This window comes from Anas platyrhynchos, chromosome 6 (genome assembly GCF_047663525.1).
Source record: "Anas platyrhynchos isolate ZD024472 breed Pekin duck chromosome 6, IASCAAS_PekinDuck_T2T, whole genome shotgun sequence".
NCBI classification, from domain to species: domain Eukaryota; kingdom Metazoa; phylum Chordata; class Aves; order Anseriformes; family Anatidae; genus Anas; species Anas platyrhynchos.
In genome coordinates this window covers 2,285,175-2,403,760 of record NC_092592.1, presented here as the reverse complement: position 1 = coordinate 2,403,760, position 118,586 = coordinate 2,285,175, and the positions used below count along the sequence as shown (strand labels likewise).

Below are 118,586 nucleotides of genomic sequence, written 5' to 3'. Positions count from 1 at the left end.
AAGGACATTAGTCGGCCCTCTGAGAACCCTGGAATGAATCCCCTCAGGCCCCGTAGACTCATATGCATCCAGTGTGGGTTTGGCTAGGAGGTTTTTGTTACCGCACTCATGGCCCCCCAACTCTGGGCCCCTTGGGTCCCAGAGCCCATCATTGCTCTTGAAGACAGAGGCAAAAGAGGCATTAAATGGCTCTGCTTCGCCTATGTCTGTGTTTGTGAGGTGACCATCCTCAGCAAGTAACGGACCAATGTTTCCTCTAGCCCTCCTTTAGCAGTTCACATCTTCAATACACATATTAATGTATATATTTGCGTGGTTGCCCACACTACTAGCCAGCGTCACCCCTGAGCTTTGCCTGCACGAATTTTCTCCCAACAGAGGCAAACAGCACCTCTGTAGCCCTGCCATGTCACACGACCTCGCTTCCAGTGGCCACACACTTTCTTTTTCCACTTAAGCTCTAGAAGAAGATCCCTGCTCAGCCAAGCTGGCCTCCTGCCCCGCCTCCTTGACTTCCAACATTTTGGAATCGCCTGCTCCTGTGCTCTTAGGAGGTCGTGCTTAAAAAGATGGACCCCGATACCTTCCAAAACAGCTTCTCAGGGGATCTTCCTAACTAGTTCCCTGAGCAGCCTGAACTCTGCCCTCCCCGTGTCCAAAGTTCACAGAATTGGAGGGGTTGGAAGGGACCTCAAGAGATCATCGGGTCCAACCCCCCTGCCAAAAGCAGGCGTACTGGCAGTTTTCCTCCAATCGCCAAAGATTTTTAAATGTGAAGTGTCAATAGAGAGCTATTTGTGTTTGTATGTTCTTTCTTTGAAGTCTCTGATGTCTGGGGGTTTCAGAACAACTGCTAACAACTAGTAACTGTTATGACTTCCGAATGGGACACTATGCAAGCCCCTGATATCTGGCCAGGCGGCCAGGAGATTAAGGAGAAGAAAGAAGCTGAAGGATGGCTAGAAGACAAAACTTGCAGGGAACGCTGTGTAAGCTTTTGACATGCTGCCAAGGAGTACAAAGGGGAAGGACAAGAAAAAAAAAACGAGAGGAAGACTACGAGCCTTCAGCATAAAAGACCCCCAGAGACCCCCAGGGGGACCACCAGAGACTGATGCGCATGCTCCAGTAGGAGGGTTTGGATCCCGGAAGCTAATTATAATAACCCATTTTTTTTAGAAGTAGTAATGAATATGTATCAGCCTAGGAGCATAAAAATCAGCTGCTTGATGTAACTGGTGTGCGTCCTGGTGGAGCAGAGACTCCCGGCGCACCCAGCGCTGTTTGCGTACCTCTATTCCTTTAATAAATTGTAAACTTTGATTATAATCCTATTTTGAAGACTGAGCCATTTATAACACAAGCAACAGGTCTAGGATGGCACCTTTCCTTGTCGTCTCCCTCAGTAGCTGTACCAAGGAGTTGTCATCAAGGTGTGTGAGGAATCTCCTGGACCTGCTTGTATCAGCTGTGTGGTCTTCCCAGTTAACGTCTGGCAAGTTGAAGTCCCCCATCAGGACAAGGGCAGTTGAGCTAAGAGAGGTCTCTCTTAGTTCCTTTAGCGAATAATTCATTGGTATCGCAAACACCCACTGCAACATCCAAGTGATTGGTTTCTCCCTTAATCCTTACCCAGAAGCTCTCGGCCACGTCCTTGTGCCAGCCCCTTGCCTCGCCTGCCCTGCCTATCCTTCCTGAAGAGCCCATACCCGTCCATCACAGCACACCAAGTCTCGCTTGTTCTGGGATGGAGCTGAAGCTTCCAGCTCCTCCTGCTTGTCCCTCATGCTGGGTGCATCGGTGCAGAAACATTCCAAATGTGCTCCAGTGTACCCAGCGTGGCATGGAGCAGGCCGAAGGATCTCGCTAGCGCACAGTCCCTCCCATTTTGGTGTGCCACTTAGAAGATTCTGTCAGGACAGAACAATAATGGATGATGCTCAGAGGGCCTTACGGCGCGAGCGAGCTTTCTAGAAACATCATTTACCCTGATCTCCTGGGAGGCAGCAGACTTCTCCATGGGTTGGGTCAGGCCGGCATATGCGGCCCTCTGTTCTGCTCAGAAGGGAGTCACTTATGACAGTAACCCTTCTCTTCTTCTTGATGGAGGTGGTCGTGATATTGGGGAAGGCTGACTTGCCCTAGAAAACCCCACTAACCTGGATGGACCTTCATGCACATCATCGTTTGTGTGTCCATTACTTCCAGAGTCTGTTGTTTCAGGGCACCTGAAAGGAAGGTGAGGTAGGCAAGGAGGGGTTCGCCTGCTGCCCCGAGCAGATCTAAACTTCCATCCCTTCGTCACTGAGATGCACTCCTTCTGCCTGATGGCCAGAGGGTAGGGGATCCTCCATTTCCTCTGCTGTGTCTGCCTGACGCATCTGTCCCAGGGCTGGCACAGTACAGTTCAACCTTCTCCGACTCCCTGGTGCTCCTCAGCCTGCCCACCTCCTCCCGAAGCTCTGCCAGGAGGCTGAGCAGTTCTTCTACCTGGGCGCACCTACCACAGGTGGACTCACAGGATGGGATGTCAGGAAGAGTTTCTTCATGCAAAGGGTGGAACCAGCTGCCCAGGGCACTGCTGGAGTCCCAGGCCTGGAGCTATTAAAGAAATGCGTGGACTTGGCGCTAAGGGCTGTGGTTTTGTGGTGGGCCTGGTGGTGTTAGCTGACGCTTGGACTTGAGCTGAAGGCCCTTTTCCAAGCGCAAGGGTTCTGTGACTCTTTCACTGGTTGAGTAGGCGCCATGCAGTCACCGGGCCCAGGGAAAAGACGTCCTTGGTGGCCTCCAAGTTAGCTCAGCGTCATGGCACCGAGTCACTGTGAAGGAGCTGCTGGAATAACGAGACAACAACCTAGTTCTATTAAAATATATATTGCTCTTTTGAGGACTGCTGCGGGGCTAGCAGCAGCACAGCAGTGGAAATCTCCGTCCTGACATTGCGTTATGCCTTGACGTCAGGATCAGGGTGGTTTGAACTGCCAGGGAACGGACCATGGGTTCTGGGTCGTTCTCTGAAGGCTGGAGGACTGCAAAAGAAAGAAGAGCAGAGATGAAAACCCACTCCTTGCACAGATCCCCAGGCATCCCCTGCAGACCATGCCAGCCCCACTCGACTCTTCCCCAGGCCAGGAGGAGCAGGAGGGACAAAGGAATCCGTTGAAAGCTGCTGCTCAGCAATGTCCCAAATGCAGCCACCAGTCCTTCCCCACCTGCGCACCACAGGTCAAGTGGGGCACCTTCACAAGCTGGCTCCCTCACCACCTGCCTCCATCCCTTGGGAGGATTCACACACTCCAGGAATCTCCTGGACTCTTTCCTCTCGCTATTGTGCTTCCCCATGAGAGCAAGGGCTAGCAATCGTGACCCTGCTCCTAGCTGCTTGTAGGCTGTCTCATCTCCCTCTTCGTCCTGGTTGCGTGCTCTACAACAGGCTCCCACCTTCTGTCAGCCTTACTGCCCTTTCCCCTGACTCTTCCTCAGGGACACTCAACCCTTTCAGCGGCACTGCCCAGCTCCAGGCTGGGAGGCCATTCCCTGACACCACAGGCTACCCCGTCTCCTCTCCCTCGTTCCTATGGCTGCATTGCTCCTCCGCCCCGAAGCATTTCCCTGGAGCAGGGCAAGGCACGGGGGCCTCTGCCGCTGTCCCCCCAGCCCTAGCACACCCCCCACTGCCCTCACTCACCGCTGAGGATTTCAACCAGCTTTTCCTCGCTCTGGTCCTCGCAGTAGCGCGCAGCAAGACCTAGACACAGAGACCCCATCAGAGCCCCGCTCCCCAGCATGCTCCCAGCAGCGCAGCCCCTGGCCTGGCCAGCCAGGCTGTGCCCCCTCCTGCACCCTGGAGCAAGGGCCCAGTCAGGGGGCTCTGGGGGCAACAGGGCTGTGCCTCACTGCCAGGGCAGTGCCTGGGGCTGCCAAAGGCCGCCCCAAGAGGGACCCAGGGGCTGGGCTCACCAATGAATCTGACGGCCTCAAGTCGCAAGTCGGTCTGAGTGTCCTGCAGGTAGGTCTGGCTCTGCTGCAGGTATTCTTCTACTTTGCCTCTGTCCTGCTGCAGCTGGAGAGAGAGAGAACGCAGGGTCACGGGGCTTGCACACCCTCTCCAGGGTCTCCTCCAGCATCCTGGGGGCACGGAGGGCAGAGGGGCCTGCAGAAGAGCCCCCTGGGGCTCTGTGCTGGCAGGAAGGGAGCGAGGATGCGGCTGCAGGCAGCGGGCTCTGGCCGGGCGCGTTTGCCCAGCTGGGGCAAACCAAGTTGGGTCCTTACCAAGCACTCCCCGATCCTCCACGTCTGTTCTGTCTGGGCCAAGCGCTTGAGCTCCTTGCGTCGCAGAAATTCTGCAGCCACAGCGAGAGCTTTCCCAGAGGCCTGCGGAGCAGCAGAGGTTGGGAGGTAGCAGCACAGCCTTGGGAAGGAGACCCTCTGTCCCCTCCTCTTGGCAGGGCTGCGAGCCTTTCCCAGCGCGTTATGGGAAGCTGTGGTGGGGGGCAGCGTGCACTGGGTTCAGTGGCCAAGGCAAGGCCACGGGACAGCCACTATCGGAGGCAGCTCACAATGAGAGAGATCCCAGAGATCACAGCAAGAGATCAGAGGCTGGACTCGATGAACTTGAGGTCTGTTCCAACCTAGAAATTCTGTGATCCCCCAGAGCAACCCTGTGGCATCAGCACACCCTTGCCCACATAACTGCTCAGCTCTGAGATCTGTACCTTTGCTACGCTCTCACTCTGGTCTCTCATGTGAACGTAGAGTGGGAGAAGGCTCCTGTGAACTGTCCTCTTCATTTCCTTCTTCCTTTGCCACAGCATAGCCTCCGTCATGGCTTGGAAGAGGCAGATGGAGTGCTCCCGCACCTGGCTGGACGCCTGGCAGGGAGGAAGACAGGAGGAATTTCAGCATTAGCGTGGCCGATGTGAAGGGAGCTCCCAGCACTGTGAGATGCTTCAGCGCTGGATCCTTCCCAGAGGAGCTGCTCAGGGGCAGCTGCAAGGCCTGGTGCCCGTGAAGGGCAACGCAATCGGTTGCCATCGCAGGCTGCCCGCCAGCCACCCCACTTTCGCCACCAGCCGCACCAGCCATGCCCAAGCAGAGCTCCCCAGCGCCTGGGCTGACGAGGAGACTGGGAAGGCCCTGCCTGAGTGCTGCCCACAGGGCCGGGCTGAAGGGCAGCCCTCGTTACAGGGGGCCCAGCTGAGGGCTCGGGCTCCCGCAGCACACTTACGTGGTCAAAGAGTGGCAGGAGCTTCTCAGCCAGCTGCAGAGCCGGGCCACTGGCCTTCCACCTCTCCACATGAGCCATCACGTATCTCAGCACAGGCAGGGCGTTGAGCATGAAGTCTGTGTTGGTGTCCTGCAGGGCCTCCAGGATGTCTGGCAGCAAGACCTGAATTTCCCTTGCCTGTAGGAAAGACACCATTTCCCTTCCGTGAGGCAGTGAGAGACCACCCTGGGCAAAGGGCTCTGGTTCCTGAGCACCAGCCTCCTGCCTTGCTTCCTGGCAGCGGGGAGGGACGGGAGGGCAGAAGAGCAAAGCCCCAGGCTGCCAACATGGCTTTGCTTGACGATGGCCCGCTCACCTTCTCAGGGCTCTCTGACACGGTGCAGAGCCCTTTCAGAACCAAAAAGCGCATCTCTGGTCTTGGGTGCCTCAGGTAGCTCTGGAGGTGCACTGGGTTACCAAAGTCCTCCTCATAAATGTGATTCTGGGCCAGCAGCTGCAAGAAAGAGCAGTGAGAGCCTGGCAGGGCCCCCTGCAGCCTCTTCTTCTCCCACCTTTGGGCAGGGATGGGGCAGCGCCAGCTGGCACCAAAGAGGCACCAGGCGTGGGGAGCTACGGGGGCTTGCCGGCCCCAGGGACCATGTGTCCGTACGTCCTGCGGGAGCTGGCAGTTTGGGGGTAGATGGGCACAGGGCTGTGCCTGTGTGCCTGAAGGGGCACACGTAGCCCTGCTGGGAGCAAGGTTTCATCTGGGAACTCACAGCCAAGCGACGGATGCACGTGTCTTCGGTGACTGCGGTGCACCAGTTGCGCAGCGGCAAGTCTTCCATCATGATGTTTAAAATTTTCTCCAAGGTCCTCGGCATGGCCAGGATCACCTCCCACATGGCCAGGTCAGTGCTGCAAGCCCAGAATACTCTGTCAGTGAGGCTGCCTCAGCCGCAGGGCCACAAACTGGGCCAGCCCCAGAGGACCCAGGCTGTCCTGCAGCCCCTGTGACTTGGGGAGCACTGAGGGCCCAGCCTGGGCAGGCAGGAGGGGGCTGAGCTGGTGTTCCCTGGGGGCAGGGGGACTCTGGGCTGCCTTGGACAGCTGGGCTGCTGCAGCCCTGGCTGGCCCAGTAGGGCTGGAACACATTGGTGGGAAGGAGGGCTGTGCTCCTTGGGGATGTCCTGCTCTTTGCCATTGGTGTGGCAAGCAGAGAGTCTCCAGGTGCATCTCCCGACGCGGAACAAGCCCTCAAGGATGTTAAGGCCAGGACCTGTCACGTGGCGGAGAGAACTGCAGCAGGTTCTTGACTTCTCTCCTGGACATCATGTCGGTCAGCTTGAGAAGCAGGGAGTCCAGGCACTGCCGCGCCGATGCCGTGTGGATGCTGCCCAGGTTTCTCCTGATGCACTCCATGGTCTTTGGCACCTTGGGGGACAAAGTGGGAATGGTGTTGCCAGCAGACAGCAGCCATTGCCACAGCTGCCACTCAAACTTTGGCCCCTTCCATTGCTCTCTGCTGGCTTCAGGTGGCTTCTGGAGCCCAAGAGACCCTGATGTGCGAGGGAGGCAGGGAGGGAGGCAGGGAAGGAGAGAGGAACCACGCCTGGAAGAGCTCAAGGGCAGGGCCATGGCCACAGGCCACTTACATCTGTCAGCCAGTAGAAAGGGTCCTCCAAGGCTGCGTCCAGCACGCTGCAGGCCCCCTGCTTGTCATGGATGCTGGAGTCTTGTAAAGCTTCAAGGGCTGTGAGGACGATGTCCAGCCTCTCAGCAGGGAAGAGATGTCCTCCAAACCCCTGTGGGAAGAAGGAGGAGCGAAGACATGCCTCACTGAGTGTCCCAAGGGTGCTGCTTAGCTGAGCAGCAAGGGCAGCTCTGGAGAGAGGGCCCTCGGGGGAAGGGGTGAGGATGGGGCATATGGGGCATATGGGGCCAGAGTGCTGGCCCTGCAGGTAACCAGGGCTTGCTGGTGGCCAGGAGGGTGGAGCTGCTGCCGGGACACAGGGGAGCAGCCTTCGCATAGCCCCAGCCTGGGGACAAGAGGAACCCTCTCAGCAGGGCGAGTGAGGCCGTGCCAGCCCCACCGGTTCTGGACCCCTTTGCTCACATGAGATGCCTGCTGATGCTGCGGACAAGATCCCCAGCAAGGCCAGAGCTCATTACCTTGGCAATTTCACACGGAGTTGATGTTGTAGAAAACGGGTATGCTGTGTCCTCCAAATTCTTGTGTCTCTCTGCATAATTTTCCATGTCCTCTGTCAGTGAGTATGCTAAACAGGGGGAAACAGCGAAGAGTCAGTAGGGAAGAGCATCTTTGCCAACAAGCTTGCCAAATGGTGAAAAGCACTTTCACTAGGAATGGCTGAGGAGGGAGGCTCAGACCCACGGCGAGTAGAGTGGTGGGCAGGGATGTAAAGCACAAGGTGAGGAGTGCTGGGAGCAAGAGGGACCTCAGGGATGATGCAGAAGGAGGAGAAGCAATGGCGTTGGGTGCCGTGGGGGTAGCAGCGTGTCACAGACCCCCTTCTGCTCGGGGTCAGGATGTGCAGGAAGCCCCCTGACACCTGCCTTTAAGACAGCAGGGAGCAAACAGTCAGGGAGCATTCTGGAGGGCGTCACCATCCCTGGTGATGCACGGCTGGCTCTGCTGTTCACTCCTCGGGGAAGATGCGGTTTGGGAAGTGCTCATCGATTGATGGCTTAGACTGGGGGACACCACAAAACAGCGTGGTAGGTGATCTGGGGAGGGTTGGGAAGGACAGCAGCAGAGAACTGCTCCTGGACGGCAGGTGAGCGTCTAGCTTCTGCGGAAAACGATAGCCAGAATGCTGCGGGAAGCTGCTGTGAGGAGCAGAGGAGGCCAGGGAACCTGGCAGAATTCCGTGGGCAGCCTCCACCAAGCACAAAAACAATCCTTCACAATACTCACAGAATCACAGAATTTCTAGGTTGGAAGAGACCTCAAGATCATCGAGTCCAACCTCTAACCTAACACTAACAGTCCCCACTAAACTCGGGGAAAACAAGTAGACAAATCAGTAGATGTTTGTGTGCAGACGGACGCTGCCCACCACACCTTCTTACCTCTTCCTTTTCTGATGATTTTGTATATGTGAGAAAGAGTTTCTAAAGCTGTGAATCTGATGGAATCTTTGTCACCAGTGAAAATGAAGAGGATGCCCAGCAGCTGTCCCAGGATGGGGATGTAGAGCTCTGTGGGCTCATCATCGCTATAGTTTTCATAGTCATCTGTGATCTGGGTGAGGAAGGGAGGAGAGACAAAGGGCTTAGTGGAGGCAGAGCCGGTCCCTGAGAGAGCACGGCCTGGGAAGGGAAGAGCAGGGGCGAAGGAGGGACGAAGACCCTTGATTCACGGTTCTGAGGCACTCACGTGCATCGAGGCTTGCCTCACAGGCACCCCTGAGTGGCAGGATGCTCTGGGATGCAGGAAAGGGTGGAAAATTCCTTGTGCCTTACCTTGATCACCAAATACCAGCGGATGAAAGTAATCAGCCTCTCAATCGCCTTCACAGCTCTCTCACGCACAGCTGAGTTTTTGGAGACAGCAAAGTCCAGCATCACCTGCGAGGAGAGAAGTTGCTGGGGGTTGACAGCGGTCTGCAAATGTGACCTGAGAGGATTCTTTGGAAATTCTTTGCAAATGCCAAACCTTCAACATATTCTGCATCTCTATGTTGAAACTGGCGATGGGACAGTTGAGTACAAAGCCCTCCAGCATGGTGTCCATGGCTTTCATAGTCTGCAGGGAGGACAGAAGAGCATCGAATTATTTCTTTGGCCCTCCTCACCCCCAGGAGCTGGCTCTGAGCCCCTCAGGAGTTCAGGGGTGGCTTTGGGGCTAAAAAGCCACTGCGTGCAGACCTCCTGCAGCACAAGATCAGGTCGGGGAAGGGGCGAGGCTGGGAAAGCAAATCTGGGCCCCAGCCCTGCACTGGTCTCTGCTTGTGTCAGCACGGGGAAGCAAGGCAGCAGCTCAGCAGGACTGGGGGTGCCGGTACCTCACCCAGCACATACCTTGGTGTAGAGCACTCTTTCTGTCTCTGGCACATCCGACTCCGGAGGCAGAAAGAAGACACTCTTGCAGCACATGTTTAGGAGTCTCTCCTTTTTGCCATGCAGTGCTGTCGGCGCGGTGTTGCTGAAGGAGAGAGAGAGAGGAGCCTGTTGGACGCAGTGCCTTGAGGCTTATGAAGGAGGACACGGACCTTGGCCAGGCATCCCCGGGAGGGACGGGCAGCCTCCCTGCCAGCTTCAGGGCCACCAGGACATTGCCACCAGGGGCTGGGCACGCACCTGAGGAGGGCGACAGTCTCCATGGCCTTCTGCCGGAATGCTGTGCGCAAGCTGTCCACGGGCTCCTTTTCCAGCAGCGCCTGCAGAGCACAAGCAGGATGAGACCTTGGAGCCGCCGGCACCCAGCAGCAGCAGAGCCAGCGCTGCCCCAGCCCTCGCCTCCCAGGGGGCTGGTGCCGGGGGGCCTTGCCCCTTCCCCAACCCGCTGCGCATCCTCTCACCATGATGTTCTCCACCAGCTTATGTTTGCTGCAGAAGCCATGCAAGTTCAGCGGCGCACCCTTCTCGGTGACACATCTGCACAGATCGCAGATTTTGCTGAGGAACAGCATCTTCTGCTCCTCGTCGTCCTGGCAGCCACAAAGACACCAACAGAGCATTAGGGGGACACCCACGGCCAGCAGGACCAAAGCCTTGAGGGGTCTGGGGCTGTGTGGGACCCCTGGAGGGCAGCGCCAGGAGCACAGCTGTGATGCAAGCGGCTGCCATTACCTTTTCTGTGCCTCTGACATACGCCCTGATGAATTCCACGGCCTTGTCTCTGCACAGTTTCCATGCCTTATCTGGAAAGGAGGAAAGCAAAGAGTGCTGCAGAGAGGGGCTGAATGCAGGGGTGAGGAGAGGAAGGGCCCCAGCCCCAGAAGGACGTGGGGAGGCCGCGGGGATGCCCAGAGGCTGCAGCAGCTCCGCTGGGAAGAGAGGCTGAGGGAGCTGGGCTTGTGGAGCCTGGAGAAGGCTGTGGGGGGACCTCGCTGCGGCCTCCCCATGCCCAAAGGGGCCTCCAGGAAAGCTGGGGGGGGATCTTCATCATGGACTGCAGCGACAGGACAAGGGGTGACACCTTTAACCTCAAAGAGGGCAGGTTTCTTTTGGACAGGCAGGGATTTCTCTCCTTCACGCCCAGGGCAGTGAGGCCTTGGCGCAGGCTGCGGTGCCCCCTCCCTGGCACTGCCCACGGCCAGGCTGGGTGGGCTTTGGGCAGCCTGGGCTGGGGGGAAGCATCGTGATCGCCGAGGTCCCCCCCAGCCCAAAGCGTCCTGGGATTCTGTGGTGCTGCGGAGGAAGCTCGGCCCCGTCAGCCCAAGCGCCGCTTTACCCAGGGAAGGAGTCCTGGAGTCAGGCAGGGGTCTCTGTGTCCCCAACCCTCCCCACCCCATCCCGAAGACCCTGACTCACTGGGATCCAGCCACTGTACGTCGTCCTGGCTCTCCTCTACCGGGCGGCTGCCCGCTGCCTGAGCAATGTCCTCTGCCGGGCTGCTGTCCTCTTCCGGCAAAAAGGCCTCGACTGGGGTTCTTTCCACTGCCAGCAAGCTGTCCTCTGCTGGCCGGTTGCTGCCCCTAGAAGACCAGGTCTCCTGCCAGGCCAGCCTGGGCTGCCTGGGGGGCATGCCTCCCTCCTCATCCCCTTCAGAAGCACCCTCTGGAGTGGGAGAGCTCGCAAGGAGAAACCGGCGGCTCCTCTGGGCGGGCGGTTGCGGCATTGTGGGACGTGGGCTATGCTCGGGGACTCCTCGCAGGCCCTGTGCTCCTGCCCTGTCCGTCACTGCCGTGCACCGACACTGAGGGTCCGAGCCACGGCTGCGCTCTTATAAGGCGGAGCCCTGGGGTGTCACCAAGTGACGTCACAATGGGTGCCACTGTGACACGCGCCTGGGCTGGGTGGGCACCCATTGTGACGTCACTTGGTGACACCCCAGGGTGCTGCCTGACGCGAGCGCAGCCGTGGCTCGGACCCTCAGGCCCTGCTTCCCAGGACGTGGCTGAACACCGCTCGTTGATGGGAAGTAGAGAATAATTTTTTTTTCCCTCTCTCCGTGCTCCCGCGCGGACTGATTGTTTCTTTTGTTTCTTTTTTTTTTCCTCCCCATTCCCTTTCCATTTAATTAAACCTTTCTCATCTCAAACCTCGAGTTCTCTGTGTTGTATTTTCTCCCCCTTCCTCTTTGAGGAGAGGGGGAGTGAGAGAGCGGTTGTGGTGGAGCTCGGCTGCCCACCTGAGTAAAACCACCACACTTTGTCCCAGCAGCTGCGGTGCCTTGCGAGGGGCTGGGGCTGGGGTGGCCGTGCCCAGAGCCCTGCAGCAGCCTGTGGAGGGCATTGCCCTGGGGCCAGCCCAGCCTGGGCTGCTGGGCTGGGCTGGGCTGGAGAGAGGGCAGGGTGGTGGGGAGAGGTGGGCAGGGGCCGGGCTGGGCTGGGCAGTGCCCGGCAGAGCACTTTGTTGACTTTGATGACTTTCACCTATTTCTTTGAGGACTGTAGACACCCGTCTCTGTTCACCACCTTGCTCTCATCCCAGCATTTCCATCCTTTCACCAGTGTCTCATCAACCCTCCCCAGCTGCTCCTTCTCACACAAAGCCATGGTCTGATCACAGACGCTCTTTGGGTGACCTCTGGCAACGCAGCACAACACTCTGAGGGACAGTTCTTCCTCCTCGTGGCCAGCACCAACATTCCAAAGTGCACTTTGTGGCAGTTTTTTCTCTCCTACTCTTTTCTACTACAAAAGAAAGCTCCATCAGGGTGGAACCCCCTCCTAAAGTAGGCATCCCAATCCATCAGGCTCCTTGCGGCCTGTCAGCCAACCAGACAGAAGTCACCGCACCAGCATCTTCCAAGCCATGGGCCTGCTGCTGTCCAGTCATGGACTCAAGCAGAAGGGACAGGACAACCCATATGTGGGCCTTCTTTCTGCATGGGTCCTCCTGGGTATGGAGGCAGAGGGGATCCCACAGTCAGCATGCCAGCCAGGTGCCTTTTGCTGGCCTACCAGGGCCACTGGCAGATGTCAGCCGAAAAGTACCGATCCCAGCTCTAAGTCAAGGGTGACCTGCCACCTACAGACTGAAGTGACCTCTCAGTCCCTTTCTGTGACATGTTCCTGCTGCTGCCCTACCTTCTGCAGGGACAGAAGTGACCTTACAGTCACTGCCACAGTCACATTGCTCCTGCTGGTGCAGGACTTCCTGAGGCAGAGCTGAGCTCATCAGAGCATTCTCCCCTGTCTCCTCCTTGTGGCCCACAATCTGATGAGATCCATGGCCCCTCACATTCAGCTTTGAGTGCCATGACTGCAGAGCAACCTCATGGTTCCTGCCCTGTCCCAAGGGATGACGGGCCTAAAGTTAAGGCTTAGTAGAGGGTCTGAAGGTGAGGAGGTTAATGCACAGGAACAGGGGTTTTGGGTGTTAGGTGTTCATGTATATGATTAGGGACTAGGGCCCACCTTACTGGGTTAAAGATTAAGCAAAGTTTGAATGGGAATGTTTTGGTATTCTTATGTGGGTATCAGGTCTGTGTTTAGGGTATGGACAAGCTTTGTGGTTTAGGGTTTTGTTTAGGTCTCTCAGGCAGTTTCCTAGGGTTAAAAAGAGCATTTTAATGCTAGTGTTAAGGTCAGGGATCAGAGTGATTAAGAGAGTAAAAACAAGGGGAAGGGGCTATGTGATGAATTTTGGCTTCAAGGGATGCGTTGAGGTCAGGCATTAGAGTAGTGGATTCCTGACAGTGTGTACAGTAGCATTTAGGTTTAAGGATTAATGTTGCTGGTTAAAATAGGGCAAGGTCTTTACATGACTCTTTTAAGTCAGTGCTACAGCAGAATCAACATTGCCTGAACCTTCTAGCCTCCCAGAAATCATTGATTCCTGCTGGCCTCTTCTCTCTCCCAAATCTCACATTTCTCCTGGCCAGGCTTCTTCTGACCTCCCCATATCAGTCATCTTCTTAGGGGTAGTTTTCTGATGGCTTTCATGATCTCAGAGTATCTGTCTTACCTCTGTTGGCTACTCCTTTCTTAAGACAGACGCAGCACCGAAGCCAGGATGGAAAAGAACATAAAGGCTGCAGGAACACACTGCACAATGTGCTCTGCAGCTCCGTACCACCCTAAAAATTTGTTTCCTGCCTCCAGCTTTTGGATATAGAATGCCTCCTATGCAGCCAGGGTAACTTTTTCCAGGCCCTCATGCATGGTTCAGTTTACCCCAGGCATCTTGGAGGCAGTGGCCCCCTCTGTGTTGAAAACTGAAAGCAGTCCTGAAGGATGACTTCAGGCAAAAGCTGACACCTCTGACATGACAAGCCCTATCCAAGACCTCTTCCTTTATGGGGCCTACCAGGTACTCGGAAAGAGCGGATCTCACAAACTACAGGCACAGCAAGTGCTTTCTGCTTGCCTTTCAGGTACTTTTGCAGATATGAGCCTAATGGCATAGATCCCAGCCAGGAGTCAAGGGATGAGCTGCCAGCTATTTCTCCAAGAAGCCACCTCAAAGGCCATTTAACAGCCATTCACTTCCTGCTGGACTTAGAATTTCTGAGGCACCACCGCCTCATAATATCATACCTACAAAACACCCCCTTTTTGGCCTAGGACCTGCCCAGGTAGAAGTGATCTGATTGTGAGCCTTCAAGCCCATGGCACTGCTGCTGGGCTCCCAGACCCTCTGATGCATGTGAACCAGTTCCATGCCAGTTCTGGGAGGTGCTAGGGCAGGTGGGACCTTGCAGGCAATGTTCCAGCCCCATGACTGTTGTTGGTCTCTCAGCTCCTTGCACACAGCAAAGATCACTCTGACATGCAGATGTTGTGTGCCTGAAGCTGGCCTAGAAGACACTCTGGGAAGCGCCCTCCCAGCCCCTGCCCCAGCCCGAGCTGGCGGTGCTGCTCTGCAGAGCAAGGGGGCTGTGGTGCCCAGGGCACGGGGACACTCTGCAGGGCCATGCTGGGCAGGCTGGGAGGCAGACCCAGCTCATGGGGTCACTGTCATTGCCCAAGGCTGCAAGGAATCAGTCACCAGCCTCCTTTGCTGGGGCTACGGCGTGTCCTGGGGCTGCAGAGCTCTCCTCTGCCTGTTGGCAGCAGCTTGAGCACTTGAGCTCTGCTAAATTCACCTTGGACAGGCTCATGCTCTGCGGGCTCCACCTGTTTTATGGGCTCATGCTGCTCCGGCCAATACCCTGGACTCTGCTGGCAGATGCTAATTCCCTCTGCAAGAAACATTAACCTGCCAGCAGTCCCAGCACAGCCCCACAACAGCACTGGCACCAAGCTCCAGGAGCAGCCGGGCCTGGCCCCACCAGCAGGAGAGGGCGGCAGAGGCAAGAGAGCAGCTTGGCATGCCCCAAGCGCTGGTGCTCCCTGGCTGTGCTGCTGGAATGGGACTCTTTTCCTCTGCAAATGGGCACTGCCCCAGCAGAGCCAGACCAGGTCTCAGAGGAAGGACATCAGACAAAGAAGGCAGTGTAGGCTGTTTTATTTCGTTAAAAGTTCACAGAGACCATAATTCCACATGGACAGAGACTCAGTACATACACTAAACACACGTACAGAATTGGGAGTGGGACAAAAATGACATTTTATTGGGCAACCTAACCTGAAAAAAAACAAAACAAAACAAAACAAAACAAAACAAAACACAAAACTAAGTAATACCAGTACTAAAAATACACACTCACACACACAAAAACAACAAAAAAGGGAATATAGGTTGTTCTGTGTAAGTGATATTCTGAGTAATCTGCAGAAACAGACTGTGAAATTATTGCTTCCGAAGCAAATCAAGTCATCAGTTTCCACAAGGCATTCTTGAGGTCCTTGTTCCTCATGCTGTAGATGAAGGGGTTCACTGCTGGAGCCACCACCGAGAATAGAGCGGCCACCAACAGGTCCAGGGATGGAGAGGAGATGGAGGGGGGCTTCAGGTAGGCAAACATGCCAGTGCTGACAGTCAGAGAGACCACAACCAGATGAGGGAGGCACGTGGAAAAGGCTTTGTGCTGGTCCTTCTCAGAGGGAATCCTCAGCACAGCCCTGAAAATCCGTATATAGGACAACATAATGAAAACAAAACAAGCAAAGATTAAAGAAAGAGTAAATAAGAGTACAGCAACTTCCCTGAGGTAGGCATCTGAGCAGGAGAGCTTGAGGATCTGGGGGATCTCACAGAAGAACTGGGCCACTGCATTTCCAAGGCAGAGGGACAGGGAAAATGTATTGGCTGTGTGCAGGACAGCACTGAGAAAGCCACTGCCCCAGGCAGCTGCTGCCATCTGGGCACAAGCTCTGCTGCCCAGGAGGCTCCCGTAGTGCAGGGGCTTGCAGATGGCAACGTAGCGGTCGTAGGCCATGACGGTGAGAAGGGAATACTCTGCTCCAACCAAGAAGACAAAAAAGAAGACCTGTGCAGCACACCCGTGATAAGAGATGGCCCTGGTGTCCCAGAGGGCATTGGCCATGCCTTTGGGCAGAGTGGTGGAGATGCAGCCCAGGTCGAGAAGGGCGAGGTTGAGGAGGAAGAAGTACATGGGGGTGTGGAGGCGGTGGTCGCAGGCTACGGCGGTGAGGATCAGGCCGTTGCCCAGGAGGGCAGCCAGGGAGATGCCCAGGAAGAGCACGAAGTGCAGGAGCCGCAGCTCGCGCGTGTCTGCGAATGCCAGCAGGAGGAACTCGCTCACAGAGCTGCTGTTGGGCATTTGCTGACTTTGGACACAGGTATCTTTGAAGAGGAGAAAAAAAAAATAGAACAGACTTCAATGAGGAAAACCTATTTCATCTCCTGGAAAGCCCGCAGATAAGCCTCTTTCTTTGCATGAGAACCTTTCTGCAGCTCTCTTGCTTGAGCTCTGGGTGGTGCTGGCTGCGTGTGACACTGGGAGCAGGGGCTGCTGTGGGCTCCAGAGGAGTCCTTCCTGCTGTGCAGCAGGAGGGAAGCAGGACCATGGGGGAAACTCAAGTGCAGTCCACTTGTCAGATCAATGAGCCATGCAGTCTTTTTGCAAACAACTCATCCGACCACACTGTAGAGCAAGAGAGATTTTATTTGCTGTATTTTCTTAACAATTACCCCTGTAATGCTTAGGACACCGATCATACTCGTGTTACGCTGAGAAAAAAACGGAGACAGCTGAGAGCAGAGAAGCCCCAGTCCGAGTGAGGCTGGACAGAATCCTTACCTTGGCCCTGGGGGCCTGAGCAGGATCTCAGCTCTTCCCCCCTAGCCAGGGCTGCCGAGGCCTCACTCCAGCTGCTCACAGACAGACATCCAGCAGCACGGACATGGCCTTAGCAAGGAGGTGTCTTCTCCTTGGGACGCCTGGATGCCACAAGGATGCCACGAGAGAGCTGCATCCTGCTGGAGAGCAGCCTGAAGCCCAGGAAAACACCCCACAGACAGGTGAATATCCACACGCTGGGGTATTCCAGTATCCCAGTCACACAACATGCTGTACCTAGAGGATTCTTGGCCACTCTGTTCCTGCTGATCTTGGCCAAACTCTTCTTTCCCCCGCCTGTGCTCACAGACCCCATCCCATGCAGCTGTGCTCAGCGCTGCCCTGCAGCACCCTGCCACCAACAGGGCCCTGCCAAGGGGCACCTCCATGCAGCAGGAGCTATGGGGCAGCTGACAGAGAGCCCTGCATCACCAGCAGGGTGTTCGAGGCTTCTAGGGTGTCAGGGGCACCTGGCTTAGGCCACTCCAAGGGGCTTCTGCCAGACTTCCTCACCTCGCAGTGCAATCCAGCAGGACTCTCACAGCCTACTGCATTGCCCACCGCCCTCCCAGAAACAAGACCCAGCACGAGACCCTTCCAGGAGCTGCAGCTGCATGGCCCTGCAGCCAGAGACTTACCTTGTCAAGGGCTGTGCAGGTTTCTCCTGCAGGCAGCTCTCAGCACCCTCCCACTCCCAACTGCCTCCAACCCCTCTCCCCATGGGGGTCGAGCCCCCAGCCCTTCTGCGCTGTGCAGAGGAGCTGCTCCTGGGCAGAGCTGTCTCTCTGCACCAGGGCCCTCTTGCCAGGAGCTCTCCCTGTCCCAGGAGCCCAGCCCAGATCAGCAGCAGAGGCATTGGAATCAGCCCTCTGGGGGCTTTGGCGATGAGCCCATGAACCTCAGGCACTGAGAGTGCGTTGAAGAAATCTCTCAAGAAATCCAAGGCAGATGCAAGTTTCCTGCAGTGTCCCCCTGAGGGGGGACTCTGCTGGCACTGACACAGCCTCCCTTGGAGCTCATTAGAGCAGAACACTGGAGGCAGTGAGGACAGGTAGACAAATGTGAAGGTGACACTGATGTATTGAAAAACAGGCTTTGACCCCAGGCTCCTGGGAAGGGAGACCCTTTCCCTTCACACAGGAGCTCAGGGCTCTTCCTGGGCAGTAGGAGATGGGGATGTCCATGGCCCAGTGCAGGAGAAGGGTACGACTCCTGCCTGGTTCATGGCTGGTGAGGAGGCAATGAGACCCTGGTGCTTTAACAAGAAGCTGCCTCCTCATAGGCCTCGCTGTCGGAGACAACAGCCCTAGCCATTGACACACAGACCTCAGGCCTGTTAGGACTTTCAGCCTTTCCAGTGTGCTTGCTCCTCTCCACACCAGGCTGTCCAAGAGATTCACAGACCTGCACCTCTCTCCCTGCTGGCTGTGTGGTGTCTCATCAGATCGGAGCCGAGCATGGTAACTTACATTTTCTTGGTGGCCATGCTCCTCATAAGGCAGCTCTGTAGGAAGTTGGCCTGGTTCCTGGTGAGCTCCTGGTGAGCTCGTATGGCATCCCTCGTGGTGCCCAGGCCCTCCTCCTCCTGGGCACTGCTCACTCAGCAGGGTCCCAGTCTGCCCTGATGTGTGGGTTTCCTCTTCCTCTGGTGCAGGATGAGGCTTTTCTTCTTGTAAATGTCAAGAGGTTTCTGTAGGCAAAATCCTGCAGTTTCTCAGGGTTCCCCTGGGCAGATGCTCCATTCTTTCATCTGTTAATTTCTGCAGGAAGATGGCTCACCCTGATTGTGCTGTCTCTCACAAGATAGCATCAATGAGGTGTTAGTAGATATTGTGGACAGTAGAGGAGTAACCAGTTGAACAGAATTGCAGCACAGACTCACAGAAGGCTGGTGGATGGAAGGCTGCCAGATTCCACCTTTTCTGTGCTTCTCATGTATGCTGTCATTTTGTCTGAAGCTGTGTCCTAAATGTTGTTAGGGTGGGCAAGGACAAAATTGGAAGGGCCAGACCCTAGCGGAGATCAATCTATCTATTGCTGTCAGAGACAATAAGAAAGGTTTTTATAATGAAAGGAGAGCAGAGGGGAAGGGAGGGGAGGGGAGGGGAGGGAAAAGAGAATCTTCATCCTTTATTGGATGTGGGAAAACAGAATTAGAAGAGATGTGGAAAAGGCTGAGGTACTTAATGCATTCTTTACCTCAGTGTTTAGCAGCAAGACCAGTTGTTCCCCTAGTACTCAGCCCTCTGAGCTGGTAGATAAGGACCTTCAGCAGAATGAAGCTCTCATGAGGAAATGTTGAGAAAACTGCTACTGCACTCAGATGTGCACAAGTCTAGGGGGCTAGATGGCATCCACCCGTTGTTACTGAGGGAGCTGGCTGAAGTGCTCTCCAAGCTGCTTTCCATCACTGACCAGCAGTCCTGGCTATCAGGGGAGGTCCCAGTCACCTGGTGACTAGCAAACGTGACGTCTGTCTACAAGAAGGGCCGGAAGGAGGATCCGGGGAACTACAGGCCTGTCAGTCTGATCTTGGTGCTGGGGAAGCTCATGGAGCAGATTGTCTTGAGTACCATCACGCAACGCTTCCAGGACAAGCAGGTGAGCAGGCCCAGTCATCATGAGTTTATCAACGCCAGGTCCTGCTTGGCAAATCTGATCCCCTTTGAAGATAAGGTTATGCTTTCAGTGGACAAGGGGAAGGCTGTGGACGTGGTCTACCTAGACCTCAGTAAGGCTTTTGAAACCATTTCCCACAGCATTCTCCCAGAGGAACTGGCGGCTCAAGGCCTGGATGGATGTATGCATCAATGGGTCGAAAACTGTCTGGGTGGCCAGGTCCAAATTGCTGTGGTGAATGGAGCTAAATGCAGCTGGAGGCCAGTCACTAGTGGTGTCCCACTGGGCCCAGTACTGGGGCCACTTCTTTTCAATATCTCCATCAGTGATCTGGACAAGGGGATCAAGTGCACCCTCAGTGAGTTTGCAGATGACACCTAGTTCAGAGAGAGTGTTGATCTCCTTGAGGGTAGGAAGGCTCTGCAGAGGGAAATGGATAGGCTGCACCCATGGGCTGAGGCCAACTGGATGAAGTTCAACAAGGCAAAGTGCCGGGTCCTGCACTTGGGCACAACAACCCCATGTAATGCCACAAGCTGGGGGAAGAGTGCGTGGAAAGCCGCCCAGCAGAAAGGGTCCTGGGGATATTGGTAGATAGTCAGCTGAATATGAGCCAGCAGTAACTAGGGGTAATGGTTTTAAACTGCAAGAGGGTAGATCCGGATTAGATATTAGAAAGTTGTTTACTCAGAGAATGATTAGGCACGGGAACAGGCTGCCCAGAGAAGCTGTGGCTGCCTCATCTCTGGAAGCAGGGCCAGGTTGGATGGGGCTTTCAGCAACCTGGTCTAGCGGAAGATGTCTCTGCCCATGGCAGGAGAGTTGGAATTATGTGATCTTTAAGGTCCTTTCCTACCCAAACTGTTCTGTGATTCTGTAAACACGAAAGGCAGCAACATACCAGCTACTAGGAAGAAAAATGAACTCTATCGCAGCCAAAACTAGGACAATATCCACCCCTAATTCCATACCATATACGTCATGCTTAGGTCCAACACTTTTCAATTAATCACCGCCACCTTTCCTGTCTTTTGATTGTTGTCTCTCTCCGTGCTACCCCAGCCCGAGAGACAACATCAATTGGCTGCCTGGACGTCTGCTCCCCAAGCAGGGACACCAGAGACAGACACACCGTGTCTAGCTCAAGTGCCAATTTATTGCTGCGTAGCATAGCTTCTTATACACATGACTGCCCCAGATCCCCGTGACCCTTTGCCCCACCCACGGTCCCTCCCAATCCTCCCCCCACATCTCCCCCCCACATTGATGTGCACACAAAAATATCATGCCCTTACTCTGTTGGTGTCTGTAACAATAACAATAACAACCTACTCCTTTTGTGTAATTTTTTTTTTTTTTTTTTTTTTTTTTTTCCTCCCAGTTCTCTCCTTCATTGCATTGGATAAATAGATCTGTAGTGCTGAGCTGCCTCCTGGGTCAAACCACTGCAAGTCTTTTTGGTGCCTAGCATGGAGCACAAAGGTTGAGATGACAAATCGGACCAGAGCATTTTAAAAGTAAATTGTTATAAGCAATAGATCAGTTTAACAGTTGCTTTAACAGTTGCTGATCACAATGTTGATCTTTTTGATCTTGGGGCTGTTGTGCTTGTTTTCAGAATTGTGTTGTATAGCACATCACTAACTGTCTGTCTTCCATGTCATGCTGTTCATCAATTCTGGGGGCTGGTTTAAGGTTACTGTTTTGGTGTATGGGATAACACTGACTTATGACAGGATAAAATTATTGCCACCTCTGTACCTCGGGAACCATCTCTTCATCTCTTAGAAACTATTAATAGTTACATTATTTTACACTTTTTGCCTTTTCTCCTGTGCAGGGTGGGGCAGGAGGTGGGGGGATGGAACTGGTGTGGACAGTGGGGGACGTTTCTCCCCACTTCTTCACTCTCCCTTTCTTCTTCTCCTCCGGGCTAATTACAATAGCTCTTGAAAGCTTTGAATATCCGTGGGATGGCCGAACCAGCATGTTTCTGTTGTCCCATCTCCTAAATGTGATTCAGGTTTTGTATAATTTTAAACAACTACTTAAGCATGCCATCCAGAGATCTTTCCAGAGGCAGGAGAGTTAGGAGTGGCAGGGACTGTGTGAGGATATGGGCAGGAACCTAGAGCAGTGGGCACCTCCAGTGCTTTGGAGCTTCACCTCTGAGAATGTGCAGAATCCTAGAAAAAACTGTGAAATGCTTGAAAACTGCGTGTGATCACCCTGGCATTTCCAAAGAGCCACAAATTACTGGAATGTGCTGGGGCTTGACCTGTGCTTAACAAGCCACAGGCAACACGTCTCCGACCCCTGGGACTTTTCCTGCAGGCACACGCCAGTCCCTGTGGCAGGCCCATCAGCCACTCCAACTTCTCCTGGACAGATGCTCCATTCTGTCAGTTGTTAATTTCTGTAGGCAGATGACTCACCCTGATTGTGCTGTCTCTCACAAGATAACAGCAACAGGAGTTGCAGGACGCTTTAGAGAATACGGCAGTAAGCAGTTGAACGGAATTACAGCATAGACTCAGGTAAGGGCAGGGGATGTAAGGCTGCCACGTTCCACCTTTTCTGTGCTATTTTTCCATCCATTTTTTCGTTTGGTGTGGAGCTCAGTCCTCCATGTCTTGAAGCTGTGCAGGGACAAAATCAGAATGGCCAAATCCTAACTGGAGCTCTATCTGACTATTACTAACAAAAAGAGTAATTATATATATATATATATATATATATATATACATATATATACACATAACAAGAGCATTAAGGAGCATCTCCATTCTGAATTGGATGTGAGGGGAATGATAGTGACATAGAACCATAGAAGACATGAGGAAAAGGCTGAGGTACTTAATTCCTTCGTTGCCTCAGTTTTTAGCAGCAAGACCAGTTGTTCCCCTGGTACTCAGCCTCCAGAGCTGGTAGATAGGTACAGGGAGCAGAATGAAACACTCATAATCCAGGAGGAAATAGTTAGAGAACTGCTACTCCACTTAGATATACACACATCTATGGGGCAGAATTGGATCCACCTGTCACTACTGAGGGAGCTGGCAGAATCACTTGCCAACCTGCAACCATCATTGATCAGCAGTCGTGGCTATCAGGGGAGGCTGCGGTCAACTGGCGACTAGCAAATGTGACGTCTGTCTACAGGAAGGGCTGGAAGGAGGAGTCGGGGACCTACGGATCTGTTATTCTGTCCACGATGCTGGGAAAGCTCATGGATCAGATTATCCGGACTACCATCACACAACACATTTCCCCCTGTACTCGGCTCTGGTGAGGCCGCACCTCGAGTACTGTGTTCAGTTTTGGGCCCCTCGCTACAAGAAGGACATCGAGGTGCTTGAGTGGGTCCAGAGAAGGGCGACGAAGCTGGTGAGGGGCTTGGAGAACAAGTCCTACGAGGAGCGGCTGAAGGAGCTGGGCTTGTTCAGCCTGGAGAAGAGGAGGCTCAGGGGCGACCTTATTGCTCTTTACAGATACCTTAAAGGAGGCTGTAGTGAGGTGGGGGTTGGCCTGTTCTCCCACATGCCTGGTGACAGGACAAGGGGGAATGGGCTTAAGTTGCGCCAGGGGAGTTTTAGGTTGGATCTTAGGAAGAACTTCTTTACCGAAAGGGCTGTTAGACACTGGAACAGGCTGCCCAGGGAAGTGGTGGAGTCACCATCCCTGGAAGTATTCAAAAGACGTTTAGATGTAGAGCTTAGGGATATGGTTTAGTGGGGACTGTTAGCGTTAGGTCAGAGGTTGGACTCGGTGATCTTGAGGTCTCTTCCAACCTAGAAATTCTGTGATTCTGTGATTCTGTAACACTGAAAGAACAGTCGGGTGATCAGGCCATTTCAGTAGGTGGTTATCAAAGAGAGGTCCTGCTTGACAAATCTGATCTCCTTCTAAGACAAGGCAATGTGCTCAGTGGACGAAGGAATGGCTGTGGATGTGGTCTACCTAACCTTCCGTAAGGCTTTCGACACCTTTTCTCACAGAATTCTCCCAGAGAAACTGGCTGCTCAAGGCTTGGGCGCATGTATGCCTACCGTTGCGTCCCGCATGTTCGTGGGAAACCCGGTGCTAAATCATTTGTAGACGACCTGATTCTGGGTCAGGGTTCCATACGTAGCAGAGCAGCTCCCTCGCTGCGATCTATTGAGAGTCAGCCCTTGACACGAGTTTTTGTCACTTTTCGCCCTTGCCACCACCAGGAGGAGGAGGGAAAGGCAAGGGGATGCGGTTGTCACGCGCAGACCTGCGCCTGCCTGCCGTTCACTCGTTCCCCCCTCGGGGGAGAACACTCTCGCTTTTCTCCCTCTTTTCCCTCTTACCCTCTTCCCATCACACGGCCCCACTTCCCCGCTCCACGCGGCATGGATTGGGTCTCTCTCCCATCTCCTTCCCCGTTTTTTTTCCTCCCCCCCCCCCCCCCCCCTTCCCGGGCCTGGGTTGACCTGGCGGCTCCGGCTCTCTGTTGGAGAGGGTCCAGAGGAGGGCGACGAAGATGGTGAAGGGCCTAGAGGGGAAGACATATGAGGAGCGGCTGAGGGCGCTGGGCCTGTTCAGCCTGGAGAAGAGGAGGCTGAGGGGGGACCTCATCGCAGTCTACAACTTCCTTGCGAGGGGGAGTGGAGAGGCAGGTGACCTATTCTCCGTAATCACCAGTGATAGGACCCGTGGGAAAGGTGTTAAGCTGAGGCAGGGGAAGTTTGGGCTGCACATCAGGAAGAGGTTCTTCACCAAGAGGGTGGTCGCATACTGGAACAGGCTTCCCAGTGAAGTAGTCACTGCACCAAGCCTGTCTGAATTGAAGAAGCGATTGGACTGTGCACTTAGTCACATGGTCTAAACTTTTGGGTAGACCTGTGCGGTGCCAGCAGTTGGACTTGAACGTTATGGGTCCCTTCCAACTCGGGATATTCTACAATTCTACGATTATTTCTTCATTATCTCTAATTCAGGAACGTGTGCAATAGTGCAAAGCCACCTGCAAATTCCTTTCCCACACAAGACCCACAAGGATCATTGAGTCAAACGCCAGGCTCCACACAGAACCGCCCAATATCGGAGAATGTTAGAGCGTTGTGCAAACGCTTGACTTGACTTGACTTCCAGCAGGCTTGGAGCCATGCCCAATGCCCTGGGCAGCTTGTCCCAGTGCCCAACCACCCTTTCAGTGAAAAACCTTTTCCTAACATCCAGCCTCTGCCTCCCCTGTCCCAGCTCCGTGCCGTTCTCTCGGGTCCTGTCACTGTCCCCAGAGAGCAGAGCTCAGCACCTGCCTGTGGTGCAGTTGCCTGAAGTAACTAGGAAAATAAAACTAACATTCACATCTTAAAGAAAATGCACAGCATTGAAAAGGCTTTCAGGGTAGGGCGTAGCTGCATTACCTGAGCATTCCCTAGGCTTCCAACCTTAGATGCTATTGCGCTGGGGGAACCTGGTGTGCTAGCTCTAAGGAACAGCACGGAGCATAGAGTGGAGTGGAGTGGAGACACCACGGCTAGGCTCTGTGACCAGGTGCGGACTCGATTGTTCCTGTGCACGCTGAGACCGATAAGCTGCACTTTTTGCTACCCTGAGCCAACGACCTGTCATGTTTTGACAAATGCTGTATTCTAATGTACTTTTGCTCATTATTGTGGTGGTTTTACCGTGCTGGGCAGCTAAACCCCACAACCGCTCTCTCACTCCCCCTCCTTTAGATGAGGAGGGGGAGAAGTAAAGCAAAGAACAACTCACGGGTTGAGATAAGGATAATTTAATTAAAGGGAAATAACTATAATAATTAAATCAAGACTACTATGAACTAAAAATTTAACTAAGGGGAAATAAAAGGGAAAGGGGAAAAGGGAGGGGAAAAGGAAAAATAAAAAGAAGGGAGGAAAACAAACCAACAAAATAAATGAAAGCTATATGGAAGTGCAGAGGAAAGAAATTACTCTCTACTTCCCACAAATGAGCGATGATTGACCGCGTCCTTGAAGCAAGGCCTCAACGCACGCAGCCAATGTTCCAGAGGAGGACCGACGTCCTCTCAACGAGAGCCCACCCCTCCCCTCTTCTTCCTGTTTCCACCTTTTATTGCTGAGTGTGACATCACATGGTATGGAATATCCCTTTGATCGGTTTAGGTCAGCTGCCCTAGTGATGTTTCTCTCCTCACTTTTTGCCCACCCCCTAGGAGGGTTAGAGAAAGGCCCGATGCTGTGCCACTGCTGCTCAGCAGTAGACACAACACTGGTGTGATAACACTGCTGTTCCAGCTACAAGTACAGAGTACGGCACTGTATGGGCTGCTGCCGGGAAAGTTAACATTCCAGCCAGACCCAGTACAATTATAATATCATTAAAATGCCAAAACACACCTCCATCCCAAAAGCTACCTGCTTCCAAGGTGCGACCACCCCTCTCTGAGCATGTGCTCTGAATTTCTCAGAGCCTACTACTTTAAACAGAGACAAGAAACCTTTTCACCAATCCTAACTAAAATATGCTTGACTAGAGTCACTCAAGCTCCACCTCATAAATTGGCCTAAGAGAGAGGGTGTGTCAGGGAAGATACCATTGTTAGGGAAGGTACCATCATTAGGGAAGACACCACCGTCAGGGGAGATGCCATCCCAAGGGAATACACCATCCTGAGGACCTCCTGACTCCTGGGATCGGTCGACGGGCTGAGCCTCTCTTCTCGCCCATTGGGACGCCTTTGGGTGAGATTTGAACACTAGGTTATATCGTGTGTCTCTGCGGAAACTTAGGAATCTCTATAGAGTCTTTGTGCCTTTTAACGCGTTCATTTCCAGGCTGCGCACCTGTGCCACCTCTGTATTTCATACATGCGTTATTGGTGAATCTGTGATTGTGATAGTTCAGGACCCTGAATCTGACCGGACCCGTAACGGTTAATCGGCTACACCCCTAAATGCCACACTGCCCCTCTGCTCCCCTCGTGAGGGAGCTGCAGGCCGCCAGGAGGCCTCCCCTCACTCTCCTCCAGGCTGAATTCTGACACGTTTTCAACTTGCTGTCGACCAAAACCCCCAGATCCCTTTCTGCAAGGCTGCTCTCCAGCCTCTTCTGCTGGCCCTAAGTGGAACCCTGGGGAACCCCACTAGGGACTGGTCAACAGCCTGATGCAACCCCATTTCTATAACCCCTTGAGCCCAACCCATCAGCCAACTTTTCACCCTAAACAGCATGTATTTATCTAGCTGTACAATGGACATTTTGTCCAGAAGGATACTGAGAGAAACAGTACTGAAAACTTGATGGAAATCCAAAACCTGGCATCCCTTGCTCAACTAGACGGGTGATGTTGTCATAAAAGGAAATTAAGTTTGTTAAACAGGACTTTCCCCTCATGAACCTGGGTGGGCTGTGATCAACGACTACGTTGTCTTTCTGGTGTTCTTCAGTAATGCCCAGAACAGTTTCTCCGTATTTTTACTAGGCTCTGAAGAGAGACTGGTGGGTCTGTAATTATTGGGCTCTTCTTTCTTGCCCTTCTTGAAACCTGTCACAATGATTGCCAGCCTACAGTCAACTTGGACCTCTCTGGGCTCCCAAGACCATTGAAAAATAATTGAGAGAGGTCTCACAAGGACATTAGTCGGCCCTCTGAGAACCCTGGAATGAATCCCCTCAGGCCCCGTAGACTCATATGCATCCAGTGTGGGTTTGGCTAGGAGGTTTTTGTTACCGCACTCATGGCCCCCCAACTCTGGGCCCCTTGGGTCCCAGAGCCCATCATTGCTCTTGAAGACAGAGGCAAAAGAGGCATTAAATGGCTCTGCTTCGCCTATGTCTGTGTTTGTGAGGTGACCATCCTCAGCAAGTAACGGACCAATGTTTCCTCTAGCCCTCCTTTAGCAGTTCACATCTTCAATACACATATTAATGTATATATTTGCGTGGTTGCCCACACTACTAGCCAGCGTCACCCCTGAGCTTTGCCTGCACGAATTTTCTCCCAACAGAGGCAAACAGCACCTCTGTAGCCCTGCCATGTCACACGACCTCGCTTCCAGTGGCCACACACTTTCTTTTTCCACTTAAGCTCTAGAAGAAGATCCCTGCTCAGCCAAGCTGGCCTCCTGCCCCGCCTCCTTGACTTCCAACATTTTGGAATCGCCTGCTCCTGTGCTCTTAGGAGGTCGTGCTTAAAAAGATGGACCCCGATACCTTCCAAAACAGCTTCTCAGGGGATCTTCCTAACTAGTTCCCTGAGCAGCCTGAACTCTGCCCTCCCCGTGTCCAAAGTTCACAGAATTGGAGGGGTTGGAAGGGACCTCAAGAGATCATCGGGTCCAACCCCCCTGCCAAAAGCAGGCGTACTGGCAGTTTTCCTCCAATCGCCAAAGATTTTTAAATGTGAAGTGTCAATAGAGAGCTATTTGTGTTTGTATGTTCTTTCTTTGAAGTCTCTGATGTCTGGGGGTTTCAGAACAACTGCTAACAACTAGTAACTGTTATGACTTCCGAATGGGACACTATGCAAGCCCCTGATATCTGGCCAGGCGGCCAGGAGATTAAGGAGAAGAAAGAAGCTGAAGGATGGCTAGAAGACAAAACTTGCAGGGAACGCTGTGTAAGCTTTTGACATGCTGCCAAGGAGTACAAAGGGGAAGGACAAGAAAAAAAAAACGAGAGGAAGACTACGAGCCTTCAGCATAAAAGACCCCCAGAGACCCCCAGGGGGACCACCAGAGACTGATGCGCATGCTCCAGTAGGAGGGTTTGGATCCCGGAAGCTAATTATAATAACCCATTTTTTTTAGAAGTAGTAATGAATATGTATCAGCCTAGGAGCATAAAAATCAGCTGCTTGATGTAACTGGTGTGCGTCCTGGTGGAGCAGAGACTCCCGGCGCACCCAGCGCTGTTTGCGTACCTCTATTCCTTTAATAAATTGTAAACTTTGATTATAATCCTATTTTGAAGACTGAGCCATTTATAACACAAGCAACAGGTCTAGGATGGCACCTTTCCTTGTCGTCTCCCTCAGTAGCTGTACCAAGGAGTTGTCATCAAGGTGTGTGAGGAATCTCCTGGACCTGCTTGTATCAGCTGTGTGGTCTTCCCAGTTAACGTCTGGCAAGTTGAAGTCCCCCATCAGGACAAGGGCAGTTGAGCTAAGAGAGGTCTCTCTTAGTTCCTTTAGCGAATAATTCATTGGTATCGCAAACACCCACTGCAACATCCAAGTGATTGGTTTCTCCCTTAATCCTTACCCAGAAGCTCTCGGCCACGTCCTTGTGCCAGCCCCTTGCCTCGCCTGCCCTGCCTATCCTTCCTGAAGAGCCCATACCCGTCCATCACAGCACACCAAGTCTCGCTTGTTCTGGGATGGAGCTGAAGCTTCCAGCTCCTCCTGCTTGTCCCTCATGCTGGGTGCATCGGTGCAGAAACATTCCAAATGTGCTCCAGTGTACCCAGCGTGGCATGGAGCAGGCCGAAGGATCTCGCTAGCGCACAGTCCCTCCCATTTTGGTGTGCCACTTAGAAGATTCTGTCAGGACAGAACAATAATGGATGATGCTCAGAGGGCCTTACGGCGCGAGCGAGCTTTCTAGAAACATCATTTACCCTGATCTCCTGGGAGGCAGCAGACTTCTCCATGGGTTGGGTCAGGCCGGCATATGCGGCCCTCTGTTCTGCTCAGAAGGGAGTCACTTATGACAGTAACCCTTCTCTTCTTCTTGATGGAGGTGGTCGTGATATTGGGGAAGGCTGACTTGCCCTAGAAAACCCCACTAACCTGGATGGACCTTCATGCACATCATCGTTTGTGTGTCCATTACTTCCAGAGTCTGTTGTTTCAGCGTGGAGATCTGCTCCATGGGGGACCCATGGGCTGCAGGGGGACAGCCTGCTCCACCAGGGGCCTCTCCCTGCACAGCCCGCAGGGGAACTGCTGCTGCCTGCCTGCAGCACCTCCTGCCCTCCTGCGGCGCTCACCTGGGGGGCTGCAGGGCTGCTTCTCTCACGCTTTCACAATCCTCTCTCCCAGCTGCTGTTGCACAGCAGTATTTTCCCCCCTTCCTTAAATCTGCTCCCCCGAAGCCCACCCAGCAGCACTCCCTGCCTCGGCTCTGGCCAGCAGCAGCTCCTTTTTGGAGCCAGCCTGAGCTGGCTCTGCTGTGACATGGGCCAGCTGCTGGGCTCTGCTCACAGAAACCACCCCTGCAGCCTCTCCATTATCAAATCTTTTTCATGGGAACCCAATTACCCGACTTTCCACAGAACACTGAGAAGAGCTTAATATCAAAAAGTTCTTTTACAGCCAAACGTTTACCACAAAGCAGTTCAACCATGATCAAATGTCTTTCAAGGATATTTCATTGCATGTTAGTTTCCAAGTCTCAAAAGAGTTTCAGAAACTAACAAATCAGTTTGCTATGGATAACAGGGGCAAAGAGAAGTAATGTGTCTTTATTGAACACTGAAAAAATATATATATGTTGGTACCTATTTATAAGCAGCAGTGCACTTTTCTATTCCGTTACCTAGCATACAAAATGGATGTAGAAAATTAATGCCAGGACACAAATGAGGGTTGCCATGATGAGACTCACGCTAAGTCAGTTTCTCTCCACCTTTAAAGACACATCACAAAGCATTGCATTGCATTATCTCACTCTCTTTCTTTAAAGTGCATAAAAACTATCCCTCCTACTAGATTCAGAATATTCCATGCCAGATTTTTTTCTGAATCTTTTTCTCTGAGCTGAGAGAATGACAACTTCAGCCAGTACTGCAGAGTTATAGAGATAGTCATTTACCTCTGCTGGAAATCTTCTACAAGACTTTTTATTGATGACTTTGGGCTCTTGCTACAGTTGGAGCAAGTTTGATCTGGGATTTCTGGACATTTTGTCTGAGCAGCATGGTCCATTACTTACTTACATGGTCTGTTACTTTCTTATGGGTACCAGAGAAGGAATGTTTTGATTTTGTTTTCCTTATATCTAGACTTTTGTTGCCCTCCACTGGACTCTTTCCAGGAGATCCCTGTCTTTTCTGTAGTGGGGAACCCAGACCTGGAGACAGTACTCCAGGTGAGGCCTGACCAGGGAAGAGTAGAGGGGGAGGATCACCTCCTTTGACCTGATGGCCACAGTCCTTTTAATGCAGACATTAAAAACTTCCTATAGTCAGCAGGTTAAAGATATTCAGAGAGTAAACACAGATCACACTGACGCATGGAAAGATCAATATCATCCAATTTTTGTAGTGGTGAAGAGTCTTAGAAAGATACTGATATTATGCAAAATGCTACCAGAGTGAGAGAAATACATGAGACATGGTTTTGAAAGCTCTAATAAAAAAGTGAAATATTGTTTATTTGTAAATGGCACACTGGCCTAGTTATCAGTGAAGCATCTCAGGCCTAGTTATCAGTGAAGCATCTCAGATCCATGCTTTAAAATGAGATTCTGCATGCTGAGTCATTAATATTTTTATTCTTCATACCTTTAATTTTTCTCATGACGTACACATTGCATTTTGACTGTACTTTCTTCTGGATCACTAACATCAGAAATGCAGTGTACCGATAACAAAACTAAAGGGAATTTTGGGTAACACTGACAAATTCAAATTAAAAGTAGAAAGAGGAAAAAATAACAGCTTTTTATATACTAATCACCTACATATAACAGTTAAAAATATTGCAAAATCTCACAAACATTTCCCTCTGTTACTCCTTTCAGTGCAATATCAGAGAAACGGGACACTACTAATGAAGTTGACAGAGCATCATAAATTAAACTCTAATATGTTTTTTTTTGTTGTTTTTGTTTTTGTGGTGTAGTAAATTTTCATAATGAAATGGGACACCCATTCATAAGTTGTATTTCCTTCTCAAAAAGTACTTAAAGCAGCTTTTAAATATATGGTTAAAATAACTCAAATTCATAAACAAAGATCAGAAAATGAGTTTTAAAAATGAGGTATTCATACTATAAAAGCCTGGCAGCTTTCTAAGACAAAGAATGTCACCTCCCTGAATGTGGATAATGGCTGAAAGAAAATAATTTTACCTCTAATGGCTTTGATTTTGCAATATAGCAAATATATATCTAGCAATATATTTGCAATATAGCAAATATATATCTAGCAATATCTCATAACAGGGTGCCTGAAAAACAGCTTCCAGACACAGCCTCCATAGTAAAGCAGGAATGAATGTGATAAAGGGAGCACTCTGTCAATACCACTTTACAATAAAAGGCCAAAGCAAATTACTCTCAACAATGAATGCAGACAAAATGAAGATTCAAACAGGATTTTTTTTAAGTAGGGGACATGGAGTGAATTTCTATATAAGCAACCCATAAATTTTGCACCCTCATTTTAAATTCCAAGAGATGGGGAGAAAAAGAACATGATAGGCCTTCAATCCACAGGACAGAAAAATGCAGGGATTTCTTGTTTTCTTTCTCTTCTTTATATCCCATGTAGACAATCTAAAAGAAGCTTGGTGTTTAAACTCTAAAATAATTTTTGGCTGATTGTTTTGCCATGGCGTATATTGCTTTGTGCTTTCTCTGGGTCATTTTTTCCTTCCTGAATGTTGTGCAAATCTAATTTGCCATTCTGCTCTATTATCACTAAATGAGCTTGATCTAACAGTGTAGACGTACAGAGTTGCAAATCTAACTATAATGTAAATCTAATGAGAAAGGAAAGGAAACAAGAATACAGAATTAAATACAACCTTCACCATGTTACTTTCATGAAATAGAGTGAGATACCAGATGTGTAAGTACCTTTTGCTATGCTTGCTATACTGAGAGCTGCAGTGAGTGCAATTGGTCCTCTCTGGACTTTTTCACATATTGGTCCTCTTACCTTTTGTATGCCTTATGTAGAATAAACTACAGAAGAAGTTATAGAGAATTTCAGAATTTTCAGCCAGGGTACAGAGTAATGTAAACACTAACAACCCCTCTCTCTCTTCCCTTCATGATCCAAATAATTCCCTACATTTGTAAATTTAATTGGAATCAAAGCTGGCTATAAAATTTGAAGAGTGGTAAGGGAGTATGAATGGAAGGAAAGCAAGAGAAAAGATATAAAAAACTGCATGCAGAAAAGCATGATAAAAAGTGAATTTTGTGTCACATGAGTTCTGTGTATCAATTCTCCTCTTGTTTGTAAAAATGTTCACAAAGATCAAGGGATAGTTACACAAAAATGTTTGTGTTATTCAGAGTCCTGTCTTTGCAGATGACATGAGAAAAAAATCTTAATTACTTACTTAATTAAAAGCTGTTAAGAAGAAGCTACTTAGATTTCTATGCCAAGCACAAAAAGTAGGAATAGTTAAACATATGTTTCAGTGAAGCTAATCATACCTTGTTGGTGCATACACATCATAGTACAGATTTTATGAATTAAACAGCTTGCAAGATCATTTAGTTATTTTTGCGAAGGTCTGCTGGGCAGTTTTATAGAGATACGCTCAGCCCATCTGCTGATCTTTGTAAAGTAATTTGTGGGTCTGTGTGGTGATTTATTACTGAAACACTGTGAAGACGTACGAGGAACGGCTGAGGGTGCTGGGCCTGTTCAGCCTGGAGAAGAGGAGGCTGAGGGGAGACCTCATCACAGTCTACAACTTCCTCGTAAAGGGGTGTCGAGAGGCAGAAGACCTTTTCTCCATTAACACCAGTGACAGGACCCGCGGGAACGGGGTTAAGCTGAGGCAGGGGAAGTTTAGGCTTGACATCAGGAGGGGGTTCTTCACAGAGAGGGTGGTTGCACACTGGAACAGGCTCCCCAGGGAAGTGGTCACTGCACCGAGCCTGTCTGAATTTGAGAAGAGATTGGACTGTGCACTTAGTCACATGCTCTGAACTTTTGGGTAGACCTATGCGGTGTCAAGAGTTGGACTTGATGATCCTTAAGGGTCCCTTCCAACTCAGGATATTCTATGATTCTATGATTCTAAATACAAGACAGCATGTAAGACATAGGGGATCTCTTAAAGAAATGTCCTAAACCCTGTTGGATACCAAGAAAAAATTCCTCATGATCCAGAGTCACTAGAATTAGGTATATGAACTAAGACTTCCTAACACAACAGAAAAAATACATAAGATACAGTCACACAAATTTCTTCTCAGATCTCTACAAGTTTCATTGCCTAGACATTATCAGATTAAATAAAAAATTATCAACAAAAAAACATTTAAAAAAAACAAACAACACATTAAAAATAAAATATTAAATAACGTATAGGTACTAATACAGCAAGAATAATTCAAATACTTTAAAATCAACAATTAAATTGTGCAAAACTTCCACCATGTGCATATAAACACATACAAACTATCAGGAATAAGCAGACTGATAGCCTGTTAATTAAGCAATTATTGCAAGCATTATAAAATGCAAAGAAGTACCTAATGTGTCTCAGCAAATGTATTAGATTTCAAATAGATTCAATCTTTTAGCTCAGCAAGCTCTCTTGGAGTTTGCATCTCTTCTATTCTTGATTATAGCCCTCCTGTAGGTAATTTTTTTTTTGTTATCTTGGGTAAAAAATGGTCTTGCATATGAAAACTCACAGATGTCAGGCTGTATTTATAGCTTACGTACTAGCCCTTACAATGGCAATGCATATATTTAATGTGGCAAATAAATTTTCCAGTTCCTTTCTGAATTTGCTTCTTTTTAATTGAGTAAGCAATCATTTTGTCTGTGTCCTGGTTACATTTGGGATAATTTTCTTTCTAGTAGCTCATATGGTAGCTGTGCTTTGGATTTAGGTTGAAAATACTGGTCATAACATACCAATGATTTAGTTACTGCAGAGCAGTGCTTACACAGAGCCAAGGACTTTTCAGCTTCTGGTGCTGCCCTGCCAGTGAGGAGTGCACCAGGAGCTGAGAGGGAACAGAACCAGGACAGCCGGACAAGACTGGCGAAAGGGATGTTCCATACCCTGTGGTGTCATGTTGAACAATAAAAATGGGGGAGTTGTCTCAAGTGCAGTGGAGGGCTGTTGTTTGGGGTCTGGCTGAGCATGACCAGCAAGTAGTGAGCACTTGCATTGTGCATCACTTGCTTTGCTTATATTCTGTTGTTGTTGTTATTGTTTCCCTTCCTTTTCTGTCTTACTAAACTGACTTTATCTCAACCCACAAGTTTTTTTACTTTTTTTTTTTTTTTTTTTCATTTATTTATTCCCTCTCCCATCCCAATGGGGTCAGAGGCAAGGGGGTAGTGAACAAGCAGCTGTGTGGTGCACTCAGCTGCTTGCCAGGTTAAACCGCAGCAATCTCAAATACAGTTAAGTGAAGTTAAGACAACCAATGAAGTTATACTAGTAGAACAAGTGGAAATTCCTTGAAGTTATGCTATACATTGGACACAAGCAACTATACAAAGTCACAAGAAGTTTCAGGCATTTGGGCAAACTAACTTTTTCAACACAAGGTCCCTAACACCATATTCGGAACCTGGGAATTTCACATGTATGAATAAGAAGTTCATAGTGCTAACTACTCTGAAAATCATACCCCTTTTAACATGGATAAGTTTGGCTGTCAAGATTTAACTTGAGGGAAAGACATAGTGATATGTGAATGTCCTGTTGTGTACTATTCAACTACACAGTCCTGATATCTATAATGTATTTAACTACCAAAAGTATCAGGTGAACACTAAAAATTCATGGTACTTCTCTAAGCTAAACCTGGAAATTTATTAAGAATTGCTTTTCACTGGTAGAAAAGTCAAAATGTTAACTGTATTAAATTTAACAGTTAAATTTCAAAGCTTTTGCCATTAAAAAAGACACCAAATGCTACTCTACAATTTCTGTGAATAACAAGGTATATTTTTTCGCCAACTGTCCATTTGCAATTATTTTAAGGAAAATGGCAAAAGTTGCGAAGAGAGTTTAAGGCATCACATAGCTCTGATAGAAGATTTAGTACAAGATATTAATTGAATAGTAAGCAAAATAATGAGAATATTGAAAGACAAAATAATGAGAATATTGAGAGACAAAAAAAAAATTAAAACAGCCCCAACCCCCCCCCCAAAAAAAAAAAAAAAAAATCTAAGCATTTAGAGCTCTCAGAGAAAAATGGGATGAAAAACAGCACTAACATTGCAAATCTATGCTATCTGGGAGGCATGATTTTTCGTCGGGAGCTAGGACTAATAGAAATGCTCTAAGGTATGAAATGAAATCATTAAATATTTAGACACAATATAAAGACTTTTTAAGTTCAGATTAATTAGCACTTATGTTATTTATTAGTTGGATTTGTTTTTACAACAGGAAGGATCTGTCAGGGCTTTGAGGGCACCAAAAGGTTTTTATGTCCCTGACCAGCCTCTCCTCAGGACCATACCCACACTTCCATAGACTTAAGTTCAGGCCTGGGCTTTCTGTCCTTGTCTGAATTATATTGTAGGTGTGCCTGTCTACAGTTCTGTCTCTTAACCTGGACAGTCTTTGGACCCATGCTTCAGGCAGCTTTTCTTCTTGGATGGTACACTTTGATGTATTCTATAGATTGCCCGTAGTCTCACCTTTGGCTCTGTCTCCTTTCACTCTTGACTGGATTCCTTGTGTACCACTAGATCTGGCTTATTGCTTGCTGTGTCTGAGGGTATTGATGTTACTGACGCAGTTACCAGCACCTATCTCCTGACTTACCTGGCTTTAGGGAGCAGCTAGCTTTCACTGCTTTCTGACAGGATTCTTTCTTTTATGAGATGAGCCCACTCAAAATAGAGACAGATAAGGCCTAAGAAGGAGTCCTTGCTTGGCTGCAACACTTAACAACACAAGAATGCAGATGTTATACATCTACATGTAGATAACTGATATATGAAGGCATTCAGAGGGACATTTGTTGTTGTTGTTCCCTGGCCCGAGTCTTTTAATGTTGATTTGGGGAGAAGTTTTCAATATCTTTCAGAATTTTTGTTGTTGTGGTAGTCATTATAATTTTTTTTATTATTTTTTTTTTAATGATGAACTTTATCTTTCACCTCCCTTGCCAGGTAATTCCTTACTTGAGGTACCACTGAAGTAGGGTTGGTATATGTTCAGATAACTAGACAGTTCAGCAATGTCAGTGTGTGGATGCCACACAGGTGTATATGGAGGCCACACACAGTTTTCAGCTAGTAGCCATATTAGTCAATAGCCAACAGCTTCCTAAATTTACTCATTGTTAACTGTTTATAGTTTAAATGAAAATGGAAACCATGAGTTGAAGCCCCACAGGGTGTCTTAAACAAGACACCCTGTGGGGCTTAAACAAGTAGACCTCAGGTATCTACTCACAATTCTATCCAGTGCCTTACATACATGCTGCCAAAGTGGTGAAACATGAGATCACTGGTGAGCTTCAAATATTTGGCACTCATAGGATGTTAAGGTAGAAACTAAGGTAGAAACTCTGGAAAGTGTGAAGATTCTAACAAGCTTCCTTTTTTTTTTCTATGTGAACTCTAAAGATGTTACATATAGGGATCATAAATTTATTTCATTTTATATCTGCTGAGACAAGACATTTTATATCTGCAAGACAGCTTGTATTAATCTCATAGTCTATTATTATTATTATTATTATTTGTGTGTGACTATAAACTGGTGTTGATTTGCTCTCCTCACCTCCCTCATATATTTAAGAGAAAGCTTTGCAAAACAAGGGTTATTTGTGTTAATGTGTCAAGCTCATAAACACTTACCAGCTTATGAGTTCAGCCTAAATAAGAGTATTTATGTGTGGGGGGTGAACCATGAACCTAAGGCTTATTTCCTAAGAAAGAAAAATAAAAAATGTGCTAATTCATTACATCACATAACCTCCTCTAATTCTGAGCTCTTAAAAAAAAAAAAAAAAAAAAAAAAAAAAGTGAACTTACTCAATACAAAATTTCCCAGAGTTTACTGTTGGATTCACACTTGCAAACTTTATGAAGCAGGCATTATTCATAGAAGCAGTAGACAATATTAAAAGTAAATACTAATTTTGAAAAATAATTATCCCATTTGGTATCTACTAATGCAAGAACTCTTTTCAGATGATACAGTCTTTATGCTTTTCCATACAGACAACCTTCTTCTTCAGAACAAAGTCACACGGCTACCACAGCACAGATGTGAGAGGGTAGAAAAACTAGCCACCTGTGTAGATTAGAAAACATTTTGCTTTACACTTTAGATCACATGGTGTTTGAACAGTCTTTGTTGAGCTTATTAGCAGGCCATAAAATAACAAAGACTGAAAATTAAATTGATTGTACAGAAACAAATTGCAGTTGCATTGTGATACAAGCACCATCTTGTGATACAAGTTCACCTCTAGATGCCCTCCAGCAGAAGCAATATGGAGCACTACAACATACATAGTTCTAGATATCAAAGAATCACAGAATTGAAGGAGTTGGAAGGGACCTCTAAAGATCATTGAGTCCAACCCCCCTGCCAAAGCAGGTTCCTCAGAGCAGGCTGCCCAGGTAGGCGTCCAGATGGGCCTTGAATATCTCCAGAGAAGGAGACTCCACAATCTCCCTGGGCAGCCTGTTCCAGTGCTCTGTCACCCTCACCGTGAAGAAGTTCTTTTGCGCGTTGGTGCAGAACTTCCTGCGCTTCATCTTGTGGCCATTACCCCTTGTCCCGTCCCCACAAACCACTGAAAAGAGGTTGGCCAAATCTCTCTGTCTCCCACACGTCAGGTATTTATTTACGTTGATGAGATCCCCTCTCAGCCATCTTTTCTCCAGGCCAAGCAAACCCAGGTCTGTCAGCCTTTCTTCATAGGGAAGATGCTCCAGGCCCCGTACTATCTTTGTGGCCCTCCACTGGACTCTTTCCAGGAGATCCCCGTCTTTTTTGTACCGGGGAACCCAGAACTGGACACAGTACTCCAGGTGAGGTCTGACCAGGGCAGAGAAGAGGGGGAGGATCACCTCCCTTGACCTGCTGGCCACGCTCCTTTTAATGCACGCCAGGATCCTACTGGCCCTCTTGGCCACAAGGGCACACTGCTGGCTCATGGTCAACCTGTCATCCACCAGGACCCCCAGGTCCTTCTCCTCAGAGCTCCTCTCCAGCAGGTCATCCCCTAGCCTGTACTGATATATGCAGTTGTTCCTTCTCAGGTGCAGGACTCTACACTTGTTCTTATTAAACCTCATTTGGTTTCTTCCTGCCCATCTCTCCAGCTGGTCCAGGTCTCACTGAATGGCAGCACAGCCTTCTGGCATGTCAGCCATTCCTCCTAGCTTTGTGTCAGCAGCATACTTTCTGAGGGCAGACACTATTCCCTCATCAAGGTCATCGATAAAGATGTTGAACAAGACCGGACCCAGCACTGACCCCTGGGGAACGCTGCTAGTCACAGGTCTCCAGCCAGACTCTGTGCCACTGATCACCACCCTCTGAGCTCGGCCAGTCAGCCAGTTCTCAGCCCACCTTACTGTCCACTCATCTATCCCACACTTTCTCAGCTTTGCTATCAGGATGTCATGGGAGACAGTATCAAAAGCCTTGCTAAAGTCAATGTAGATGACATCCACTGCTCTCCCCCCATCTACCCAGCTGGTGATGCCATCATAGAAGGCAATGAGGTTGGTCGAGCACAAATTCCCCGTGGTCTTCAAAGGAAGAGCCTTCTGCCTTTAAATATTTCCCCTTTGTTGATGGTACTTCCTCTGAACAGTTTTCTGATAGTTTAAGGCCACTCCGCAGACCAGAAAACCCAGTCAATAATTTTCTTGCATAACCTACTTACTGACTATTCATGATTATAAATTAATATGGTAGGATATGAAATGTTTCAGGTGAGTAAACACTGTATAAAATAAAATGAATTTGAAGAAATCCAGGACTTGTAAGCAGATGAGTCAGATTCATTCCATCATGAAACAAATGTGTCTTATTGGCGGAATCACTAAGAAGACCTGCGGAGCTAAAGATTGCCTTATAATGTTCTACCGGTCCTGACCTGTTGAGTTTGAGTAAATTAACTTTGAGGCCAAAATTATACAATAAATTCAGAGAAAGGGGAATAAAAAATCATTTTCTTGGCAAATTTCAAATTTCAAAATATGTACATGCAAAAAATGCCAAAAAAGAAAAAAAAAAAAAAAGGAGTCAATGAATAATTTCAAAAATATTTAACTGTTTATCATCTGACAGGCACATTTTTTTTTTCAGTTAATTTGGTCAGGGAAACTTTACAGATGGAGTCTTTGTTTTTTTGCTTCGCCTCTTCATTTGCACACAGTACACATTTTTTACATGACTGCATTCTTTTCTTCTGAACATGAACATGCAAATAAAACTAACTCTTTACCCCCAGAGAAGTTTTGCAGAACCATAGTTACAGTTCAGACTGAATTATAACAACTAAATGGTTTTAAATGATACCCCATGTTCCAAACTAACAATAATCTCGGTGATGGCAAATTAGAGTTTCTATTGCTCAAAGCACTATTTAATTAAAGTAACTGCTCAAACTAAATCACCATAATTCAAATAGATAAATAAATAGATAAATTGGTTAGACTTTCTGGTGATTAAAAATTGGAACCACAAGTTGGAATTTTATTTTTTGCCTAAAATAATTCTATTTATCTTTTTCCAAAGCACAGGAAATTAGGAATTGGTTTAAAGCTTTACTGCTAAAATAGGACATGGTTGTGGACATTAGGAAAAAATAATAGAAAAAAAAAAAAAGAAAAAGAAAAATCTAGATAAAGTATCTTGGAAAGCAAGGAACAAACACCTTATTAAATCTATCTCTCTATATATACATATAAACTGTTTGCACTTTCTCTCTTTCTTCCACCCCCACCTCCCAATATATTTTCTTAGAAATACCAGCATCGATTAATTTTTTGCTGTTATTGCATACTAGCATTATATTCAATCTTCTTATTCACATTAAGTTTTTCTCTACTTATGGGCATCTGCTTAATTCTATTATGGGGCGATTGCCTATGGCTAAGGCATCTGGATGCTGATGAGCATTTATTTCACAAGAAAGCATCAAGCAGCCCTTGCCACTCAAGATAACACTCAAAAACATATTTTCAGGATTATTAGGGTGAAGTAATAAGGCGGAGCTATCGGAGGACATGTGAGGAAAAAAAAAAGTCAACAGAAGTAGCAGGTAAAACAGCAACAACAGCAAACAACAATAACAACAACAACAAAACACATTCTTTCTGTTTTGGTATATCCAAGTATAATAAAATCTAAAGTTTAAGATAAACAAACTTGCTGCAGAGAGGCGGTTCTACTTTCAAAGTTTAAGTAAGGGACCTTTAGCAAACAAAACATGATTTGAAGGTTTTCCTTTTATATATCTCCCATGTAGTTGTAAGATGCTTCTTTAAGTATGCTTGTCTGTGCTCTTGAATAACCATGGAGATACTGAACCACCACTGTTGCATCTGTTATCAACATAAGCATATGAAAATTAAGTCTGTTTAAGTTAACACTTCCCACCTCCCCCCCAAATCATGTTGGGTTTTAAAGAAAATACTTTTAATATTCAACAAGTACACGATAAAGTCCCAGTTCAAGGATAGACTTACAGCATAGGGAATTTCCTTTTTTTAAAAAACAAACAAACAAACAAACTACTGTGTTGTCAGCTATGAGTTGAATACACATACACACAAAAGCTACAGTTTGTTGGGTGTTTCTAAAGCAAGTAAAAATGTTAAAAAGCTCAGTTTTTGTGGAACTAGAATGACTTTCTATCTGGGAAATTTCTGAAGTCATTTATATATATATGGTATTGATGCAGAGGTAGTGCTCATCTGGTATTCTGTTCTTCTACCTTGGCAGTTACAAATTGGCACCTTTTCCCCGAGTCACCCCAAGCTCTCCAAATATAAGTGAATAAATGTACAATGTTCTTTATTTGCAGACAAAAGGTCTCGCACATGTTACATGTATATCTATCAGATCACCTATCACATGAGAAAACATGCTTCCCTTCTGAAAACACATGTGTGGGAAAAGACTGGCTTCTGTTCCTACACAATCTTCTATGAACACCAGAGGAGCACTTCTGGACTAAGAATAAAATCCGCTCTCCCATATGGTCTTGCAAAGTAGGTGGCAGATGAGGAAGAGACAGAAAGAGCCATGTTCTCTCATGCTTAATTACCACCAAAAAGCTGGTGCCCAAATGCCCTCAGCTTCAATTCAAATGTTTTCTTTACTTCTTTTTATTGGAACAGTGACCCAGAAGCTGGGATTTGACTAAGACAAAGGGTAGAAAGCCAGAGAATGAAGAAGGTTATAGAAAAACCCTTGTTTTCTATAACCCTGTTATAGAAAAAAAACTTTTACCAATCGTAGACTCTGCCAAATGTAAAATCAATAAAATTATTCTATCTGCATTCCTACAGAACTTTATTCCTAATCAAAGGTCACCACTGTGAGAGTGGTGAACAGACAATAAACTATTATAAACTAAATAAGTTTCAGGGGAACCAAAATAATGACATGTCAAAAGGGTATTGACTACACTACCCTTCTGCTGATTCTGTCTTTAATGATAGGAAGCAACAGCTAATTATGCTTTTAGCATATTGCTTTTTACTATGTAAGGTTTTCAAGGAATTTATGCATAGAAAAGGTCAAAGCATTTTCCCTAAAGACAGGACTGAAGAAGGTCACAGTCCAGTAAAGAAATCTTGCTGCAGTGAATGATGCTTCCAGGATGAAAGCAAAGCCAAGTTTTCTTTCCAATATATTAAAAACACACTTCCAAAGGAAACATCTTCCTTTTTGTCTACGTATAGGTGAATTCCTACTAATAGTGTTGTAGTGTGTTCATTCTGCAAACTGTATTAAGAGCTAGAGACAATGACAAGTGTTCATAAACACGGGAACGTGATTTAACAATCCATGCTTTTGTATTATGCTTTTGTGCATGGAAAGGTAAATGGATTTGTAGGCTCCTATTGAATCTGACCCCCTCCTCCCCCCCCCCCCCTTTTTTTTGTACCTGCAAAAAACAATGATTATGCAATAAAGGCAGTAGAAAGGCATTCTGTAAACTGAGTCACGCTCTCGCAAAAGGTCATCTTAGAAATTCCCACACTTACCAGGAACCTTCTACAAAAACAAATGTACTTGCCTAACAGCCACTGAATCCCCAAAACATCACATAATTTCTCATATCCATATTTTCCAGTGTTATGAATGCACGTTCAATGAGCTCTGTTTGGGTTTTAAAACAGCCTACTGCAAATATCCCAGGGTTTCTGAGCAGTTGAATTCACTTGAAAGCGAATTCACAGATGCTTATATTCTTATTCAAAACTAAGTACATACTGATGATGCAGTATGGCCAGACAGCCACACAGAGGTACAGAATCTTCTGGTCTGATAGAGATTTTCATATGTAATTTGTTCATGCAGGGTTTCAACATTGAAGGGCCATGTAAAGTTGTGATGCCTTACCCCTCCTTTCCATCGCTCCCTCTTTCCCCCAGCCTCCCCTCCACTAGTACCAGGAACAGAAAGCCAGGCATTAACAAAAGTCTTTGAAAATGAAGTAGAAGATTCTGAGATCGATAAGCAATTAATTGAAGGTGTAAACGGAAAGTGTTAGCTACAGGTTTAACACAAAGAACTGATGGGAGAGTTGTGATACTGTAGGATATTGGACAGTAATTGGAGAACATAAGAAAGCATGCTGGGGAGCTGAAATATTATAACAGGTTTTAAGTAGAAAATGGATAGGGCCTAATTTGTATACCATTGTTAGACAGGCCTAAAAGTAAACCTCAGACAGGAATCAAACCCCAAACAGGAACAATAGGGAAGGGAAATGTTCCTGGGAAACAGGGGCAAATTGATTTTTTCAAACTCTCAAGAAAAGGAGGCTTTAGATGCCTATTGGTGCTAACAGACACCTTTTCCAGATGGCCAGGAGCATTCCCACATAGAACTAACAAAGCCAGAGAAGTGTCCAAAGTATTGTTGAATGAAATTATACTGAGATTTGGTGTACCCTCAGTAAGGTCTACTGACAGGGGACCACATTTCACTGCAGAACTGACCCAACAAGTCAGCAAAGTGCTGGGGATTGACTGGCAACAACACACTCCATATAGGCCGCAGGCAAGTGGCCACGGGAAAAAACATGAACCTTTTGATAAAACAACAGATTGGTAAAATCTGTCAAGAGACCAATATGTATTGGTAAAGATAAGCCTCTGTTGAGATATTGTATGGAAGGCCTTACCAAATGCCATAAGAAGGAGAAGATCTAATGCAAGGAGGAAACCAATCTTTGCAACAACATCTTATAGTTTGGGGCAAGCAACTAGAACAAATCAAAAAGAATGTTTAAGCACTAGACCTTTTAGTTGCCTTCCAAGGGGAAGTATGCACTTTAATAAAGATTAGTTGCTGTATGTATGCAAATGAGACAGGACGAATTGAGACTGATCTCTCTCTCTATATATGTATTTGGAAAAGACCAAGATCCTACATAAGGTAGCTCAAGATGACACCTCATAGGGTTTTGGAGAATAAATTTACCTGCTTTATAACCATCCCAAGGTTGTAGACAGAGTCTGATTTCCGCAAGTCATTTGCTGAACAACACAGTAGAGCTCAGAACAGGTGTCGTCAACAGACTTCAAGTGACTGATCGGCTAATTTGATGAGCTAATATGACTAATTATCTATAGCTACCAGGACTAACAGTTGGGTCCTTGTGGAGAAATGAAGGAGTGTTCAAATGATGATGTACTAGTTTTGAAGTCTACGAGGATATTCCACCAAACTTTTGAAGGATAAATTCCATGCTAGGCCAATTGTAATGAAATTTTTCTATTATTTCTACAAAGCTGTCTCAGTTTGAAAACGTGAGACAGTTCAGTGTTGGGTAGTCATCTGTCTTAAAATGCTGAGAAGATGGGGCTGCATTCATTTCCAAACTGCCTGTCAGAAAGGCCTTAAACTTTGCATTACTTTGAGGCAGTGGTGATCTCAGCCTTATTATATTTCCCTGCGTAATGTAGCTCCCAAAAGAGATCCCAAGGTCCGGAAAAGACATGGAAATAACTGGTGGGTTGTAAGGAAAAATCATATTCCATTCTACAGCAACACCAGAGCTGTCTGGAGAGTTTAGGAGTCATCTGAAGTTACTTATGTTTGATTTGAACTGAGTAAGATCTTACTGAGTAAGTATTTATTAATAATTAATTATTTAATATTGCAGAACTTACTAGCACAGGTATTATGGTTGAGTTTGGGCCAGTGATCTTAATGTTGCCATGAAGATTTAAAAGGCAGTCCAGGGAAATGTCTTCCAAATATAGAATCATTAAGGTTGGGCCTTCAGAATCATCTGGTCCAACCATCTACCAACGTCACCCACTAAACCATGTCCATAAGCAACACATCCAACCTTTCCTTAAACACCCCCAGGGACGGTGACTCCACCACTTCCCTGGGCAAACTGTTCCAAAGCCTGACTACTCTTTCTGAGGAGAAATGTCTCCTAATTTTCAATTTAAACCTCCCCTGGCAAAACTTGAGGTCATTCTCTCTAGTCCTATCACCTGTGAGAAAAGGCCGACCCCCTAGATCCCCATAGATTCCTTTCAGGTAGTTGTATATGCATTACTACTATCTGTTTAAAACATCTGTTACTTTCACTCCTTATCAAGATGCAAGAGAGATTTCAGACAATGCAACTCTTCCACATCTGATTTTCTCCATAATTTTCATTTTTCATCTGAGACATCTCCAAAGAGGGCACAAGTTCATAAGAACTTCCTTCATTCTGCTATAGATAGAGTCTACTTACTGGAGATGATTATGCTATTAACATAGCAGCAATTTAAATTACCAGAAATATGTGCACCAACACTGGGGAAAAAGGCCACAGTATTAATGTAATTAATAATAATCATCATCATCATCATCATCTAGGTAGGAAATTAGTATTTGCCTAAACTGTCTGAGAGTTGTATGAGTCAGCTGAATTTCTGCTGATATTCAACTTACTGGTACACCAGCCAGGATGGACTATTTTATAAACAGACTTAAATAAACTCCATAGTGCAGTGATTACAAAAGTATAAAAGCCTTATTAAAAACACAGATTAAATATATTGTTATTTAAATCTATTTCTGGAAGATGATGTTAATGTTCCCTTTTTAAGTGCCAAACATAGCATTCACATTATTACAGAGCAGTCTTGGTCAGCCTTTGTAATTTTAATGAATCAACAACTGCAATAGTCTGAGTGCATGTGTATAAAAGGGGTTTGTAAGTATAAGTAAGCTCATGTTTCTTTTTCAGACTATGTTTTGCATGATTTCACACAAAACTGTGTTGCCATTGCCCATCAGACAGAATCCTGCCACAGAAAACAAAACAGGATTTAACTCTGCAAGGTATTGGATGACCAAGAAAATTATGTTTGAAATCATAAATGATTAAATTTTACTCAAAACATATTTTTTACTGATTCCACTACTAACACAGGAAGTCTCTGGAGCCAAAATGAAGAACGTGAAACACATGGATTTCACAATGGAGGAAATAATGTGGTGCCATGTTTGTATTTGGCTATCTTATCGCACTAAGGCACATATTTTCCTGACGGTGCAATGGAACGATTACAATGCAGTTATATACACTCCCAAAGTAATTACACAGCCCAGCATGACTGCATCTGTTCCCTCAAGAGACCTTTCTTGTTTTACTATGATGTTATCCTCTATAAACAGTTTTGGGTGAGACATTGCGCTAAATGAGGCTCATGAAATTGAAAAAACTTTGTACATAAGGAAAGAGGCTGGCCTTGTAGAAAAAAAATCTGCTTAAAAAAAAAAAAAAAAAAAAAAGAATAAATTATATCACTGTGATTTCCTCATCTGGATGGGAGAATGGAAGCCAGACTTTGTTATAGACACAATGGCTCCCACTGGGATAGATATAAAGTCATCCAGCCACAAATGTGTCTCCAAAAGAGATGAAGTGATTGCTTCTCCAAAGAAGAATCCTTCCTATTTGCCTGCAAGTAAGAAATATGTGTGTTTTGTGCCATCCCTTTGGATATCTGCAGCCTTCTGTCCAAGATGAATCCTGAGGCCCTTAGAAGAGAGAACAGAACAACATTTTGCATCCTTAGTTTTCTATAAGCCCTTAAATTATTCACATTCCCTACTAGCATTAGGAAGAACCCATTTCTGTTCCATAATTTCAGGGCTTTCCTCTACAGTTGTAGTAAGTCTTCAAAGGGCTAATTTCTTTCACTTCCTCTAACCCATTGTTTCTCAATGGACAAGACCAAACAAAGGGCAGGTAAAATAACTGGTGTGATGCTGCTCATGTGCTGTCTATAGTAATTCCATAATAAAAGTACAAGAAGAAAAGAAAGTTCAGATCAGTTTCCAGAGCATAAATATTTGGTGTTAACATCCCTCCTTTCACTTTTATTCTTAAACTCCTACTTTAGCCCCTACTTAAAATGGCTTTCACTTGCTTGACAAAAGTCCTGTGAATTCTCCAGTGAAATTAGTTTATTCTTTCTTCAAACTGAACTGAAGTTTCTGGAAAACCTGAAGTGATACTAAAGCCAAGAACTCCCTACAAAATGCCTTTGCATTTAGATGGAATCAGTGATTCTCTAGCATAAAGTGACACCTTCTTCTAAGAGTTAAATATTCAAAACTGAGATGTTTTGCATTTTTAACTTCCTTCCATAATAAGTATTACCATATTGATATTTATATTCATGTATTTTTTCACTCTATTTGTTCCATGTCTGATGAGTTGAAGCAAACATCAGTCTCCATTCCATACTTGCCTACACTAGCTGTTTATGTAGAAATACTCACTTGCTCCACACTTTGAAAAATCTTGAGAATGTAAGTCAGTTAATCCTCTTGATCAATTTGGTGTTTAAAATCTGTTCAAAGTCATATCTGCAAAAGCTAGCACTTGAGCTCACAGAGCCACATTAATGGTTAGTGAATCTACCAGGGGAGGTGCCCCGCTGGACATGCTGTTCACAAACAGAGAAGGACTGGTGGGAGATGTGGTGGTCGGGAGCTATCCTGGGCAGAGTGACCATGAAATGGTGGAGTTTTCTGTTCTTGGCGAAGTAAGGTGGGGGACCAGTAAAACCGCTGTCTTGGACTTCCAGAGGGCTGACTTTGAGCTGTTTGGGACACTGGTTGGTAGAGTCCCTTGCAAGGCAGTTCTGAGGGGCAGAGGAGTCCAGGAAGTCTGGGCACTCCTCAAGAAGGAAATCTTAATGGCTCAGGAGCGGTCTGTCCCCATGTGCCCAAAGATGAGCCAGTGTGGAAGAAGACTGGCCTGGCTGAACAGAGTTGTGGCTAGAGCTTAGGAAAAAAAAAAAAGAGAGTTTTTGAGCTTTGGAAAAGAGGGCAGGCCACTCAGAAGTATTATAAGGATGTTGTAAGGATGTGTAGGGACTGTGTAAGGATGTGTAAGGAGGACTAAGGAGAATCTTCATCCTTTACTGGATGCGGGGGGAAACTTAGTGAGGAGAGATGAGGAAAAGGCTAAGGTGCTTAATGCCTTCTTCGCCTCAGTCTTTAGCGGCAAGAACAGTTGTTCTCTGGATACCCGGTACCTTGAGCTGGTGGAAAGGCATGGGGAACAGAATGTGGCCCTCATAATCCAGCAGGAAATGGTTGGCGACCTGCTACAGCACTTAGATGTACGCAAGTTGATGGGGCCAGATGGGATCCATCCGAAGGTACTGAGAGAACTGGCAGAGGAGCTGGCCAAGCCACCTTCCATCATTTATCGGCAGTCCTGGCTATCAGGGGAGGTCCCAGTTGACTGGCAGCTAGCAAACATGACGCCCATCTACAAGAAAGGCAGGAGGGCAGACCTGGGGAACTATAGGCCTGTCAGTTTGACCTCAGTGCCAGGGAAGCTCATGGAGCAGATTATCAGAGTGTCATCACGCAGCGCTTGTAGGGCAACCAGGTGATCTGGCCCAGTCAGCATGGGTTTATGGAAGGCAGGTCCTGCTTGATGAACCTGATCAAGTGACATGCTGGGTGGATGAAGGAAAGGCTGTGGATGTGGTCTACCTTGACTTCAGCAAGGCTTTTGACACAGTTCCCCACAGCATTCTCCTCAAGAAACTGGCTGCTCATAGCTTGGACTGGTGTATGCTTCGTAGCATATTCGTTTATTATAAGACATTGCACCTTTGAAACTGATGGCTTTAGTATTGTATTGCTACAAGGTGTTTCTCTGCCAACATTGGCCAGTAATATCATATAAGCTTGATAGTTAAGATTTTATAAGGCCACTTATGAGTTTCTGTAGCATGAAGTTCTAGTCCCAGAAGTGGAACAGCTCTTACTCATATGGCAAATTCAGAGGACCACCAAGCAAGCCAGACTGCTAATGTGGATGTGCTTAGGCAATAATGAGTATCTTGTTTTATATCTTTATATCTTGTTTAATATTGATGTATCAGGCATCATAATTTTGCAGACCCCTATTATTTGACACTCTTATAGAAAGTCTCTATTTTAGTTTTGCATACTGCTAGTAACACTTATGTGACACTAACCAAGAGCATGGAAGTGCATTTTGATGTTTGCCATTGAGCAGTATACAAAACAACACTTACGTAGTAGTAATACCTTATATCACTGTATTGCAGGACGGATCACAAACAGAATCAGCTTATCTAATAGAGAGGCACAACAAATATAAATTCTTTTAGATTTAAAGATTCAGTGGCTCAGTGCCTGGATGACAAGAAGGATAAAGATCTCTTGATGTGACATGTGTGTGACATGTGACAGGCAACTTTTTACATTTTTTATGGAAAAAAAAAAAAAGCTAATCAACCAAAGATGGAAAATTTGAAAAATTACTATACCTTTATGGAAAACAATTAGCTGCCATTAATACAAATAGCAGATGTATTGTGTGTACTTGGTGCTCAATTCAAAGACACTCTGCGATGTCACTGGGCTTTAAAAGGAAAATCAAGACCAGTTACTGTTTGCATATTTCGTATGTAATCAAAGGTTGAATACAATCCAGAGATTCACATTCGCTGATATCCCTACTCAGACGAATGCTACTTGGTGATTGGCTGCAGTTGGCCTTCAAAAATTTAGTAAAATGATGTGTTTTTGAATGTACCAAACACAAAGCAGTATAGTCAGTGATGACTATACACTAAACAATTTTGCAACTATAAGCCTGCAGTTATAAGTGTGTTATTCATTTCTTGCTTTCAATAGGCTGTTTCACAGTATGTACCTATCTGTCTCAAATATTTGTCATGTATGTTTAAGAACCTGGGTTAAATAATGCTAGTTTTCAAAACACTGAATGCACACAAAGTTATCCCGAGAAAGAGGTATGAAGAGGTAACGAGGAGTGAAGACTCCAAGCAGGGATTTTGGACTGGGCAAGGAATAGATGAAACAGAAGAAATTTATGACTGAAACAGGGCAAAAACTGTTCCTTTTAGGAGTGGCGTTATTATAGAGCAGTTTGTGTCATGTATAAGTAGTTTATATTTTTAAAACATAGTACCCTTGCACTTCTGAAACAGGCCCCAAGCCAATCTTATCTGGTTTCAGATAACCATTATTAATTATCTCCTCTACTTCCAATGCTTCAGGAAAGAAGAGGGGTCCATTATAATAGGTTTTATACAAATGGCTATTACAAAAATTCTCCAACTGTAAATAGCTCACACACGGAAATGGTGGGGAAAGAAAAATAATATTCTTTGTTTACTCATAACCATCCTCAACATAATTAGTTTAGTAATTTAAAGAAAACCTTGAGCTGGAGGAATTAATAACTTCATGGTTATTCAAGTCATATGGCATGTGATATATTTCTTGATTACAGCAGGACTTGCTCCTAATATCTAAAACTTATTATGCCTCTGTGGCAATTAGGTATAAAACAGCTTCTGAGAAGTCTTTCATAAGCTACTCTACTTGTCATTAGTTCTTTAATTTTATGGTCTACACTACTCAAATACGTGCATCATGATCATTGGCAAGAAAAATTCATAGACAGTACAAAGTCAAAGAACTGAATGTGAACAGTAGAGAATGAGCAACTGTCACACTGTCTCGGAAAAGATAAAAGTTATTGGGATCCTTAAACTCAGCTTTTACGTTTTTTTGTTTGTTTGTTTGTTTTTTCTGTTATTTATTATTATTATTATTATTACTATTATAAAGATAGCTTGAGGCATTACTATAATTATATGAACAGCAAATGAAAATCTTTGTAATCTCTTAGGACAACTACAAATACAATTTTATAAAGAGATGAATAGAACTTGCCAAATTCAATTTGTATAGACAACAAACAAGCAGCTGCTGCAAACAGCTTGCTGTCTGTTCATTTTCCATTTGCCATTTTCATTTAAAATGTTGTATGTCAGCTACTTTCTAGACAAATAACAGGTGCTTCTACAAAACAAATGGATGGAGCACCTGAGTAATTGCATACACTATGGAATTACACACAGCACAATAAATAAATAAATAAATAAATAAAATAAATAAATAAATAAATAAACAAAGGCCCCCCAGTGTGATCATTTTAAATTCTACCTGAGTAAGTAGGTCCTTTTGTTCATATTTATTTACAGGAATTTGTATTTATTAAATTTGAGAAGTTACCTTATTATCCTAGATCACATTTAAAAAGACACTCTCTGTCTGTCTCTACATTACTGACTGTGACAATAAATCAAATAACAAAAGAATTAAAAATTCATCTTCCAATTTAAAACTGTACATATTCACTCTCAAAGCCTAAATTTACCAGCCCAGTTTTATTGATAGCTTTACTGTAAAAAAAAAAAAAAAAAAAAAAAAAAAAGAAGTAGGGAGAGGAGAGAGCGAAGCAGTACTAAAATGGTCTAAAACAAATCTCTCTAAACTTCTCACATTACTGAAGAGAAACAATAAAACACTACCTATTTTCTGTTCACAGAAACTCACAACAAAACCCTGAACAGATACCTGAGGATCAGGGAATTGGCCCACAAGGCAGACATCCTGGTGGGCGTCTGTTGTAGACAGCCAAACCAGGATGAAGAGGTGGATGTGGTCTTCTATAAGCAGCTGGCAGAAGTCACTCAATCAACAGCACTTGTTCATAGAGGACTTTAAATTCCTGGAAAAATGCTAGAAATACTATACAGCTCAAAGGAAGCAGGCTAGGGGATTTCTAAAGTGCATGAAGACAGCTTCCCAACTCAGCTGGTTAGTCAGCCGGCCAGAGGGGGTGCCCTGCTAGACCTGCTGTTCACAAACAGAGCAGGACTCATAAGGTGGACTGGCAGGGAAGAAGAACAGCATGACTGAACAGGGAACTTTTGCTGAGTGTCGGTGAGAAAAAGAGAGTTTATGTCCAGTGGAAGAAGGGGCAGGCAACATGGGGAGAGTACAGGGAAGTTGCCAACATATACAGAGAAAAAAACAGGAAGGTCAAAGCCCAGCACGAGCTCAACCTGGCCACTATGGTTAAGGATAACAAAAAATGTTTTTACAAATACAATTACAGCAAGAGGAGGAACAAGGAGAATCTTCATTATTTACTGGATGCAGGGGGGAACTGAAGATAAGGAAAAGGCTGAGGTTCTTAATGCCTTCTTTGCATCTGTCTTTACAGACAGATGTCTTTACTAGCCAGACCACTTATCCTTGGCATACTCAGCCTCCCAACCTGGAAGTCTGGGATGAGGAATAGAAGAAACCCCCCACAGTTCAGGTGGGAACAGAGACCTGCTGCTCCACCTGGACCGTCACAAGTCCATGGGGCCAGAAGGGATCCACCCGAGCTTGCTGAGGGATTTAGTGGGTGTGATTGTTGGGCCACTTTCCATCATCTATCAGCAGTCAAGGTCAACCTGAGAGGTGGACCATGATGACTGAGATGACTGGAGACTTGCTAATGTGATGCCCATACATAAGAAAGGTCGTAAGGAACACCCAGGGAACCACAGACCTGTCAGTCGGACCTTGGTGCCAGGAAAGGTGATGAAACCAGTGATCTTGAATGTAATCACACAGTATATGCTAGACAACCAGGGGATCAGGCCCAGTCAACGTGGGTTCATGAAAGGTAAGTCCTGCCTGACCAACCTTGTCTTCTTCTACGACCAGGTGACCCATGTGGTGGATGAGGTGTTGATGTAGTTTGCCTAGACTTCAGCAAGGCCTTTGACATGGTCTCCCATAGTATTTTCCTGGAGAAGCTGGCAGCCCATCGGTTGGACAGATACACTCTTTGCTGGGTTAAACACTGGTTAGATGGCCAAGCCCAGTGAGTGGTGGTGAATGGAGTGACACCCAGTTGACCACTGGTCACCAGTGGTGTTTTTCCACTGGGGGCTGGGGCCCATCTTCTTTAATATCTTTATTAAAGATATTAAAATAAAGATATTAAAGATATTAAAGATATTAAAGATTATTAAAAGATTATTAAAAATAAATTAAATTAATTAAAATTAAATTAAATTAAAGATTATTAAAATTAAAGATATTAAAGTGCACAGCTACATGGCTAGTGTAGCTGTGCACTGCATCAACAAGGTTCAAGTAATTCAGGTCAGTCCCTTTCTGCTTTTACTCCCCAGGTTTGGCTTGCAGGATCTTTTATCTGTCTTACAACATGCACTAACTTGCATAAAATAAACTTGATCTTTCTCTGAACTGTATTTTTGGAATCTTTTTATATTAAAGACTTTAAAAATGAAAATATAAATAATTTTTCATTTTTTCTGCTTCTTCCTCTTCCATACTCTATTAGTACTCATTTTATAAGAGAATAATCTCAAGAAGTCAGTCTCTGAAAACACAAAAAGCTGCAAGTTTCAGATCTATGTTTGATCTGTGAGAGTGTGTGGTCTGTGAGACTGTGAGAGTGTTAGTTACACTTCTCACTTGTCAAAAGGAGAAAAATTTTAACCTCTCCCTATTTTTCCTAGTACTTGAACCTATTAGAATGATTATCACAACTAGAATGATTATCACAACTTTAACCCAGATTCATGAAGCTTTGTACTCCCTTACACTTTTCAGTGGAAAAACTTTGCTGATTTAAATGAGCCTTCAGTGAGCTGAAGTCTCACTCTTTCAAACTTCAAAACTTCAAAAGCAAAGAACAATCAAGGAAAGAAGTTGGCACTCCTCTGCAATTGTGCATCTGTTGTATTGAATAGTCTTCACATTAATCTGAATAATAATCCTTTCCAATTTGCTGATAAAGTGACATTAAAGGCAGTGACACATTCAGCTTGGCCCCACAATTAATTTTTTGGCACTTTAGAGTTAATGCATCATCTCTGCAGAGCCTCTTCCAATAAAGTTTTTGCTGGCAGCAGTGTCTGTCCTTGTGAGGCATTAAGATGGTGAGAGGAGTCTCATGATGTAAAGGACAGCAGTGAAATTGCTAGACTGTCAGCCTGATGAGATCTTTCTGAAAAGAGCAAACAGTTCTGATTTAAATCCAGCTGGAATGTCATAGAGTTTAACTCACAACACATTGTTTATCTCACTCACAACACATTATGTTAATTAGATGGTGACAGCATCAGAAAAAAAATCAAAACAAACAAACAAAATCTTTTCTACAGGGGATGGTTTAGGATAGGATAAGACAGTGACACATGAAAACCTCTGAACAAAAGTACATCTGTTATTTGGCAGATTAAAATATTAAGGATTTGTCCATATATTTGTTGTTGTTGTTGCTTGTTTGTTTAGTTTGTTTTTATCTCATATACATACTGTCTGCATAACCATTTATTGCTGACAAGTTTTCACAAAACAAAAGCCAGCATAGACAGTACCGGGCAAGGAAGAGCAGAACTTTCCTGTCTCCTTCTGTGCCTAATGGCAAACAAAGAACTGTCTCACTGAGTCAACAGAGTCACACTGGTGTAAAATTAGGGAAAGCAAGGGGAAATATAGGCTTTGTGAATTATAAAATCTGGAGTCTAAAAGCTGTCCATTTGGCTCAGTGAACTAATACTGTAATCTCTCTGACTGCTAGTGAATACTCACCAAGTCAATGAAGAGCTCACATTGTCACCTGTGGATCAGCTAACAGCTCTTGATGTATGCTACAGAGAAATCATCAGATGTTACTGGAAAGAGTACTTGAGCACTTTACAATAATATTTAATTGTTTTTTAAATAATTTAAGATGTAAAGACAATAATTTAAGATGTAGAGACAACTACAGAATGCTGTAGAAGCCAGCAGGGGATGGGAAGGACTGAATTTGCTGGTGACCATGCAGAACATAAAACAAATGGAAATGTATCATGTTAACAGGGAAGTAGGTGAAGTAGAGAATGCCTCTTAAGGATTACAAGCCACATGCCAGTAAGGGAACACGGTCAAAAGCAAGAAGGAAATGTACTGTTTTTTGAATCTGAAATGTCTCACTGCATGGTAGCCTGTTAGTTCAGCATCACCAACAGGCATCAGCTGCTTTGTCAGATTCTGTTTTCCATCTTCCTGAGCATGTGGTGTGCTCCCTATGAATATTTTCAACATGTTGATTCCAGACCAGCTGGCACAGTACTTGCTGCGTATTGAATGTGGCAGACATACAAAATTGTTTCCAACATAGTGAAAGGGCCCTCAGTAAAAAAAGTGGATGCTTTAAAAGAGGATTGTTTTGTCCTTCAATCCTTTTTGATAGTCAAGCAAGCTGTAAGTAGGAGCTCTATGGTTACCAATGGTTACTCAATGAATAGTGCACTGGCTCTAGAAAGTTTGCTGAGATTCTCCAAATGCTGTACCAGAGCATGTGCACCAATTTATTTATCACCCAGTTTCAATAAATAACTTATCTCATGAAGCAGAAAGAATAAAGTAGACTTAGGAAAATCTTATATATATATATACATGTATATATGGAATAAATAGAAAATTTTAAAAACACATACAAGCTCATTGTAATTTGTGCCATACACACATTAAGCACAGACTCTCTCAAGAGAGGTTTGCTGCCTGCCTGTGGCCCGTATTCTTGACATCACAAGGAGGCTACCGAGACTGGTCAAGCCAGGTGGTTACAGCTGAGGCCATGACAAAGAGACTCGGAAACATCAAAAGGGACTTTATGTCCTTTGGAATGATGCTGAAGAGATCAGGAACACAAGCAGTGTTCTCATCAATCCTTCCAGCTGGACACTGGGATCAGAGGAGGAGGCAGTGTACGGATCAGGTGAATGATTGGCTGCATAGCTCATGCCACAATCAAGGTTTCAGGTTCTATGATCTTGGCATGCTTTTGAGAGACGGAGCATTCTGACACAGGAGGGGCACACCTGACCACATGAGGCAAGAGCAGTTCGGGTAGCATGCTGGCTGGATTCACTAGCAGGGCTTTAAACTAGATTCGGAGGGGAGCAAGTAATATTGGGGGAATTCACATCAAATTGTAATTATGAATACTGTAATTCTGGTTATGGCCATACTACTTGTTTGCAGAAGACAGGAAAGAGTCAGGACAGTTTTATAGAAACATGTTCTGTTGTATTTAGGAAATTTACTGATTTTGTAAACACAAACCACTAAAAAATCTTAGTTAAATGGCTTATAAATGTGAAAGTAACTGTCAAAATTAATTGATTTTGTGTCGAAGGATAAACCATATGCCCTCCTGCACAGCAATGAAATTAGATTAGTTTCTGCAGAAGTACAGGAGTAAAATTCTCTGAAAAAAAACTGTCCTCTATGCAGAGTTGATTTAGTGGGACAGTTTCTACCTTTTCTGACTACTTTATTGTCTATTCTTACGTACAGTAAGACAGAAACCAAATATCAAGGTGCAAAGACGATCCATACTCTAATGAACAAAAATTCCTTTCCATTTCCTCATATAGTCAAAATTTCAGTGACAGAACTGTAGAGCTGCAGAGAACATTAACCTTCCAGGAATGACCCTGTCAGACATACAACCACTAGGTCAGGTAGGACCTGATTCCCAGCACCTTTATGTGGCAGCATTAGACTGCAGTCATGAGGTCTTCATGCAGAACCAAATTCTCCATTATTTGTCTTTTCCTACACTCTAAATCCTGTCTTTCCTCATGTTTTTCCTTATAATGAATAAAGACAGCAGGAATAGACAGAGAATTTGGAAATTTTCTCTTGCTCAGCCAAGACTTCAGCACTTATGAGAGAAAGAAGAGGAAATGAGAGGCAGATAGTAAACAGGCTGGGGAAGCTGCAGTGGAACACATTCAGAAGAAAGAATGATGGATTAAGTCTTAGCATGGTACTCTACAAGTCATTCTTATAGTGTCACAAGTCTATCCGTTGATAGTTACATAGCAGATCCTAACAGGATTTATAATACGTGGAAATTCCAAATTCAAATACATCATTTGTCCAATAAATTGAATTATAGTCTATTGGTGCTGCAGAATGATAGCTAGCAGAACAACTCATGCTTTTTTAAGCTTCTTAATGCAAGGGCAGAATGTTTGCCTACCCAGATTTTTAATATTTTCTGTATATGTTAAAAAAATGGAAAAAAAAAAAAAAAAGACAATTTTATGTGTACCTTGGTTCCTTTTATTTACTGCTTCAATTTTCAGCTCCTTAACTGGGTTTTTGCTGTCACTGTCGCTCTACAGGTTTAAATCAACTGTCCCAGGTATGTGTAGTGGCAAGGCTTTTGTAGTGGGGGGCATAGGGGTGGCTTCTGTGAGAAGAATCCTGAAGCTGCCCCATGTTAGATAAGGGGCCGACCGCTGGCCAGAGCCAAGACAATAAGCGATGTCATTTGCATTTCTGTGAGAACAGATTTAAGAAATAAAAAAAAAGAAGTGATGAAAAACAAAAAGAGGTGATGGGCACATCACCAGAAAAAGAGGTAATGGGCACAAACGGGAACACAGGAACACAAGGGGTTCTCTCTGAGCATCAGGAAGCACTTCTCTACTGTGAGGGTGATAAAGCACTGGCATAGGTTCTCCACAGAGGTTGGGGGGTCTCTTTCCTTGGAGACCTTCAAAAGCCTTCTGGATGTGGTCCTAAGCAACCATCTTGAGCAGGGGTTTAGACCAGATCACTTCTAGAGGTCCCTTCCAACCTCAGCCATTCAGTGATTTTGTGAGATAAAAATGAGACACTTTGCCCAGTGATTTTGTGCCTTCATTGGTGAAAACATGTAATTTTGAGAGAAATATAAGTTCTGTTCCAGGCTCTGGGAATAATACAATTAGAATCTAATTAGAGACAAGAATCTAATTAGAAAAATGAAATGGAAATAAATGGAAATTTAAAATATTATTCTATATTGTTTTTCAACATTAACTAATCTCTTTCTTGAGACGAGCCACACATGACAAAGAACTTGTCACAATTAGTGGCTTAAAACTCATCTGATTTGACTTAAGTTGTTCTGCATCACTCACACTAGCTCAGAACCTAAGCAGAAGAAATTTATGAATCTGAAGCTTTCCTGTTGTAAGACACTTTCTTACAGTTGAGATGCAACAACTAACAGTATGATGCTCTTGCCTCCTTTTTATCAGACCACAGCCCCAGTTCACACCCAGCACAGTTGGGTAATCAGTTAAAGAAGTGATTTCTGGTTCTTTATTGGACTACATTACTGTGCTACCTGATATACAGATGAATTTGAATTAACCATGTGCTATATTGTATAGGACAGTTTAAAATCTTTAGTGTCTCTAGGCAATGGAGTAAGACAAAAATGAGAAAACCCCTCACAGTTCTGATTCAGGTTTCCAGTAAAAGTTCCAGTCCCCTTTTCCGAAACTCCTCTTTGAATGTCATCACATTTCAATTCAATTCTTAATATTATCCCAGTGTCATGGGTGCACTTGGTTTCCTGCTGACCTTGTATCTGACTCCTAGTCTTACTGTAAGTTTATATTGCAGGAGTACATTTTTTTTTTCTTTAGAACTTTTTTTAAATCCTTTACTATTTTCACTGAAATACTTCAGATCTCCAAGTCAGATCTACAGCATGAAAAACTTTAGTCTAAAAAAGATAAAAGCTCCTAACTGTCACAAATAGGATTTTATTGCAGAAACTCTTGGGCAACTTAAATAGACAATACGATGAGACCAGGATGAAATACTGTAAAGTATTTATTGTAAAGTATTGTAGATGCACTTAGAAAGAGTAATCTTTTATTTTTTTAAGGTGACAGCAGTTTCTCTTCTGAGGGCTAAATGTTTCTTTGACATCTTAAAGCATTATACTTTCTAAAAATATTTTTTAATTAGTCCTCTTGCCTACTGTCTGTAGGATGTCAGAGAATAGAATGTATGTATATTAGAAGGAGGAAAATAAATCATTGTCTCCTGTGATTTTGATATCACTTTTATTAACGTGTAGTCTTAATCTCTCTCTCACGAAAGCCTTTGAATCACAGTTTGTAATGATGGCCTGATGACTCTTGTGATGAATGATTCTCACTGAGTTCCTCTATTCTAACAATCATGTAGTGTGCTTCAAGACATGTTCTTTGTTTTAATATACTTCCTAAATGTACTTGATTTCATAGAGCTATCTAGAATGAGTGCTTGGTTTAAAACAAACCACCCAGTACATCATGAAGTACAGACAAAAATCAGAACAGTCGCACACGTGATAGAGACCTTCAGCCATCATGAGGTTTTGGTCTGCAGTGTGTTCCATGAGTGGTAGCACATTTTCAACGAAGCATTGTGGCTTTTCTCCAGTTCCCTAAAATGTGAATATACTGACTAGTAGAGAACTTCCATGTGGAACTAAAAAATCTGGATGATATCACCAGCAGTAAAAGGTAAGGAGTTATGAGAAGATTAAAATACCTTTATGAGTTTATGGTATTTAACCTCAGTCAGTGTTTTATGGGTATCCAACCTTTTTGGTTTTTGCTTTTATCTAAGGTAGTTGGCTCAGAAATTGCAGAGTCCAAGAAATAGTTTAGCAATAAATAAATCCTGTTAAAATTCTTAGACCTCATTTACTTCATTAACTGACAACCATTCTTTACTTCCTCTTCATCCAAAGCAGCCCGAAAGCAATAAAATTCCATGCATTCTACAACTAAAAACAAATTTAAAGATAACAAAAATAAAAACAAACAAACAAAAAATGAAACCAAACCAACAACAACAAAAAAAAAAAATACAAACAAAAGGCAATGAAAAAACAACCCCCATTTTTTCCATTTTTCAGAGATTTTTGAAGAGGATAAGGAACTTTCATGAAAGGACAGAAAACCCTGAAAAGACTCTCTGGGAGTCCTTTCAATTATTATCTTTTTTTCATTGATGATTTCATTAATGGAAGAATTAGCTGTGTTTGAAGGTATGCAACATTTGTTCTTTTTTTTTCCTTTTTTTTCCAGATCTGTAGAGAATGGTTTACCAAGCTCTGCTGCAAGTGACAAGTTGATCGAGCTAGGAAAAAGAACATTTCATCAAGTCTTGGCAAAATAATTTTACAGTCATTTCTACAGTACTAAATTTCTTCCAGTACGAGAGAACAACAGTTTTCCCTGCACTGAGGTAACTTATGTTTGTGTATGAGTTTCAGCATTGGTTCATTTTGATTTATACAATAATTTAATTTCCCTGTTATGAGAATAAACAAGGAAAAATATTAGATCATGGCAATGGACCTTTTGGTAGGAATGAATATAATACTTATATAGAACAAAATCACTGTTTACAAGTTCTCAAAAGAGAACTGTTTTTGTGGTTGGTTTTCTGCTTGGGTCTTTTTCCTTAGGCAAGTATCAAAAAATCAGTTAGTCTGATTATATAGAAGTCAGAATGTGTGCTTCTGAGGAATGGAAGGAATACTTGTAACTACAGCACCCCTACCATCATGGTAGAAAAATCTGCTTACTTAATCAGTGTGCAAATTCTGCTGACAACTATGCTGACAGCTTTTTAAGTTGTTAACATACTTCCCAGAAGCGCATCCTGTGGTCCCAAACTGAAAGGAACTGGTCTTGAAAAGGAACATAATGAAACTGCATTATTGTTTCAAATATTACACTTAAAGTCATTTTTCCTTCTTTCCTTCATCTTTTTTCTTTCTTCTCAGATTCAACCTGTTGACCTCAGAGTCCCTCCAATCACATCTATTCTACTCACACTGACATGGAAGAATTTGAAGAAACAGAAAGGTAAGAAAAACAGTCACTTGGGCATGTCTTTTTGCTGAAATCCTGGGGATATACCAAACTAAGTGACATCATGCACCAACATTTCTGAGAGGTGAAACTAAAGGTGAATGACCTGTTGATAAACTCAATCACAAGCAGTTGACAGATTTAATTATCTTGTCACCAGTTCAAGCGCTGCCTTATTGTACGTTTCACTGAAGCACAGGCTGACAGTAGCCAGAGGAACTGTGTCCCCACTTCTCCCATTCATCCATCATTAGTATTCATTCTGAGTTAAAAAAAAAATAAAAAAATGTTTCTGGCACATTTATCCAAGTTGTCAGCAGAATTCCTAACATCTCTGTTACCTTCCAGGTGTCATGACTGCTCATTTCAAGTCAAGAAGCACTCATCTCCCTTAGTCATTTTTAAAAGCAGAGCAGATTACATGCCCTGACTTTAATTTTTTCCCTCACGGCACACAAAGTAATTTCTCTTAGGCTCACAGTAGTTCTTCTTGTCTTCAATACTTATTACTAAGAGATCAGACTAAGAAGAGGAGAAAAAGAGTGTTTCTGACAGAGGCTTTGATACAAAGCCCTAAATTCTTAGATGTTCCCAGCTTCTCAAGATAAAGTACAATATCTGCACTTACTTGCTAAGCAGTAGTAGATGCACAAGCCCAGACATCAGAGATAACAAAAGCATCTAGAAGAGCTGTGAAAACAAACACCAATACAAAAACAAGGCATATTTGTTGTTGGTTCATAAAAACAGGTGGATGTTCTGTGTTGGCCAATAACGAAAAGTCCAATTACATTAAGTATCTAGGTGTAAGCAAGAACTGGAACTTGACAAACCTTCCCCTGAACCTGTTCTTTCCCACAGAAGGACATGCCACTGTGCACCAACTACACCTTCTTTAAGGTTCACATGGTACACGATATGCATCCATAATGATGCATCAGCAATATTCTGTTATGACTAAGTAGAGAAGAAGCTATTGTTTCAAACTAAGTTACAAAAACAGAAGATAGAGCAAGAGTAGCTTGGGAACAGAGAGAAGGCTAGTTTGAAGAACTGAAATTTTTAAGTAAAACAGAGAAAAGCTGGTCAAAAAGAGAACAACTACTCCAAGTGAGGAAAAGTCTGCCACTTTCATAATTTTTATCAGTGTAATAATTGTGAAGACTTAAAATTCCATTTATTCCATATGAAATGAGCCTATTTTCTACACATACTTAATGTTAGTTTGTAGAATTTGGCTGGTGTAGCCAGAAATCCACTGAAGATTATGAAAACTATTTTTAAGATTCCAGCTGCTTATGTATGCAAGAAATTAATCCGAAGCAGAATATCCTGAGCTTCATCCTTTTGAACTAGTTTTCAGAGCCAAATGAACAGGTCTTGGAAAACACTATAGAAGCTGATTGTGCCCATTAAGTTTTTAATGGACAATGCTGCATACTCCTGAGCACAATGAACTGTTACTTTATCTATGGAGATGTTCCTCCAGAAGAGTATTCCTGTATTCTCATGTCTGAATAGAAACATGAGGACAGCATTGTGGTGCTTTCAGGGGCTGTATGACAGAAGGATAGCTGTTCTTCAACTGTACATGCTGTATCTCTGGAGCTGCAAAATCCATTCTGAATACTTTTTTTTTTTTTAATAGAGTTTGTCCCATTCGAAATACATTTTTTAAAATAGTGTTTGCTTAGTCTTCATTCTTAAAATCTTGTGTTACCATTTTGCATATGTATACTAGCTATATCCAGTAACCTCATGAAACCCGTATGTATGTCATAGAAATTAAATTAAATCAAACAGAATACCTGGGCTTAAATTTCATTATTACCACAATGAAATAGAACATTGCCAGAGTTAACCCTCTGCTTAGAATACTTAGAGACATGACACAGCTCTAAAGAAAGGGAGACAGTGGTTAGGATACTTTGGAAGCCAGTCAGAGACAGTTGATGATAATCCAACCACAAAGCAATCTGTTGGGTCCGACATTAACTACCCCAACATCTAATAAATCCCAGTACCATTAAAGTACCCAACAGAAATCATGCAATAAGACTACATTTATGCTACATCTCCAGGGAGTGAACCAATGTCTGAGTGGTAGGGTGCTATACAGGCCCAATTTCATTTCTCTGTATGGAGACTTGGCATTTTTTCTAGAGTAGTTTGCTTGTGGTTTGGGTTTGATACCTACTCTGTAGTCTCTATGTGGACATTCCCATGTAGTTCTTAGTTTCACAATCTGTAAGTCCACACTGGCCTGTACACAAGTTTATCTGATACCCAAAGTAAGCTGCAATGATCTGCTTCAGTAACTTGCCCAGTATGTTTTCTATGTAGATATCTCATCGCTCTTCTTCCATAAATACAACAACAGTAATATGTGACCATAGAGTCTTGATACAGCAAAGAAGGAAGCAAATATTTAATCATTACTGTTGCCAAAGTCTTTGGTAATGGTGGTTTTTTGTTTGTTTGTTTGTTTTAATAATAAAAAGAAAAAATTCAAGTGTTGAGGCACTTTCGAATGTAATCTCTCTCTTTTTATTAGAGACCACAGTGTTAACTAGCTCTAATGATTGAGATCACATGACAAAAAATTTTGCCATTTGACCCATTTTAGAAAAACTTTCTATTGAGATCCATTACATCGTTTTATGCAAGAGTAGCATTTAATAAACAAATAAAATTACTAGAATGGTCTTTTTTTTTTCTTCTTCTAAAACAACAGTATTTAAGCTAATTCAGTATTGATAAGCTTACATCATGCCATATCACAAGTGAAAGCAGATACACACGTGTAGATTCCCTTCTCTGACACCCAATATAAAGTGGCATTACATTGAGAAAAGCAAATGCAACATTAAAACTGTAGAATCTTTTCTTTGTCAAGGATTCTGGAGAATTTCAGGGAAAGTAATATGATTTTCTTGATTCTCAGCTGACAACTGGGGTTACGAAAGAAGACAGACCTTAGCCATGCAGTAAAGATGAACAGAATTACACTAACAAAGGTGAGTTCTAATGCTGCCCACTAGTAGAAATGAATGGATTTCTATTTCACTTGACTATATTTTTATACTTCCTTGGACTGTGAAGTAGCTTATTGTCAAGAAGCATGTTCACTGAAAACTATCCAGGGAAAGCACAAATAATACTAAAAGCAAACAACAAAGCAAAAACAACCCTAACAATAAAAAGGAGCTCTGTCCTGTTACATCTCCAGCTTAGTTCTCTTGAAAAGCAAAATTCTCATTCTTTTAGTGAAAACCACACCCTGGTTTCTGAAAGGTTGATTGCAGTCTAACTGCTTTCTGGTACATATGGTCAGCATCTGCCTTAGTAAACAATGACTAAAGAACTTTTTTTCTGTTAATCTTTAAATAAGTCTGTCCTCTTAATCTCAGTTAGCCAAATGGAGAATAACCTTACCTAACCTTATGGATATGAGAACAGTTGTAGTGCCAGGTGTTACTCTGTAAACTTCAAATGTAATCACTCTTTGAACAAAACTACAAAAATTTCAACTATGGTCTTAAAAAAAAAAAAAAAAAGATGTTATATGTGCCCTATCATACCAAAAAGATGGTCTGTATTGAAATTAATAAAATATTGATTCCTCAATAAATTGCAGAGTTACACTGTAGGAAGCTTTTAAATAAATATATAAATAGTTTTCAATATGCCAACTCATTAAGCTTAATTTGAACAAATCTCTTTGTGTCATAGCAGTGCATCAGTGATACAGCAGCACTTATCAATTAAATTACTTCTCATTAAATTTTTAAAAAGAAATGAAAACACAAGAGTTAAAAACTTCAGTACACCTAAATAACTAAACTTAATAGATACAACTTTAAGACAGTGCATAATTTATATATATAGGGAGAAAAACAACAGGAGAATACTTCCCATTTTTAATCAAATGGTATTGAAAGAGGAGGTGAGGCTGAGTACATCCATGACAGTAGAGAGGAGAGGGGGCAGATCCTCCTTTGGCATTGTATCTGAAAACAGTTTCTGCTCTAGTTTAGTTTCTAGACAGCCCTCTGTCTCCACTGACCACACAAGGATCCTGGGGAGAATTGAAGTGCTGTATAACCTTTATGGCGTTGTCCCATTATAAGACCATGGGCAATCATAGGTGAATTTCTGATTAAAGGAAAGGGAAATTCTATGTTCCCCTAAGTGGTATCAAGTGCTCAGTATTGAAGCCCAAACCCTTTAAGTCCATTCTTCCTCCAGATGATAACAACATCATTTGTTTTTTATAAGCAGGTTCTTGCTGATATTTGATTTAAACAAAGAATAGAAAAGCACAGGATAAAAGTGTGTCACTTCCTTGCAAACCTAATTCTATTACTCTGCTTTCTCACTGTTGTTTTGACCAACATGTTTATTATTTCATAGAAGAGGAGTACTCATAGTAAAAATCTGAAGGAAAATGACATTTTTTCATTTTTTTTGTAATTGAAGTTATTGTTTTGCTACAAACTTGCAGTCTTCATTATTCTTATTTTTTGTCCTTGTGTGTTTACATCCCTCAGGTTTGGGGTGGAATAAATCATCAGGTGGAATAGCAGGTGAGGAGGAGAATATTGGCAGACAGATGATAATGCTGCTTAGCTTTCTGAACAGGAGATGCTTTTCTGGGCAGCACATTGCCACCTACCAGCAGCTTGGCTGAGCAGCACATTCCCCTTTATGGCTGAAGCATTTCCAACTGCACTGAAATGCAACGGGAACGGTGGAAATAACATGCAACACTGCAAGCTGCACTTAGCAAGTGCAGATGGAGATCTCCCTGGGCTCATGCAAAATAAGAAACTAAGGGCATGAGACTACCACATGAACTAGACAAAGCCCAAATTTCAGCATCAACACTAAAAGGAAATTCAGTCTACCTTCATGGTGGTTTTGTAGCTTTACTTTTAACACCTTTCCATGCACAATCACTGAGTGCATTTGAGAGACCAGTAGCATTAGGGTTTTTAAGTAGTTGACCATGTTGCAAGGAGTAGTCTGATGCTTAGCAATTGTTTAGAAATTCAGACATAATTAGGCAGTTCCTCCAAATATACTGTTGTGCAGCAAATTGTTTAGGAGAATGCAGCTACAACAAAGAAGCTTCCAGAAAAATCTGAAAAATCTACCTGGCCATGTGATGAGAAATTCTAAACTGCGTGAGTCTTTAAAACGTGATCAACTTTTATTCCTTTCTTGCAGGGAAATAAGAAACTTTTTCAGTGTGCTCAGTGACCAAGGTGTATCTAGTTAAGCACATGGTTTCATAAATCCAAGCTCTTGAGGTGCTAGCTATTCTGAGAAAATAAGTCTTTGGAAATTTCTTTATGAAGTCTTCAATCTGAAAATATTTTATCTAAAAAATGCTACTTTTTAAAGTCTTCTGTGCATGAGCAGATTGACTATGAATCTCTTTTGTCACACCTGTAGAACTCTATTTACCATATATAAGCTAACAGTGACAAGCACTCCTTTGCTCTGCTCTGGGCTAAGAGCCAGCTGAAGTCAGCTGCAAGCAGCTGGCTTGGCTCCGGTGCACCTTACACTCTTTCCCACCATTGAATTATTACCAAATTCATCTTCTTAACAAGTCATCAATCCTTCATTCTGCTGCCCTGTGCTGCCCTGAGAAGCTGTCATCAGCCCAAGCTTTTCCTGTTGGTCTCTGCACATTCCCTAGTCTTTCCATTTTTTTTCCCAGCTGTGGATAACATATTGAAGAAGGATCCTGTAAACATCTGTGTCAGGTTTATCATTCATTTTAAATGAAGATACTGTTTTAGTATAATATCCAAGCTGGTAAACTCCTGACAGACTCTCTGAGATGCAGTTTCAGCACTAAAGCAAATAGGGAAACCAGAAGCTTCCTTATCAATTGCATTCTATAACAAAGAGAGAGACAAGAAAAAAAATGTTTTAACAGAGGGGAGCTTGCAGAATGACAGGCAAGTGGAAGAGAATCTACTAGGAAATGCTACTACGGGAGTGTCTAAAAATAAGTATTTCTATTTTAAGATTGAAAGAAAGCACAAAGTACTGCACGACTACGTCCTTTTGTGCAACAAACGTGCCAAAGATCTATTTTTTGATGTGTTTGTTTTTTAAAGCAATTATTTATACAAATAAGAAAAATTGAAATATTGAAGTGAAATCTGCAGCTTAGGGGTTGAACAAGAGCAATTCAGTCCCTTATCCATAAGGACTGATTCACTGTCCTGGAACCGCCTCAAAATCCCAGTACATCCTACGCCTTCTTCCTCTTAATCGAGTAGCAGCAATAGTTCAGACCCATGGGCCATCTAGGTCGCAGCCAGAGAAAGAGATATCCAGTGCTATCCAACAGTCATTTGCAATATTCCACAAAGGAAAGGGCAGCCAGCCAACAGACAGTAGCCTGGATTTGGTCTGTAATTCACACTGATTAAGGGTACAACAATGATGACCTCTGTCTGATATCAACTACAGAACACTGACATCACTGTTCTATGCCTTAGCTTTCAGTTTGAGATGGCTAGACAATAGCTGTTGAGAAATACTATCAGCTAAGATAGTATATCTTAACATACAAAATAACTTTAACTAAGAAGCAGAAAGATTTCTTGGATTTTGGCAGTCCTGGCTACCAACTTGAAAGGAAATTGTAAATATAACAAACACTCAGGATAAGACCTGAGTTTCGTAAGAGGACTGTAGATTACAGCCAGATATTTGATTGAAACAAGGAGCATCCTTCTATCACTAAGTTTCGTTAGCTAATAAATTTTCAAACTCCTATCGAGCTGATGAAAGTCACAAACAAAACACTGTTTTTGGTGGCCTTCCTTAAGCACAACGGCGGTTTCCCAGATAATATTCCTCACAGCCTCCTCATCGTCTAGCACTTATCTTCTGTTTGACTTTGACTATGCTATTATAATAAAATGCATTGCAGAGCACTTTACCATTAAGCTTTAAGTCTGTGAAGCATGTTGCAATGATCTTTTTTGCTTGTGTTAAAGGACCATGCCAGATTTAAGAACATGACATCTCATGGCATACAACTTGTCATTTGGAACACAAATGCATGTTGCAGTATGTCTGGTCCAGAAGACAGAAGTTTCACATGGTGAAACTAGTAAATTAACCGATATTGCAAGATGACCTCAGATAGCTTCACTGCAAAACACTCCCTTTCAGTAGACTGATTTAAGTAGTCAGAAACAACTTTCGGAGAATGAACCACCAAAATAAATAAAAGCCTTTTGTGTCCCATATAACTTTAAAGAACCAAGAGCCATGTCAAACAGGTTGCACATTTTTTATCTCAGGTGTTCCTTGGTAAAGAAAATATACCAAGTTTATATTATTTCCATAAAAGGTCAGCTTCAGTGAAATTTCATTTCTCCAAGGCTAAAGAAAAGAAGAAGAAAAAAAAAAAAAAACAGAAAAAGAAAAATTAATCCAGGCAAAGTTTAGCTACAGTTGCATATTGTACACAAAAACTACTCTCCGCCTCCCACCCCTACATCCACCTTTTAAAAATCAGCTTGCCAGTTGCTATCTCCAACACATTCCTTGAGAGTTGAGGCATATCTTCTAATTTTTGCTATTTTCTGAAGCACCGGACATGTGCCATTTGCAAGCACCTTTTAAAATAGAGTTCTCCAAGGACAGCTTATGCAGCATGCATCCAAAGTTTTAATAGAAGTAAAGGCAAAGACAGCTATTTGAGAACAAGATACGGGTATTGATCCATTAATAGAGTTTTAATCTTCACATAGATTATGATTAGACATTTTTCCTGTTTTAATAATATATTACATGAAGGATGGAATAACATTATACTGAAAAAGTACATTTGCTTCCAATTTGATTAAACGTAGTCTGTCAAAAATACTTTATCTCCTCCAGTATTCTTCCCCTTAAATTTTTGTTTCTTTTGTTCTTAATAAGCACAAAGCCAAACGTTAGTGCCCTGAAATCCTTTAAGAAATGGAAATTCAATCCTCAGCACACATGCTTTTGTCACACGTTTCTGGTTTTATTTTATTACAAGCCACAGCACCAACACAAAGCTTGAGTACAAGCACAATATTTCATGACTGCTGCAAAGTAAGCAACAAAATATAAAAATCTGTTTAGTAAAAAACTCGAGCAGTGTCTGCCTAGCTATAGTGGTGCTTCAAATATCTTCGGATTAGTGCCAAAGTAGTGCAGTATATGATTTAACAAGCACTTCAAATGAAGTGTTTATTTCATTGGTTATTTTATTTCATACACCATTCCCCCTAGATCTGCTAAAACATTTGAGAAACAGTAAAATGTAGTGGCAGACACACTAAGCCATACAACAATCTACTGAGGACTTTCTCAGACAGAAAGCTACACAAGGAATAAAAATGAATAGCAAAGAAAAAAAAAAAAAAGAATATTGTAGTATGTTCAAGGAGCCAAGGATGTAGGCAGAAGAGGAGTGATCTTTTGGCATAAGGAATAAATTTAAGAAGCAACAGCTTTAGCTTTTAGATCCTGCCTCATCTGAACCAAGGCTTGTTGGACACTGTAGAAAAAATTGTTTTGATGTCCACAGGTTAGCAGTACTTTGCCTGAAGCCATCCAGGGGTGAAGCCTGATTTTTTCTTTGCTCAGGCTGCCAGCACATAAACCTGAACAGAAAAGGTGAGGGCCATCAAATTAGAGCAACAAATTTGCTGATTCCCAGAACACAAAAGACAAAATACCAGGAATCTTCAGCAGAGATGTATCCCAAAGCAAAGAAGTGGGAGGAACATATACTGTGGAAGTGCTTATTTCACCCTTTCTTTTTCCTCCAAACCTTGTAGACTTACACCACACATAAAATAAGAACAATGATGCCTCTCTAAGTATGGGAATGGGAAGAGGGAAGGCTGCTAGGCACAATGGTCAGGAATGTGATTCCAAAGCCAAACATAAACACCTATAAGTTTGTGACAGATCATCTAACCAGACTGCTTCTGAGGAGTGGAAATAATAGAGGCTATCTTATAGAGATGCTTTGTAGTATTGATGATTCTCCAGGCTCTTATTTTTTCTTCACAACAAACTGCATTTATTAATGCTTCTGCATTTGCTCTGTTCTAAATTCCCTAACTACTTGCATCTTTTCCTCATGTAGGGTTCATTTTGAGGGTTCACTTTCTTTCTTTCTTTCTTTCACATACACACATTTTTAAAAAAATGCAAACCACAATGAGCTGAATATTAGTTGGACTCTAACTACAACTCTACTAAGCTAGTAGTTTTCTGTGCCTACCAGCAATTGACATCCATGCCTTACTAGAAGTACATAATCTACAAATTTCATAGGCATGAGTAAGAAGATGTCAGCTGTCCAGTTGCCTGCCTGTATGAATAGCTCTTCCCCTTTGTATTCTTTTTCAGCAAGGTTTTTGACCCATTCTCATCAACTCTTCCTATTAAAAATGATATAGAGGAAATTTGTTTATTCATTTCTGACATTTGTGGGAGTCTTGTTCATTCGTTACTAACAAAATAGAGCATGATTAGTCATTAGCATGTTGCCTAGCAATGGCAACAAAGAAAAAAAAAGAACCTCCAGTGCTCTGCAGCAGGCACAGTCCTTTGAAGTGTTAATATTAAAATTTCTGAGAATGCAACAGAGTTCCTGTGCCAGACAAACAAACAAACAAACAAAAAAGTGAGGAAGAGGCCTGCAAAAATGGAAACAGAAAGAGGGAAGGGAGACATTTCCTCAGTTTTCCTGAAATTTTTAATTGGTATTACTCAATCAGTTGTTAGCATCATTATTTTTAATTGCTATTACTAACTTTACAAATTAAATACATTATTTTGTAAACACACTAGTCCTTCTCTGAGAATGTGTTGGGAACAGCCCTGAGCAGGAAGCACCTCTCCTATGAAGACAGGCTGAGGGAGTTGGGGTTGTTGAGCCTAAAGAAGAGAAGGGTCTGGGGGGACCTTACAGTGGCCTTCCATTACCTAAATGGGGCCTACAGTAAAGCTGGGAAGAGACTCTTTATCAGGCAGTACAGTGAAGGGGACACGGGGTAATGGTTTCAAATTTAAAAAAAAAGGTACATTTAGATTAGGTACTAGGAAGAAATTATTTATTCTAATGGTGGTGAGGCACTGGAACAGGTTGCTCTAAGAAGCTGTGGATGGGATGCCCCTGGAAGTGCCCAAGACCAGGTTGGATGGGGCTTTGAGCAACCTAGTCCAGCAGAGGGTATCCCAGCCCATGGTAGGGGATCAAACATGATGATCTTTAAGGTCCCTTCCAATACAAACCATTCTATGTTGATAAGACAGGTGGAAAATTTAACCCCTTAACTAATACTCTTAAGCGTTGAGTTTGGCTCCTAAATTCACTAGGAGAATATGGGAACAAACAAACAAACAGACAGAGAGACAAACAAACAAAAAAACCAAAACCAAACAAACAAAAAAACCCTTTGAACAGTCTTTCTTGCCATTTCACTTTAGCTGCAGTGACTCTGAATCTAAGCATAGTCCTGTAAGAGTTAGGAGGAGGTGGGAAGGAATAAGTAAAGGAGCAATAAACAAGATAGCACTTTACCCTGAAATTAATTCAGATCCTATGAAAGAACAACCTTCACGTGACAGACTTCTGGGTGCCATAAAAAGGTGGTTGTTAGAATATTACAACAAATTTCCATAAGACTAGAAGCTTTGTGCTATCTCATTAACATGGCTAAAAAAGTAAATATCACTCCTGCAGAGGTTTTAAAAAATATTAAACAACAATAACAAGGAAGCTATGTTTCAAAAGAAAAAGCCAACCTTTTTTTTTTTTTTTCTGTGAAACAGATGCTAAGCTTTCCAACAAAATTTACTCAAAGAAAACAACCTTTTTGTTTTGAAAATTAATTTATTAAATGCTCTTTTAAGGTTTTAGAAAATAAATACTTAGTGATCAACAACATATTTCCAACATATGGCTTAATTAAATCAAATTGATTTGTAATCTTACAAAGATACTAAGGAATAAAACTAGCTCCTTAGCATTTAGAAAGGTCGCTCTTTTTTCCCCTGATTAAAACTCATAATTAAATTACAGCAGCTATGTTTTTCATCAAGGAAGTAGTTAAATTACTAATTTTATATAAATACATTACATGCTAGCTCAATAAATTAGAAAGAACAAGGATAATCCGGTTAGAATCCAATTCAGAGGAAACTGTGGGCGGATGGCCATTTACATGAGAAAGCACAGGATAAATAAGGTTCATAAATTATTCACAGCTCACCAACAAAATTTAGGGCATCAAATCTTTTTAGAAATTAAATGAGAACTGCTGGCAGAGTGATTCAATTTATTCCCCCTGAAGGGAGAGAAAAAATAATTTCCAATCTTCTAATAATTCTGATTTCTTTATTTTGTCAAAATTACCCTAAAAAGGAACCAGTGACACATCACACTGTCACCAGTACTGGTATTAACCGTCTTGCTACAGTTCCGATGTTTCAAGGCAGATAACATAAGATTTTTTTGATTAAGTCTTTCATTTAATTAATGAATAAAAATGGCTGGTATTCCATTTTCTGTGTGAGTTACTCACATTAAATGGAATTTGGCCAATTCAAAAGCCAAATTTTTTTTGCAGCTTTAGAAAACTGCTGGTAGTGAAGTAACAGTCTGCAACCCTGTCAGAAAAGCAGTCTGTGGTGTGCATCAGAACATTCTAACAAGCTGGTTTTTAAGCTGTTCCTAAATCTTCCTCTGTTCAGGATCTGAATCTACCACTATTATACTATGTGAAAAGTTCCAAATTTAGGTGTTATCTTAAAACAGAGTAGGGCTTTTCACCTCCAGAATCTTTTTTTTTTCTTCTTTCAAAAGAAGAAGAGCAAGACTTTGCTCTCCCTCCTTCCAGCTAAGCTAAGGTTCTTGCTTCTTGTGCCGCAATAAAAGTTATGATGTAATCCTTATTTTTCCACATATACTATCAAGGCTTTATTAAATTAAATCTTATGATTAATATGGCAGTTACAGAAAGGAAGCTGCTGTCATCATACAAGGAAGCATTTCCAGAACCATTACTCTCTTCCTCCCTGCCCTGCCTTCTTTAAGCCTTTTCCTTCTTCATGCCCACACTGTTTACAGAATCTGTCTTCAATAGCTAGTTAAAGCCAAGAAATATCTAAAAGGGAACGAATTGTACCTGCTTCTTCAATGCCTGAAGAAGGTGCAAAGTTCTGCAAAATCTGTGAAGTGTGAAGTATAGGAAGGTATTTGAAGCACAAAATCTGTCATGAAAATGAAACAGGCTGAAAAGGCTTTGCTATTTTGAGGCACCTCACAGGACTAGTCAGATTAGTGAGTTAGTTCTGCACAGAAGCCGTTTGATTTGTTTAGAATGTAGTAATTTCTTACCGTATTTACAGTACCCCCAAACCATGTATCTCTTCTCTTTCTTTTAGGAGGTAAATAATGGACAGAGAAAAATGGCTTCTCCTTTCCCGTACAAACTAAGCCTGGGCCATAAAAACAAAAACAACCACAGATTTTACAAGTTTCTGAAGTTGTGTATTTTTAATGTATTTGTTGTATCTGCACATACGGATTCAGTATTTATGTACTTGCAGACTGTTATGGTTTAATTTGACACTTCTCATCTTTCAAGTGGAAAATTTTTAATGATGTGTAAAAGTCAAACATAAAATTGTGAACAGGATGGGTTTTTTGTTGTTTGCTTTTTTGTTGTTGTTTGTTTGTTTTTGCAATCATTTTTAAGCATGTTTCTTGAAAGAATCTTCCCTTAGTCCTACCCATACTTAAAAAGGTTTTTCTATTTGTCAGTGTTTGCTTCATTTAAACAAGCTGGTACCTCGATTTTCTAGTGCACTTCAGCACACTGAAGTCATTCTGACTTCAAAAACTAATCTACCTGCCTGTCTATTTCATGAGTAATTAGTTACCAACTACTTTTATTAAGAAGCAAAACAAAACAAAACAAAATGTAATGTGTGCAATGAAGTGACCTGGATTGTTTTCTGATAGATAATCTATGCAAGTAGATTGAGGACAGTATCTACCCTAGACCTCCACTGTAGAAGAGCAAACTTGGCTAAGATACAGGCCTATGGCACCAGGTTTCATATTGGTCTATGCAGATTATGAGGTATTTTATCCTACAGAAATAAATTACTGTTCTAAATCTTCAGAGTACAGAAGAACAGATCAGAGTGCAGTTTTGTTACATTCAACAATAAGCAGCCCCATATCATTTTAGAGCATCTAACAAGTTTTTCCACCCTCAGCCTTTGACAAAGATTTCATTTTACAGACTTTTTACCTGTTGAAATCTTTTGGATACAGAACCAATGACTTGATTGATTCTTCTACTGATTTCTTGTGTAAGTTCATCCTTTGTATAACAGGAATAAAAAAAGATGAAGCACATAAGAATTCAGCCTCACCTTCACAACCAAAGTAGATTGTTTGCTGACTCTCAATGTCCAATCTGGACTGTGTGGATATTTGCCAGGCTAGACTTAAACAGCAGAATATGAAACGTCATAAACTCATATTCTGTTTCAATTTTTCCTCTTCTCAAAAGACTGACAGCAGAAGGTGGTCAAAATAATGGTATTTAACATGATCGAATGATTGCATCTGAACTTCCCAGCTAACCTTCTAAAGGGGCTAGTGCAATCTTTGGTTTGGGGCAGAATACAGAAAAAATAAATAAATTTTATTGAAAATTATCAGTGCACTTATGCTGCAGTCACTAACCTTTCAGATAACTGAAAACCCTTTCCAAATTGTGGAAACTACGTTAAAATACTTGAAGTCTTCACGGATTCTTGCCTGCTAGCTGTCTTAATCTCTGCTAATACAACTGTATACTTCTATACTACTAGCCCTGCTATGGAATGTGACAAATTAGTATTTTAATTTGGGACAGTCACAATAGCAGCTTCCACTGGCTATATGTATATTTGGTAATCATCATTTTCAACTCAGATAACAAGAACTGGAAAAAGAGTCAACCGCTCTGAGCAACCATATATTCATGATATGTCCATCCCTGGAGATATTAAAACTTGACTGGACAATTCACTTAACAAGCCAATCTAAACTGATCTGGCTTTGAATATGACAGTTAACAAGATGTCTTTCAGAGACCAAATTATATAATTCTGATTTCTGTTTTGTACAAGTCCAAGCAAACATTCCCAGCAAAGACATAATTTTTTCCACTTACAGGTTTGGTACTATAGAAATGGACTGTAGGAGCACACATATTGATGTGATGGAAATATAGAAGTTCCTGCATTGTGCCTTGAATTGGTGTTACAGCAAGACCACAGGGACAGACTCTGAAGAGTTGAAGACTTCTAACAGTATATAAAGGCAGTTCTCAGTGCTTTTGTATTCTAACATATGATGTTTGGATAGATATTATTTCCTCTCTTCATTTTCAAAATGCATCATTTTTCTCTACTCCTGCACAGAATTTGATACAACATGGATTTTAAGATATTTTATCTGCTGTATCCCAAACAAAAATTAATTTATTCTTTTCCATGGGTAGAGAAGGAAGGAGATGACACTGGCCTAAAGCACTTGACTTTGCCCTGCATCATGTAATATTTCAAAATGATGCAATAGGAATTTTCTTCAGATGGAATCATTCTGTCATCAATGGTCTTAGCCTCAGATGTATCATAGCATCTATCTTCAGTTCTCAAAAATGTCCATGTAATCTCAATGGAACAATGATCCTTGAATCACAGAATAGCAGGTGAGACTGGATACAAAAGAGCCTTTCAGCTTGTGCTCACCAAAAATGTTATGACTATATTTCACAAAGCCATCTTCATCACTTCTTTCCTATTATGTCCATCTCTAGCCTCTACCACGCCCACAACTCTTCCTCTTACTACCACAAACTCCGTTTTGAAGCCAGCCTATTCTATCTGATCACAACTGATAAGCACTGGCTGTTGATACTTGTCTCAGCTCAGCACAATGAGAAGCCAATGACAAGATAAAAACAGATCTGTTCGAGAAGCAACTCAGATGATCTTCCAGTGGTACAAACTACAACTAAATATACACTCTTCCTTCAGCTGGAAAGACAAAATATATGAGCCAACCCTTGACAATCATAAACATGAGCTTTGAACTCGGCAACCAACACTACCCTATTAGCTTGCATATCAAACACATTTCCAGGGGTTCATAGACAGAGATCAGAAAGCCAGTCTAATAAATATAGTTCTTGCCTTTGAAGTTGGAAGTGTTGAGGCCTACTTTGATTTATTTTTGCTAACAGAAACTGCACACATAGTTGAAAGGGAATAGTTAAATAGTCAATAGCTGTGATTTTGCCATAGCACACACTCGTTCAAGTTATGGCCTATTTTATGCTACTACCAGTTCAAAATAATTTAAATAGCTCTGACTAATTTAAACAAAGCAACAATAACACAGGCAAAAAAAAAAGCCCTCTCAGATGCCATTAGTATTTATGTAAGGTATCCTTCAGCTAGTGTATGTATTTTGATAAATAGATTCTTCATTTAGTTAAAAGAAATATTAGGGTACCCCAGTAAAACAATCCAAAAGTGAAACCATGAATTTGCAAAGTTGCTTTAGAATTTGACATTTCTGCTATTGGATTTCAAAACATATGTGGTATTTGACAACAATAAAACAAAATTAAAAGACCTTATAGTATACTGGGAATTACGCACTTATGATTGTATATATTCTAGAAAACAGCTTTATTTGTTGTTTTCATAACTACATACATTTATAAAACAACAGCAGAGAATCAGGAGGTAAGTACTGATATAAATATTTAGGTGTATCTCTTTAAATACAAAGCAATTAGCCTTGATAATAATTTTGTTCTTCTGTCATATGTGAAATGTTGACTAAGATAATGGATGTCATTCCCATATGAATCATTATACTTACATATTTACAGAGGAGAAAGTTTCTTTGTTTTAGAGATAAAAACACTAAATTGTGATCCTACTTGCTTAGTCTTTGCGTTGAATTTAATCGGAAAATTTTGTCTGACAATTCCAGATATTTAATACACATACAGCTGAGGAGCAAAAAAGTAAATAAACAAACAAACAAAAATCTGTAAGATCACTAGAACTACTAGTATAATACACAAAACAAGAAGTTTAAATATAGTTTTAGGATGAACAAGTAGATGTTTTAAATGAGTACATTTGGATGTCGGCATTCACACTGATCAGTTTAAAATGGCTTCTGTCAGAGAGGTAGAGATAATTGAGCTTTCTTTAGCTGGCAATCTTGAATCTGAGTATTAGTCACTTTTTCATTTCCAAAGTCATTCTTAGGGAGAAAAAAAAATGTTTTTTTTTATTTATATATTCAGCTGTTCGAGACATTTATGCATTAATATAGAAATTAATGCGTTAATATGGAAAAAGCATTATGTTTCAGACTGAATATGTGTATGGAGAAAAAGAAATAGGAAGTTTTTATGATTAGAATAATCAGCTACAATGAAAATAAAATCTGTAACTAAAAGAAACCAGCAGAAATCTTTGAAAATTGCTACGTAAACTGGTCTGGATGGATAAGTCTGTATGCACAATTAGCAAGAGGGCAAAGTTCTGATATGGACATTTACTGACTTGCTTCATGGAAACGCTTCTTCTGAAGAAGAAGCCAGCATACTCTCTTGTGTTAGAAAGGGCCAACTGCAGTGGGCTGTTTGACACCTATAGCAGTAACACTTTGGTATAAACATAAGCCATCAAGCCAATAGCAACAAAAAAAGTTAAATAAAAATTCACAGGAGATAGTATATGCAACCAGTGCTTTGAGGTGAATTTTTAGTTTTAAGGCCACAGTAGCTGATAAAATGTTAACAACAGAGCTATATGATACAGCTTGTAGAGTAACCTGGATAGGAATAATCATATTTTATGACACCTCTCCATCCCCACTACCTCTGGAATATTGGGTAATCCAGAAAGTATTAAGAGACCCATTTGAATTTCCTCTCTGTCACAGTGAAAATCACAAGGTACTAATAAATATTATATCACAGCCACCCACTATAAGTGTTACTATAACCCAAGGCACTGTATGTCCTTCTCTACTAGCACCATAAATAACAGATTATGACACTCTAGGGAAGGTGGGTGGTTATTTTCAGTTATAAGCAGGATCCATGTTCAAAGAACAGATTACAGATAATTATGTGTGCATTTATCTCTATTAATTATTCATTAATAATTATGCATGTTTATGTCTCCTGTCAGCTCAGCCAGCAAATCACTGTTTTGAAGACAGTCTCATCATAAGACAGCTGGAAGCAAAATGAAGGCTTACACTCCATCTTTCAATAAACAGACACTATGCATTTTGTAGAACCTAGATATCTTCTAAATCAAAGTGTGTTCTACCTTACTAAAGTTTCACCTTCACCTTGTAAAATGCAAAAAGCTGAAACAGGAATACGACCAAAAACTTATATGCTTTCCTGATATTTAAAAAATAAAACATCAACATACATGTATATGCAAAATAATAACTACCAAACAAACAAACAAACAAAAACACTTATTATGAATATTTGAAAGGGTCAAGCCAAAGAATTACTAGAACTTGACAAAACAGTAACAGTCCACAGTCACTTTACTGCAGAGTACTGAATTTCTTTTTAGATATCACTGAAAAGGAATGAAAAGGAATGAAGGGTACATCTGTCTTTTTCCTGTTGGAAAGAACAGAATTTTTTTTGAGCCATAATTACTAGAAATGAGCAACAAAAAGGGAACAGGTCCTTCATATCACTCCCACAGTCATCTATGCCACAGAACCACAAGTTCCAAGTCTGTGCTTACCAGCAGTAGCTGTAATGATAATCAGCCTCAGAATATTGCTGTGTCAGGACAGAACTGAAAATACGATGATTCAGCAAATCATGAAAAAGTTCACTGCTCTGTCAAGAGAATGTCACAAGATTTCACTGTTACATACTTTCCCATCTACTTCAATTATAATGTACATTTTAAAAATAATCTAGTTTATATTAATTAATACTAATTAAATATAAACACTTTACCAAATCAGAGCTATTGCTAGATAAATTTATTACATAAAATAAAGTGTAGGCACTTTGTAGGTACTGAAATCTCTAAATCTTGTTAACAGTATGCACTGAGCATGTATGGTGAATGTGTAACAGGAAACTCTGTACCACAGCATGCCAGAAGATGAAGCATCTTATCTGCACAGTCCCTTCTCAGGACACTTCCCCAGCTGGCTCCAAAGGCAGAGTTGCTCATGGAACTGCCACCTAGGCTGGCCATGACAAGGTGCATGTGGAAAGATAATTGGGAAGTCCCAACATGCTAGTCTTGTGATTTCACCACTGAATTAGACAGTGAGAATCTGCTCTACAATTGTGCACTTCAAGCTTTATCTTTTAAAACTAATCTGAATGAGGTAGGCTTTTGTTTTTATATTACCCCATCAGCTGAAAAGAGTTTGATTCTATCATGCTGTCCTAACTTGGAAAACCTTACCTCTGCAGTCATTTACACAGAATAAGCAGATTCACTCTGCACAGACATCAACTGACATGATAGTTCAGTCTCATTTCTCAACTTTTTTTGCTGGAAACAGTCTCTTTGTACTGTTGAAGAAAATTCCCCTGGAATATACTACTCAATTTTATTCAAATGTACTGTTACTTTTCAAGCATTTCCAGATAAACATACCTTCATTTTAAAAACAGCAACATAGTAACACAGAACACACAAAAGAGGAAGCCGGTGCGTAAAGGACATATGCCTTCGGTTATAAACCGAAATGATAAAGTTATGGGAAAAAAAAATCCAACTTGCAATGCTCTCTTCTTTACTCCACACCAATACATGTATAACTAATTAAAAGGGAAATTTATTATTTCTGTAGCTTCATTTCTTCTACTCTGTTACCACAGAATTTTGTTTTACTTCTGTTATTAACAAAAATGCTTAAGAATAGCAGTATTTATTATACAAATACTGTTGCTTAGTGCGTTTTCTAATACATTTACATTAATTAGGAGGAATTTATGCTTGCACAGAAAATTCAATATATCTTTCCCTGTTGCATTTTGTGTCTCTTAATATCTCTTAGTTTTCCTCCTCCTTTTTCTTCATTTCCAGGAAGTTTCTTGATCTTTGATTTAAAGTCAAAATCTTAAAAGTTTTGGCTCTCCTCATCAAATCATCATCATCATCTAGAAGAAACTGAGAACCATAGCTTGCTTTAGTTTTTTGAAAACATTTTGGGGAAGGAATGGAATAACAATCGTTAAATATTTGTAGTCATCAATATAAAAATAAGCTTTGTTTCTGCTTCATTTCTCTCAGTCATTCTTCACGAATCTTCACCCATCACCACCACAACTAATACTTCATACTAACAGCATCTGCTTAGCATATTCTTTTCTATAAACTTCTTGTGGAAAGCTTTACCTGAACCTTGTTATGTAACTTAACATCAACTTTTCCTCACAAGTCCATTTAATGACATTATTACTTGCAGTCTTGGAAGCAGAAGGCAATCTAATCCTTGTCTTTCGGTTCTACGCAGTATTTTCCCCAGTGAACAACTAGTCTGAGTACAACGATTTACAAATACTGAGCTAGTGTCTTCCTACACCTCCCAGTTTGTCTCAGAAACTATCCTTTCTGAAGGTCTTATTGCCTGGCATAGGACGCTGGTGCAATTGCTAGGCCATCCCTTGTGAAAGCAGTAACTAATGCTCTTCTTTTAAGAAACGCAGCATTCCTCTGAGTTAATAAATACAACTTACCTTGCCTGAAATTCCCTTCTTTTAACTATTCTTGCCATCTTCTCCCAAGTCTGTAAAGCAACAGAGGCCATAAGTGAAGGAAGAAGAGGATAAAACATGGATGGAAACACAAATGGCAGTCACACACTGTGCAAGCAGAGATGCACTTTTCACACTGTGGGAGGCCTCAGTAGCTGTTCAAACAGCAGGGTCTGAGTAAATCTCAGCTAGTCTGCCATGAAGAGAGTTATTACTCCCATTTCCAGGGAATTATAGGCTACCTGGTATAAGAGACTAAGAAGCAAAAGAGGATGATGTCTCGAACTCTCAGCAGAAAAGGTTGTAGCCACATTTTAAATTGGCTTAGAAAAGAGCATCCTGCAAAAGCAGGAGAGCACTGTTCCAGGGCCAGCCTCCTGGAAACCATCTGAGACATCTCTGCAGCTGTGGTCCTGGCAGTGGGCAGAAGGGAAGGCCTTAGCAACACCTTTCTCCAAAGACCTTTCTAAAAGGTTCTGCACATGCAAAGTAATGGCTACTGGTTTATTAATGTGGTTATAGCTTGTTTTGTGATTACCTGAAATACATGAATACGGATATGCATGAGATTTTATGCCAGACCTCCACAAATCCACAAATGAGTTCACTGTGAACTTCTACAGAAGAATTTTTTTTCTTCTAATAGAGAAAATAGTTTACTAAAAATAAATTTAACTGGAAAATACATTACGCTTCTGAAGATCTAGCATGTTGGAACTTTGGATTTCCTGTCAAATGTCATTGAAGCATGAAACAGTAAGATTTGAATCCTGTTTTAATTGAAAATATTGCTACAATTTCAACCAGGAAGCTGCTAACAAAGCTTTCATAATAAAGATTTTAAAACAAAATTGTTTGTTTCTAAACTCTACACATGCACTCAGTTTTATTTTGACTGAAAATGTAATTATATTCTTAAAGGCAAGAATTATATTCTCTTAAAACTGAGACTACTGCTGGATTATGCCAGTTATACAGCCATTTCAAATTCATATTGAGCTTTTTTTTTTAAGAGAAAATAAATACTTCCAAACAATCCTTTGCTTCAGAAAATATAAGCATCCTTTCATGATAAATTTGTGTGTGTGTGCATGTACAAACACGTATCTGCATGAAAAAATAATTCTTCCCACAGTACTTGTCTTCAAGAATCTCACTGATCAATCCCTTATTCTATCATCCCTTATTCTATCATGGCAGCAACTAGGAATTAGTTTTATGCCTTGCAGTAGATGGCACCTTTTGTGTTAATCATGCTACAAAGCTTAAATTTTATAGCTAATAACTAAAATTCAACAATGTGAGGGATATGCTAAAGGCCACTTCAAACTTCAGAATAGCAAATCTGTTTTCTGCTCATGGTTAAGTGTATTTACATTTCTGGAGGCCTGAATAAAGAGGTCCTATTTACACAAAGGGTCAGCCATTCTTGAATTCTGCATATTGAATGGCATATTTTCTTTTGTCACTCATGGTATGGGTACAGGACAAACAACTCAAGTTCAGGATTTCTACAGATATTCTTTACTTTTTGCAATGTGGAGGTGTGTCATTTCTCTGTTGTTAATGTTTTTAATTCAACAACCTTCTTAGCAAAGAGGGAGTTGTTACATAAAATACAAGGACAGCAGTAACATGAAACTACTTAAATTTACAACTGAATTATGTTGTGATATTATTGCACACAGACATGAATTCAAGCAAGAAAATGAAACATTTAATAAAGCAAGATGAATAAAAAATAAAAATAAAAATAAAAATAAAAATAAAAATAAAAATAAAAATAAAAATAAAAATAAAAATAAAAATAAAATTTGCAACTTGTCATGACCACACTTGCACTCCCTCTCAAATCACTTTTGAAACCTGTTTTCATAACTTAACCAAGACTCTAATCTTGACTTCCAAAGCTTGAAGTCATTTTAAAAAATAACCAACAAATCAAACAATGAACAAACAATTCACAAGAATCAACTCACTTAGTTTGCTACACTGTCCTGGGTTCAAATGATATGACTGAGTTTGGGGAATTACACATCCAATATTGGTATACTACAATTTGAACTTTTGAATTTTTTGAATTTTTGATTTTTTTTCATTTATTATTATTATTATTATTATTCCTATGGCTTCACAAAGATGGAAACAATTTCGTTTCAAGGGAAAAAAAAAAGTTTTTCTAGTTAGAAAACATTCTGGTTTAGGCCACTTACTTATTCACATTACACTAAAAGGGACCTCAGCATTTCACATGCTTCATTTCTCAGCACTATGACAGGAAAAGCTGTATCTCTAGATAGTCCTGACAATGATATTTCTAGAATTCTGGTAGGAAAAACTCTAAAAACTCATGGACACATGTAGCCCATTCCTGTATGATTCCATTACTTTTATATATATATTTTTTTTCTTCTGAAGTGTTGTCTGAAGTTCTTTCTTTCAGTTTATATCTGTTACATATCTTAAAATACATTGCCCAAATCTGAAATGGACACCTTTCTCTGTGTAGCAGACTTTTTTATGGTCAAATATCTATGTTTCTAAATATTCAGAGTTTTTCTAAACTTCTTGGACTAAGCAGCTGCAATTCATTCACTTGTACCTAGCAGATAAAGATTTCTAGATCTCTGATCATGTTCATTTGTAGCTTTTGAGACACTGGGGATCAACTATCTGGGGGCTTGGCCAGAGTAATTCAGTTAAAATTCAAAGCTGAACTTTGAAAAAAAGCAATGCTGAGCACTTCCATTACCAGGGCTATAGCCCTGTTCATTCATCAGAGAAACAAATTTGCTAAACATTCCTTCTCTCAGTTAGTTTTTTTCTCTAGTTAGTTTGTTATTAAGCAGATAAATAAACAAATCTAATTCTTGTATATTATTCTAGCACTGGCAATTAAATAATTTCTTTCACATTTTTGTGTTTTGTTTTGTGTTTTTTTTTTTTGTTGTTGTTGTTGTTGCTGTTCTCAAAATCATGTTATTTTAAGTACATTCCATTTGTTCTATTTTTCCTATTTTTGTCACTTTGTTGACTTCTTGATTAGACAAGTCTGTCGCTAAAAATGAAGTTCTCAAGCCATCCACCTTTCTTGTTCTTGCTATACAAAAGTTGACCTACAGTCTGCAGTATCGAATGTTTTATTTTCTACTTTCTAGTTAGGGATTAAATTCTAGACCTCCTGCTCTTAAATTTTCTCTGAACAGAATGATCCCTCTGGTGTTATTCTCATACAGCACATTTCTGAGTTCCTTGAAATCACCTGTAACCTCATGGAAAAGCATGTTTATGTGTTAAAATATGTATGCTCAGAGACAGCTAGATAAAGAAGCCCACTTTATCATGCAACCTTAAATCTGTGTGTGTGTGGTGGTTCTACTGTGCTAGGCAGCCAAACACCACAACCGCTCTCTCACCCCACCCCCCCAATACAGTGTGCAACAGTGTTATCCACCTTTTCTAGGATGCATAACTTACGAGCATCACCTGCTATTAACAAGTAAGCAAACACTTTCAAGCTTGACATTTCTTACAAATTGCTATAATTGTCTCATACGCAGAAACAGAGCAAAACCTGCCTCAGTTGTTCTGTTCATGCTCTCTAATACAACAAAACAAACTAACCAAGCATTTAATTTTACCATTTAACAAATACACTACTTACAAACACGGAGACCACAATACTGGCTTGTGAAATCAAACCCGATCTCCTGCTTGATTATTTACGTTTCAAAATCTGTCTTCCCTACTGAGACTCTACAGAGAGGTTCAAGTCATTGCAAGTTCTAGTGGAGACAATTGCCTATTCATTTGAAACCACATAAGCATATTTCATCTATACAGCTAAAAAAAACCCACCCATGAGATGGTAAGGTCTTGCGGTTTTATTACAGGGCTGCCTATGAATCAGTCGCTATACAGACAAAAAAGTTTCAAAAGTCTTTTATTATCTCTGAATCAGAAGTGATCCAAGAATCAGCATTTTCTCATTTATCTTCCTTCACTGAACATAATCAGGAATCCTCACTGATCAACAGAATTATTTTGCATAGGTTGGCACATCTGGAAAAAATGGATTGCATCACTCTTCATGCTGATAAATATTTTAAATTACAAACAAACTTTGATTATCATACTTATCCACTTATCCAAAGCATAGAGAAGCATAACTAGAAACATGGGAAAATGATATGCATAAAAGCAACAGACAAATGCAGCAAGCATAATTTAGGTGATTTAAAATGTAAGGATTTGGACCTAAGAAATATTCTGCCAAAAGTCTGTAAAATTTGGTTTTATTATTTACTGAACTATAAAATACAAAGTTTAGAAATGTAAATTTTGCACAGTGCAGATGACACACGATGTGAAAGTAAGCAAGTCACTATCACATTCCTTCAGAGACTGATGACGTCTAGTTGCATGATAAATGTGCCTTAGGGAGGCTGTGGTAAGCTCTCATAGGACTAACATGAAGATCAGTGTTTGCCTTGTGGCAAGCAGGTGTTGGAATAATTCGTTAAGTTTTCCTTTAAGAGCACTGTGTAAAAACAATAAGGCTATGCAAAGGAATAGTAAATGTTGTGAAATAAAAGGAAGCTGATTATGCTAGGTGAAAGGCCACAATCTCCTTTAAGCACCTGCAAGAACAACTGCAAAAATGCTGATGTTTATAAAGTAGCCTGCTGGGACTATAATGAAGATGTCAAAACCTCAGGCGGGCAGCCTTTCTTTAGTCCCCTTAAACCATCTGTGGATAATGTGTGGAGGGGGAGATGATCTCACAAACCATGTAATCACAAATTTCGTGTCTTTTAGTCTCTTAAAACAAATATAAAAACAAAGATCAAAGCCACCATCTAGACTGTGCTGATTGACTTTTTGAAGAACAGCCCAAAGCTAGCATAAGCAAGCATTCAGAGTTCTAAACAATCAGTATCAAAAAAGACTAAACAAGAACATGTTTATCTACCAAATATCTTCTTGTATCCTTTTTCTGTTTAAATCTTCAGCCAGCTGGACATTCAATTTATTGAAAGCATGCCTTCATTTACTAAGAACATGAGTATATTCTTATGGATATGAAAATATATATTTATAGACAAAGTAGAGAGAAAATACATATTAAGCTGTACATAAAATGAGGCAAATGGCTGAGAAAATATCTACTCAGGCAATGCATCAGCTGGTTATCTTTATTTTTTTTTTTCTTTCTTTTTTTTTTTTTTTAAATGGGAAGTTTTTATTACAACTTATTACATAGCTTGTAAAGTAATGTAAAATCTCTGATGTAAAGTCTTATATTTCATATTGAAATGCAAAGAACCTGGAATTAAAACTACCACTTAAAGATGATATTTTTATGGAAACTTGAATCCTATCACTGTTTTTGATTCGAAGTGTTCTGAATCATTATTTCTCATAATTACATGCAAATTAACATCTCATATGAACACATGGATTTCTATTTTATTTCATTAAGAGACAGAAAATAGCAATCACAAACAAAAAGTAACTGAACTCTTTCCAAAGTCTGAAAGTCTACAGACAAAATTTGCTTTGGTCTTTCAATAACCCAAGCACTTGCCCAAATTTTTAATCTTTCTGGATCCTGCTTCTCTGCAAGTCTTCCAATGTTTTTGCTAGACATAGCCTGATTTCATATGGCAATAAATATTTAAAACAAGAACAGACTCAAAAGCACAGATTTCCTGCAACAGACACCGAGATTTAACTCTTAGTTTTTCACTAATCCAGGAGCTCCAATCGTCAAAAATAATTTACAGCCTTTTTTGTCTTGGTCCCTCATTAGCTATGCTAAATGTCCTTGGCATCAAGAAATGAAGTAGCCATTTGCTCACTGTAGTATCCTTTGAATGGCTGTAAACCAGTAACATCAGGAAAGGTACTGCTTTGCCTCATTAGATTTATTGAACTAGCAGGGAACCATTCTGTTGCATGACTGAAGTCACTATTTGACTAAGTAAACATTTAATGTATTTTAACTAACGTTTCATGCCTACTCACAGCTTACAACTATTGCAACTATATATTTCAGCCATTTTCCTTTTTTTTCCATAACTGCCTCTGATTTTCTTCAGTCTAAACAAGACAAACTATAAAAAGGTCTTGCTCTGCCAAACTGCCAACCTGCATTGGTAATTTACATATTAATAATTACATACATAAAAGAGTAAAGCATTACTTAGCACAATTCATTAACAAAAAGCAGTTTGCATGTTGCCAGAGTTGAACATCACACAAGAATTGCAAGACCTGTCGCCTTTACATTAATATGCAATGCAGGACTTCAGCAGGTGCTCTACCTCCTGAAATCATTTTCATGAACAATTCGTCATGAAAAGTACTCTGATGGAAATATAATTTGCAATAGAGACCAGTGAAAAAATCAGATGTTGTCTCTGGCAACTGTACCAAAATTTCCAGTCACTTGTATGGGTCAAAAAAAAAATTAAATCCAGTTCCATACCCTCACGTCAAATAAAAAGATAAACTTATTAAGTACTGTCCATAAGGATATGAGTGTTTTTATCTGCTTTTCATGAAAAACAAAGAAAGAAAAACACACGCACCCTATCCCAAAGTATCACCTCTCCTAAGGCTTGAAATTTGCTTTTAATTGAAGTTTTAACACATCTGTGCTCCATTCCTACCTCATCTCTGTGTGCCAATGGTGTCCATACAGAAATACATACTTCATAAGAGAAAAAGAAAGATGATGACAGTTCCCTTGATCAATTTTTAGCAGGCTCCTCTAGGCAGCTGTAGGTTTAATCCCAGAGTCAGAAATTAAGACTAAATCTGTGAAGCAGTGCATTAAACAAATTTCACCCACTATGAGGGTGGTGAGGCAGTGGCACAGGCTGCCCAGAGGAGCTGTGGGTGCCCCATTCCTGGCAGTGCCCAAGGCCAGGCTGGATGGGACTTTGAGCAACCTGGTCTGGTGGGAGGTGTCCCTGCCCATGGCAGAAGGGGTGGAACCAGGTGGTTTTAAGGGCCCTTCCAATCCAAACCATTCTGTGATTCTATGAATTGTTGGAACTGTACTGTAGCATTCCAGCCAAGCTTTGTGTACTGGGTACACGTGGTAAGGGTTTGGCTGCAGGGGTGAGCAGAGCCCAGCAGCTGCCTCGTGTCAGAGCAGAGCTAGCTCCGGCCGGCTCCAAAAGGTTCTGGCTGCTGGCCAGAGCTGAGCCAGAAAGTTTAAATCACGAATTTAATCTTTCCACTTACCACAGCAAACTTCTACGTATGTCACCTGTTGGTTGCTTAGATCTCTTCCTGATGCACAATAGCGCAAGGCTCAATTTTAAAAAGTCCCTTATTAGGAAACCAGGATGAATGTGACAAGGAGGGAACAGTTTATCACTTCATTCTTTCTCTAACTATCTCCCATTCTTCACTTCTAGGGCAGGACGCTCAATTCACTACAAGCAGTAAAAAAAAAAAAAAAAAAAAAGGCAACAGGCTGTAGCCACCAGGAAAAAAACAGCTCTGATGGAAAGCGTTTAAGGTAAATCATTAGCTCCTAGACCTTTTTAAGTCCAGTCAACTGATCTCGTCATAAAATGAAGATGAAAGACATGGTCAATACAAATTCAGAAAATGGTAGAACAATCTGTTTCTTCAGACACAGAACGTCTGCATCCAGCTAGTTTGCAAGTAATCCGATGTGCACAGGAGGATCAGGTGGAGCAGTCAGTTTACTGCAATACTACTTTTCTCAACTTATAACTTTGTAAGTGCCTTGTTTTATCTCTGCTTGTCAAGCCTTTTGTACCAGGTATGTTTTTGTACCGTGCCTTCTGCCTATTCAGGAGAAAGCAGAATGATAAGGACAATATGCTTGCTTGCCTACTGCATGCTACAGTAGACAAATCATGGAAACCTTAAACATGGAAGTTAAAATTTTCATGAACGTCTTAAAAACAATAATAGGAAACTTCTTTAATAGTTGCTATGATCAATCTAAGCACAACTTTTAATTTCCAGACCACTTGTTTTCAATTTTTCATTTCTAGACTATGTCTTTCTAACTGTGGGATGGGAAGTGGACAATAAAATTAAAAAGAATCATGGATGGATTGAAGATAAATTAATACTGATGAAGATATATTTGTATTAACAGGCTGTGAGCTGTGTCTATTTTCAGATTAAAGTTTGCTATAAAAATACGAAGCCAGCATAAGTTTAAAGCCTTCAAATATATTTTGGGTATTTGCATAATTACACTTGCAAATTAAAATTCCACTATTAAATACATATATATACAAGCACACCTTTTTATTACTTTTTTTTTTTAATGGATCGGCACTGGACATTTTCTGTAACAAATCTTTAAATGACGTTTAGATGTAGAGCTTAGTGATATGGTTTAGTGGAGGACTTGTTAGTGTTAGGTCAGAGGTTGGAATAGGTGATACTGGAGTCCTCTTCCAACCTAGATGATTCTGTGATTTTGTAAAATATGAATGACCGTGATTTTACCACACTTATTACAAACAATTAAATATCATGCCAAGTTTATTACATCAAGGCACATATCTTTGTTGAAGAAGATAACCACAATGCAATTTTAACATTTAAATGATAGTACCCAGCACCTCAATTAACCTAGTGCTCATGGCACTGAAAGGAAAAAAAAAAAGACGAACTCCATATGCATCTGCACATTTCTTAGCAAACAGCAAATTAATTCTGAGTGAGCAGTTTTGAAGTTAGATACATCATGCATTTGTGTCTCTTGGTAAGAAGTCAGTTTCTCTCGTATGCACGGTTGAGCTACAAAATAAGGAATTACCAAGCACCTGACCTGTTGTATGTCCACACAGATATGGAAATCAAGCTGAATTGTTTGCAGTTTCTATCTTTTCTAGAAACCCTAACAGAACGCAATGAGGATAACACAGGTTTAATTCCTATTTTCCAGACAAATGGCAGTCCTCCCTCTAACATAGTCTATACTTACGGGTTTAGCTTTAGACAAGTGTACTTCAGAGAACTGAAAGGATTGGCCATCTTAATGGTAACAAAGGAATTTCTCAGAATTACTGACCACAGAGATTCATAGGAGCAAAGAGTAAGAAAAGATTTTGTAAAGGTTTGTGTACTCTAGGAGACCACAATCTCTTTGTCCCCTCCCCTCCCCCACCGCTATAGCCAGAATTGCAAATGGCTCTGTAAATGTCATGGAGAGCTTTTCTGAAATCAATTCTAATAGCTTTGAATATAACTATAATCAGATTTTGTCTAAAGCTCTTGATATGTTCTTTGCACAGGATGGCTATCGGGCACATATAATTGAACATTATATAATAAAGGAAAAATACATTGGCTTTTTGTTCTAGGCATTAGTTTCCATGGACTACTTCTCATTGTATATTACCATTTTCATAAAAGCAGCTCCAAACAGTTGCAAAGACTTATATATGTAGTCATTTTTTTGCAACGCCCACAAGCTTTAACATTTCAGTTGTTCAGAATCTTACTGGCCTATGCCCCTTTCCCCAACAAAGGAAATAAGGGCACAAAAATAATTTCTCTTCTTGTTTTCTAATGTCTTAGAACAACACATATTCTACCTACACCTGAAGAGGCAACAAGTCACCAAATTTCAGGAAGCATAAAGCATTTAAGCAGGGAAGTCATGCATACACTATTTGGCATGTGTGAAAACCATTCAATTTCAAACATTCTTATCTGTATGGAGAATTTAGGCACTTCAGCAATTCCATGCAAATGGTCCAATACTGCTTTCACCATGTTCTCTCTTAAATAATGTTAACCTCATTCATCTCCAGAATCACAAAATTGGTGCAGTTTACTAAAATTTTGAATGAATTCTCCACCTATTTCCAACACTTGCTTGGAAACAGAGCTGAGGGTGACACCTTACCAAATATGTTTCATTTAGAAAAGATTAGAAGACAAAACGTAAGTTTACTGCAAGGATGTACATAAATTTTAAATTAGTTAGAAATATTAGTACACACAAAAAGCAATATACTATTTTGAATAAATTCCTGGTGCATTACTAAGTAACTTTAGGTAAAATAATGTTTATCTAAGAGAAACACGGAATTGCTTTACAGGCAAGGAGTAACCTAAAGAGGGGAGGCTTAGTTTAGATATAAAGAAGAAGTTATTTGCTCTGAGGGTGGAGAGGTACAGCAACAGGTTGCCCAGAGAAGCTGTGGATGCACTTACCCACAGAGAAGATGTGGAACACTTCCCCACCCCTGGAAGTATTCAAGGCCAGGCTGGATGGGTCCTTGGGCAACCTGGTCCTTGGGCACCAGCGAGGTGTCCCTGCCCTTGTCAGGGGGCTTGGAACTCAATTATCTTTAAGGTACCTTCCAAACCAAACCATTCTATGATTCTGGGATTCTCACATCCTCTTTCCTTACTACCCTTTTGGAAGTCAGTACTCTTCAGACAGCTGCAGGCCCTCTTTCAACTTACATTTCTGGGAACAAAAACAAATTTTCATGTTGAATTTATGTCTCACTTTTGAGTATTTGGGCTCCTCAGTGTTGTATTTGTAAATATTTCATTTCTCTGAGTTTGCCCTTTAAAAACCAAGGGCATTAAAGATCTCTTCCTGTTTACCCATTTAAGTTAAAGCAAATCAATGAAGAATCATAGGATCTAAAGTTCTTTTGTTTTTTCCTAAATTTTTTCTTAATCCTCAATATCAGATTTGTCATGGCAAAGAAATCAATGAAGATACTGGTTGAATGTCAGTACCTAGGCTCTTGGATTATTACTACCCTTTTTTTCCCCATAATCCATATTTAGAAAGCTAAAATGTCATATATGACTAGAGTGAACACTCCTATCTACTTTTTTCCCTTTAATACTGTTAGAGAGATCTACAGTTTCCAAAAACTACCTCATCAGAAATTCCTTAGTATCTCTTCCAGACTTCACTGACTCAAGAAACAATGTTATTGACCACACATCTTAGCTTCCTTTCTATTTTCTCTGAACATCATCTTAATTTTTGTAATTACTTTCGTTAGTTAACCTATAGAGCTGGGGTTCAAGCAGATCAAGTTCCTATGTCTAGACATATGTTCCTATGTCTATGAGACTTCCCCCATTCCACACGAACACCTCTATAGTGGCATGCTGACCACAACTAATTAATAATCAAATCCATTCTTCAATGGAGTTACATATCTGGTTATCCCTATTATCAGTATTTATATCTTCCTTTTTCCCTTGCCATTTCTCCTATTACTCTTTTGCTATTTTTACTACATTTGCCATTTTCTTTTTTTAAGTCTTCTTAAGTACTAAGTTAGTTTAAAAGAATTCATTACTTCTTCCGAAGTCTCATTTTTGACACTTTCTTTTACTATTTTTCCACTCTCAATTTGAAGATTACACGATTGCAGTGGAATCTATCCATCATGAAGAGCTTGATTTCGTTGAATGTTACCTTGTAGTCAGGTATTCTAAATGAATCTTGAAGTGATTTTTGTTTCTTTTTTAACTTTTATTTATTTATTTATTTATTAAGGGGATTAAAATAATTTCACCCATATAGCCCCAGCACCTTTCCTAATCTTGGGCAATTACTCGTTAGAGCAAATAATTGTCATTTGTTCCAAGTACCAGTCTTTGCTAGTAGTGACATTGTTACCAGCTTACCGTCCCCCTCCATACTAGACACCCAAAATTTTCTTTTTAAGTGAAAGAATGTCCTTCTAGAGAATGGAAGTTTTTACCCTGACATCTTTTAAGGCACTGATCCTTTATTTCCGTCTTACTATTCTAATCTTACTAATTACTATTTAACCCCCAAACTACTCTTTCCCATTATGTTTTTGTTTGTTTGTTTGTTTTTTTAACATAATTTGCAAATTGCTTTCAGCAAAGCATTAAAGATAATGTTATTTCATTAATTTAAAATTAGTCAAGGTGATTCTCATGATATTTTCTGTTGTTCTTATGCACAAATTGCAAAACACAACTTTTATTAGCCTCACACTGAATTACTTAATTACAGGATGAAATCATATTCAGTAATAACAACTAAAGCACTTAGCCGTGTTCAAGAATGAAGTGAAAATCATTTAGATTCTTGCAAGTGGGTTCTCAGAGTTCCAATACATTTTTAAAGATACTTTTATATCACATAAAACGCATTCTTTTATATGATAGGACAATCCATAACAGAAGAAAATGAAGATCTTCATCCACTACAGCACTCTTTACTCTGAAAGAGAATGTCATGCTATAACCATTACAAAGAATTTCATTATTCTCTCAACCACAGCAGCCACCCAGTGGCTACTCTTTTTAATACTCAGACACGCATAAAACCAGGAATTTAGGAGATGGTCAGAACCTGCAATTTTCAGTGATAGCCTCTTGCATTAAATATTCCTTTTATGTGAAAGAGGAAATAAAGCCATCAACATTTTTTCTTTGGAAGCAGACTCCACACAAACATTCAGAAGAAGAGGAAGAAGAAAAAAACAAAGATATGGATGTAAATGTTGTGAGGCTCTTTTGTCATTACTGTTTTTATATATATATATATATATATATAAACATATATATAAACATATATATATATATATAGTGTCTGTTTGCTTTTCTTTAAATAAGAGACTGTAAATAAGAAGATATATTGTTAATAAAGTTTTAATAGGAAAATATTTCTGTGTGATAGGCTATTTTTTTTCTTTAAACTATAAATCTAGAGAGAAAAAAAAAAGTTATTAAATGGAAAAAAAGTTATTAATGGATGTTAAAAGTATCAAGAAATTTAGACCAACAGCACTGACAGATGTTTCTGAACTACATTATAACTCGTTATGAAAGTTTTGCAACAGTTCTCAATCTTGCAGGAACATAAGAGAATTTATTTCATGCCTTATTTAAGTGTCTTTTTGCGTAGGTGCCAGAAAATGGCTTCATATCCAAAAGCTTGCCTGTTTTTTTTAACTGTATTGGTCTAGCTAAAAATGTTACTCTCCCTGCCATTTTTGCCTTGAAGATATCCGTAAACCTTCACAGTTTCAATATTAGTGATTATTAGACACTTTAATATTTATAAAGCAATTATATACAGCCAAAGAGGAACTTAAATAATAAAATTCATTTAAGATGACAAGAAGCATGAAGTTCTTCATCCACATTCTTATGATCTTCCAAATACTCTACTTGAAACCACTTCTTTCCATTTTCTAAGTTCCAAGTTTAACAAAATCTGTGTACATAATGTTTCAATAATGAGGAAAACCTCTATAAAATTCAAAAACTATAACAAATATAAATTATTATCAATGAATAATGCATGTTACTACCAGACAAGAAGTGACAGACGATTACAAAGAAAAGAACCAATACACTTTGTTGTAAATGGCATCGGTTTCTGCTGTGCATACCTAAGTATGTTGGAAGATATATACTTATTGTTACAGGAGTTCCCTCCAGCAATCTTAATATTTGGAAACTGCTATAGTGCACTCTCATTTCAATTGAATGAATGCCATTCTTTGATATTCCTGTATAAGAAACAGAATCAGGAATGATTCTTTGAAATATAAACTTGTGTAATAATTTTGCATTCTTTCACGTTATTACTAGCCTCTACGACTGTATTACTTGTGCTTTCAGTAAACTGATAAAAATTTTTGCCATTTCATCTATAATGATAATGATCTCTAGGAAACAAAATACATAATTAAAAAATCATAAGCTGACCTTCAATGTATGTTTGACCAAAGTCTGGAATTTCTCTTTGAACTGAATCTGATAATTGTGTTCTGTGCTAGAGACGATCACGTACAGTCAGGACTATGCTGCAGCTTCCTTGACACAAAGCTACACAGTCAGTGTCACCAGTCTTCCATACATGTGTAGGACAAGCCCACTTTCTGCATCAAGCTGAGTGAAGGTCTACATGAAGTCTTCTAGCAGCACCTACAGATACCTGGTTTTTTTTTGTTTGTTTTGTTTTGTTTTTCTCTCAGAGATAGCCACTTCTTTTTGTCACATTTTCTGCTTACTTAAATTTCTTTTTCTTCTCCATCATTATTAGTCCCCAACTTCAAGATGACCCATTTATTTCTGCCCATTTTTCTTTGTAGAGGGTTCAGAACCTCTAACTGAGAACCCAGGAATCAAACATTTTGACACATCTACTTGTTGGTTTGACACCTGGAATTTGATATATGAGTTCAGGTTGAGGAACTGGTATGTTCTCCAAAGCAGACTGCAGGCAACACACAAAAAGTTAATGGAAATATGTAATTTCTTCATACATCATCCCTTCTCATGGAGGAAAGTAGTTACTAACTCATCTTTGTTCAACTCCTTAACCTGAAACTATTTGCTCTCAATAATTTATATTTGACTTTAATTACGTTTCAGTTCTAAGTTCCAATGAATTCTGATAGACCATATTACTGAAAACATTTGCTTAGTGTTTGCATCATTTAACCAAGGCTAGGGTCAATAAATATTAGCTAGCAGTAGGCCTACAGTCCTAATTTTTTTTTTTTTTTTCAAAATTCCTTCTGCTGGACTACAGTACCACCTGAAGCTATGACTTCAGTTTTTCCACTGCAACATGCTTAGCCACTGACAGACTAGGCTGTTGTATGGATAATACCCTTGCCAGAATTTTAAACCCTGCCCAGTGAGATTCAATTTTTATTGGACATTGGAATTAATAATGAAATCAGTTCTTAACTGAATTTAGCAAATCCCAAAGACCTTAAATTCTCTAATACTTGATTTTTTATTTTCCACTTGGAGTTTCTGAAACAAAATGAGAATAATATTAATAAAGTAGTGGAAGTAAACAAAACCAAGCATTAATATTGGATTAATATTAATGATCCAATTAATGGAGCAGTTTGTCATTCACTGATGGATCATCAGATTAGCCATAAAACATGCAACATGTTACAAAGAAGGGTTCAACATATCCACTATTTAGAATAAACAACTGATGCAGTGTATGCCTCTGTACCTGATGTACGTAGTGTATAAGTGAATGAGAAATTTGGAAGAAGCAATAAAGTAGAGTGAGCCAGAGCACAAGACGGTATGAGAGATGAAGAGGGACAATGTGACTGTGTAAGAAAAAGACTTGGGCAAGCACACAAGACTAAGCATGAAGAAGCACGTGTGAGAAAGACAGAGCAAGAGAGCACGTGCCCATGACTGAACACAAAGGAGCATACAGAAGACTGACGAACAGCAAGTGAAAGGGCAAGAGTCAAGACAATGAGAGACAGCAAGTGAGCCAGAGGTAAAATGAAGAGAGTGTGTAACAGAGGGCACACGGGGGAAGGGGTGCACACCCAATGATGGCATGAGAGCACAACAGAGATACAGAGCACAAGGTCTCTTCTCTGGTATCTCTTTTAAAAATCAGCACATTATAGCATCCAGATATTTTCTCATATTAGGAAAAATCAGGCAATGTTACCCACATGAGTGATCACCACTCAAACACTGTAACTTCACATAGCATTTGGCATGAAAGGCAAATTACTGGTTTGGAAGGTGGGGGGGTTAAATCTGACAGGGAGCTAACACACACACAAGTGAAAGAGGAACTCTTCACATGCTACTTTCGTGTACAAACAAGAATTTCATCACAGTGGAGCAAAAACATATAGTAGCAATAGCACAGGTGTCCTATGATCAGCAATATCAACAATAAAACCACAATCTTACCAAAGACAGGAGAGAATATTTAAGGTTTTAAAAACAGAGTCAAAAGTTAGTAATTATTAAAAAAAAAATGACTCACCCACTCACCTAGTGCATTTTAAATTGGAGAGCAAAGTTAGGAGAAAGACAGCAGCTGTCTCTTTCACCAATTACCTGCCAGTGCTAAAGTACTACATTTGCATCCACAAAATGCAATGCAAAACTAAATTTTACTGCATTAAGAGAACTGCTTAGTCTATCGCTTCACAGTTCAGAGAAAACATAGAAGACCCAGAACAGAATCTTGATGCACTTCTGTTTTAAAATGCAAGTCCTGACAACCTGACAATGTTTCATGTAGCTCCTTTATCTCAAAAAATATATAATAATAATAAAAATTAAAATTAAAAATCTCTCTCTCATATGAAACTTGAGCTATCCCAGAATGTATTGTTTCATTTCCAGCACACATGAAATGTAACAAGATATTGCACTTTGGTTGCCTTTTAAAAACAGAAGCACAGCAGAACTCAACATTATCCATAATCCTTTCATTCACATATTTCCTCTCACCTCTTTCATTTTTTAATCAGAGAATTGAATTATTATTGGCCTTAAAAGGCTGATACTTTACCACATCTTGCAAAGTACAAAAGCAACTTTACCTTTTCCCTGCTGCAGCCTGCCTTTTGTTCTTCTTAATCTTTAGATTAGTCATTTTTAAAATCTTCTCCACTGTGAAATCAAATAAATACAATTAGATAACATTTCATTTACTGGGGCTAGCATCCTTTATTATATTAACATCATGCTCAAATTTTTATTCTAAAGTTTATTTTAAAAAATCCATTATTTCTAATGATAAAAGAACATAAAGTGAAGGCATCCAGTATCTACCACACTGTGTTGGGTTTATGAGGCAAGGTTTTGGCAGAGATTGCCCTCCAGACTGTGGAGAAGACCACAGTGAAGCAGTCCTCCTGCAGACCACGGAGGCCCCTGCAGCAGTTGGTTGTGCTCTGAAAAATGCTGCTGCCCATGGAGAGCCCACACAGGTGTTTTTTTTGGCAGAACTGTGGCCCAAGTTGGGCCCATGCCTGAGCAGTCTGCTGCTGGAGGACTGCACCCCACTGGAGCGTTCTTGAAGAATGGCAGCCAGGGAGAAAGGGGAACTTGTTAGGAGGAAGGAGTGACAGAGGCTACCTGTTACGAAGAGACCACAACCTCCACTGCCAGCCTCTCACACCATTCAGGGCTCAGGGTGCTGAGGTGGAAGAGTTGGGAGTGAAGTTGAGCCTGGGAAGAAGGAGCAGGTGAGGGGCAGCTGTTTTTGTTTTGTTTCTCACCACGCTTCTCTATTTTTACTTGACAATAAACTATAATAAATTTCCCCTAGTCAAGGGTTTTTTGGCCATGATGGTAACTGGTGATTTCCATGTTCTTATCACAGGTTAGGAGCTTTTCCACCCTGCCCTGTCAAGGACAGGGTGTGGGAGGCTGGAGGAGGCTAGGTGGGCACCTGGCAGTTGCCATGGTCAAGCTGTTTTACTGGTAAATAATATTCATGGTGTATTTGGGTGACCCCTGAAGAGACACTCCAGAATACAGACCCAGGTCTGTATTTCCATGAAAAATACATGCCAAAACAAGCTCATTTTAAAAATCTTACCCCCTTTGCAGAAACATACCTGTCTCTAAAGGGAAAGAGGAAAAAGAGAAAGAATTAAATGAAGCATTTGCCCTGCCAATAACCATTATTTATTAATGGCAACACCTCACACATAGTCTGAATTAATCATATTGCTTACAGAGTTTGCATTTACTGCAAGGTAAGTTTTAAATTTTTATAGATGGTTAAAATATAAATGTATCCTAAATTCTCAGAAAGTTGCAAGCATAGAGGAGTAATGACTCTAAATTTCTTTACGAGCATTACATGGGCAAAAATATATGCTGGGTTTTGACTGCGGATTGGATTCTCGTTAGAGAGAATACTTTTCTTCTTTTTTTTTTTTTTTTTTTTTTGAGCAGAATAATAAGGGTGTATTCTTATAGCTCCCTTTCTACCTCTACAATTACTTTAAAATGTTGTGAAGACTCAGCTTCTCAGCACAAGCTAAATAGGCAGTTCTTTGCCAAGATCCCTGTCCATTGTGCATTCATGAAAGCAAACATGAATGCCATTGATCCCAGCAGGAAGGCTTGCAGGCTTGACACACTCTGTGCCAAAGCAAGGGCTCTAATTAGTGATCCTTCCAGCTGGACAGTAAAGGCCTTACCCTTCCTTAGGGAATAATAAGACAGGCAATGTCTGAAGTCCCCAAGTAAGCTTTATAGAATAGGGAGCATGCAGAGAACTGCATTAAAGGCACTAAACCAGCCGACACAGGTGACCGAACAGTGAACTGTGCACTTGGCAATGAACAGAAAAATGCCTGCTACACAAGCATCATCCGGTCTTTGGTTCCTCCTGTTTGCCTGAATTACTGTCAGAATTCAAAGGACTGTAATGGATGGCACAACTATTTAAAAGAAAGCAATAGATTTGTTGCAACAGTGATAGTTTTGAATATCTTTGTGAGGAATGTTTTAACAATTCCAATTTGTGTCCATAAATTCGTGTACATAAATTTGTGTCCATAAAGAACAATTCTGTTTGAATCCTGTCTGCCTCTGGGCCCTGCACTGGCAGTTTAATTCTTGAACCACAGATGCAGTGTGTCCCAGTCTCCCCCTCATTCCAGTCAATTTATCACGTCTTCAGAAAACACTCCTTAAATTTATGAACCTGTTTGCTTTTGTTATTCCGGACTTCTATTTCTAACAGTTACAGCCTTTTTTCCTGTCTTCTTCGAGATTAACTTAACACTGCTATAGATGTGTCTGTGAACGGCTGGGGAAGAATGTTTTAATTACTCGTGAAGCGTCAAATAAGAAAGCTGTTTGTGTTTGATGTCTGGGAGTTTCAGAACAACTGATAACAACTAGTGACTGTTATGAGATCCTTGGTATCTGGCCAGGGGGGCCAAGAGATTAAGAGGAAGAAAAAAGAAGCTGAAGGACGGTTGGGAGACAAGACCTGTGGAGAGTGTACAGAGAGTGTTCCATAAACTTGGAATAGTGCCGAGTAAGTACAAAGGGTGAGAGGAAGACTCCGAGCCTTCAGCATGAAAGACCCCTAGAGACCCCCAGGGGAGACTGATGCGCATGCTCCAGTAGGAGGAACTGGACCCCGGAAGCTAATTATAATAATCTATTTTTTTAGAAGTAGTAATGAATATGTATTAGTCTAGGTGCATAAAAATCAGCTGCTTGATGTAACTGGTGTGCGTCCTGGTGGAGCGGAGACTCCCGGTGCACCCAGCGCTGTTTGCTTACCTCTATTCCTTTATATTCTTTTAATAAATCCTATTTTTTTATTTAATCCTAAATTTAATCCTGAGCCATTTATAACAATCTTCAAACCTTTTCTTCAAAAACAATGCTTGTTGACAATATAACATACCAATTCATAACATCACCATTCTTTGCAGAATAATGATAAAAAACTCATTAGCAGTAACAGGCTTTGAAAAATAGGCAGCATGTGTAATTTCGGCACTTCAAAACTGTTCGCAATAAAGTCACTTTTAATTATATTTCTTTATAAAGAAAAATTATCTAAAGGATTAAAAATAGAAAGTCCTTTCATAGTAAAGATTACTAGCACTAGACTGCGAACACTGTAACCAGAGAAAAGCACTTGTACATATATGCAAAGTGTACATCTAGGTTTCTGTATATAAAAGATCTTATACAACTTCTTTTATTGCATTGCTGCTTCAGAATTCTGACAACCACAATATTCAAAACGAGAGTTTCACTGAAAAAGCAGGATCTACTGAAAACAGTGGCTTATTTAAACATACTTTACATATAAGCGCATGAAATGTATAAAGAAGCATTGACATCTTGAAAGATTACAATGCCAAAAATTGCGTGAAGCTACAGTAGAAAAAAAATCCAAATGGTATATGCATATCCATTGTATACATCAATTATCTATTAACAAATTCCCAACGTAGATAAATTCCTCCTCTGTTAAAAAATAAAAATAAAAAAATCATAAGTTAACACTTTTAAAAATAAATTAGAACGTACAAGTTTACACCCTTCTAATCCAACCACATTTGCTTTTTGAAAGCAAATGCAAATTCTAAAAGTGAAATATTAAAAGTATTTAAAAACGAAAATTTTTCACTTAGAATTATTATCCTACCTTGAGAACTGCAGTTTCTTTAGCCAAGCAAAATGCTTGGTCCTTCTGATGTTTGTTCCATTTTCACATCAAGTGGATATTAATTTTAACTACTAGCTTTCACTGAGAATCTTTCATTCTTGAAGAGAAATAAGAAAATTACTTATTGAAAACAAGTCTCATTTCAAGATAGCAGCTTTTAGCCAATAGTTTTCTGATTTTCTACCTTTTGTTTAATACTGGTTATTCTTACTTGCCTGAAAGACTGCTACATTTCTCTTATCAGCAACATTATTATATTTTTTCTAAAAATAAGATTGAAAAAAGAGAGGAAGAAAGGCTGTAAACAAAAAGCTGTAGAATACAAAGGCAGTTAAAAGTTGGCTTCACAGCTCCTCAAAATAAATACTGAAGGATTATGATTCTGTAACCACAATCAGGATCTTTTTTACATCAAAGCTAGAGAAAAAGTAATGATATTAGTGCTTTGGACTCTAAATGGAACATACTGTTATTGCTGGGCAATAACTGTCCTTGTGCTGAGTGACAAAAAAAAAGGGGGAAAAGGCGCACTTCCCCTCCCACATTCCCTGTATATCTCTAAAAATAAAGGACAGGTGAATATTCAAGGTGAAAATCAATATAATTTTTAAGATAGCCAGGAAGCCTTTAAATTACCTGAAGCACATTCTGTGCTCATTTAAAGAACATTCTGTATGCAGGCTGTAGTAAGAAAAGTATCTGTAGAATTAAGCAAAAGATCAATGAACAGATTTTCAGTGTACCACAAACACAAAGAATTCATAATGTAATAGTTATAAAACAATTGACTTTATGATTGTTTAATATTATCACAGGCTCATAGAGATGTATATTCAACGTATTATAAGGTTGCATTAAAGAAGGTCACATTAAAGTGAGGACAGTAGCTCTGAATCTCAAAGGATTTGGTCTAAGAATGTATTGGAAAACGAGAGATTCATAATAGTTTTTTCAGCCTGTTTTAGCATGTTTTCTAATACCATGAAGTCTTATGACATATTTAAAGTCAGTTTAAAGCTTATTTTTCTTCATTAAGACAATAAAGTGTGTTTTTCCTACATTCATGCTATCTATAGCACTTTGGTTTGCACTTCCGGATGCAGCCCAGCTAGTATGCATTTTCTTCTACATTCACTAATGAGGTGGTACAAAAATAAAAATAAAAATCAGGGAATAAATTAGGAGACTAAAATGCAACCTACAGTGAGATGCAATCTACAGGTGGAAAAACATAAAAATTGAGAAGTATGTCAGCGTAAATTCATAGAATCATAGAATCATAGAATATCCTGAGTTGGAAGGGACCCTTAAGGATCATCAAGTCCAACTCTTGACACCGCACAGGTCTACCCAAAAGTTCAGACCATGTGACTAAGTGCACAGTCCAATCTCTTCTTAAATTCAATCAGGCTCGGTGCAGTGACCACTTCCCTGGGGAGCCTGTTCCAGTGTGCAACCACCCTCTCTGTGAAAAACCCCCTCCTGATGTCAAGCCTAAACTTCCCCTGCCTCAGCTTAACCCCGTTCCCGCGGGTCCTGTCGCTGGTGTTAATGGAGAAAAGGTCTCCTGCCTCTCGACACCCCCTTACTAGGAAGTTGTAGACTGCGATGAGGTCGATTGTTAATTGATTGTTAATTGATTGTTATGCTCTGGTAAAAGACGTATTCAAGTGGAGAGAATATCTGTCCAGGCTTGGAGTCAATCATATGCAGTCAGTAGAACCTGGCTCAAATAACAAAACCAGTTTCTGACACTAGGTCCTTACTGCTTCAAAAATGAGCAGCTAGGTTCATTTGATGCTAGACACTGCCCCTCTGGTAGTCTACCCAGGGCCTAGAAGGGACATACCTCCAATCTCTAATGACCTAATAGGTGGGCTGGCAGGAAACTGGCCATCCAGAAAATGACAGGTCCAAGTTTGAGGTTTGATAGGAAGGTTTTGAGAGCTCTCGCTTTGTCACAGCCTGCCAGTTTTCTATGCCCAGGAGAGAGCTCTACTCTTTTTCTTCTCATGGTTTTATTCTCCATCTGAACACATAGAAACTGGCTTCAAAGTCTCAATTCTCCCCACACTGTGATCAAATAAATGAAGTAGTATCGAGGCTCATTCTGATCTCTCCACTCTAATTTATGTACCAGAGCTCTCTAAATGGCATCTGACAGACAAACTCCCTCTGCACCCATGTCTCTGGCTGGACAGCAATTCAAATAATAATAATAATAATAATAATAATAATAATAATAATAATAATAATAATAATAATAATAATAATAATAATAATAATAATAAAGCTCTCTGTCTTTCCTTCCTTTTTTGAAAACTAAGCAGTTATCACAATGACAAAGAAAAATGACTGCCCTCCTTAAGACATATGCAAACAACAGATGATTGATGATTATAGAATTTGGCTTACAGAACCTTAGTAACCAGTCAGAAGAACTGCCAATGGCATATACATGTATACAATTTTACCACATGGCATCAACTTGTACCCACCTCTGACTGCCACACACCTTAAGTTAGCACCACTCAGTCTGCAGGAAGGGGCTGTTACCTGCCTTTAATGTTAAATGTTTAATGTCTAAAAAACACACTACTGTGTATAGAACTTGTTGGAAGTCTCTCACCAAACATAAGAAACTTAACTAGCTTAGCAAACGAGCCAACCTTTCAGACTTTATGTTTATCCCTACTACTGAGAGCAGTACCACCACGATGAGGCAGAGCTGAGAAGCCTGCATGTGTGGAAAGAAACCTCACTAATGTACTGCACGAGCGCTAAGCTTTACATACTGCTCAACGTGAGCATTAAAATAATGGTGTGCTTTGCAAGCCCTATAGTTTTTAACAAATAAAAGAATCTGAAAAGCTGAATTAGTAAGTATTTTAGGAAAGACTTAAGTGTTAAATATTCTGTATCACTGAATTAAAGCTGAAAGGTTCCCATGTTATCCACTCTAAAAATATCCACTACCCTGCTCTACAGCCTTTTGGAGGCTGTTTTCAGCTACGATGGGGGAATAGACCCCAGCTAGACCTCACACGTATCGGACAAGCCTCAACTCCAATGCAAACGGAGCTGTCTGACCACCAACTAAGGCTCATGAAGTGACTAAACACTTCCTTGACAAGTGCCAAATGCTGATCTAAAATTCCAGATATAAACATGTAGGTAACATAGAGCCACCACTGTGGGCTCTTTATACATACAGCAATTACTTTTTTTTTTTTTTTTTTTTTTTTTTTTTTACTAATTCAGACACCTTAGCAATTACCTAAACTATAAACTTTAACGCTCCCACAATCTATTCCCTTTAGGTTTATTACTAATTTTCATTTGAAACGGAACACCTGAAGCAATAAAACTGCTAAGCATTCATATCTATCTTGAGAACAGTAGTTTCCTAAAACTACTATGACAGAGCCCACTATATGAACTGCACTGTTCAAACCTTACACTAACCTACAGCTTTTGGGGATTTATAAAACTCCTTGCAGAAGAGAATGTGCAGCATTTGTACACTTGGCATGGATTCTGCTATTCATTAGAAAAACTTTATAAACACTGAGTTTTTTCTGACACCACAATGATCATTCATGTACATACACATACACATGCATGCATATAAAATGGGTGAAACCTATAATGCTTAAAAATACAAAAAATTGAATGTACTTATGTGTATTCTTCATGATGTCAGCCAGGTCCTTAGAAGTATACTGACCAGTCAAAAATAACAGTATTTTTTACAGTGCTTATTAACAGTTACATCAGTACAGACTTCTAGAGGAGTTTCATGGTTAAACTTCTGACTTTAAGATCACATTTTGTTTTTTGCTTTTTTGTTTGTTTGTTTGAACTGTTCGTCTGTTCATGCTGAAATTTAAGATCTGATTTCACAAATTCAACTTTCCAGATGCCTTAAGAGCCAAGAATTAAATTCTGGATAGCCTTACTGTCCACTATATTATGCATATATTGAAACAGCCAGCCTCTTAATTAGCTGATTATACAGGGAGTTAACATCCCCTTTTTTTGCATGGAGTTACCTCATTTGGATACTCACGTTGCAGTCACATATTCCTCATGTTTCTAGCAGAAATACTTTATAGACTAGTCCATATAGGCAGCTTATAAGAAGGACTACACGAGGACCTACGTGAGAAACCAGAAAATAATTTCTCTGCCATGCCATCTTGCAGGACGGAGGGGGAAGGAACCACCACCAAAAAACACTTCAGTTTCATCTCCTGTTTTCTAAAACACTGCCGCCCCCCAGAGGCAGCGGTTCGCGAGCTGCAGCTCTGTCAGCTAAAATTTGCAAAATTCGAGCAAAATTTGAGCGCCTGAGAAACATTGCTGGGCGTTTTCGCGTTAACCGGTGCAGACAGAGGTAACCGTGATAACATATAATGGAAAACCAGCCTCCGTGAGCAACATCACACCGCAGGTTAGACATGATTTGTTCCCAGGTATTGCTACCTAACCACACACGGATGGGATGGCTGCAGCTGTATTTCTGCCTCTTTGGGCCCCGGTATTAGTTATGGCAATAACGGGGTGTCACGGCGAAGAAACGTGTCCGCCCCGGGACTCGAACCCGCCACCCCCGGGTCTGGAACTTCTTTTAAAAGAAACACATGCATAATATGGAATGAAATGTTGTGTAATTTATTTTTTCCTATCTGTCCAGGGCTATCGGTTAACTAATGCAGGATATGATTACCTTGCCTTGAGAACTCTGTCTTCCCGGCAAGTCATCAGTTCTGTTGGAAACCAGATGGGTGTTGGCAAAGAATCAGGTAATTTAAAAAAGTGTTTTCAGTATATATTTTTTTTTTTTAGAAGAAATGGGTCTGTATTTTTGTTAATTTGTTGGAAACTTGGTGAATTTACCTTTGGATAGTCATATCAGTTAATCTGTCAAACACCAAAATTTATGGTCACTTCAAGTTCTGTGTGAGTCTTGACTACATCTGATTTTTTTCGCAAGTGTTGTTCCACTTTGACCATTTTGTACAATTCTTGGATGGTTCCTTAAAAGGTATTTTGCAAACAGGTGACAGTTGTCTTGTGACTTGCAAAGAATTTTGAAGCCTTCTGTCAAAAAGATTAACATCAAATGTTTCATCCCACCTAAAAAAAAAAAAAGTAATATACAGTCCAAACTATTGGAGTGCTATGTTGGTTTCTCATGCTCATATGTTGATTGTAATTTGGCACAGCATGTCTTTTGTCATTAAAAAATGACGAAAAAAAAAAAGAGGATTATTGGGGACAAATGGTAAAAATGAAACATAGCCAATTGCTAACACTGTTTTAAAGTAAGAGGTACCTTGAGTTTTCTGTCCAGTCAAGAGAAGTCTTTTCTAGTGTGCCATTAAGTTACTTCTTATCCCCTAGTCTGAAATATGTTTCAGATCAGATGGATGGTTCAACCAGATGATCTTGGAGGTCTTTTCCAACCGTAATGATTCTATGATATTCTACTAGTGGAGCAGCATAATCTCTTCACCAATGACTTCTTCTTGTTCAGATTTGTAATACATAATATACAAATTTGGTTGTCTTTTCTGTTAAAAGAAGTGTAGTAGACTTTGCTATTCCAGAAATAGCAGTTACAAGAAGTCAAGCAACCGATTTCTCACTGCACTGTTGCATTATATACCTGTCAGATACCATTTATTTCTCAGATCTGTGCTGCTGTTTTTTCTCCTAGATATTTATATTGTTGCAAATGAAGACGAGCAGCAGTTTGCAATGAAATTGCACAGGCTTGGAAGAACTTCCTTTCGCAGCCTGAAAAATAAGCGTGACTACCATAAGCACAGGCACAAAATGTCATGGCTGTATTTATCGCGGCTAGCAGCAATGAAAGAGTTTGCCTACATGAAGGTAGGTGGTTGTTTGCACCATATTAACAACGATGTAATAGTCTGGAATGTACTTCTCAGATTATCTTCTCATCACTTCATATTTGCAGTATATGTTAGGATGTATGCTTTTTATTTGTTTTTTTTAGTGGACTTAAAGTATACATTTCAGAGAATGACAGTGCTGATGCATTTTGTATACTTTCAAGTGACAAAATCAAACTTTGCCATGGAAGTCGTATGGAACTGAAGCAATTTCCATAAAATTTCAGGTGAAGCTGTCCAGTCATCTGAGTCTTAATAAAGGCAGTGAATAAACTATTGCCATTTCACTTAACCTTGTCTTAGGAAAGACTATATGCTAGGGAAAATTTGTGAAGTATCTACTAGTATTTTAGTCTTGTCTATTTGGATCACTTCCACAAACATAATTACAGAGTATTTGTTAGGTCTGTAAGCGATGAGTTTCAAACTGGGAGGAGAGCACACTGAGAGCAGCCCTGCAGAGAAGGACTTGGATGTTCTGGTGGATGAAAAGCTTGACATAAGCCAGAAGTATTTGTTTGCATCCCTGAAGGCCAGCAGCCTCCTGAGCTGCATCAACAGAGGAGTGGCCAGCAGGTGGAGAGAGGTGATTGTCTCCCTCTGCTCTGCCCTTGTGAGGCCCCACTTGGAGTGCTGCATCCAGGTTTGGGGCCCCCAGCACAAGAAGTATGTGGAGCTGTTAGAGTGGGCCCAGAGGAGGACCACAAAGGTGATCGGAGGGGTGAAGCACCTCTCCTGTGAAGAAAAGCTGAGAGTCAGGGTTATTTAGCTTGGAGAAGAGAAGGCTTAAGGGAATGCTAATAGCAGCCTGCAGTACTTAAGGGGGCCTACTGGTAAGCTGGGGAGGGACTCTTTCAGGGAGTGTTGTGATAGGACAAGGAGTAACAGTTTTAAATTAAAATAATGGTAGATTGAGATTAGATACTAGGAGGAAATCCTGTGCTCAAGATGGTGAGGCACTGGCATAGGCTGCCCAGAGAAGCTGTGGATGCCCCATCCCTGGAGGTGTTCAAGGCCAGGATGGATGGGGCTTTCAGCAGCCTGGTCTAGTGGAGGTGTCCCTGCCCATGGCAGAAGGGGTGGAACCAGGTGGTCTTTAAGGTTCCTTCCAACCTGAGCCATTCTGTGAATCAAGTGAATGATTTGGTAAATATGGTTAGAGCAAGCTAACAGAGCTACAAAATACTATGGCCTACCTTTAGTTAATCTTTAATGTAGTGTAATACTGGATATTAATATTTAAGAAGAAACTTTTGCCTTACTGAGACTGAGTGTGAATTACCTGACCAGGCCAAACTGTATTTACAAGAACTGTTGAACCTTTTTCTAACACCCTATTCCCAATTATCTGCTGGTGGTTTCTTAAGCTAACAGACCAGATACGATTCTGCTGTTTTTCTATCCCGTTGTGTTTTCCTGCCACCTGCAGGATAACTAAACTCTGGAAAATACAGAAGCATAGTTAGTAGTGAAAGTTCAGATTGCTCTTCCTCCTTAAGCACATGATTTGACTTTTACAGTTAGCAGTTGAATAATGTGTAGGATGCTGCTTCCGCAATGGTGCTTAACTGCTTATCTTATATTTGTAGTTTGTCATGTATGTAATGTTTTCTTAATGGTTATCTTTTATTTTTTCAATATGTTGTCTCTTTCCAGGCTTTGTATGACAGAGGATTTCCTCTTCCAAAACCTGTAGACTACAACAGGCATGCAGTTATTATGGAACTCCTTGATGGCTACCCTTAGTAAGTTTGGAAGCTTGAAGTCTGTTTTACAGAAGCCCTAACAACGATAGGTTCAGTAAGACAGCAGGGATGACGTTTTTCCTTATCGTGTGAGTCAGTTCTGATCATGCTGAATAAAGCATGAATAAAGTCAGGCCCAGAACGGCTAGGGTTCTGCTTCATTATATTTGGAGAAATTGGTGAGAGAAGGAAAACTAAAAACATACTCTCTTTGTCCAAAAAGACTGGTGGAAATAGACTTTTTTTTTTTTTAAGTACGGAATACATCAGAGGAGCAATGTGATACAGAGGTTAGTGCTACAACCATTTTCTACACAGAAATTTTATGTTCTATATGTTATCTATTCAATGATATTCAATATTGATATATTCAGTATATCAAATATTCAGTATTGAGTTGTGTATCCTCCACGTTCTGAGCTCCAGTTCATGATCCATGTTGTGGTAAAGATTCAGGTAGGATTACAACTTGTACAGTTGCCATTGTAGAACTTCTGTGTTGATTTTTTTGGGGGGTGTTTGTTTTTTGTTTGTTTTATTTTTTATTTTATGTGTTTGTGTGCATTGAACGCTGTTTTTTGCTCAAGGAAGATTACTTTTCTTCAGTTTTTCAACATCCAGAAACATGAAAAAATGTTGAATTTTGTATGTGAATGAATGGCTTGTTTTGTTTCCATAGCAGAATGCAAAATAGCTATTTGATACTCTATATAATGTACAGTAACAAAGGTTCAGTGTAATTAATCCCAAAGTATACAGTTGAAGAGTTACATTGAAGAAGTGCCTTTTAAGACTTTATTCTATCCCGTTTCCCCGCCTTTGTTAAATAGTTCCACATCTGTCCTGTAGACAGAAAGCTTTAAAGTTACATGTGGGCATTGCAGGTGAGGCTTACCATGCTATCCCAGTTCTGCAATTTTAACTAAGCATTTTCTGAAGGAGATGCTGTACTAGATGAGAAATTATTTCAGGTGATCAGCATCTCAGAAGATACCAGTTTAGATGACTTCCAAATTCAAAGAACAAATGATATGTTTTATGATACAGACCTCTGGCTATAAGAAATGTCACTAGTTAATTTTGCTGTTAATATGAAAATATTCAACAGCAGCCTATTACAGAGCTGCTTGAATTCCATTGTGTTTTGTTTGTATGTGCAACTGATATGTTCTCATAACACTACAGTGTTGCATTCAGGCCAAAATATATCACAAATTAGCTGTAAATGACGGCTTCTTGACAGCTCCTGGTATAATAAGACAGCTGCCTATTTATTCTGCTTGTAAAAATAAGGTGATGTCTATTCTGCGCACTTTTGGGGCAAAACATATACTTTGCTTTTATTCTGGAGTTTATGCTGGAGTATATTCTGGAGTGCTTTAAGCTTTTTTTTTTTTTTTTTTTTGGCTTTGCCTTATCCCCAGCTTAGTCTTGAAAACACTTTTTTGTGAGACATTTGAATGGCATTTGAATACAAGAAGACCTAAGTTACCTAAAACAATCCAGACATAAAAATTCGCTGATCCATTGTTTAAATTAGGCAGCATAACCATCGTGTTTGATAGGAGTACAAGAGACAAAGGGCTTTAGTTAAAACGAGGGATTTAACCTGGAGATAGGAGAAGCTTTCTCCCCATGAGGGCAGTGTGGTGGAGATTGCACAGTATGTTTCCATCCCTGGAAACTTTCAAGCCCGCATTGGTAGAGCTCTGATTAGTCTCATCTAATCTCAGAATTGACATAGCTATGAGCAGAGTATTGGACTAGTAACCTCTGGAGATCCCTTACGACTCAAATTGTGACCCTGTCATTCTCTCAGATGTAACTCATATGCCTTGTCTATATTTTTAAATTAATTCCTTCAGGGTTCAGGATATTTTCTTTTTTATTTAACTTTCCAGATGCCAAGTACACCACATCGAAGACCCTGCTGCTGTCTACGGTGAATTAATGGATCTAATTGTAAAACTTGGCAATCATGGTTTGATTCATGGGGATTTCAATGAATTTAATCTCATACTGGATAATGATGATCATGTCACTATGATTGATTTCCCTCAGATGATATCAACATCACATCCAAATGCTGAATGGTACGTACAAATGATGTATGCAAAATAAACCAGTTACGTGCTGATAACAACAAATAGTCAACCATGATTTGTTTTCATAAGCCTGCTTCAAATTCTTTTTCTACTGTTTTCACCATACATTACAAATGCAATTTGTTTCATGAATGAGTAGAAATCTCCTTAGGATAAATGTGTAATTAATTGCTTCTCAGTTAATATTATTTCTTTCAATTAAGAAATGAATAGAAATAATCTGCATTTATGTATGTATACCTACACGTGTACTTTCTCACTTCGAGTCACTGATGGTTATTAATATTCAAATAAAAGGCAAGAAAGTAGAGTAAAAGTTTGTCATACCAGTAGACTTAATTTCCTTGATTATTGCATTTTTACAATTCTGTATTTTTTAAACAGGTATTTTGACAGGGATGTTAACTGCATTAAGGAGTTTTTTAAGAAACGCTTCAACCATGAGAGTGAGCTCTTCCCATCATTCCAAGATATCAGGTAAAAAATGCCAGCTGACTCGTAATTCCCCCATGTTATGGTAGTTACGTTGGTTTTCTGAGAAAAATGGATGCCTCTGAGAGATGATTTTAGAAGTGAACAGGGGGAAAAAGAGCCAATTTGAAATATTTTTGTCATTCTTACAGTAAAAAGGATCCAAACTGTCTTCACTGGCAGTTACTAAAAGTGGTTTCCAAAAACTGAAGCACGTCTTAAAATCTGCTGTCTCCTTTGTCTTACCTCTTGCAGCTAGGGGAAAGAGATACATCCAAATGCCGTAAATGTTACGGTGACGCAGAATTAGTTTCTCTGACTCTTAAAACCATATTTAACAGTCCTGGGGGATCAAGTATTAACTTAGTTTTTAATTTTAAATTTAATTTTCAAAATGCTAGTACATGTGGTGACCGCCTCTTCAAATATTATCTTCAAAATTTTCCTACTGTAGTTTGTCCCTTTTGAAAAGCAAACAATTTTCTCACATATTTTAAGAGCAAAGCTGATTCAGTTAAAAGGGTTTTATATCACTCTGAGCCCTTTCTCAAAGGGGAATTGTCTGTGTGTGTGTCAACATGTCCTTCATCGTTCTGTTTGCACAAGCATAATTTAAGTATTATATTTGTTAAAATCAAATTGTTTGCTTTCAGTAAGTGCTGATTATGAAGATGGAATCATCTTGTATGAAAGTCTGGTTCTGTCAGGCTACATTCTGCTAACTACCCAAAGCCCTGCACTGTAATATGTTACCTATGTTCCAATGGAGTATACTCTTTTTGTTAATAGCATGGTAATTATAGTCTAACTTGATAGTATTTTTAATCCAAAATACAGCATAATGATTTGATATATTAAAAGAAAGCTCACTTCTATTTCTTTCAGGAGAGAGAGTTCTCTTGACATAGAGATTGCTGCCAGTGGTTATACAAAGGAAATGCAGGAAGATGATGAGCTGCTTTTCCCAGAGTGCTCTGATGAGGATGATCATACAACAGAGGAGAGGGAATTTGTAGAAGATGCTGAAAGTAACGCCAACTTCCTCAGCCAAGATAAAGAAAACAATGCAGACTTCATATATGAAGTGGTTTCTGAAAGCAGAACCTCTGAAGACTTGTTATCACAGTGAAGATGCTGAAGCCACAGAAAGTAGTGAAAATTCACAAGGACTGAGTATGTCAGAGTTGAGTTCAGCCTTGGAAAAGGTTGAAGGGCAGCCTGTGCTTTCGAAGTCCAGTGAAGATGCATAGAGTTGTGCACTTGGTTTTTCTGAGCACAAAAGAATACCTGACAATGCTGCTGAAAATCAGACAGAGGGCAGCAGTGGTAAGGACAACGATGAATGCCCTGATCTGGTTGACTTGTCAACTTTAAATAAGGAATTGAGACCTTACAGGTAAATACTTATATTTACTGTCTAGTGGTGTGGTGAAATTTTCTTCTTTTTTCTTTATTTCTAGTAATAGTGTGAGTAAAAATTAGGACACAAAGATCCCTTTTATTTAAAACCTAGCCAGAATCACTCAAGAGATTCCACAAATTTATTGGTCGTGTTTAGCTAATACAGACTGCTGGGCATACAGAAGTGGTTAAATTGCAGCTACTTTAAAGGGCTGATTCGTTGTGAAATGCAGCTCATATATTCGTTTAAGATTTGAGTGACTACGCTCAATGAGCATCTGAGACAAGTTTTCTTAGCTTTCAGAAACGCTCAGGGATTATCCTGAGAGTCTTTCAGTCTTACTCCTTTCCACCTGCATAGAATCCTTTAGGTTGGGAAAGACCTTCACCATCATCCAACGACCAACCTCACCACCACGTAAAGTGGTTAAACCGGAACAGAACCTCTTTCAAACAGCACTACAGCTTCAACTACAGACAAGGGACAAATACTTACTCCATCCACCCAACACAATTAGTTATTTAGATACATTCTTAAGATGTTTTGAATTAATACATTTCAGTAAATTCAAGTAGATTTACACGCTGTGAGAAAGACACCAATACCCATTTAACATCTTGCCAAAATCTCAAACTTCCAGCTTCTGCAGTTAAATGCCAACAAGCTGTTTCAAGGTTAAGCAAACCCCCAAACCTTAAAAAGAAGTAAAACAAATACCTTTGGTGACTGTGTTGTCTTCTTCATTGGTCTTCGTTTTGGGGCACGTTTTTTAACGGCCTTTGCCTGTGGTCTTGCAACACCCAATTTTACCACTTCTGCCCAAGATTTCGCAACTACGAAGCAAAACAGACACAATAACCTTAACTGGCAGCTGTGTAAACAGGACTTCACAGCTATTTATGATTCCAAAGGATTTGCTGTAGTCAGAAATCACAATTTCAAGCTGAATCTTAACGAGTGTCCAAGCATCCAGTACGAGCGTCCAAGCATCCAGTACAAGTGTCCAAGCATCCAGTACGTTTCTACAACAAAAAGTGTCATACAGTTCCAGAATCTGTGCTAAGTGCTGACCTCACTCTGTCCTCACTCTCTGCTGGAGTTCAAAAAGCATTTGGACAGTGCTCTCAGACATGTGGTCTGATTTTCTGGGCGGTCATTTAAGGACCCAGGAGTTAAACTTGATGATCATTGTGGGTTCCTTCCAATTCAGGATATTCTGCGATTCTGTGAAATATTTTCCTCATTACAAATTTGCCATAAGCCTTTCAGTCTTGCACTTTATTTTACCTGAATTTTTCCTTAACAGAATGTAAGGTTTAACAGCAAAAAAATGTTTTGTTTTTTTTTTTTTTTTTTTTTTTTTTGTTGTTGTTTTTTTCTTTTTTGTTTTTTTTTGTTTGTTTGTTTGTTTGTTTTTTGTTTTAAGTGAAACATATCCAGGATTAACCAGGAAGGCCTGTGATTTTATCTCACCATATAATAGGACTATCACTGAGACACTGCACACAGACACTGCACACAGCATGTTATTCACAACTTTAAAATGATTCTACAAAAAACGAAGATAGCAAAGAATAATAAATTGCCAGATGAATGTTGATATTGATGGGAAATTTTAAATTTGAAAGAGTCAAATTGATATAATTTGTTTTCATAAATTAAAGACATCTCTTCTTTAAGTGTTTTCATAAAGATTAAATTTTCAAGAACCAGATTCCCTCTCAATTTTTCCAGTGGTATCAAAACTATTTTGACCAACGTTTGAATTTGAATGTTCAACAATTAAAATATTTGTGTCTCAATGGTTATCATCCATGATGTCTGCCATACACCCAACACTTACAGGCAGTCCAGTCTACAACTGACAGTGTGTGAACTGGCTAGGGAAAAAGGCATAAAGAAACTAAGCTGAATACAGGTAAAATGCATGTTTTCACCAACAAAAATTATTGAACTGAAATTGTATCAGTTATATACTACTCCAAATTGAGGGACTTGGAGGATCAATACCGCAATTAACCTAACAAACAGAACCTTACTTAATGACTTTAATTCACGTGAAAGATTCACCCCACTGCCATTCCTCCCTCATTCTGTCCTCCTGGTGAGGCCAGGAGTGTCCCGAGAGCACATAGAAGTGTGCCCAAAGGGAATTGCTGATTTTGGAGGCACAAGGTGCCTATGGGGCCAGGTCGGGAGCTGGGCTGGGATGAGCTCCATCAGGCAGCCGGACCAGGCCCGTTTCCAGCGTGGCGGACGAGCAGCCTTTGCCCTGAAACTCAAAAGTCAAACTCTGTCGCTGACTTCCCTTACTAAAATGGGAGCGTGGTTGAGAGGGGCCATCTCTTGCCTGGGGATGCCAGTCTTTCCCTGTAGTTAATGGAAAGAAGGAGGCTTCTCTAGAGGGCGAAGGCGAGCTGAAACCTCAGCTGGAGTGCCCTGGAGGTACTGCTGTGTCTCCACTGCCTACACAGGGATCTTGGGAGGCAGGTCTCCGGGTGATCAAATTAGTCTTTGTGTCTGCCTCATTCCCTAATTGTCAGTAGATATCCCAACTAGTGAACAATGTACAGCATAACAAAGGAGGCACACATATAAAAAGGAGCAGAATTAGCCTGCGCTAATTGGTGGGCCTGACTTTGCTGACAGGAACCAGGCAGTTAAGAGGAGGGCTAGGAAGTAATTCACTAACTAAAATACACCTCAGAACACAGTAGTAAAATGATTTTATCTTGGTAATTTGACAGACTGGAACAGCAACAGATGAAAGTTTTTCATTTGTTTGTTTGTTTTAACCTGGCCCAGCTACCAGGTCAGACTGCTAGAAGTCTCGGCTGTTGATGTAAATGAGTTGAAGGCTTTGACTTGAAACTTGTTCTCGGTGGGTCCGATTAAAGTGAATTTGGCCCTCGTTTTACATGTGATTTCTGACAAAATGATCTGTCTGACCCTCCTACAGGGTGTTATCATTGTCCTTTATTTAAAAATAGGTCATTTGGAGCTTTATGTACGTACACAAAATATTAAGTACAAAATTCACACAACTTCCACAGTTGGCTGGCTTGCAGAATATTTCTCTCAAACAAAACCAAGGATTTAAAACTTTGCCTTACTTTGCCTTAGTAAATGTGCTTTTAGCTTGTTAAGAAAAGCCCAATCTTTAAATATAATTTAAAGCTCTAATTAGTTGATTTTAGGCAATTTTTTTTTGACATTTTAATGGCAAGGATACCTGGATTTTTTCTGGTATTCATGAAGATATTTGATAAAAAGGTAGATGCAACTCTCTCTGAAAATAGCAAAAAAACAAGTTCATGGGATCTTTTCTAAGCCATACAGTAGCCATTTAGATTTTCTTATATGCTTTCAAAGCTATCCAGGAGCCTGGTAAAGGCTCTTAATTGCAGAACTTCCCAATTTCTACTCCACTAGCACTTCTTTAACTAGGTCTTTTCCTCCAAAATACGATCCTGTCACTGAAGGAAATAATACTGAGGAAATGAAATATGGAAGTTAAATATTAACTTTTTTTCCCTTTTTAGAGAAAATATATATATATATATATATATATACTTTTCAGATGGCTGCAAGTCTGAGCAGTCCTTTCATCTCCCACTCTCAATGGCAAAAGATGCATTTCTAGAAATGGCACACAAGTTTTATGGTTAATAAAATAGTTTATTGCGCCATTATTGTTAAGAAGTTTTTCTTGCAATGGAAAAGCATTCAGGTACACACTAAAACAACACCAATCCCACAGAATATTGTGTTTGTTCAAGCATTCAAACTTGATTAAACTTCTCTTTCAAAGTACTGCTGCATCACAGTTCAGTGAGCCCAAATCTCTCCTAATGCTTGGACACTTCTGATAAAGGATTTGTGTCAGGAACGTGTTTTAAAGTGCTGTTCTGAAGTCGGAATAGTTCTAGACAGAGATATTCAACTTCCTGCTAGGGAGAGGTGCTCAAATTAAGCATAAGAAGGTACTTGTATCTACCCTGAGTACCATAAAAAGCTATCAGATGACCCAATATAACTAACAGTTAAAATTCTACTTCTACATCACCTTCTTCCAGTGTATTGCCTCCCCAAATTGGAGCCTTTCAAGTGCACATACAAGCGCAAGTCACAAGCCTCAGAATATTCACTAACTGAGTTTTGGAGATGCAAGTAACCCCAAAGGCTTTTATTTATTTATTTATTTATTTTTTAAAGAAGGGTGCAAGTTCCACCTGTTTCAGTTTTATTTTGTTTGTTTGTTTTCTTTTGTTTTTTCTTCCTCCCCTGAGGACAAACCATAAATTCTATCCTAAAGAAGCAAGAAAGGAAGCTGAAATAAGAATCTATGGAGATGACATCCTCAAAGATCATCAATTACCTGATATCTTTTAATCTTTGAGAATTGGCTCCATCAGATCTCAGCCTTTGGGAAATTATCGAACCTGACAGTGTTTACAACTCAGCATCAAGGTTAACAACTACAATCACACTGTTCTCTCCAAATAGCATTGCACCTTAGTGTCAAGTCAGGAGAGGAATGCCATGGAAAGATACAAATTAAAAGATGGAAAATTCAAACCAATACAGGTTTTCTTGTAATTAAGCAGCTGATCTTGTTATCAAGAAACTTTTTTGAGCTATGAACTCACAGTAGTCAGAAAGGATATTGGATATGAAAGAGAAAGTCAAGAGTAAATGACATATCTCTATATAAACTATACCATTGATTACAGTACAGGTTTGAAATATTAAAATCTAATGTCAGGATTATTATTATTATTTTTTTTTTTTGAAGATTGCTTAGAAAATATGAATACCGAGTTAACTAAACGCTCAGCCTTACAGCGAATATTTTAGTTACCCATTTTAATAAAATGTGACCAGGCTCTTAAACAAAAATAGAATAATAAAAAATAATAATAAAATGGACTGCATATTTACTATCTTACTGTATCCATGTAAAATGTTATTTAAAATTTTATTTAAAAGCCTTTCTGGAGAGTATATATTATACCATTACTGAAAATTATATTATCTTTACATACTTGCAGGTATTTATGGAATGTTCTTGTTTCTTTTGGACAGATAAAATATATATATATGTTTTTGCCTTTCAAAATATAGTTTTCAAATATATTGAACCCAAAAAAAGTCTGATGCACTGTCAGGCACCTCAATTTCTTATACGTCTCCCTAGTTTGGTATAAAGGAAACAGTCTGCTGATGAAAAGAAAGGCAGCTGTGATATTCTTTCTTATGTTTATTTTACCTGGCCATGGATATTCACCACCACTCTTCACCAACATTATTTAGTACTCATTCTCTACTGTTCTACTGTCTAAATATCTCTCTCCTCCTTAAAATATATTTATAAATGTAAAAATATATAGACACATACAGAGAAAACTATGAATCCAAATAAAGCCATGAGTAACTGTAAACATATTTTTATGAATTCCTGGAAGCTACATTTATTATATAAAACAAACAAACAAACAAACAAAAACACAAACACAGAATTAAAGTCAACTTTATTTTATTTACTATTGTCAAACAAAAACTTTCTAGGGCAAGACATTAAAAGAAGTGAGGCATATATAGAAACTTAATTACATTCTTTCAAAATCCATAGTCAAAACATCCTAGTTCAATGGACACATAGCACATTATGTGGTGTACAAAAGTGTTACTGCAGATAAAGACATTATGGCGACATTTGCCTGGCACTTTAACACCTCCTTATATTAAAAATTACATACACCTTATATTAAAAATTACATACACTTCCAATGCTAAGGATCAGCTGTTTCTCCACCTTATGTTTTCAGTCTATGCCTCTTGAAAAATGCAGAAATATTTCTTTAAGTGAAAGCCAAACAGTATTTGGAAATAAATAAATAAATACATAAGTAAATGAAGTCTTTGCTATGATCACTTACAGTTCATACCTGGGGACAGAAAAGGACACTGTAAAGTCACATCCCAAAGGTAAATAAATCAAGGTAGTGATGGAGTTATAAATACCTCCACATAGGATATTTTACAATTTGTATTGAAAATAAGCATTACAGAATTTCTGAGTTTCTCTTAAATTATTTTTGTGTCACTTTCTTTCAGAAGTTCTGCATAGGTACCCTTGTTTTTCCCTTGAATATTTACCTAGCATAAGACTCAGAATATTTTAGCTTGAGACTCAGACCATTTTAGAAGATATTTTCGTGTAATAAAAGAATTGCAATTTGCATTCTTTAAGGACACCACCACCTTCCAGAAACACATTGAATGAAGCAGAATGAAATCGAAGTAGGGCAGTTTGGGAATTATTTTCAGCTGTGTTGCAGCTCTGAAGGGCTCTTTCAAGTTAGGCATTCAATTTAGGCAAAAATACCTGGCTTCTTGTAGAGTTTATAACCTAAAGGCTATTGATTTGGCAGTATCAAAGTCGGTGAAGATTCCTGGGAGGAGCTGAGTGTCGGTGTACACTCAGGAGATGACCAATGACACAAGACATGGGATGACAACCGCACATTTATATTTGCCATCAAAATTTTTGAGAAAATAGTTAACTTGAGACTCCTAGCTATACTTGAGAGCAAATTGCAAGATATTTATGCGTACTATGTTACAGAAAATAATCCTATGACACATTTTTCCTTGTGGGGCTGTGAGTCTCACGAGATGAAGGTTGACCACCTTCTGTCCCCCTGAACTACTGTAATGGTACAGATCTGGTCAAC

At 41.1% G+C, this 118,586-nt stretch overlaps 3 protein-coding genes and 1 long non-coding RNA gene across 12 annotated transcripts; 1 reads left to right on the top strand and 3 right to left on the bottom strand.

Annotated features, from left to right (window-relative positions):
- Positions 1-889: 889 nt before the first annotated feature.
- Positions 890-11,108, bottom strand: LOC140002769 (maestro heat-like repeat family member 5). The gene is made up of 19 exons (XM_072039982.1): positions 10,706-11,108; positions 10,022-10,092; positions 9,751-9,879; positions 9,530-9,609; positions 9,251-9,374; positions 8,886-8,975; positions 8,693-8,797; positions 8,300-8,471; positions 7,379-7,485; positions 6,862-7,011; positions 6,486-6,640; positions 5,986-6,124; positions 5,583-5,720; positions 5,228-5,404; positions 4,716-4,871; positions 4,273-4,374; positions 3,961-4,063; positions 3,689-3,748; positions 890-3,029 (listed from the first exon to the last, which is right to left on the bottom strand). The coding sequence occupies exons 1-19, from the start codon at positions 11,010-11,012 to the stop codon at positions 2,902-2,904; spliced, it is 2,493 nt and encodes an 830-aa protein (XP_071896083.1). The 5' UTR covers positions 11,013-11,108; the 3' UTR covers positions 890-2,901.
- Positions 11,109-14,771: 3,663 nt separating this feature from the next.
- Positions 14,772-16,867, bottom strand: LOC140002780 (olfactory receptor 14C36-like). Its single transcript, XM_072039999.1, has 2 exons — positions 16,132-16,867; positions 14,772-16,030 (listed from the first exon to the last, which is right to left on the bottom strand). Exon 2 carries the CDS (start codon positions 16,005-16,007, stop codon positions 15,093-15,095), a length of 915 nt encoding a protein of 304 aa, XP_071896100.1. The 5' UTR covers positions 16,008-16,030; positions 16,132-16,867; the 3' UTR covers positions 14,772-15,092.
- Positions 16,868-58,513: 41,646 nt separating this feature from the next.
- Positions 58,514-112,734, bottom strand: LOC113841023 (uncharacterized). Of its 8 annotated transcripts, none has more exons than XR_011810306.1 (8): positions 104,275-104,838; positions 100,842-100,904; positions 100,185-100,302; positions 96,592-96,661; positions 80,207-80,256; positions 78,243-78,340; positions 60,976-61,037; positions 58,514-59,607 (listed from the first exon to the last, which is right to left on the bottom strand). It is a non-coding gene; the product is annotated as an uncharacterized lncRNA (long non-coding RNA). The 8 variants fall into 8 exon arrangements; XR_011810307.1 differs by lacking the exons at positions 58,514-59,607; positions 60,976-61,037 and adding exons at positions 75,976-76,719; positions 86,899-92,468 and having other exon boundaries at positions 104,275-104,834; XR_011810302.1 differs by lacking the exons at positions 58,514-59,607; positions 60,976-61,037; positions 78,243-78,340 and adding exons at positions 79,287-79,637; positions 105,105-105,344; positions 112,567-112,734 and having other exon boundaries at positions 104,275-104,363.
- LOC140002785 (serine/threonine-protein kinase RIO2-like) lies at positions 104,848-111,843 on the top strand. Of its 2 annotated transcripts, XR_011810292.1 has the most exons (6): positions 104,848-105,010; positions 105,928-106,103; positions 107,783-107,871; positions 109,773-109,964; positions 110,361-110,453; positions 111,333-111,843. XR_011810292.1 is itself a non-coding variant. In XM_072040013.1 (4 exons), exons 2-4 carry the CDS (start codon positions 109,822-109,824, stop codon positions 111,574-111,576), a joined length of 480 nt encoding a protein of 159 aa, XP_071896114.1. In that variant the 5' UTR covers positions 107,888-108,161; positions 109,773-109,821; the 3' UTR covers positions 111,577-111,843. The 2 variants fall into 2 exon arrangements, 1 of the variants encoding a protein (XP_071896114.1); XM_072040013.1 differs by lacking the exons at positions 104,848-105,010; positions 105,928-106,103; positions 107,783-107,871 and adding an exon at positions 107,888-108,161.
- Positions 112,735-118,586: the final 5,852 nt, after the last annotated feature.

Excerpts from the sequence above, each read along its gene's own strand:
- LOC140002769 (XM_072039982.1), bottom strand. The coding sequence starts at position 11,012 with ATGCCGCAACCGCCCGCCCAGAGGAGCCGCCGGTTTCTCCTTGCGAGC. Across the intron at positions 10,093-10,705 it reads CGTACAGTGGCTGGATCCCA|ATAAGGCATGGAAACTGTGC; the intron begins GTGAGTCAGGGT and ends CCTCCTTTCCAG. Across the intron at positions 5,405-5,582 it reads TGTCAGAGAGCCCTGAGAAG|GCAAGGGAAATTCAGGTCTT; the intron begins GTGAGCGGGCCA and ends TCTTTCCTACAG.
- LOC140002780 (XM_072039999.1), bottom strand. The coding sequence starts at position 16,007 with ATGCCCAACAGCAGCTCTGTGAGCGAGTTCCTCCTGCTGGCATTCGCA.
- LOC140002785 (XM_072040013.1), top strand. The coding sequence starts at position 109,822 with ATGGATCTAATTGTAAAACTTGGCAATCATGGTTTGATTCATGGGGAT. Across the intron at positions 109,965-110,360 it reads TCACATCCAAATGCTGAATG|GTATTTTGACAGGGATGTTA; the intron begins GTACGTACAAAT and ends TTTTTTAAACAG. Across the intron at positions 110,454-111,332 it reads CCATCATTCCAAGATATCAG|GAGAGAGAGTTCTCTTGACA; the intron begins GTAAAAAATGCC and ends TATTTCTTTCAG.